The following is a 113,490-nucleotide window of genomic DNA, read 5'->3' as shown; positions in this document are numbered from 1 at the left end:
TACTTAAAGAGCTACGTAGAGCGCATATAAAGTATATAAAAGTTCTATCTAGCTTACTTATCTAGCTTATAAAGCTTATAGTGCGTAAGAAGATTATTACTAATAGTAGCTTACTCTATACCTTTTATTACGCTTTTTATTACTTATAGGTAGTTACTAGATAGGTACTTAGTTTACTAGTGCTAGAGAGCGCCTAAGGCGCTAGTTACGCTGTTATTACCTACTAAAAGAGTAGTAAGCGTAGCTAATTTAGGCGCTATTATAAGGTAGTAGAGATTATTCTATCTAGAGCTATAGCCTATAGCTATAAAAAAGCCTATACTATAGTAAATAATTTAAATCTTATTAGCGTTAAAGATTATATATAGCCTAGTAGTAGTAGTAAGTTACTTTATAAATAATAGGTTAAAGATAGTATAGAGAGTAAAGATAACGTTATAAACTATAAAGAAGCGCCTAGTTCTAGTAATATTAATTTAGATTATAATAGTGCCTGCCTAGTAGTAGAGTAGAAAACTACTAATACCTTTAAGGTAAACTAGTCTCTCTATTTTATAAAGAGAGGTAAAAATAGTTTTATTCTAGATAATATAGCAAATTACGCTAAAATTAATATACTAATTTAAGTTCTTAGTAACTATCTTAAGCTACTAGCTAGCGCTTAGAATTTTAGTAGAGAGTATAGTTAGATCTAAAAATTTAAGGCTAGTAATATATATATTAATTATAGTAGTGTTAAAGTTACCTAGCTTAGCGCGTAGGTGCTTACTACTACTTTGCCTACTATAGCGCTTATCTTAGCTACCTCTATTACTATTAAATTTACGCTTACTACGTAGCTTAGAGTATAGTATCTAGTAAATATTACTAGTATAATTAGTTTTATAAAAGTAGTATAAGTAGTAAAGAGTAGAATATAAAGTTATACTAGCTACTACTACTTATAGTATATTAGCTACGCTTATATAAAGGTAGATTTTAACTTTAATAGCACTCTTAGTAAGTGTATAAAGATTAATTACCTAGAGTAGGTCTATAGTAATAATATTTAGCTATATAGCTATCTAAGTTTATACCTAGAGCTTATAGAACTTACCTAGATTATTTAGAAAGTAAAGATTTACTAGCTAAGATAGTAGATAGTAGATAGAATTAATATAAGTAAGAGTAGTATTAGATTCTATAAAAGAGTTTATAAAGTTAGAGATATTCTAAAAAGCTAATAGCGTAGTAGCTTAAAAGGTATTCTAGAGACTCTAAACTTCTAAGATACTAAAGTAACTATAAGCGTCTTTTAGAGCTACTTAGGTCTTAGCTACTATTATTAAGGCGCTACCTACTATTATATTAATAATATTCTAAGAGCTATCTTTAATATTTAGCGTTATTACGCTCTTAGCCTAGAAGTTTTTTATCTTCTACTCTTTAAAGCTACGTAAGCGTAGTTCTAGAACTAGTTATATAACTATACTCTATATATTATATTATATAAGCGCGTTTTCTATTATCTTTACTTAGCTACTATAGTTTATAGAGTTACAAAGCTTAGAGCGCTTTTCTATTATCTTTATTACGTATTTATAGCGCTATTTTAGCTAGCTTCTAATACTAGTAGAAGCGCTATTATTAGCTATTATAGGCTATTACGTTTATAAAGAAAGTAGTTTACTAATTAGAGGTAAAATAAGTAACTAGAGGCCTTAGAGAAAGGCTATAGAGTTAAAGGCGTTTACGTATAATTATAGTAAAGCTACTAATTTAGGCACTATTATAGAGAACGCGTATTAGTTTATAGATTATAAATTCTAGTACTAATTTAGTAATTACGTAAGGCTAGTAAGCGCGTCTAAAGCACTCTCTAAAGCGCGCTAGTAATCTACGCTAAGCTAAGATTTAAGTAGCGTAGGCGTAAAAGCTAACTAGCTAGCCTAAGTCTAAGCTTTTAGTAGTCTACTATGTCTTCTACTAGTAGGCGCCTTAGGCTTAGCTTTAGCCTTACTTATTAGGTAATAAAATAAGTCTATCTCTACTAGAGTACTAAAGTAGTTACTAAGATTTAGCTTATCTTTAGTAGTAGGCTACGCTATATTAAGTATAGTATATTACTTAAGAATTAAATTACTATTACTATTACTATTACTTCTACTACTATATAAGGTAGTAGATTTAACTAAATCTCTACTAGGTAACCTATTACGTAATAAAGTAGTTAGTAGCTAAGCTAGGTTTATCTTACTAGACTTAGAGGTATATTATACTTTTATAGTATATTTTATATAGCTATAGTTACCTACACTAGGCCTAAATGCGCCTAAAGATAGTAAATCTATAGTAATAACTTAGGTAACCTACTCTATTACTATATTAATGTTATAAGTGTCTCTTACTATAGGTAGGTAGGCGTTATTACAGCGTAGTAATAGCTTTTAGTATAATAAAGAGTAGCTCTATTCTTAGCCTTTTAAATATTCTATCTTACTAAGCAAAACTTTTTAGCCTAAAATTAAACTCTAAATAAGGTGCTACTTAGCTAATATTTCTAAGAAAAGCACTTAAGCTTATAACCTATTAAAGAGAGAAGAAAGAATTAAGTAAGAAGGATAAATTAATAATGCTAGGGGAATCCCTAGACTATATACTCGACACTAGTGGGTTATGTGACATTCACTTCAACAAAGTCGAATTCGAGGCCATCCAAGATTGGCGTTCAGGTAACCCCAATGAACCGCACAGACCCATCGAGTTACGCGTCGGCGAGCACAAATATACACGACTGGAAAGCGAGGTTTTATACAGGGCTTTTCTGCCACAGAGCAGGTGGGAAACACTGAGAAATTTATCGAGGTTACATTGGCTGTTGATCGTCGCTTGCATCTTTGCGGCAATGACACAGTGAGTGCTATGCTGAGCGCATGCGATTCGTGACTGACGTTTCTCCAGAGGTTGGGATCAAGCTGCTATGGCCGGTAAGATAATTCGAAAGAAGCAGTCATCTCTTTTGACTGACAATCTGGAGGAGCTAGTATCGAAGTAATGAAAGCCTTGGGTATAGACGACTCGGCTAAATCTTGCGCCGGAGCTCCCAGCACCGGTATCACGAGACGGACAGACAACAACCTCGATGTCAAGACCGACCGCAGTGCCTGGCTGCTCGGGGTCACAATCGGCGTACCGTTTTTCGCTGGTGCGATACTAGGTCTAATCATCACCGACCCAATCAACAGACTCCCCTTTGGCCGTCGCGGCGCTATATGTGTTGCGGGCATATTCAGCTTCATATCGGTCGTGGGCTCAGCTTCGGTCCACAAATGGGAGCATCTTCTCGTGTTCAGAATTCTATTAGGTGCTGGTATGGCAGGCAAAGCTTCAATCGTTCCTATTCTGCTGTCTGAAACCTCGCCCAAAGATGTGCGCGGCTTCTTACTGGTCTTCTGGCAACTTTTCGTGGCATTCGGGCTGGCCGCCGGATCTGTTGCAAACATGGCCGTATATCGCCTTGACGTGCATTCAAGTTGGCGCTACATGTTTATCTCCGCTTTTGTCCCCGCATTACTTTTACTATCATTGATCCTCTTCTCACCTGGTAAGCGGTTTTTGTGGCTCGAGGGTCCCAGTTCTGGAATGCTAAACCTCTGTGCAGAATCTCCTCGGTGGCTGTTGAAGGAAAGCGGTAGCATAGGGAATCTTTCCCAGAATGGCAAGCTATCGAAGAACGATCCACGCAGGGGAGTCAAAATTCGGAAGGCCTACAAGTCTCTAGTCGATCTTCGAGGCGAAGTTGTTCCCATACTTGCCGCCGGCGAACTGTTCCTAATGCACACGCGCCTCATCGACGAGCAGCGTCGGCTGAAGGCAGCATTAGATGGTCGTTCCTACACGACCAGTGGGGCCAGCCGAACTACTAATGCGAAGAGTCCCTTCCGTGATGTTATTCAACACATCAGCTGGCGAGAAAGAGTCACGTTAGTTTTCTTCCGCTCCGGATATACGAATAGAGCACATCGAGCCGCAGCTGCTGTAATGATATCACAACAACTGTGCGGTATCAACTTGATAGCTTTCATGTCCGACCACTTCTTCAAATACTCCTTCCTCAGCGACAATCCCGAATGCGACACCGACCGAAACATGACGCTACTGGGCGCTTCGCTTGGGTTGATGCTCCTCAACTTTATAGCTACAATTCCTGCCCTATTCGTTATCGATATTACCGACGGACGGAGACGTGTCTTGAACTGGACATTCCCAGTAATGGCCGGGGCTTTGCTGATGTCTGCCGTAATCCCAAAGATTCCCAACCAGCCAAAGGATGGGTACATCGCTGGACACTACATCTTCTTGGTCGTGTTCATAATTGCGTATTCGGTCGGCGAGGGTCCAGCAGCTTTCGTCATCTCAGCAGAAGTCTTTCCCCTCGTCAATCGAGAACTCGGCATGAGCCTCGCTGTCTGTTGGAACTTTATGGGAGCCGGACTCCTTGCTGTCTTAGCCCCATGGCTGCTGGATACGCTTGGTCAGTTCGGCGTGCTCTTGTTGTTTGCAGGTACCAACCTTCTCGCATGGTTTCTTTGTTTTTGGCTTGTTCCCAGTACCGGGAAAGAGGACCTGGAGGAAGTGTTCGAGCAGCTCGATATCACCACCAGGTTCATGTTCATCTATACTCTGAAAACGATATCGCGTAGATTCACCCAACCAGTAGAGTGGTGCTTGCGATTGACCTCCAGGGATTGGAAAGAGTGTGGCTATCCGGAGAGACTTGAATCACCAAGGAAAGAGTGGGAGAAGAAAAAGCGCGCACAAAGATCGAAAACCACTCATCCCGGTCCTCCGGACTCTTCATGCTCGAGCGAAGACGAGGTAGATGAGATACCGAGCGACAGAGAAACCGATAGTTGCGATTGAAGCACGGCACCCTGCAACCTATAGACACGCACGTACTTGGGCTGAAATGGTTCCACATCATATTTCGTAGACATCGTTGCGATGGCAGCAAAACGTGTTGCAATGAAGTTCCCAAATCACCGTGTTTCAATACTGACCCATTTCGATATCTGAGTTACTCTTCCGCGGCCCCACCTTTACCGTCGACCTTCCCTCCTCATACATGTCGCCATCGCGATACATTCGCATTCTCCACTTCCAACAAGCCAGCGTCAAAGCAGTCAAAGGAACTGATATGACGAAATAAAGCCAGAGTTGTTTCGACAGCACAAGATTGCGAGACTCCGAGTCGAAGTCGACAAGATTCATGCCAAACATAGTCTGTAAGTCTTCAGCCGTATTCAGTCTTTATAGCTACCATGGAACACTTACGGCAACGAATGAAAACGGGAGGTAAAAGGATGTGACCAGGGTGATCGCTCTGATTGCGACAGAGTCCTCTCGTGCCGATCTGCCCATGTCGAACGTGTTCTTGCTCTGACTCAGGTTCAGTGTATCCAGCATCGACTGAGTAGTTGACTGGGCCCGCTTGTTCATGTATAGAACCTGTCCTCTGTATGATGTGGCATCCTTGCGAAACTGGGTGAGTGCCGCTCTTATGACTACGGCAGTGTCATCTCTTCCTTTGCTCGCTCCAGAGAAGACATTGTTGGCTTCTTCGAGATCTCTCGTCAACCTTTCGAATGATGCTAGGATGGGCTCTAGCGGCAGGATGTTCTTCTCAATCGCACGGACTTCTTTCAGAGTTTCGAATGTAACCAAGGACTGTGTAAGCGACGTGCAGGCTGGCTTCATATCCTTTGCATCGGTCAATAGATACTTCAAAATATTCTCATTATCGACGGGGGGACTCACTAGATGAAGAAGCTTAGCCTCGTGGTACTCAAGATAGTCACGCCAGGAGCTGAGATGTGTGGATATCAGCATTGAGTGGATCACCATAGGGTTTGACAGTAGTCTAAGTCTGACTTGCGGTTGTTGTAGGACTTGATGAAGGTAGCCCTTGAAGTGAGCAACCGGGCTTGGATGTATAATGAACACAACCGATCTTCCCCGCTTCCGCTCGGCAAGATGGTATATTCCTGTTTGTCGAATGCGCCATGGGCTTCCCGTTTTTACGGCTTTCATTTCAGAGTATTTGTATACCCAACCAAACTCTACAAAATTCGTTACGACCTCACATCTGGATATCGATGAGGGGTGACATACCATAGCGATTTCCATTGAAATTTGATTGCGACGCGCTCGAAAACCCCTCTTCCGTGGGCAGATACCGATCTTTGAAGCACCCTAATATCTGAAGGAAACCAGGGCTGAGGTCGTAATGATCCATGAGAAGAGATATCATGTCGCTGCTAACGCCGAGAGGCGCGAATGTGTCTTTCTGGTGAAGCTCACTACCAACCTCATCAGTCTGAAGTCGAAACGACTCGAACCCACTCACTATATCTCCAAAACACTACCTTGCCCCACTGGACCGTTCGCGCCATCATCAAAGTAAGCCGACAGTTGCGAAGAGCTAGTAAAGCTGTGGGTGGATGGAGTATGCGATGCATCACTTGCGAAGCGAGTCACTTCGAGCAAGTGGCTCTCCTTGCGCTTCGAGAATAACTGGTGGCAACCGAGAATACGGGCCTGTATCTGTGATGTTGAAAATACGAGTGCGTGAAGGTCATTTGCGCTGTTGTCGTCTTGCTGAGTGCTAGAAGACATATCGGAATCGTAGATTGCAGGGCGAGGCAAGGCTTTGCGCAGAGAAACTACGTGATGTTTACAACAAGTATGTGTTCGGTTCTAGCCTTCCCAAAGATGCGAAATGACTTTATCCAATCCTGCGGGAGCCCCGCACCGCCTCAACGGGCTGACAGGCACAGCGCCTCAGTCTTTTGCATCACTGGTAGAATGCCTCTCGTTAGCGTTCACCGGTCGCGAAAGCAATGGACGCATTGTATTACCTCCAGTCATCCTAATGATGTCAGCATACCTAGGTAGCGTTGTGAGTCGTTCTGGGCGACTTACCGCCGTCAAAAGCTCAGGAGCCTCAAACGTTAAATATTCCTCTCCAGCTCGTTGGATGTTGAAATTGATATTATCACCGAACTTGTTCTTGAGGAACCTTTGTAGCTTGTCACGGCTGTAATACCGTTGGAGGGCTTGTTGCTGTATCATGGCTTGGTGGTGGCGAAGCTGAGACAAGGCAGGATAGCATCTGCCTGCCGCTGGAGGACTTTATAGCCTGCTGTACAAGGCTGAGGTAAGATCGATTCGATCTCGATTAAGCCGAGGGATGTCTGCGCTGGCGCAAGCCCACCTGCATACATAGGTGAGTCCTGCTCATAATCTATACACCGGTATAATGATGTCAAAATGCCCGCCTGCGGCTGGGCAGGCGGGTATTCGAAGGTGGGATAGTACATGCTGTGCCCAGGTGTCTTGCCTGCCGCGACGCCACGTTGCTGCGGATCGAGCCTTAGAAGTGGCGAGCCTGGCGACACGCGGGCGGCGGGGCCCCGCGCAACGCGGCCCCTTGGCAACGAAGGGATGACGCCGTTCACATGGGCGATGTTGCCTACAACCCAGCAGCGTCTTGCTGCATCGCTGCCCCATAGTTCTGCTACGTCCTAAATCATACCCCAACTTCGCTGCCAGTGGCTCCCGTCTAGTAACAAGCTAACGAGTTTATTGTGGCCTCTCTCTGCGTTGCAGGGACCATCGCGCATGGCCGGTTCCACCAAGCGCATCTTTCCTGCATTTCGGCGCGGGTCCCGTCGCGTGCTACGATCGAAGAATATCTGATAGTCGACCCGCTGGACAGCCCAATTCGATGAGCACCAGGCCCAGTTTCTCAACGTCGCGGACCAGCGTGTCCATACCACGCAAAGCTCAGTGTGAAGAGCTGGCCCAGAGATTACAAGATGCTGTCGAACGTACTACCAAGGACGTCGCAGCAGATGATGTGCAGCGCAGCGCCTTCTTGCCGAAACCCGACCTTGACCAGATACTCAACGATAGATCGTTGGAGCTGTTGTTCACAGAGTTGGTCACTGAGACTTCTTCCTTCGGAGGTGGCGTGTTCTTACAAGCTAGTGCTACCAGTACTACTGATGAAGAGAAGGGCTCAGATTCTGTAATTGACGACATGTTCATCAATAGTTGCATTGGCGCAACGAAGCGCAAACCACCGGATGAATCATCCTGGAGAGCTCTACTTGCTCTGCTTTTATACCAAAACAACAAGGATTTGCTCTCGTTATTCGTGGAATGGATGGTCATTATGTTCGATCATCCTACAGCCAAGTCTGACAATCTTATACCGTCTGATGAATCGATACCGTTCACGAAGGCCACGCTCCAAGAATACAAAGTTCCAAACTGGTGCCACAGACTCATACTTCTGGATCAAGCAATATTCAAACCGATTATGATCAAGAAGCTGGAGCATCATGACATCACCACCAGCGAACGCTTACCTTTCATGGGCAGGTATCATTCCATCAAGAGCGGCTCTCAAGGCCAAGTCTTCAAAGCTGAGATAGCACAATGCCACTGGGAGATTCGGGAGAACGATGACGAAGAGAACTCCGATTTCATACCTGGTAATCCGAATAGCACGAAACTCGTGGCTCTCAAAGTCTTCAAAGATCTGGAACCTATGCGCGATATGCCGGAGGCCACTCAGGACTTCAAGATTGAGCTCGGCATCTTGGAAGAACTCAGAACGTACAAGACTAAGCACAAAATGATAATGCTGCATTTGGGTAGTATTACGGAGCTCAACGAGACAAGAAAGCCGATCAGACACTCTATCATCTTTGAACTGGCAAGTTTCAGCCTGGGTGATCTCCTCAAAGACAGGAATCACCCTCAAGAATCCGTCATACCGTCTCGTTTGCTTGCTAGCCTTGTGGACATTATCGAAGCCTTAGAATGCTTGCATGATAAGCTCGAAACTCTCCATCTCGACATCAAACCTGACAACATCTTGATATTCGAGACTCGTTCCGGTTCCGGAGACCAAGAGCATTATGAACTCATCTGGAAGCTCAGCGACTTTGGCTTGGCTCGCAAGAAGGCTGCGAAAAAGCCAAAAGCTGGATCTGCACAGACCTCGACAGCGACATCTCGAGGATCCACTCTACCTGCAACAAGACCGACCGGCCTGTATCAAGCCCCGGAAATCCAAGAACAAGAAACTAGTCAAGCAGGTCGGGGTAGCGATGTCTGGTCTATGGGCTGTATCACACTCACGGTGCTTGCATTCATATATGGTGGACCAAAGGAAGTCACAGAGTTGGAAAGCTGCCTGATGGTCAGATTTCAGAATCTCGGCGGCAGGGAGCCTTTGTTTTATATAAGAAGCGACTCGTACCCATGGAGACACCGAGCTTCACACGTCTATCACTATCTACAAAGTCGGGGCCCGGACGTGGATGAGATACCTCACACAGCAGGACCACTTCTCGCCGCTTTACACCCCAGTCTCATCGACTGGTCGAACATACTAGTCGAGGACTCCTACGCATGTCGAACCGAGCAAAGATTCGTGCTATATATACTCAATGTGATTATCGGTAAGGTTCTTCTGATCGATCGTAGCAGGCGAATGGGAGCATCTGAGCTGCGCGACAGACTTGCCTACATACAGCAAGAGTGGGAAAAGTACGATATCGCATCCGATACCTATGTCTATCCGGATGCTTTGGCATATCTGAACCTTGCACGAAGCTCAAGCTCACAGGAAGACGAAAGCAGCACCGATGAGCCACCACAAGGTCCAATAGTGACCACGCATCATGATCCGAATCAGGCACCGACTGGAAGTGTAGCGCCACAAGGAGGCCTTACTCAGGAGCAAAATGTCCAGATGCGAGAAGAATTTTGCTCCGCCATTGAGCTAAATGATGCACCCAACGTGCGACTCCAGCTCGAACAAACCCCTGAGATACTAGGCCATCTGTGCCTTCGCGCAGGGAGATATCCCATTCATGTGGCTTTGTTAAACAACGCCTATGAAACCCTAGATGTCCTTCTGGAGAAGGCGTCACTTGAGATCACGAATCTGTCGTGTAAACGACGGACTGCGCTCGATCTCGCATTGGATTCGGGTAAGGCCGCAGCCCTTGACTGCATCCGAACTCATCGCAACAAGTTCGACTTCCCGCCCGAGCTCTACAAAAGGCGCAAGGACGGTCTTGGGTCGGAAGCGAGAGAGATTGCGGATGATTTGTTTGGTACCAAGAAAGCTGCGACCCCGAAGGGCAGGAAACCCATCTTTAGGATACCCAGGGGTAGGACATTCAATTCGTCTACATGACCCTGCGAATATGGAAAAGAGTATCAAGGTTCTTAGCAATCGACAAGGAGCGGGGCTTTGTACTGTTAGTCTTAGTGAAGGCGTTGGTGCGCGGATCACAGCATCGGTCCCCATATCCCCAGATTCCCCACGTATACATCGCATCCCTCGTCTAGGGACCGCTGAAGGCTTGCAGCAGCTAGATAGCAATATCAGGCTTAGGACTTCAAAAACATCTGCTTCTAAACAAAGAGATGTGAGGCTCTATTGCTTCAACGCGCTGGTCTTCGGGATGCGACGTGGGCAAAAAAGAAGGCAAAAACATACAACAGCGGGGATTCGCTAGTGGTCACCCACCTAACTACTAATCCGCCGGTACACTGCTTGTATATGGCTGAGCGGACGGGAAGCCTAATTCTCAGTGTCCTATGGTCGTATGTGCAAGAATGGATTGATGGTTGGCAATATATTGGCAGATGCACGGGAGCGGTGGAGGAAAACGAGATTGGACGCCATTCCCCGCTGCAACTACAACGCTCTCGCACTGCAGCTTTGCTACGCCTGGTCAGTGGCACGGTGTAGGACGACTAGTAGACTCGATTGTTCATATTATACCCATTTCTCGTTTATGATGTAAAGTCTTCTCTGTCCCTCCAACTACTTCTGTAATACCGGCCATCCCTTGACGTACTTGATCGGGTTCCATCCCAGAAACTTGAAGTTGTCCCGGTACAACGGGTCGAATGTCGTGTTGACGTAATGGTAGTATAGCACATCGCTTCCGCGATAGTCGGAAACCACCGCCTGTCCTCCGGGTGCGTAGGTGTTGCCGTGACTGCCGTAGACCATGCTTCCGCCACCCTCGGCGAGATCTTTTCCATTGCGGTCCACGAAAGGTCCGCGGGGCGACTTTGAGCGGCCGACAAAGATGGTGTACTCAGCTCCAGGCGGAGGCAGCGCAGCGGGATTGTAGCCGCAGCACAGGCCCGCTGAGTACCAGAGGTAGTAGAAACCTTGCTCTTTGTTGTAGTTGATATACGGAGCTTCCTCGGCTGATGCGCCACCCCAGGAAAGAGACATGTTCGCGTACGCCTGCTCCTTAGTCGGTAGGGCGGGATCGTAGGTATAGCTCAGCTGACGGGCAGTGGGGATCTTGACGGATTTGAGATCCTTGGTCAACTCGAACTGCCAGAGATTGGCCCACCAGGAGCCGTAGGAGAGATAGCTTTTGCCGGTCTTGGCGTCTTGGATGAAAGCCGCGTCGATGGTGTTGGTCTTACTCAGCGGGAAGGGAGCGTCCGTGCTGTTGGAGGATACAACCATGCCATGGTCGGTCCAGGATCCGTTCTGTAACGTTTTCGAGGTGGCCAGCCCGATGAAGGACTCTGAGACACCGAAGTCGGAGACGGTGTAGTAGCAGTAATAGGTATCGCCGACCTTGTGAACATCCGGGGCCCTGCATTATAGTGTTAGTACACAACTCCTTGTTGTATTTGCAAAGTAGCTGCCTCTTACCAAAGACGGTTTGCCTGAGCGGGATCATCAATGCTGCCAGGCGGCTCCAGAACTTGAGCGACAACCTCCCAGTACCCTTCCAGGCTGTTCTTCTTCGAAGCACGGGAGGTGGTTGCCAAGCCATGAGAGGAGAATGAGTAGTAGTGGCCGTCTGGTCCGAGCACAATACTTGGGTCGTGGATGTGGACACCACCAAGCGTGCCGTTCAAGTCCTGACCTGTGATCTTGCGAGGCGCGGGCCAGTATTCCCTGGAGTAGGGGTCCTTGACTGGTTTGGGCGAGTTGTAAGATGGCGAAGGAGCGGCGAAGGCCGAGGTAAAGAGAGATGAGAACCCTAAGGCGAGAGCCGTGAGGCTAGCTTTAGTGGAGGACATCCTGGGTAGAAAGCGAGCTGGTGCGGAGATAAACCTCGGTGATGGTCGGGAAACCTCCTTTTCTTATATAGCATACCGCCATCCGTCTATGATGCGGATCTGTCTTTCGCGCCTGGGCATATCTTGTGTGCCATGCAGACCAACGGCGCATCATACTGCCCTTACAGCGACACCCTTGTCGCGTACCACGATCCGTCCGGTCGGGTAGTCTGAGATGAGTAACGGTTCCTGGAAAAGGAAGGCAAAGAACCACTCTCCGCAAGTGACGTTGCAAAGGTGGAGATGGAGCCTTGGGGTTCGAAGTTTACGGGATGCGGAGGATTTCGTTCGCTCGAATCAACGGCCAGCAAAACCTGCTAGTGGGGCCTAAAGTTGGCGACCTCTCGTCGTCTTTAGACCCTGACATTCGGAGAGCGCAGACGAGAACGGTATGCGCAGCAACGGCAGTATAATCTGCGAACAAGAGTCGGGATGTTGTGGGGAACGGGAGACAGGCTGGTCGCTAGTCTTCTGTAGCCACGAGGACCTTGCCGTTCCAATCTCCCCATCTGATATCTTCCGGCCGAAAGCGGACTCGAGAACGGATAGCGATGCATGCAACGAAGCCTTGAAGTACAATCGGAATAAGCGAGAGGATAAGTTGTCGCTATTTTGATGATTCTTCAGTGATTTTCACGTCTTTTGAGATGCAGAGCGGATGGACCGTGTGGCGGGCACGGACCTTCCACTAGCGGGGTTTGTAGATCGATGCCAGCCTGAGTCTGGCCGTGGCTGATCGATTCGCAGTCTCATCACTCTACCATCACAAATCACCTCACGGGCATCGCATCGTTGCGACCACTCAATTCGTAAAGGCCAGATATATCAGTTCACAGAAAGTTCAGTAATGCCTTTCGACCCTTCCAAGGTTCCGTCAGGTCGACCTAGGCAGGGAACGAGCACAAGTAGGTGGCCTTAGCCGAGTCCATCTACTCAGCCTTGAGGCGCACCTACTCAGCCTTAAAGACATGCATTGCGCCCCTCGTGGGGCTGCACCAGTATAAAGCCTAACTGCAACATCAGAGCCAGCATCTGTCATGCTTCAAAATTATCTGTCGACTCGCCATTTGCATCTTGCGAGACTTTGACATTACAAGCAGCATTCAGCATGATCGATATCGCTTTCCCAAAACTGCGCGATGACTGGAGCTTCGACGTCGTCAACATCCTAGCCTTCTTAGGCGAGCATAACATCGAAGCTTGCAGCCAGCAGATCTGCATGTCGTGGACGTGCTTCCTACCACGACTGATACCCGCGCCTCAGGGTCTCCTTGCGCGACGACCAAGGAAACTTGAATCCGAAGAGGATACACCTGTGATAGGGATTCATACAGGCGTTACCAGGCCTGGCTTACACTATTTCGGTCGAATGTTATACACGGATTGGCCTGAGCTACCACCATTCACGACACGTGTAGTGAAGATACGGTGGGATCCCGAGAACGAAGATAGAAGCCTCAGAAGACGTCCACTTCGACCAAGATTGTTCGCGCCAATGAACACGATCGCTATCTTCAGCTGCGCATTGAGCTTTGGACTGGCAGCATGGGCTCTTGTGCTTGGGGATGCAGTCGCACTTACTGGTATCCTGGTCATGAGTTTTACGACACCTCTACTCTGTGTTGGGATGCGTTGGACGCCATGTATTCTGCCTGTTATGCCGAAAAGTGCTGAATCGCCACCAGGTACGGTTGTCATCAAATCTCCAAACGGATCCTTCACGGCTGTGGAATGCGACGAGCAGATCGGGCGTCTTCTTTACTTCCACCCTGATACCATCGACTATGCGGTCAGCTCCTTCACGGGGCGCGGCTTGAGCGGGACCGTGGGTGGGCTTACACTTGTGGGCTCCATTGTACTATTCGGTAATGCCGTATGGACAATGAAAGCAGCACTTGCTGTCACATATACGGTCTTAAATATTTTATATTGGATCGCCGCAATTCTTCCGCTCCGCTTGTCGTGGCACATCGATCTGGAATTAGATCCACCACAAACCACTAAACATGAATGTTGGACACAATGCCTTTGGACAACCATCTACACTACACAGAAGATTGACTGGGCAAGGGAATGGGTGCCAAGGACTGATGCGTGGGACCAGTGGCTGAAAGAAGCACAACACATGAGTAAATGCGTGCAACGACCCGAAGACTGGGATGCGCTGGGAGCAATGATGGACTTTAAGGAAAGGCCAAAGATTCAGCAGGAAGACTAGCTAGACATACAGTGGTATATGGAAGAATGAGGGGGGTAATTCAGGCAATTGCGATACTGCTACGCGGGTAGAAGAGAATGAGCCTCGCGGTTGCTTAGTATTCGCTACAACCCAAGAGCTTTCGAAACCATTGCTGACCCACGCTAATATCCTCTTGCAGGCAAGGGAGTTGGATAGATATCAAGATGTTCAGTAAGGCGCGTAGTACAGGCCAAACCAAGATCCAGGCAATGATCACGTGCGACACCGGAATGGACAGTCATACGATCAGCAATGTCCATGTCTGTCTCGTATCAAAATCCGGAGCGGGCCTTCGTCGGCCGATTACACCACCCCGTCATCGCTCGAGCCCTGCCAAGACACGACCCAAGATACTGTACGGTTAAACGTCGCGGACGCTACATATCAGGAGTTGAATCTATGACTGGTTCCGTTAGTCAGTCGTGTGTTCTCCCAATTGTGGACGGGTATTTAGCGGGTTACGATACCCGGGTATCTATCTTCAGGATGGCAAGATTTTCGAGCTATGAAGGATCTACTGGAGGCTGGGCGAAGCTTGTCAGCATCCAGATTGCGGAGATCGGAGATTAGTATAACTACGTGCCAGCTCCCTCAGTTTTCACAGTTTTCATTGTGAGTTGAATAGCGGCGGTTGGAAAGTTCGTCACAATGGTGAACCCTACCTCAGTGCTCGTCGCAGCTTCCTTGCTCATCAACCCTCTTGTCGCGGCTTCGAGTGGAAAAAGCGAATATGTCGCCGAATACTCTCCCAAGTAATGCTATACCCGCAATCTTGCAGTCAACCATACTCATCTCCCACAGCTACTCAACACCAGCGTCATACAGCAACATCACATCTATCCTCGACAAAATCCAGACACGCGGCTACCTAAAAGTCGGCACAACCGGAGACTACAAGCCCTTCTCCTACAAAGTAACAAACCAAACCGCGCTTCCTGCCACACCTGTCATTAACACGACCTACATCGGCGCCGATATCGACTTAGCGCAGTCGCTTTCCAACTCGCTCGGCCTTCCACGTCCAGTTGAGTTCGTTCCTACCATCTGGGCGAACATCACCACGGACCTCGTAGCGCAGAAGTTCGATGTCGCCATGAGCGGCGTTAGCATAACCTTGGCTCGCGCACAGAAGGTCTTCTTTTCTACTGCGATTCAACGCGTGGGTAAGGCGGCCTGCGTGCGGTGCGCAGATCTAGAAAAGTTCTCGTCGTTGGAGGCTATTGATACTGCTGGTGTTAAAGTTGCGGTCAATCCGGGTGGCACGAACGAAGCATTTGATCGCGCGAATCTGAAGGCCGCTACTATTGTTCTGGTGCAGGACAACAATGCTGTTTACAAAGCTGTCATGGACGGTGATGCCGATGCGATGATTAGCGATATCATCGAGGTTGAGTTGCAGGTTCGGTTGCATCCTGATGTGCTGTGCATTGTCAATCCGAACGCCGCATTCACGTTCGAAGAGCTGGGTTATATGGTTGGACGGGATGTTGTGTGGAAGCAGTATCTGGATATGTTTGTGCACATTCAACTTGGAAGTGGTGGGTGGAATCGTACGCTGGAGAAATGGATGTCGTATAAATGGCCTTCAGTATAGTTGAGTATGTACAAGACAGCTATCGATGAAGGATAAACCTATAGCTGCTCAACCATGAAGGCCGGAAATGTAAGGTCATTAGCTATACCAGACGCAATAGGAAGCGGGTTATAAAGCCAGAGATGTTATATCCGATACTGAATGATGATAGTGATGGCTGCATTTGCGTAAGCACTAGAACCACCGTGCTTACTGCGTACCGCCTGTAGCATCACTCATTGGCCGGTCAAAACGCCTCTCAGTATCTTTACGCCACATCCGAGGTGTTTTGGCGATGGCGGCGATGACGCGTTTCTGGGTCTGAACTGGTCAACGACACCTCCATCTTCACAACACAACCCTTGTTTGACAATAGCCATCTTTAGGAGGGTGGCCGCAAATGACAACCAAACAAATGGAAGAAGCCGCCCGGGATGACCCAAACCCCCTCCTCTGGCATATGTCCGTCAACAGAGACAGCAACTCCACCATTCTGTTCATACACGGCGCCTTTGTAGACGCTCACGATTGGAATCTTGTCGTGCCCCACGTACAGGCCTACCATCTTCTTCTCCCAGACTGCCCTGGACACGGTCGCTCGTCGCACATACCGTTTTCTATCGAGACATCCGCAGAGCATATCGCGCGTCTGATAGAGGCAGAAGCCATCAGCGGTCGAGCCCACGTTGTTGGCCACAGTCTCGGTGCTTCTATCGCTGTCTGCCTTGCTGCCGGCTACCCTCATGTCGTTGAGTCGTTGTTCGTCTCTGAATACAGCGAAGCACCTGTCTCCAAAGCTCCGCTACTGCCTTATCTGCTCTGGGCCTCCAATCGCATGGAAAATGCTGTCCCACGACCTTGGATTCGCTGGCTCATGGATGGTACAGATCTCCGCCGCACAAACAGTCCTTCATTATCGCTTTGCACACAGATCGCGCAAAGCGACAGCGCGGCGGCGCGACTGCACCCATGGTATGCACGAACCCTGATCATTGTCGCTGGGAAGGGTGGGCTGGTTCCATCTAACGATAGCCCGGAGGCTGCTCGCAAACTTGCCAATATTAGCAAAGAGAACAACGTTTCGACTCTTGCTTATACGCATCCAGGTATGAGACATCCTTGGAACAGGCAAAACCCTGGTCTTTGGGCGGAGACTGTTGTAGCGTGGGTAGAGGGGAAGGACGTTCCAGCTGGATTTGTGCCACTGTAGGCACTTCAGGAAGACAAGTGATACTTCTGCTTCGCGTTGATAGCAGCGATGATTCACTGGTTGTGGAAGGTATAGCATGTGGATGCGTAAGAAGAAGGCACGGCCTCGCTCGCTAGCTCACGTGACGGAATGCATCTACAGTGACGTTCATCGTTGCCAGAGTGCACCTTCATCTCGTCAAACATGATCCCGATCTGTTGCGACCGACGGAACGGAGATGAGAGGTATAATCCAGAGCGCTATACCCAGGTAGTGAAGGAGCGATACTGGCGCGTATGAAATTGCACGTGAGATTGCACCAACATGGGCGGATGATCAGGCCCCCGAACCTGCATGGGAAAGATAGAAGGAAAACGAACCGACAATGAAAGCAGTGAAGACGTCTCTGCGTGAGGTTTGCACATGGCTATAGTGTGGCGCGCAACCGTGGTGGCTGTTGTGTCGGTCTTGGTGGTCTCACTGTGCAGATGACGAGGGCGCCTGGCCACGGCTGATGTGACGGCTCGCGGGTGCTGGGGCTAGTGATCGGCTTAATCACGCAGCTCTCGCGGTCTCGAAGCCTTCAAAGTTTCTAGACCGCGCAACTACCAGACGCCGATCGCATAGCACAAACACAAAGACAGAAGGTGTAGAATAGCTCCTCTTCTAACTGCAGCACGTTTGTCTCCTTTCAAAGGGGTACCGTCATCACAACAAAGACAGATGCAGACTGTTGAACCACAACAAAAGTATTTCGGGCCTACAGTATACGAGGGAACGTCATCCCTCGATGCAGCACTTGGTCTCTTTGGGCAGCTGCAGTGTTCAAATTCTCACCTAGTGGCCGAGCATCTATTTTTACCACCCTGGGGTGTTGCACAGCCACGCTGGCGCCGTCCATGGGGTCATCGGCGTAGGCTACCAAAGTGAATTTGATGATGATGAACTCCTATCATTTTGTGTGCACAAGAGATGATGATGGCGAGATAAGCTCTTTGTGCACGGCTTGAAGCTTCAGGCAGTTCTGCGACTCCGCATCGATGACACGATGGTTGACTTGGCGACGGCAACGGTCTCGAGCGGACCGGGGTAGTTTGATAGGCCCGCCTTGCACGGCAGCAGTCTTCAGCTGCCAGTATACGACAGTAGTGGTGTACTGGCGTGTGAGGGCAGTGTGTCTCGCAGTAGCAGCAGATAGTGATGACCTAGCGATAAAAAGCATTCCTTCCCCAGCTCGCGCAAGAGTCCCTGACAGCTCCCCATCGTCAACCCCATCTGCATCCCATCGTGTTCTCGAACGCGGCCCAACAACCATCTTCCTTCGATAGCGTCGGATCCAGCGACTGCGCCATCGCGGGATTAATCGAGGCTAGCGCCGCGCGTCCCTTCCTGATTGGATTGAACCCCCTTGGCTGTCGCCGCACGGTTTCAGAAGAGAGGCAGATTACCGGCTTCAGCGCCTCGTCCTCATTTCAACCACATCGCTCCCTCGTTCGTCAGTCGTTTCACTTTTGCGTCCCTCGTACCTGCCGACTCGACCCCAAACCCTCTTCCTGGCTCGCCGCTTCCTCGACGCGCCTTCCCTCTGGACGCTGCCTTTGTTTACCGCTTTCCATCAGGCACGAGAAAGGTTGAACCTGCGGCCGACCCCCGTTTAATCTACTGCTTGTTTCTTTTGCTACACTCGCTTTTGTCAGCAACCACCCGCGCATACCAACGTCGCCCGACCCTTCGCTGCTGCGACCGTCGCTCGCTGTCGACACCCGCACCTCGAGAACGCCCCCGGGCGCACAACACCGATAATGAGGCCCCACGCGACATACTCGGCCATGCTCGCACCTTTTATATTACTGGCATCGGCGCCACTGAGCGTACTGGCTGCCGACATTCTCAAGACCAACGGTTTCAGCTCCTGTCTGGAAGGCACAGGAGACATCAAGGTCAACAAGCTGAACATCGAGTTCGACCGCTCCATCAAGAAGGTCAAATTCGATGTGTCCGGCACCAACGAGGTTGAGCAGAAGGTCATGGCAATCCTTACCGTAAACGCATACGGCAGAGAATTGTACAACAAAGAGTTCGACCCTTGCGATGGCGAATACAAGGTCGACCAGCTATGTCCAGGTACGCACAAGCGATGATATGCGCATAACGTACAAGCTAACATGTAGCAGTTCCCAAGGGCACTTTCGGCGCACAGGGCGAGCAGAGCATCCCCGACAGCATCATGTCCCAAATCCCCAGCATCGCCTTCAACATTCCCGACATCGACAGTCAAGCCAGGATGCAGCTCAAGGCCAAAGATGGAGGCAAGGACCTGGCCTGTATCACCTCTCAAGTCAGCAACGGACAATCACTTTCCACCGCAGGAGTACAATACATTGCCGCTGGCATTGCTGGAGCTGCCTTGGCTGTTACTGGTCTGGCTTCGCTCGCTGGCGCTGGACACCCTGGTGCGGCGCAGTCCAGTCCTACCTTCGGCGACGTCATCGGATGGTTCCAGGCCATGGCTTTGAACGGCATGATGAGCGCTGACGTCCCTGGTGTATACCGCAGCTGGTCCCAGAACTTTGCCTTTAGCACCGGTCTTATCTACTGGGAGGGAATGCAGCACTCCATCGACAACTTCCGTAAGAGCACCGGCGGCAACCTCACCCAGAGCAGTGTCGAATTTCTCAAGAACGCTACCCTCGTACACGTGGACCAGAACATGACCTTGACCAAGCGCAGCTTTGACGTCCTGTTCGCTCGCGACGAATTGAACACGAACGTCAACGATACTGCCGAAGAGGGAGGTGACAACAAGGTCATTGTCTACGCGAAGGACATGCAGGGCTTCATCCAGGAGTACACCATCCCCGATCGTAACGCCTTCATGACAGTACTACTCATCTTCGCCATCATCATCGCTGCCATCACCGTTGGTATCCTCCTTTTCAAGGTCATTCTGGAGACATGGGCACTGTTCGGCAGCTTTCCGAAGAAACTGACTAGCTTCCGCAAGCGATACTGGTGGACCCTGGCTAAGACAATCACCCAGTTGGTCCTCCTGCTCTACGGTATCTGGGTTCTCTACTGTGTCTACCAATTCAAGAACGGAGACTCGTGGGCTGTCAAAACACTCGCTGGTGTGACTCTAGCTGCATTCACCGGAGTCTTGGCCTTCTTTACCTGGAAGATCTGGAGCACTGCGGACAAGTTCAAGAAGATGGAGGGAAAGCCCGACGCTCTCTACGAAGACAAGGAGATTTGGCGCAAGTACAGCATGTTCTACGAGAACTACAAGAAGAGCTACTGGTGGATCTTCGTACCGGCCATCATTTTCATGTTCGCTCGTGGTTGCGTTATCGCAGGAGCAGATGGCCACGGTCTCGCACAGGCTGCTGGTCAACTCATCGTCGAGTCGCTTCTTCTTGTCATGCTTCTCTGGGCTCGTCCGTACACGCTCAAGTCTAGCACCTGGATTAACATTACCATCTCGGTCGTTCGCGTCTTGTCGGTCGTCTGCATTTTGGTCTTCGTCGAAGAACTTGGCATGAGCCAGACCACTAAGACCGTCACCGGTCTGGTCCTCGTCGTTGTGCAGGCGTCCCTCACTGGCGTTCTTGCTATCCTCATTGCAGTCAACGCGATCATTATCTGCTGCAAGGAGAATCCTCACCGTAAGAAGAGAAAGGCAGCTGGTAAGTCTTTTCCACCCCTTGCTTGCCAACACCATCTAACAGCCCCTGCAGAGAAGGCTCGTGACCTCGACACCCTTACTCCGCTCGACGCACGCAACTCGCTACTCATGGACCCCCAAGAGTACAAGCGAACCTCCCTTCCATCGCCGTTCGGTCCCCGCACCGCCGGCTACGACCGCGTTCCTCTCGCGGATCAGAACACCGCATACAACGGTCCCGGTGGTCGTTCATTCGGTGACGACCAAGGACACTTGCTCGCCGATGCATCCACATTCGGTCGCACAGCAACGCATGAGCGGAACTTGAGTCGCGAAAGCAGTCCAGGGCGCGAGGCGGATGTTGGCTTCCACCAACCACCCGGCTACGTGGCCAACGCGCCATGGCAGCCTCAACAACCACGGGGCCCTCCTGGTCCCTATGCCTACTAAGCCAATAACCTTTTGAGTCATCCAAGAGCGAAGACCTAAAGAAGCGAAACATCTCGCCATCTAGGCATAATCTCCTATTTGTTTTGTTCCTATGTCTGCATCGCGGTGGTCGCATTTGGCAAACCATAGAGCGGTCAAACCATATCCTCAGCCATCTATCTCCCGCACACGGACCGGGCCATACCTGCGCTCCACGTCTGTGTATTTACGAATCTTTCCTTGTGTTCATCGAGTTTTTTTGTGTAAAGAAAGATCTGATACAAGCTCTTGTAATCTCATGCAAAGCGGTAAGCCTGGGGCTCGCGCACACATACCACTATCTTTTCTGCTATATCGTCAAGGTGGAGTGAAGGAGAAGAAGGTTGGAAAAGGGATGGAGTGAGGGGAGTTGGATCTGGAATGGGAACGGCAATGTGAACTAGGATGTAGCGAAAGATGTAAATACCAATACCCAACTGTTATATCGCTGTTTCATGTACCTCTCCGTGGTTGTGAGTGATGCCTGCCCAGAGTATGCCATGTCTTGAGATCTTACTACACGCGGCTCGGCGGCACTTGGCCTAGAATCGTCCAGAGCACGTGCGATCTTAACTCTCGCCGATAAGCCCTGCAGGCAGAGAGCTACCCAGCCGGCCAGCTGAACACTCGCTGCAGCCCCAAAATGTTGGGACACACTTCGCATGCGCCACCCCTGAGCCAATACATCCTAGCGACGTACCTTGCCTGAGCTGCGACATGTAGTATCTGAACGAAGAGAACGACGCAAAACTCTCCACCGCCCGACGCAGATTTGTACCTGCCGATCCCTCAGATCGCTCGATGTAAATCCTTATTCCATCACCCTCGTCCCACCTAAAAACCACGCTTTTCCCGCCGAACGCCTCCGGCAAAGTCGATCTCCCGAGAATTTACTTTGGGTCGTGCCTTGTCCCCTTTTGTGGCGCGGGCTTATGGGGCGCTTGTACCTGCGTCACGGCAGGCGTCACCACGAGTTCCAAAACCTACCTAGCACGACGCCACTACGCTTTTCTGAGCGGCGCGGCAGCAATCTAGCCGGCTCCCAAGATGCCGGCTTATCTCTTTTCGATAGATGCTAACAGCCATGGTGCAGGTGTAGCGTGGGTGGGCGGTGGGGTTATATTGTTATCTCCAGCCTGGTAGCGCACCTAGGCATCTCTTTTCTGAAGTACCTGAGTTCGTGACGTTTGACGGCGTTGGAAGCTAACAATATTTTGACTCGTACGGGTATCTATCTAGGAAGGAGCGCGCTTGCTGTGTAACTGATCGTTCGTTTCCTGTTCTCTTTTCCCGGACTTCTGGACTTGTATACGATACCCGGCTTGTTGATTGTCTCGCCTTGGCCCGGTTGCAAAGGCGCTTTTGTGGCTTGCGTAACGACTCGCTTTCGAGGTTTCTCCTGACAGCTTTGGAAATTTTTCGTTGCTGAGCTGGCTAGAAGAGTTGGAAATTTCCTGGAAGGTACTCTTGTTTCGTTACCTACCTGATCGCCTCCAGTTGTCTACTTCGTCTTTGCCCATTGCGACGAGCAAAGAGGTATCTTGAGGTGTCCCTGATCAGCGACATCCAATCGCACGGCGACCCAACAATCAGCAACGGACCCCTTCGCGGCCTATCTTCGTATCGCTGGTACCGAACACCCAGATCCACTTCCAAAAAAGTCGGATTTCATACATCGCTACGTCCGAGAGCACTTCACCACACAAACCTCACAGCAAAGATGCGACGAACCGCGCTCCTCAGCGCCGCAACGGTGCTGCTCACGAGCACAACCTCGACGACCGCACAATCCACGGCCTCAACATCGTCAAAACGCGGTCTCGTCTACGTCCCTTCCGATGATCACCCAGACGACGACAAGATCTGGACAACGGGTCCCTCTCCTCCAACATGGTACTACAACTACCAAAAAGACCCCTCGTCCGCCTACAAAGATAACCCAGACATGCAATTCGTCCCCATGCTCTGGGGCGCCAGCGACAGCGACACCGGCACTCCCTTCCTCGACTCCGTGAAGCAACAGATCAAAGACGGAGCAAACATAACCGCCGTTCTCGGCTTCAACGAACCCGACGGCGGCCACAGCACCGGCGGTTCCAATCTCGCCGTTACCACCGCAGCCGCACGCTGGAAAGCCGAAATCGAGCCGCTCAAGGAACTCGGCATCAAACTAGGCGCACCGGGTGTCACAGGCGCAGAGTCTGGATGGCAGTGGTTAGAGAACTTCTTCAACGAGTGCGACGGCGGGTGTAACCCCGACTTCATCCCTGTGCACTGGTATGGCAATTTCGAGGGTATGATGAGCCATATTGGACGCGTTACGACAATGTGGCCGAATATGACGGTGTGGGTTACGGAGTATGGGTATCCGAATCAGCCGCTTGAGGAGACGCAGAGTTTCTACAATATGAGTGCGCAGAGCTTTGATAGTTGGCCGTGAGTCTCTCTGTTTCTCTTTCCTTCTCCGTTAGGCTTGGTGGCCGGCACTTCTGCGAAGGGCTAAGAGCGACTTGCGACATTTACTGGAGAGATGGACAGAGGCTAACATGAGTCCCAGAAACATCACACACTACTCCTACTTCGGCGCCTTCCGTTCCGATGTCAGCAACGTGGGCGCAAACGCTGCTATGCTTACCCAGGACGGCGAGTTGACGGATATCGGATCGTGGTATATGGGTGGTGCAGCTACGAACAACATTCCCGAGGCTTCTGGTGCATCGGCGGTGGGAGCTGAGCCAGCTACCTTTGCCCTCAGCTTGGTAGCAATGGCGTTTTTCTACCTTGCATAGAGCTTTCCGGTTCTGAGATCTGGGTTATTGGCATAAAGCATTCGTATACTAGTAGTGTAACATAAGCCATCGCATATGCGAGCATGCCCGCATTTTCATAAGGATCTAAAGACAGGGCAAGGTAGCTACAGTTGCAGACCCGAAAAATGATGCGGATCTCTCTTCTGAACCATTCGCTCTTTCGTATTCACTTTGATAGGCTGTTAGTAACTCTAAAGACAATGTGATTGCGAAATCTGCGGTTGTCAAAACGCGGTTGGCCTATCACCTAAAATTACATGTCGCCATTACACACGTTCGTCGATAGAAGGTGTGGTAAGGCTGAATCCTCAGCTGGTGCTAGAAGGCTACCTTAGTAAGCCAACCACGAGCTTTCGCTACGAGCTGAGAAGTGTAGGCTAATGAGCATCTGCCACCGGCCTCGCGATGCGCTAATCATAGCGACGATAACTCACAGCTCATGACATCAGGAGATGCTATCGCCGTATAGTTCCTAAGAATAACATCAGGCTGAACACCGGTGAGCAGTAGTATGCACATGTGAGCCGGACTGAGATGGCCGGTCAGACTGATTCTCCTCGGCTTCTGGGTACGACGTGGGTTTGAACGCCATCATAGCAAAATACAAGGCTCCTAAGGTCTGTCGCCATGATGTCAGACGGATCTCCAATACTACCCCGCATCCGGTCGCGAGGCCCTTTCCGTACAATAGTAAGCATGCAGATGATTGGACAGCACTGGGGCTGTTAAGTAGGATTCGAAAGGCCGTTAACAAGTCAACAGTGGGGAGATCACTGATCACTCGACTCGACTCGACTCGTGTCGCCATGGCACGAGAGTACCAAGACGGAGATACCGAACAACCAACTAGCGGGCTAATTCCTGGCAGTGATCCAGAACGCGGCGAACCTTCCAGAACGTCCTCACAGCACGGTGTCACAAACCAGGATGGACCCCAGGTCGAACTTAGGAAGCTTCGCTTCTACGACGAACACAAGAATGTTCCTTCATACCGTGCGAGGGAAATGCCTTACGAAGCTAACCACAAAAAAATTGGGCAAGGAGCCTACGCGACAGTCTATGAGACAACGATTAGAGGCGGCTGTTATCGCATAGATGAAGGGCTTACCACGACCGTAAGAAATGCCTCGAATTTGTACGGTGCACATCTGATCTGTTACGCAGGGAACGAAAATTGCAAGAAAAGAATTCTCGGAAGGGCGAGCGAAGGAGGATTTCCTGGCCGAGAACAGGACATGTATCGCGTTCCAGAAGACCACGGCAGGATTTCCCCAGACCATTGTAACTCCGTTATTTAGCTATGCCATTAAAGACGAAGATGGAGAGATGAAGTACAACATTGGCTTTGAGCTTGCGGCATGCGATTTGAAGACTTGGTTATCGAAAGAACGTCATTTTCCTAATGGCAAGAAGTCACGAAGAATCGCGAATATCCACCGTATGTTCAAGCTCAGCGAGGGTTTAAAGTGGCTCACCAACACAATCACCAAGACGAATGGGACTTTGGAATACCAGAAGATACTACATCTCGACTTGCACTGGAAGAACATATTGGTGTTTGAGGATGAGGAAGAGGAATTTATCTTCAAGATAGGCGACTTTGGAAATGCCAAGAGAGTACAAGGCTCGGAAGACAGACAAGATACCAGAGCCGCAACGCCTGCAGGCTTTCACGGTCAATTCTCAGCCCCCGAATCAAAGCCGGAAGAGACAAGTGACATCTGGTCCTTTGGATGCAACTTGTTACTGGTCTTGATATACAACTACCATGGACTCGGAGGCATCAATGAGTTCTTAGCAAGTCTGCTGCGAAACACCTCTCGTGACTGGTTCTATGATAGCAAGACAGGTAAGGCGAGCAACGAGACGGCACATTGCATAGAGCACCTTCGAAGACATGTCAAAAACCATCTTGATCGACCAATCACTCTCGGAATACTTGAGCTACTACGAGACAAGATACTAGTACCCTCTGAATCACGACTGAAGATTGATAGACTCGTAGACGAGTTGGTGCTTTGTTTAAATGCAACACACACTGTCGAACCACATATCGTGATGGAGAGAAAACACGAGGAATATCGACACTGTGCGCATGCGCCTGGAGGGAATTTCGAAATGTATTTCCACGATTGGCAAAAACACACCATGAGCGTTTGGATCTGGAACGCTGGGTCGGCCTCAAGACTACCGTTTCTAGAGCCCATTGCCGTACCCCAACCAATCCCTGCAAATGCCAAGTGGGTTCGCATCTATCCCACCTCATCTTGCTGCGGCAATCAACATATCTGCCAGGTCATCACGGGTCCACGCACTCTTGAGGTTAGTGTATTCCAAGTGGATATATCTTCAAAGTACTGAGGGTCGCACAGGTACTGTTGTATCAGTTGCCGAAGGACGCCATGCAACCTGTTATGAGAGAGTTTATCGTATTGACACACATCAAGAATGTCACACACGTTGCATTAGCACCCAGTGCTAAATACATCGCCATCGATGAAGACCTTCGGCTGCGACTTTATGACACGGAAGCGTTGCTGAGAAATATGAAAATGTAAGCATCTACTCTGTAATTCCTCCCTGTACAATGATACTGACCACGTGAAAGCATTGAGCAGATATCTGGAAGCGGTGAAATACCAGAGCACTTGTCATTGATTGGCGTCAACGGGGACAAGCTTGATCTCCTACACGAAGTCGGCGGCAAGCGCGCGAATTTCACCGAACGAACGGTGATGCTCCGCTTCTCTCCCGACAACGAGTATCTGTACCATGCACACCGGACTGTATCCTCACGATGTAGAGACAGCTCATTTGGTGAAGTTACCGTCGACGTCTGGTGCACTAAACACCGAAAACGGCTGCTGAGGTTCTCGCTGGACAAGCATGTAAGCTTAACTTACCCATGTTTCGTATCTGAGACCCTCGAAAAGTCGCTCATCAACATTTCGTCACACAGAAATCCAACACGGATGACTTGCTCATTGGCCTGACACCATTCCACAAAGACAGAGAGGTTTTGGTCGTTACCTGCTACAACAGGCTCTCGCGGTACAGCTTTGCCGAAGAAGATAAGAACCAGCCCCCAGTATTCATCGAGCCTCTGGAGGACAAGATTCTAGCCGTCTTGATCTCTCCAAACGATGACTTCGCCGTGCTTCTTAGTCAAAACGGACATCTGAGAGTACACATAATCGACCTCGGCAAAGGCCAGTTGAGGTACATCAGTCAACTCAACCTGTCTTCAACGCAGATGGATACTTTTTGTTTCGATCGACATTACGACGCGGCAAGTCTCATTGCCCGCGAAACCTTGTTGATCACCTACAAGAACGGCCAGTCAGTACACATCACTTTGCAGCCAGCTTTGGAGACGTGGCCATGGTCTTGATGATCCGCGAGCGCGAACACGAAGGGAGTAGAATAAGATCAAGATCAAGCAGTGACGACTACGTTTATTTGGCACTGCAACTATAATACAGCTTATTGATCAACCGAGTCTGTATCTCGCTGTCCTGGTTAAACATTCCCTCTTTCTCATCGTACTCAAATCTACATTTCTTTTTTATGAAGACATATCCACATAAAAGCATGATTGTCTATTCAGTCAGTCGTTGCAGGACGCGAAACAGGAATGCACTTACCATCAGGATGCTACTAAGGAGCTCTACCACGGTCGGATTGGCGTGATATGCTGCATAGTGACCACCTGCTAGAGTAGAGAGACATAGAAAGATCGCGATGCGATCGCAGCACCGCATGAGATTGTCGTTCTGGATAGCGTATGAAACAACACCCTTGAGATCGGCTTGCCTGTATAATTCAGGATATATCTTCACACTGTCACTATTAGTGAACAAGTTCCAAAAGAGCAGTTCCAGTCTAACTCACTGTCGATGAAAGCGCAGGTAAGTCAGATGTTGTACCATCCACACGATCAAGGCAGCAGAGGACGCAAGCTTGAACACAATATGGGTAATCTGAAAGCATTAGTACCTTTTGGGTATTTTGTTGACGGAAACTTACGGTGGGAGTAGCGCCCGGAATAGAGCAACTGATGAGTAGAAGCACAGCCGGTACCAAGATCGATACCAAGACTGACCTCCGAGCCCACGGGAAGGTGAGCTGGTCGCGTGCCTCGACCGTGTCGCTGCGTCCGTCGCGTTGTCCCGAGTACTCAATGAGCAGTTCATAGCGTGATCTCAATGTTTGATCGAGCAGAGAAATTTGTGCCGCCACGCATAAGGAGAGCAGCGTGACCTTCATCCAGAATCCTAAGCTCCCCGACGCTGCGTCTGAACTCAAAACATGAATTGGCGACTTATTGGTGGTCTCGTAGATTCCACCCGTAACATATGCAAAGGCAAAATGTGTAATGAATGCCAAGGAGAATGCGGACGCAGTAGGGTCTTCCAGGGAAGCTCGGTGCAAGGACGTTGGTTCTTCAGCAAACTGCGAAAAATTAGCACATGATGGAGTAGCGCAGATATGTACTTACAACGTTTCTTTCACGCTTCATATCGCTAGCGACTAGGGACATAGCTTCGGTACCAAAACAGAAGGGACAGAGCATGAACATTGCACTCAACGTTCGTATACCATAATTGTGACCCAGGTTCCCAGAGGAGACGGCGTCCCCCGGCGGCTCAAGCTTTATTGGCGAGTATACGCTAGAACCCCCAATGTGGATCGTGATGAATAGGAGCGTGAGAACGACCAGGAAGTTGAAGATTGCAAGCCCGCCTTGTAAGCGAATCAGCCACTGGTGCTTCATCTGTACTAGAAGCATAGGAGCAACAAGGGTGGCGATCAGGGCGAAGAAACGGCCAGCTCTGCCGCCTATAAGGGTGTCTGCGAGTGTAACAGTTTGCAGAACCAGACCAGCGTAACAGCACATGGATGTAACGAAGGCCGAACAGCCTGTGACGATTCCGAGCGGAGCGTCAACGTAGACTTTGGAGAAGTGTATAGTGCTGCATCGAATTCGCCAAATGAAGAGCATTCGCGCTCGGCTTCTGATGTTGGCCAATGCGATGAATCCCAACCAAAACAGAGCCATCAGCGTGCGGCCCCTTCCAGCGTGAGGCAATACTGGGCCAGCGATGCAAATCAATCCCAGCGCGACCACGCTGTTGTACACGAAGCAGAAGAGATGCTCCTCACTCAGTTCGCATAAAACCTTCATTGGCTCCTGACCTTGTTGAATGGCACTATCTGACCCTTGTTCTTGTAGCTTTGTGGAGTTCTGGCAAGCGTTGCCTGCGTCTCGTTCACGGCGAGGTAGATCTTCGAGGTATTTCGTCGTATTCGTCGTCGAGTCGGCGATTCGCTTTGTGTAGTGACTTGCCTTCTTTTTGAGGCTGTTGTATGTATGTCGGAGGTCGTGTGTAGCTCGTCTGCTCCGCTTCATCCTGGTGGCAGGAAGAAATGGTCGGTGGTGCAAAGCGGCGGCGCGATGATGCGATTCGAAGCGACAAGACGTCTTACACCGAAAGGCAAGCGTCAGGTAACCGTGGCAAACTGTCGTCTCTCAGGGCTACGGAAGCTGTCCGGGGAGTAGCTGTCGCGGCGTAGAGGTTGCATGGAGAAGAGAGCGGGCGTTGTATGGCTTATGACGCCGGGACGAACAAGGACCCCGTACGTAGGGGTAAGGCGATTGTCGGGTATCTGACTTGCGCCAATATTTGCAGAAGCGGACGGGTCCTCTATGGCGGGGGTTGTGACGAGTGAATCGTTGGGCGCGCAGGTGAGTGTTGTCTACCGATGGCACGCGCGATGGTCGTCGAGTCTCGAAGATGTTGCGATTAAGGTTAGGAAGCACAGTAGCAGTTGAAACAGTAGTAGTGGAGTGTAAGGAACCAAAGTAAAGGTGTGCTGGCGTTGAGGTAAAGTGCTTGGTGCAGACACTTTGAGGAGAAGAGTTGCCCCCGGGCATTGCCGAATCTCAACCGCACTAGTTGGCGCCAGCTCTTCTGCCCACCGCGAAAGGTCGAATGAAGCTCATAGAGACTACCTAGGTAGAGCACTGTTCTGATGCAGCTATTGCATTTAACTTGTTAGCCTTATGAAGCTATTCAAAGCATATAATCAGATCAAATGTTGATGTTGTGCGCTACATCATTGTTGCAAGGTGCGTGGCGCTGTGGCTCAGCACTCCAACGGATGACGACGTCACGCTTGCAAGCGTCACGAGTTCGCGAAGGTTCCGTGAGCGCGAGTTTCCGCTACACGACGACAACAATGATGCAGTATGAGCAGTACCATTTCTCCAACTAGACCGCTACAGAACCAGACTTTACCAAGGCAAAGCGCATCCTGGGCTAGTGTATACCTATCGAGCCCTGAATCCGCTGCAATCAGTTTGCGTGCAGCCGCGGGCGCTGCGGCCTGCCTCGCCTCGGCCTTGCCCAGATGCCCACTTTTGACACGCGGTCACGTGTCTTGGCGAAGGATTCCACCTGCCCAGGTGCCCAGGTGGGCAGGGCTGTCGATGTTCCGAGGTCCAGAATGTTCACGAACCTTCCACCAGGGTTCCCGATGACGTCGCAGCCGGATGCCGCGCTTCCCAGGGCCGGCATCATGAGAACTAATTAGCATCTTTCGCTTGGCTGGTGGTGCATATGCAGGGGACTGTGACGCCTCGCGCCATACGCTCATCCAGAGCTGCTGATAAGTCAGATAACGATGCGACTTGCGCAAACCTTCATGTTCGAACTGCAATCAGCTCGGTGTACGGGGACCCAGGGTCACACAGATCGTCATGACCTGTATGCATCCGGCCTCGGAAGTGTTCCGCAAACCCTCCAATCACTATCCTAGATGACACGTGAGATAAAGCAAAAGAAAAAAAGGGCTTGTTACAGCATCGGGTGGATGTACTGCCGATGCGCGATGAAGGCGCGTTGTCATTTCTATAAGTATGAGCTACTTCGAGCCCTCCATTATCTTGCTTTCCAGCCTGAACGCGAGGCGCATCATCCCGAGGTCTACACTCAGGTACGAGCTTTGCTTTGGTGTTAACCAGCGATACCGCTCACAGGTTCGTAATAGCACAGCAGGCAATACACAGCTGCACTTATACAACTGACGTCGCTGAATCATGTGTTGCCCTTGACCGTACAGCGCGACCGAGACTCCACCTCCAGTATCCAAGCGTTAAAAGAGTCAAAGGTAGGGCTAACCCGAAAAACAGCCATACAAAGGGCGAAGAAGTCCAACTGACCCCAGCTTCTTCTTGTGTGGTGAAAAAGCCCATTCCAAAAAAAGTCTGGATAGTGGTGATTAGCATGGACGGCGGAAGGGTTCCATGTCTAAGATCTCTCACTTACAGCCACGGAGGTAGATGGAAGGTATATTAGCGTCACGAGTGTAATCACCCGCATCGACGTACTATCCTTCACTGCCGATTTGTTGAGCATCAGCATCTGATCCGAGACTTCCTCTGCTGTGTGTTGACTCTTCAGACTGATTGTAGTCGACACCTGAAAGATTAGCCACTGTAGTCTCAGTGCGCGGATCCTATGACTTACGAGCTGATTAGTACTGCGTATCTTCTCCAATACGAATGCTACGTTGGCCTGATATGCTTCAAGTCGCCTAGTCAGATTACCAAGAGCACTCCTCGCCTTGGAATATGCCACTTCCGAAACTTGATCTTGCCGTAGAAAATGCTCGTTCAGATTATCTAGCTGAGCCACGAGTTTCAGTTGCGCGCCAAATATAGGCGGCAGTGTTGCTAGCCTCGTCTCGATGTTGTAGAGCTCCGACAAATCCTTGTACGTATCTTGAAATGGCATTGCGCTCTTGAAATCTAATGTAAGCGCAAGATCTGCCTGTATCGGTGAGCTAGGATACTATCAATCGACATGTGCAAATTTACCAGATCCCAAACTTCATCCTCGAACTGACTCACACACAACCTCCAATTCTGCATACGTGCCTGTATCAGAGACATGTGAAGTGACAGTGGGTGATATGATGTCTCTTCAGTGTTGCAGGTTGATCCAACTTCGTTCACCAAATTCCTTTGGGTGCTAGTCTCGGTGTTGGGGAAGATGAGAACCCAAGTATTCTGCGCAACCAGTGGATCGTAACGGTGATAGACACCAATCTGTCGGACTGACCAATCGGGCTTCGTGGAGGAGGAATCTCTGGTCTCTGTGTACTTGAGGAGGTATGTCAATTCTATTGGCTATCAGCGATATAGTCGGCAAAGATACTGTAAGAACTGTGGCTTGACTCATACCTGTAAAGCCCTCCGCATTCGAAACCCACACGCAGTCTGTGAAGGCCTCTTCGAGGCGATTGGTGTGTCGGCGAAAAGAGAAAACTACCGGTAGAATCTCTGGAGTGATATCATGGTGAGCAATAATTTCCTCTAACATCTCTTCGGGTATGTTGAAAGAAGCCCAAGAGTACGCCTTAGACATCGCTCTAAACATTGTTAGCAGCATAACAGTAATCTTAGGCAGTGTGTACATGTATACATGATTCTCGTAGTGTAGGTTTTGCGAGGGCAAGCTAGGTGAGTTCTGAGCGAGGCGATGTCAGACACTGGAGTTATCTGCACATCATCTATTTCTGCATCAGGTGTTCCTAAAAACTTTAGTCAGTGTATGTCGCTTGTCTATGGCCAAAGACCGTGAACCTAGTTTTCTCGCCCAGCTAAAGTCCCAAATCTCAACTGAAGGCTGATTTAGTGGTTGCGCAAGGCTGGGTAGCGTTTCCAATGCAATCAGTTCCATTTTGAAGATTAGCCATACGCTAATGTACACTCAAAGAGGCTGAGGCTCTCGGAGACGAGTGTAGAAGATGTGACTGAAAGACCTTAGAAGTATAAAGGCGCTTGCAAGAGCAAATATAGTCCTCGTGGGAATGTATGGCAGATGTTTTATCCTGCTCACACGCCAAGCGCCCAGCCTTCCCAGCCTTAAAACAGGCAAAAGCACCAAGCCACCGTGCGCGCTGTAACAAATGCCTCTCTGCTTATTCGATCGCCTATCTGTCTTCAGCAGGCCTATTTGTGCGATGTCAGATATGTGTGACTGCCATAGCCTATGACTGGATTACTAACTCTATTTCTTCCGGTGTGAGCCTTTTGGGGGCTTCGTACTGCCAAAGATCTCGGACGGCCTGTACAGAAAGCATATGAAATTAGTCCTTGTAAGTATCTCTAGAGCATAACGTACGATGATATTGAAGTCTTTTTGTTCGGTCTCATTATGCTTCTTGCGCAGCACCGCGTAGAGCTTTTCCTCCGACTTAACATATTTGCTAGTAAGAAATCTGGGCATCTCGTATATATATATATGTGTGTGTGTGAAAGAATACAGGTAGGCCCGACTCTCAGTATGTATGTGGTATATATATTCACCTCAATATGCCTTGTATACAGCCTTGGAGGCACATACCTACCTTCGATGAAGCCACGTCACCATCGGGACAGCTGACCAGCTACAGAGCTGAGCACGTCACATCTTGAGCCCGTTGAGTGGACATGCTCTGCGTTCGTACGACCTTGAAAACCTGCCGACACTGCGCGGGTAAGACTGTGACGACATCTCAGATTAAGTCCAAAGTTGAATGTTTGACAGAGATTCGCACCCGCCCTTCGGCCTTTGCTTGCAGAGCTGATTAAGATTTGATTAACGGCTACGCCTTTTTATGAAACGCTGAAGTTTCTATCGGGGGCCTTCCAGTTCGATCGCAGGCTGGTTGTCGCCGCAATGTTCCCCACTTCCGAGCGGGCCGCGCGGGGCAAAGATTACCCAGGTAGCGTTCTTTCCCCTGTTACGTTCGCCACCAACTGTACTCCAGTTCAACGGCCACGACTACCAGATGCAAGCTGGGCTCGACCGCGATGCGACCTCGGGAGCGGTGCACAGATACTCAACACACAGCTGGTCCCGTAAAAGCTGATGGTATTCGGAATTTTGATGCGCTTGCGAAGGCATGTCATTAATTCAGCCGGCTGGATTGTTCCCTTTGACTGGCCCAGATGGAAGTCAAGATACGAAGCCGACTACCTGACGCTATAACACCGTACAGCCTTCGGCGTACGCGCCTAGAGCGTTTCATCCTCCGCGTGTTCGAGCGAGGCTGTAGGTACCTCAAATTTCTTGCGACCCCTAACGAACCAATCCACCATCGCAATGACCATGAACCCGATAAGAATCGGTGGCGCATAGTTCATTGTCAAGCTTGTCACCGGTCTTGATGCTGGGAACGATACAAAGACGATGACGTATACCAAGTAGACAATAGCGCAGAGCTTGATCGGAATGCTCCATCTGCCCAATTGAAAGGGCCCGTACTTCGGGTGTTTACCGGCAAGCTGACGAGCCGTAAATAGCGAGATTGGGACGAGGTATGATACGTATAGCGCGATGGTAGGTAGGGATATGAGCGAATTGAAGGCGGCTGCGGAACCGAGGTTGATGAGCGATAGAAGGCAGCAGATGAAACCAACTAGGAAGAGTGCGGGTATGGGAACTTGGAGCGTCGGATGGATCTAGAGCTTTGTCAGTTTCAGTCGATCACCATGGGCATGGTCAAGACTCACGTAGGTGAAGTGCTGGTGAAAAGGAAGACCTTTGTCGGATGCGAAGCGCCAGACTAATCGAGCCACGGATGCAACGATGTTAAAGTTGCCAACCATGAGTTGAAGCCCCATCAAAACCGTCATTGCCGTTGATGCTGCCTTAGACCCTGTGCTTTTGCAGTATGTTAGTATTGAACGTGTGTCGCCTCTCAGGTGGTGCACTTACGCGGAGTAAAAGACCTCCGTAATCGGCAAGATCGATTTCGCGACGGCTTCTTCATCACCAATGCAGAACATCAAGCAGATACAGAAGGCGACCATCATGATTGCGTTCAGAGAGGTTGCCAAGATCATAGCTTTGGGTACCCGCTTGCGAGGTTCTTTGGTCTCCTCGACTGTGGACTATATTAGCATTGGCATTGGAGGCTGAGTCGGGTTGCGCAGCTTACTCATGTGGAGGACACCATCAAAACTGCTGATGGGATATGCCACAGCGAGCATGCCAATAGAAAATGCGACACCGGGGTTTTCCCAACCGGCGTCTGTGTGCAAGGTCATGAAGACATACTCGGGTGTACTGCGCTTCGCAAGCGTGCAGAGTGTCGCAACGATAGCAACGAAGAAGACAACGTGGAAAATGCCACCGATCGTTTCCAGATAGTTGATGATCTTTCGCAAGTAGAGGTTGAGAACCAGCGGAACAATGAGGAAGGCGATCAGAAACACCGTCGAGTGCCAGGCCTTTGGTTCGTAGCTTGGGCTGTTGAAGATGATCAAGCCGGATAAAGTATTCGACATGAAGGAGAAGGCGCCGGCGCAGCTGCAAATCCAGGCAATGACTGTGATCCAGCCCTGAATAAACCCCCAGAATTCGGGAGCGAATGAAGCGAAGCGCGCCGACCATCTGTACTGTGCACCTACGGTGGGGTCCATGGAGGCCATCTCCCCCAAAGCTGTAGCAACGAGGGTAGAGCCGACGCCAGCGATCATAGACCCCCAGACAAGCGCGGCAGGGCCACCATTGAGCCATGCAAGCTGGAATGACAAGCCAACAGCTTCCCATGCTACTTGGAGTGTGAAGCCAAAGTTGTTGATGGCGAGTTGGTTTATGTAGCGCTGAGAGAGAAATTAGCTGGCCAATCTTTGAGCAATGGATCGGTGGGACTTACCTGGAACCCGCCACTACTTGAGGAACCAGAGGGGAGAGTGTCATCCTTGCGTCTCTCCGTCTTCTCCCGAAGTCCATCGTGATAATCTGGAACGGTTGTCGTGACAAGCGCCTCATCCTTGTCCATATCGATGGAACGAGGAGAGGGTCGTAGAGATGTGTCGTGGTCGTGGGAAACCGTGAAAGTACGAAGCATTGTGAGTGGTAAGGGATTTCACTGGACATGGGGTTCGGAGGTTTTATCCTGGGGCTGACCACATACGACCATTAGAGCCGACCTCTTGTTGAGCGGCATAGATCCTGACATCTGCGAAGCGAGCTGCAGTATACTTCCTGTTTACGTCCCATGCTCGGGCGTATCTCAGGATTCCAACTTGACTCATGTAGTCAAGCTCCAGAAGCAGACCTAGCCAGTCGCCAAAGAGACAGTGGGGATCGCAGGATGCCTACGCCGCAAGTCTGCATCGACGCGAGGTGTCTAAAACAGTTCGTTGGGGTAGAAGCTGCGTGCGAATGTTACCTTGGATGTGCACTGACAGGGTTCTTTACTTCCAGGTCCCCTCTTAACAGCCCTCCCCATTCTCTCCTTGCAACATTTAGATTGCTAGCCGATAGTACCTAGGTACTATTGAGGCTCGACAATCGCACTCTATCAGTGGAAGAGATGTCTAGGTAGCAGAGCACTAATTGAAGGATTGGTGTTTTTGCGCGCGCGGCACAGCAGCTCGCCTGTCGATAGACACGGAATCTCAGTATCAAATGGCGTTAGTAGCTGCGGCTCGCAGCTCTTTGTCTTCTTCGGATCTGAGGCGGCGTAAAAGAAGCATTGCCGTGCGGGTGGGGGAACAGCAACGGCACGGGCCTGACCCTCCCGAGGTCTTGATGGAAATTAGCCCGGGCCTTTAACCTCATTGGGGTCTTGGCGCAGTATCACCGCTAACCGCTCTTCGCCGTCGCTTCAATCATCACTCCACCTTCCTTCCGGGCTTCGCGCTCGAGCTTCATTCATCACTTCTTGCATCGCAAGGAATTTAGGATGTGTACATGAACAGGTTTGGAGTCTACATCGAAGTCAGGTCGCCTACTTCGCATGTTCTCACTCATGGATGTTAATGTAGGCTGCAGACCTGTTCAATCTTTTCCTACGTTGACGGTACTCTACTGCTTTCATCAACCTCGCTTCAGGCCGTGCGCGGCGGCGGGCACCCAGCCGCTCGGTTCCTGTGGATGCACACCCAAGTCACACTCGAGCGATGCGACCTGCCTTTCGCCATCACGCCCACCCTGGTAGGCCGCGTAAGTGGGCATCTATGGCCTTACTGAGACCTTTGCATCATCCATGATACTCTTGTGCAAGCCATACAGTAAGTTTGCTTTGAGTAGCATCATATACTTTACGCCTCGGCTAATTGTGCTCTGACAGCTATCACTCAGTATAAAGGAAGGAACAGAGATGAGGCCTCGAGGACTTATCTCGCAGGCGACACCGCCTACCGCCATGTCCCTTGTAAGTCTCTCTGACGTGATCATCGAAGTCGGCACGGGCTCTGAGCAATATCATTCCTACTGCGCCTCATAGTCGCGTATGAGATGAGGCTCCTAAGAGCGGCGACGACTCTCTTATCATAGGCACCTGTTTTATGCGAGCAGGGTACTGCCCGCCAACTCCTATGTTGGCTATCAGCGAGAAGGATTTTGCTCCTGCCGTGCCTGCACGAATGAACGCCCGAATGAACCCAGTGAGCTGGTCGTGAGGAAGGCCATTTAGTATGAGTGATCTTAGACGTCAGCGTTTCTGTCGTGCCAACTCCAAGACTACTTCGTCGCTCTATCATGGCTGGCACTATTCAACCCATAGCCGCACTCACGGCCGAAGACCATGGCCCGATCAACACGATTGTCTCCATCGTTCTTCCAGTTACAAGTATCCTCATCGCAACTGTCCGCATGGCAATGCGGCGGCAAAAGTTCCATCAGCTCGAGTCTGATGACATCGTGTTTGGTGCAGGACTTGTACGAATTCATGTCTCAACTTCCTGTACTCACTTTGCTAATCAAGCTCAGTGTTTTGGTGTCATCACGTCCATCCTGTCTCACTTCTGCGTTCGAGCAGGCCTGGGCAGACACCAGGATACGCTTGATGACAAGCAAATGGCTCATTACTTCAAGGTAAACAGTTGTGTTAGGGGCTGCGGACTTTACTAAACATATGCTTATAGCTTTTTTGGACCGCACAAATCTCGGGCGTCGTTGCTCTCGCTCTCGCTAAACTATCGCTCGTTGTTCTGTTCCAACGCATCGCTCCAAAACAAGTCGGGCCTCAAGCTACCAGATGGCTTATACCTATGGTCGCTGTCTACACACTACTCTCTCTCTTTCTGATCGCCTTCCAATGCCAGCTACCACAACCTTGGATACTTAGTCCGAAGAATTGCTCTACACATGGCAACGTGTACTATCCGATCACGATCTTTAATATATTAAGCGACACTGTGCTTGCTTTCTGGATCTTTCCACTTATCCGGGGTGTTCAAATGAAAGCCCATACCAAATCCATTGTATTTTGGCTGTTCGGATCGCGTTTACTCATTTGCGTCGTAGATATTGGACGAATGGTAGTCATTCACAAAGCTCTTCAGCTAGAGGATCAAACACGTAAGGAGCCATGTTCTCATCAGAGCATATCGCTAATCACATCCCAGGATCGCAACTGAGATGGGCCGTAATGGATCAAATCGTTGTTCACCTTTCGATCAATCACGCTACACTACCTCGTATCCAGACCTTCCTCTCGCATCTACAAATCGGCGGTATGAGCACGCATATGGGAGCAAGTCGGGGTGGTATACGGACGACTTCCAAGGGTAGAAGCAGCGCCGCCAAAACCACTCAGGACGACTTGAAAGTGGGGCGGACCTCCGATAAAGCTTGGAACTCTTTATGCAACCGTTTCACCGGGAGTGTCAACAGAACGCCTAGCATCTCTGAAGAGCCTCTTCGTCATCAGCACGGCATTGAGCTATCCACAATCGTATACTCCGGGAATGACGACGCTACACACAGGAATATGGAGCAGAGTCGATCAGCAGCGACATCGTTATCGAGCTCTAGGGAGGGCTTGACTAGAGAAGATATCGCAGGCTCGCTAGGGGGTGTGAGGGTGCAAAAGGAGTTTCATGTGGTTTATGACCAAATGTGATACGCAGCCTGAGTGACGCGTTTCAAAAGGCTCTCGCATCATATGCATTGATCAAAATATCACGATTTCTCCGTCCGCTTCATGACCAAAAGAAATGGCCAATAGAGATGATCTCGCAAGCGACACTTCAAGTATGATTCGAGATGGCCTATCTAGGGTTTTGCGCAGCGGAGACATTATACTCGCGACGACCAAACAGGAACGTACGTCCCCTTCCATCCAGTCCACATCTTCGCCTCATCCGCACCAGCTACGGGCTCTGCAATCTCTACAAGATTTGCATCGAGTACATCCCGACAGTCATCTTGCTCCGCATTCCTAGCCCAATCAATGGGCTTCTCTCCACCCCTGTCAAGCGCATCTTTGTTCGCCCCATAATGGAGCAGCAGCTTGACACAGTCCACATAGCCTTCTGCTGAAGCAGTATGCAGTGGACTAACATTGTCAAAATCGCACTTGTTGACATCCGCACCCGCTTCTAATAATGCGCGAATGACCGACAGTTGGTCACGACACACAGCTCCATGCAGCGCGGTACCTCCGTATCGACTTCCTGGGACGCTCAAGTCTACTCCTTGGTGGATGATATGCTGACAGACGTGGAGCAACCCGAAAGATGCTGCATAGTACAAAGCGGTTGCATGCTTTGGATACGAAGACCAACTGCTGCCAGCCGAGGAAGACCCGGCGTTCAAAGTTTGGATCCAGGACATGAACGCTTCATGATTGGACGGAGAAAAGAACGCAAGAACCTTTTCGTCATGTTGAATTGATGCTTTCTCTGGAGTTTCAGCTGCTCGTAGATAGTATGTCCAGGATGTGGTCGCATGGCGTAGGAAAGGGTAGTTTGCCAAGCGGGCAGCGAATTCGTCCCCAGATGTTGAAGGACCGCTCTGGAAGCCCCGGAAAGAGAGATAGGTTAGGCAGTCCAAAGCAAGTTCGCGATAGCTTGCGGTTCGGTTGAGTGCAAAGGCTGTCGCAGGGCTGTTGCGAATGTCTTCTGAAAGCAGATAGTCTTTCACAGAAAGGTGAGCGAGACGGACATGGCCTGGCCGATTCGTTGAGACTGTGATCAGACTGCCGCAAACAGCAATTATTTCTTCTGCGCTACTTAGGCACGAGTCTTCATCCAACTCTTCGCAGTCATGTTCAATAGCGATGGCAGAGTGAAGCTCCTCTAGTGTGACTGGCAACACCGTGAATGAGAGCCAGAGTAGGACTTTCCGAACGATGGGTGTATCAGCGGCGGAAACTCTTATCAATATGCTTTCGTAAATCTGTCCGAGCTCCTGTGGGAGGTGCTGGAGAGTGGTGCGGATATCGCGGACGGTACGAAGCGCAGATACTTGATCAAGACTGCACTGAACCAATCGAAACCTGTATTGTTACTTTCATGTGATGCAAGTTCATGAAAGAGGCACTTACATTCCACAAGATCTTTCATGTAAACATGCACTAATCTCATCCCTCACAGACGGTTTCAGCCGTAACAGACTTCGATCAGTTTGTAGTCTGTAGTCGATGTATGTTTTGATGTCTTCATCGACCTCTCTTGTCCAGCCTTCCATCTGAATGAGCTCGAATGAAGCCAGTGCATCCTGGATATCGAGCTCATGCCGACTCGTAAGGAAGATACTGATGTTCTTTCCCAGGCTCTGGAGGTAAGCCATGGATGACAGTAACTCCTTCCGCTGAACGCATTCGTCAATCGCATCGACTAGTAAAATGATTCTTCTCGACGAGGAAAGCAAACATAGCATATCTTTCAGCAAGGCGATGGACGGCCGTTTGTTCGAATGGCGACTATGATCAAAAGCAGCTTCCAACTCGTCATAGCTGGCTCCAGTTTGGGAACATATCTGCGCGACCAAAGAGCCTAGAATATTAGTGGGGTCATGTGCTTCAGCCTTGCGGAAGTCGCAATAGAAGAACGCCGCCAACGTGGGTTGCGGCAAAGAAGGCAGTAAACTCTCGAGAGACTGAATGACGTTTGCGCTTCGGTCAAGTTAATTGTTGTATACTGGAGAGTTCAACACATACTCACAAGAGGATAGTTTTGCCAGACCCAGCTAAGCGAAGATGTCAGCACGGCCACTTCTGATGTCACAATGTTACATACGAAAGCCGCTCAGCCATAGTCCAGCATTGCCAGAGACAGCCCAGGCTTGAAACACCTTCGACTCGATGAACCAGCCGCCTGTTCCAGATTTTCTTGCAGAAGCGGCTGCATCATGGCTCTCCCACGGCGTCACTGGAGCAAGCCAATGTGTAAGAGCTCGGGATCGATCATCTGTGCGCATCAGCTGCTGAAAGTTGCACGTTTTAAAGAGACATACCTAGTTCTGCGCTCTCTATCCTAGTGAGCAGCTTGGAAACATTGCCATGCACATGGGCCGTGGTCTCGTTCAAAGAGATGGTCATCTTCCTGATGTCAAGGAGCAGAGCTCTACAAGGCTTGATGAGCTGAGTCTGAGATGAGTGATGAAGTGGGGGTAGCCTACGTCTCATCTGCGGTCAACGCTAGAAGTATAGTGCTTTTGCATCGCTCTATCCTTTCTAGACAAACTTTCGCGTCACCTTCTTTCAGCTGCCAGCCCATAACCTGGGCGAACACTCGCGCTTTCGCCAACAGAGTTGACCTCTCAGGAGTCTGCTTGCCGGAGTTGATCTTCTTCTCTAGATCCAATAGCTCCTGGAGGCAGCGACTTAACGGGCTGGTCTCGGACTCGCATAGTAGTTGGAATGTGCGGAAACGTGCTGTGTCGGACTCTTTTGATGTGTCGAGCGCGCGGCAGACCTGTTCTAAGCTCTCCAACACATTTCGAAGGTCTCTTATCTCGTCGATGGTTCTGGTGAGGGACCAAGGACTCTGCTTGAGAGCTGAACGGACTTCGTAGCATATTGTTATAATGGAGTTGGCAACCTGTAATACCGTAATCACGTTTGCGGTAACACTGAGAGGGTCCATAGTCGTTCAATGGCAATGCTTTGCTCAGCAACGATCATGGAAGGTTTATATGAGTGCGGGGGCGTTGCATTTGTTGTGGCGCAGTCCAGCAACGTGATAACCTCAAGGCTGAACGAGGCATAATGTCAGAACGACGTTTTCTTGCCATATGTACCAAGGCTGAAAGAGTTAGGCTGCAGTACTGAGGATGGCTGGCACTGCCAACACGCCAGACTGGGTGGTACAGTATGGCCATGCCGTGACCGAGTGCTGGAAGCCGGTGCAACAGTTGCACACCGATCAGCAATGAGCGCTGAACACGCAGTGGTGCCTAGGCAACCTCGCGCATTGCTTGCGCAGGCTGATGGATGCGTCATTCTGCGCGCAACAAGTTGAACTGAGCAGAACGTGTTGGTGGGCTCCCAGAGAAGGAGGGCAGCAGGCAGAACAAGCCGGAGCGCACTGTGCAGATCGCAATTACCGGGAAGGCCCACATCTGTGGGGGCCATCCCCCATCCACCTGCCTACACATCGCGAACAAAACAGATCGCAAACACGAACATGTCGACTACACGCAACTCGTACAATCAACGAGAAGCTATCCACTAAGCTTATCCTTCCAATTCCGCTTTCATGGTCGCCCACATACCTCGATCTTAGCCGGCAAAGCGGAGGGGTCGCAATTATCCTACGAGCTATCGCCTGCAAAGCTAGAGGGTTACACTGCCCAGGCGGTTTCGATAAGCCTCCAGGAACGGAACGGGCCTGATAACACCAGGATTGACGCCACCAGGCCATGGATATATCAGCTGGCCCAGCTCGAGATGATCTCGGAAGAAAGGGACACTATGGTGATCATGCCGTCATATGCAGGACTTTTTCATGACCTACAGGCCGGCAGATGCTCGAGAGCTCATCAGGTCTGATAGCTGTGATCGTCCAGAGAAATACAAAAGTCACGATGGTACTCATGCATGGACATGCGTAGTGTTCGGAAGGTATTCAGCCGAACCGTGGACAGGACTATCTTCACTGGAGAGCACATTGACTTTACCTGAACAGACTTCACTCGACATGGGTATGCAGCAATCAAGCGGTTATGCTGGTCTGGTGAAGCGAGAGGCGGCCCAGCTCCAACGATATCCAATCAGCTCCACACCACCGTCCCGTGTGCCTCCCCCTCTGGCAAACCTGGTGAATGCATAATACCTGTCGTGGCTCCACGCACGGTACCTGGCATCAAATAGATACACGTCTTTCGCCCAAGCTCATACGCACACTCTCAGCATGATGCCATCCACAAAACGAACCCATGATGGCGGTAAAACAAATAGTAACAAGAAACCACACAAGCGTTTTAAGCAAGATGGTGTTTCTCAGGAACATCGGAACACGATGGCGGGCGCGGACGAACCCGGCAACGAGACAGCTCATCAGGTCAGCAAGATTTACCTTTGCACTGCTAGTTCTCCAAGTCTCATGTGTGTCTGACTGCCATAGACTTCAAGCAAAACATCAGACTTCCGCGAGCCACGCGATACGCACCAACGACTAGGACTAAAGCTCCAGAGCTCGCGGTGGTCGAACTTCACTGTGCCGAAAAAGGATGACATTGATGAAGCAAAGCCATCTACTCCGCCACGAAAAGTCAAATCTCCTTTGCCGAAACTGGCGAAGCATCAAAGAGTCAAACCGACAGCAATCAAAAGCAAAGAAAACCAAGGTATTCGGAATCCCGCGGGTAGCGCAAAGCCCACGAAAACAAACCCTAGCTTGCTGAACGTCATGGAAAAGATCAAAGACTTATACCAATACCAAAAGATCGAGGACCATCAGGTTCGCCTGCTCATCATCAAAGCCGGACAAGATGACGATGACGTCAATGCGATACTTCAAGTCGTTGATGAGGATGAGTTAGGAACCGACGATTATTGTTATGAGGCTCTCTCTTACCACTGGGGCGAAGGCGAAGAGCTGCATAGCATTATCATCAACGACGAATGGAGTACAGAGCCCATAAGAGATTTCACAGCTGCAGTTCAAAGTGCAACAAAAGTCCTCCATGCCAAGCGCCTATATGTACGGTCAAACCTGCATAGCGCTCTGAAACGCCTGAGGGCTCAGGATAGGTCGGTGGCTCTTTGGGTAGATGCACTCTGCATCAATCAGGATAATGAGATCGAAAAGACAACGCAGATTTTGAAGATGAACACGATATACCGAAAGGCTTACAACGTCTGTGTCTGGCTGGGTATGGACGATGCGGACTTTCATTCCAGTAAAGCGATGGCGTTTATCAAGGAAGTTGTCGACCTGAGCAAGCTGAACGACCTACTCACCGACGACCGGTACATTCCTCAGTGGGCGAGTCTATTCCAATTACTCAAATGGAGCTGGTTTTCACGACGTTGGGTAATCCAGGAACTAGCACTGGCGCAGGAAGCGACGGTCCACTGTGGTCAATCCCAAGTCCATTGGGAAGATTTTAGGGACGCCATCGGAATTTTCCATCGCTACTTCAAGTCTTTGCAACCCAGAATACGAGACCCAAAGCTCGGTGGCAGCCCAATATCGGATCTGGAGCCTCTTGGCGCAAAGCTCCTTGTGGAGATGACTAGTAATCTATTCCGACGCAAATCCAACGGCTCATCTGAATCAACTATGAGCTTGGAAAAACTGGTCTCTCAATTATCCACCTTTAACACATCTGATCCTCGAGACACCATCAATAGTTTGCGCAACATTTCCAAGGAGTTGAGCCATAAGCTCAAGGGCTCAAGGACGAGTCGTTCTAGCTCTCCCGCCCGTAAGGAGCCCCCAGTACCTAACTATACACTGGATCTCTTCGAAGTCTATCGAGATTTTATTGCATGGGTGGTAGAACAATCAGAATCTCTAGACATCATCTGTCGTCATTGGGCTTTGAAAGAGAAAGAGAGACAACTCGACAATGGTCCGACAGCTGCACCGAGGCTCGTAGAACTACCATCCTGGATCCTCACGGCAGAGGATGGATCTTATGGATTCGGCGAGGCAGTTTTCAGAGGCCGCAAGGCTGGCGACAGTTTTGTCGGCCTTCCTGGCGAAGCATCGTACGCCGCTTCTGGCCGCACTACGCCCAACGTTCGCTTCGGGAAAAGTAGTGCGAAGGAATCATCGCCAAGTCCCATGCCAGGTTCTAACGCCAATGCCATTACACATGATACGTCTTTGATAGTCATGGGTTATCTCATCGGCACGGTTCGCTGGCGTTCATCACCTATACGATCCGGTATCATTCCCCAGAAGGGCCTAGAAAAGCTAGGGTGGATTGAACAAGATCCTCCGGAAAACAGACGAGTACCCGACCAGCTCCGTCGAACATTGGTCGCCGGACGTGGACCCAACGGCACAGATATACCGACATATTACTCTCGAGCTTGCAACTACTGCCTACTGAACGAGACCCCAAACGGCGATATTAACATCGATGAACTGTTACGCGCAAACGAAGATGTATCGCCGCAGAGCATCGTCAAAGACTACCTGGAGCGGGTTCAAGCGGTGACATCTAACAGGGTGATTCTCCAAGGATGTTCGCCAATATCGCACTCTGTCCCACCATCGCCAATTTCACCTGGTGTACATAGGGCTTTGGACGACCTGGTAGGGCTTGGGCCGTTGGAAACTGAAAAGGACGATGTCATTGCAATCTTCCATGGATGTAGCGTGCCTGTTATCTTGTCTCCCTTGAGGATGGGCAACTACCTTGAACCACAAGAATACAAGTTCCTCGGCGAAGCCTACATCGATGGCAAAATGGATGCAGAGTGCATGTCGGAAGGGCATGAGTTGATGGAATTTGTGTTGCACTGAAGGCAACCATGGCACTCTCCCAGGCGCGCTTGTAAGAGTCAAGAACATATTGGCACTTTCGAACTGCAATGCACGTAGTGTTCCAACCGCAACATAAGATCAAACCTGCGGTATAATTCTCTAGTTCACATTGTTCTCCTTCTCCCATTGCAACACATCCAAGACTACCTCTTTGATAGTGTTATGGCCACTCTTCCACTGGGTTCCAAAGACAGCGTCCGACTTCGAAGTGTCAATTTTCGCAAATTTCTCCCGTCCCCTTCGCTCGAGATTAGGCTGAAGTGCAGGAATCCGCTTGGCCAACTCGGGAGATTCGGCACGGAGATCGACTGCAATTGCTCGCAAGTCCATGATCTCGGGCGAAACTAACAGATAGCGTTCGTTGCCAGGTACTTTGTTCCGATCAAGGGCGGTGACGTGGGATTTGGCCACGTCGTCAGTGTTTCTGGAGTTTTGTCAGCAAATTGCAAAGCAACACTAGTTGAGTGTACCAAAGCTCCGCAAGGGCAGACCAAACCGGCTGGCTGACTCCCGGAACTCGAGGATCTGGAAAGACACTCACAGAACGAATGGAAGGATGTTGTCAACACCCTGAACGTCATCTCCAGCCAACAGCGCGGTATACACAGCAGAGTTGCCTCCCGGACCATTCGCGATAGGCTTGTATCCTGGTTGTGGGCTTCGTCCCGCGATCAAGGGCGGCAGTAGCATCACCACATCGAAGTCTGGTCGATTCGTGTCCACCCATGACCATGTCTTGTGCTCCGCGTCGGTCTTTGCAAACACGTACGCAGACAGGGGGTCGTTCTTGGCCTCCTCGAAAGTGATGGGGTTGAAGTTCTTCTCCGAAATGACGACATTGGGATTAAAGAAATCGGGCAGAAGCACGGTTTGCACAATTGATCCGCAGATGACAACTCTCTTGACGGTTTTGCTCTTCTTAGCCGCTTCCAGAATGTTCTCGTCAATGGTCCACGTCGGCTCGATCATCTCTTTTACAAGGTCACTTCCAGGGCCTGCAAGGGGAGTTGCGAGATGTACGATGGCTGTCGCGGATGAAGAAGGCTCATCAAAGGCTCCAGCAATAGTCATGTCCGGGATGACAGTAAACGTTAGTAGACCGGACTTGACGGCGTCGGCAAACTTGGACTCGAAGAAGGCGATAGCGGAAGTCTTTCGAATGACTATGTTGACTTTGTGGTTTGCACGGATCAAGTGCTCAAGGGTGATTGCACCAACGTTTCCGGTGGCACCGGTAAGAAGGACGGATTCTTGAGCCATGGCTTCTGACATTTCAACGTTAGCACCTGAGGCCGCCCAAGCTTCAGGGAGATTTTCTTACCGTGTAATCGGTCGGATGAGCTGAAGGGGATAGTAGAAGAGGTTCTAGACTAGTCCACGGGTTGCTGATTTCGGTGCCGTTGCTGTCTGAATGGAACTGGGAGTACAGGATCTGATATTTAAGTAACACACATGGTGGAGTAGTTGTCTTACAACCCACAACTGCCCTCTTTCAATCATATTCGTACGAGGTTCGATGTTTGCAGCACATTACTTAGCAAGATCAGTAACCACCGTTATTAACTTACCAACCCACCAACGTACACACCCAAAGTCCCTCGCGAAAAGGCGTCAAGTTCGAGCGCGAGCCCACGAGAAGATCACACAAGCAAGATCAGTAAACATAATGCCACGGACCGAAAGCCGAGGCTAACCCAATTAGTCTGTCCAACTCCTCGCTTAGCTACCGTGCCAAAAGGGCCAATGCCTCGGACCAGAAATCTAGTACAGCGAATATAACAGACTGTATGTCTAGTATGTGCAGTTGCATGGAAAATTCGCTTGTTGCACTTACAGAGGTAACTCGCAAGGCTGACACGTCGTATTGCGCCCTCTGACGTCACACACATCCATTGACATCTTGGAAGGTAGATTACCTGGGCAGTATTCGGAACGCATCCTATCTATGGGCAGTTATGAAGCATGCGTATGTAACCGAAGGAGATACTCCACTTTGCCTGCGACAAAAGAGAAAGGTAAACCTCTAGAAGGTGTCATGTTGGTGAGTGCACTGGTGCTGGTGACATGGAGTTAACGTTAATCCCCCTTTCATTCCCACGCGTTTGCAGCGACCGGTGAGGATAGCAGTACAGTAAGCACAGGGATATATTCAGAAGATGAGGCTGAGCAGCACATTGGCGTTGCAGGATAGGCGCTCTACCTAAGTCCCTAGGCAGACCACAGCTGGGCATGAACCAAGATGCGGCCCGCTCGCTTCATCTCGGCCCCCAAGACCCAACACGCGGCGAATGCTCGAGATGCATTTTCCTACTTGGCAAATGTCTGGCGCGGCTGGGGCGCAGTCCGAGCGGGAAGTGAAAGTGTGGCGGAGTTTCAGGTCCGAGATAAGATCATAGGTAGGCAGGTAACAATCAAAACCCCATGGGCGTTCAGATGCTTTGCGATACCATCCCAATGCGACATTAGATTCACTATTCACATGCCATGTATGAAACTCCATATAGGGAAGAGCGATCGAGTGTGGATGTCGGTCCTGGGAGGATCCAGCTATTCGAAAGGTGCGAGTTAGGCGCGTGGTTATGACGTCATTGCAACCTTGGAACTGCTGCTAACCAGCGTAGGGAGTCCACGGACGCGCAAAACAGCGACTACAGCATTGATACTATTCATGAATCACGTACTAGCTCAACTAAACCGGAGAGCTTTGCCACGAGTAATGGAAATGAATCGCACGACGACGACTTCTTGCTTTTGACCCGATCCGCGGTGTTCCAGCCTCGGCGGCCGGCCAGGCGACCATTTCTGACAGGATGGCGACCCGGAGCAGTTTTGTCGCTCGTAGGAACGATTACAGTCACTATCTTCAACCTCATCGTCACGATATGGGTATGGAAGAACCCTGAAAACATCATTGAAGGAACCATCGGAACGTTGAGCATTGGCAACTGTGGACAAACAAGAAGATTGAACGTCAGAATTCATCTGCTCGTTAACATCCTCAGCACTCTACTGTTATGCGCAAGCAACTATTGCATGCAGGTCCTCAGCGCCCCCAATAGGGCAGAGCTTGACCGGGCTCATGCGCAACGAGTATGGCTGCACATCGGGGTACCAAACTTGCGCAACTTCAGACACATTGGACGCAGTAGATTAGCCGTCTGGCTTCTACTGCTTTGCACATCTGTGCCACTCCACCTGTTTTTCAATTCAGTGGTCTTCGCCAAACTTCAGGCCAACAACTACGCAGTCCTTCCTATAATAGAGGATTGGTTCCACGGGGCGCCTTATGACACTTCTAACTTTAAGAACCTGACAAAAGATATCACGGAAGAAATGGTGCTTGAGATTGACAGATATCGGCCCAATCTTTCTGATGTCGTCGATTTAAGAAAGGACGGCACGATGCCGAGATACAAGAATATCAGCACCTGGGATTGCTTTACCCAGTACGACAACCATTACGTCTCTGGAGTGGGTAACGTTTATCTGGTACAAGACTACCCCACAGTGTGGCGGAACAACACAGCGTGGCAATTGTGGCGTAACCCCAACACCTCGTATTATGTTTGGGATGACATCAATTTCCCGTCAGATCGCATAGACCGGAAATCGCCGCACAAACTCGACCTTACGCCTACAACGCAGAGACTACCCGAAATAGCCTCGCCAGAGATTTATCCATCGAACACGTGGCGCTGTCCTTCCCATGTAGTCAAAGGCTGCGATGTTCGGAGTCGCTATGAAGTGCCGCACAATCGGTCAGATTGGCAACCTTATGGCAGCCGAATCAATCATTGCATAGTCGAGCAAGTCGAGGAATTCTGCAAACTACAGTTCAGCTTCTCTATCGCACTCGCTGTCATACTTTCAAACATCGTCAAGGTGGCCTGTATAGCTGCGACGCTCTTCATCTGTGGAGACCATGCTCCTCTCGTTACGGTGGGCGATGTAGTGGCGACATATCTCGATGAGCCTGATCCGACAACCCGCAATCGCTGTCTATATTCCAGACAGCTTATCGAGTCTCTTTGGGGAAAAGAGGATACGTCCCAACAAACAGCGCGGAAATCCATTCCCCAAAGATACAATGCAAAAGAGGAGAGGTGGAGGAAGGCTCCCAGCGAGGGTAGATGGATCTGGACATACGCAACGTAAGTCAGCAGACCTTAACCCACGATCTAAGCTTAACATGCCCGGGCCAGTTATTTTGCCGTCTTCGTTTTCGGCATTCCAAGTCTTTACTATTCTCTCATGGGTATGCCCTCGGACCCACGCGAACTATGGCAAATCGGTTTTGGCACCGTAAACGGCGCCAACCTGTTCAGCTCCAACCTTCCGCTCGTAGGTAGTATCATGCTTGCAAACACACCACAAGTACTACTGTCCTACTTTTACCTAGCCTTTAACGCACTTTACACGAACATGCTTGTCGCACACGAATGGGCCTCGTATCTGAACGAGCGCAAACCCCTTCGGGTCACCTCTCCGCGTGGAGGACAGCGAGATACCCATTGGCTTAACGTGCCGTTTCGATATGCGATCCCCATGACGATTATCTCTGGCCTCTTCCACTGGCTCGCTTCCCAGAGTGTCTTCATGGTCCGCATTTCCATCACGGATCAAACGCGTCAACCTGTGAACCAGATCTCGACAGTCGGATATTCGCCAATGGCCATAATCTTGACGCTTGTCATCGCGACCATCATCGCAGGTTTCGGGGCAGTGCTCTCGTGTTTCAAATACCCTGCTGGTATTCCTCTGGCTGCAAGCTGCTCCGTGGCTATTAGCGCTGCATGCCATCCTCCTATGGTGGACCAAGATGCGAGCCTGCGGCCGGTGCAGTGGGGTGCTTCTACACATTCGGGGTGGGACAGCTATCGCCAGGAGACAGTTGGTCATTGTAGCTTCTCGAGCTTGCCAGTTGAGTTACCAATATCTGGACGGCTATATGCATAGGTTGACGAAAGTGCTTCCAAAGTTGTTCATGCGGGGACTTCAGGAAGGACAAAGGGGTTGGGTTGGGTGAGCGACGCGCTGACATCGGCCCACTTTTGCGCGTTCTGGGGCATCGCCGGACTATACCTAATTGGGCTAGCGGATGAATCACATTAATTACTGCCGACCCGCGCGAAGTTGCATCAAATCGTCTCTTCAACACCAGTTTGGTAACCCCACAGTCATCATCTTCAATTTCCCACTTCTCTGTCTTTCGCGCTCGAGCCCGAGGGGTCTTTTCGCGAGGGTACCTTGGTTGTATACATTGGGGGAGGAGATATTCGGTAACGGTGGTTTTCAATTTCCCACTCCATTATTGTGAGCGCTACGTACTACTGCGGCCATCCCGAACAATGATCTGCGAGATCTTCTCTGCTAATGCATAAATGGTGCTCTGAGGATGGCCAGGCGGCAGGAATGGAAAAATACTGGCGTCCACAACACGAAGCCCATCTACCCCAAAAACCTTGGCCTCAGAGTCGACGACGTCCATCTCATCAACTCGCTCGCGAACACCATCTTTGAGTACGCTCTTACCCATTCGGCAGGTCGAAGAGGCGTGCCATACTGTGATCGCGCTGTCTCGGATGACTGCGAGAATCTGTTCGTCGCTGTCCTTGTCGAGGCCTGGGTACGCTTCACTACCCATGTATTCCAGTTGTGCTGCGACGTCCTTTGTCGCAAAGACTTCGCGCATCCTACGGTACCAGGCGATAGCGAGCTCTTGATCGGCTGGATCCGACAGCCAGTTCGGGTTGATGGCCGGTGCAGCGAGCGGATTCGCCGATTTGAGTGTAATGTTGCCTCGAGACAGCGGTGCCACCATGGCTCCAAGGATACTGACATACTTCTTGCCGTTCAGAGGTTGTTGCGCCAGGGGATAACGGAAATTCCCTGCGTACGCGTCGGCAGCGATGTATTCCACCTCGGGCCAGTCGTCAGGAAAGGTTTGCAGGGCATCCAGTGTGCTTTGGCTGAGTTTGTCGCGGATTCCTTCCACCTTCGACAGTTTTTCCCAGCCCAATATGTCGGCCGCATAGGTGAGTAGACCCTTGGCTTTCGTTGTGTACTCAACAAGCGCATTGACCAATTCCAGAGGTCTGAGAAGTATGGAACCTACAGTCTTGAACTTGACGGAGTATGAAGGACCAAATAGAACGTGATCCCACATGTTCTGACCAACACCTGGGGCTGAAACGATCTGGTCAATACCATGCTCTGAAAGCTGATCAGTCGGACCAACGCCCGAGAGCATGAGGAGTTGAGGAGACTGGAGCGTTCCAGCACTCACGATCACCTCGCGACGAGCCTTAATGGTATACTTTGTCAAGCCAACAAGGGCTGACACCTCGACCCCATCTGCTTTAGGCCTGGCAGAAGATTTGTCGAACAAGATTCGCCGCGCTTGTGTATGGGTAAATACCTTGAGATTGCGTGAGGCCTCGGAATTGGCTTGTACGGCGTGTATATAAGCAACCGACGAGCTTCGCGTCTGGTCGCGGGACCGAATGGTACTCTGCGACCATTGGTACCCGAGCAACTTCCCGTTGTTGAAGTCAGTGTTTTCCTGGATACCGAAGGCCTTGAAAGCCTTCTCGAGGTATGACGCCCAGATCGAGATCCAATTTCCGTAGCCAACCTGCACAGGCCCACCGCTATTTGAAAAGCTGGACGCATCGTAAGTGGTCGTGATGTTGTCAAGCGACCGCTCTCCAGGGGCAGTGAAGGTCACTGCTTTGTTGAAGAATGGGGTAAGGTTTGCCATGGTATAGCTCTGGTCATCAACAGCATCCGCCCACATCTGGTAGCTTGCCGTGGTCCCGCGATGGTAAACCATGAAGTTCAAGGCACTGCTCCCACCCAAGCATTTGCCGCGAGCATAGTGGATTCGGCGATTGTTCAGCTGCGGTTGTGGCTCCGTGGCGAAACCCCAGTCTGTCGTCGGTACCATGTCGGCGAGGCTCGCTCCGACTCCAAAGAAGGATCCTGCTGGTGTGGTGCCCAAGACCGGCTTCGCGATCTCGTAAAAGCCTCCAGCTTCGATTATAGCAACGCTGAATCCTGCCTCGGCTAGTCTTACGCCAACTCCAGCACCCGCCGTTCCTCCTCCAACGACGACATAGTCGAAGGTTTGCTCGCCGCCTAGTGTTCCGCCGATAGCACCAAGTGTACCATCAATCAGTCCATCTCCCTGAAGAGTTGATCCAATGGTTTCGAGAATGGGGTCGAGAATGGGGTTGCCGGTTTGTGCAAGTGTTGATGCGACAAGGGAAAACAAGGCTGCCCGTCGTGTAAGAAGTCGCGAAAGCGGCGCCATGGTAGTGGAATGAAAGAACCCCTCCGCGGACACAATGGTCTATGGGGGGACCAGTTATTAACATTTTACCCACATTTGACGTGCGCCATCTGCGTTCTCTAGTCGTTCGGCCGTGCATCAAACTCAATTTTTACTGTCGACTAGGCAAAGCGAGTTGTTGTACGGTCACCCTCGGCGTTGTGAGCAGCGAGTCACGCTGATTCTCCCCTTGACCCATGTGCGAATCAGGGCCGTCCCTAGCGCGTGCTTTATTCTCGCAAGCGCCATACAGCTAGAAGCGGGCTCCATGTCTATCGCATGGAGAAATACACGACTATAAGGGAGATTTGTTCATGGAAACATTGGAAAGACGTGCAGCGAATGTGTCTAATTACTCTTCATGATGCCATATGTTATCTCCATGCGCGCATTTCACTCGCGAACCTGGGTGGCAAGATCGACACCTAGGCTCTATCACGTGTGCGTCCCGAGGCTCTTGACGATCGCTTTTCGTCGATCTTTCTACAGAGTTGCCTTAGTCGGCAGTGCTAAGACGCCGTCCACTTCTAAAGCTAGAACTACCTCTTCGGCCCACTTGCAAGTTGAACGAACCGAAACAGACATTATGTCGGCCCGCCTCCGAGGTTTTGCGCATCATCGAGCATCGCCTAACCATGCCTAGTAAGTCCAGGAGACAAATTATATTGTTCACCTCAGGCTTGAGGGAAGTCGCTACTCGCAATCATACCGTAAGTACACCTGGGCAACCTCAATAAGCAGCCCGCACTAGGACCAGTCCGCAGTCCGCAGTCCGCAGTCAAAGTCAAAAGCGCAGTTATCTGATACGAGGGAAAATCTAAACAGATCTGCGGACTACAGTAACACAAGAGCATGCAAAGTAGGCGAACTAACGTTGATGTAGAGTGTTCTGATCTTCCCCAGGTTGACGTGCAATCTATTCTTTCTCAACTTCTGCCAACGTACTTCTACTCAATACGACTTCTTATGTCCCCCATCTTCTCCGCCTTCCAACGCATACCCGAAATAGCCATCGCCAATCTAAGCGACACGAGCGTTAACAGGAATAACAGCATGCCCACTCCTTGGAACCTCGCCCTCTCCATACACAACCTGCTGGTTCGGCTTCTCGATAGTCTGATGAACCTTCATAGCTACAATCACATCGCACATTAGCCTCAACTCCTTTCATCCATCTTCGTGCGACGAAAACTTACTCAGACCATCGCGCTGGGGCTCAAGCGTGAAAGTGTCGGGTGTGCATTGCACGCCGTAGACCTGGCCCTTTTCAACCCAGGTGCACTTTGACTCGAGACCATCGGGGTATTCCTCGTCGACGTAGACGGCGGTGATTTCGAAGGATACGACTTGTTGGCTGACGTCTTTGTAAGAGCGGGTTACGTTCCAGGCGGCTTGGATGGGGTTGCTGGCGCTGACTGCGGCCGCAAGGGCGAGGGTGATGGCGGGGAGGGTGAAGTGCATTTTGGCGGTTGGAATGGGTTTGTTGGTTTGGTGGTAGGAGTTGGGTGAGTTGGTTCGGACTTGAGATGGAAGCGTGGGTGGATGGCGATGTAGTGAGGATGTTGTGGTTATATATTACAACACCTCGTATTCCGACGTCAGAAGTATCCACGTTACTTCGTAACCTCAACGTCGAGCTCGGTGGTATGTGCGTTGTGTTGACTAACGGGCTGGCGATACGAAGACATGGTGGGATGGGTACATGGGTATCATTGTCAAGAGACGGTGAGGGTGCGTGTTCATACTTGGCACCTAGGAGATGGCGGTCAGATCGATTAGTCCTTTGGAAGCAATGGACAATGTTAATCGAGCCCTTCGGCGAACACCAAAGAACCTGACGTGCAGCTGCAACAGATCTCTTGATGACTGGCATTGTCCGACCATTTCAAGAAAGTAAGCGACGCCATCATCACAGCTAAGCATTCGCGGAAGATACGGGTGTTGCGGGGACCTGCAGGGAGCGTTATTCCCCTCATACACATACGGTAAAGTGCGAAACATATCTGCTCATCGGATTAGTGATCAGACCCAGGCTTGATCCTTTAAATAGGACTTGTTATAGTAGCCGGCCCGATAGAACGAATGATTACTCCAGAGGGTCTCTCCCGATGTCCTAATAGTAGGTCGGTCCACGGCTTAAGAGACGTTCCGGGTGCCGTATCCCGACCCACTTACACACGCCACTCCCGTGACGCCACATGGCGGTGACAGCACCTTCTACTCTTCTGCAAACTCCAATGCATTGAATCGTGGTTTCTGAACATGAGATACCGGTCGTCCTTAGCAAAGTCGCGTATAAAAGATATTGTCTGATTTCGTTTCTAAACATAGTATCTACACGAATAAGTCTACACAGCAATAGCCACAAGAAGAACAAACACATATGGACTTCCCCCCATCCACCGCCAGCTCAGCCTCCTACCTAAAGCCTCAACTCCCACAGGCTCTCCTCATCGCCTTTGCCGCTACTCTTTCTAGCACCAGCAACCATAGTCATCTCCGGCTCTTTAGTCGTCAATGTCGAAGTCGGAGTTGGTTTAACCACCGTCGGGGCAGGCCAGTTGAATCCCGAAGACCAAGCCTTCGACGAAGTAGTCATCGATGCGGTACTCGAAAGAGTAGAGGAAGTAGTCATCGATGCAGTGCTCGAGCGAGGGGGCCAGTTGAACCCAGAAGACCAAGCCTTAGACGAAGTAGTAGTCTTCGACGAGGCAGAAGCAGGCGCAGTGCTCGAAGGCTTCGGCCAATTAAACCCGGAACTCCAAGCACTTGAGCTCGTGCCATACCACTTCTCATCCACATTAACAGACACCTCCCGACCCTCCCTCGCTTCGATCTTCTGCCCCTCCTTCTCGGGCCCCACGTAATCCATCTGATAATCGCGCTGCGCACCAGCTTCATCCGCACCCAACAGCGCCGCCGAGTACGCCAGATACCACGTGCGACTCGCGCCGCCATCAAGCTGCTCGTTGAAATTGGGGTTGGCGAAGAAATCGTACGAAGCTTGTGGGTCGAAGAGCGCTTGGTTGGCTTTGAGGATGCTCTTCCATCCGCCTTGAACTTGCTCGGCGCGGCCGTTGCTGAAGTACGTGTCCCATTCTTCTTGGACGAATTGCTTACGACGAGTGTACGCGGAGGAGGGGTTGAGCGGGATCATGTGGATGCCCTCGATGTATTCGATATTCCCGCCAAAGTACGTGGTGTGGTCAATCTTGTTCTCGAAGAGGATGCCGGTTGCTTTGTTCTTAATGAAGCCAGTGGGTTGGTTCTTGTTGTCGGTTTCCATGAGAAAGTAGTTCTTGATACTACGCGCTTGGACAGCGAGTTGCAGATTTCCTCGTGCCTCCATATTCGCGTCTTGGATGATTCGGCCCCACATCTTGAGTGCATAGGTGGCGAAAGTGTCTTCCGAGGTGGATTCTTGGTCTTTGCCGTCGCCGGATTCGTAGAGGCCCTTTGCCCAGGAGTGACCGTGGAACCAGTCGAAGGAGCGCTGGAAGGGGAATTCCGAGTCACTTACGGGGTTTGCAAAGTCGCGGACTAGGTTGTTGACCCAGGCTTTGTTGCTACCTTCGCCGAGCCATGTAGGGTCGAGATGGCCGATGACGGCAGCGGTGTAAACGAAGTACCCGTAGTGGAAGTGATGATCATTGTATAGCGTGTTTCCAAAGTCCAGACCAAGATTTCCGGAGTAGCTGGCGCGTGACACGACACCCTTCCAGACCTGATCGTAGACAAGTGGCTCGGGCTGCGTGTTGTTGACGAAAACGTTGAAAGCGTCCTTGAGGCGACCTAACCCAGCGGAGGCGTATTGGCTGTTGCCCGTCATGGTGTTCATTGTGTAGATGATGGCAGCAAACTTGGCCAGTCCTTTGCCGGAGTAGTACATGCTGTTCAGTGAGGTCTGCGGAATCATGTTCTGGCTTAGCTCAGTTATGCCAGCTTGGTTGATGAGCGCGAGGGCTTGGGCGTTCAGATTGATGTTCTCCGAGCCTCCAGCTGCGCTGGGGTTCTTGGCCCATGGGGCAAAACCAATACTGTCGGGCAGATCGTTCTCCACCATTGTCATCTTGTCGGAAACAATAGCTCGTGCAAAGCCCTTCGTCGTGGTGACTAGTGTGATGTCTTTCAAGGCGGCCGCAGTTTGTTGGTCGAACGACTCGACATGATGAGGTAGCGCGTACATCAGCAACGGCCGCTCCGTTGCACCGCCTTTGGCCCAACTTATTGTATAACTCCCGAAAGCCCCGTTGACGTTCCCGGATATAGTGCCATTGACTGAGTATACACCGGCGCTATTGTCAAATATGCCCTCTACTGCCGTGCCTGATGGATTCTTCGTGACTTGGATCTTACCGACAAAATCGGAAGGGCCGGTGATGGTCTCACTATTCTCTAACACGAAGGGAGGTGTACCAACAGACCCGTCCGAAGTGGCATAGAGAAGCCAGTGCGACCCATCGTTGAGTACGATCCGATACTTGTGCGTGATACCATTGATCAGCGCAACGTATTCCAGGGACAAGAAGAAAACAGTGGTCTTGATGACTGGTGTCGCTCTGTCGTAAACGGCTGTCATCATGCCCATGCCCTGAACAACAGGAAGAGACATCATGATGCGGGTACCCTGGAGGTTGTTTGGTCGCAAGTTCACATATGTGGAGAAGGCCCCCAAACGTGAAAGGGAGAGATATGTATCCGCCTTTAGTTCTTTTGCGGACAGTATGATGTGTTGGATACCGAGCGGTGAGATGAAAAATCGAGTGTCATTAGCATTTGGAACAAAAGCAAATCTGTCCCGAGTTGTGTGACTAATGGCAATACCTGAGATGGGTAGAAGTTCATGTCAGTATGCGCCTGACATCTGCGTATGTTTTTACGTACCGTTTGGACCACCATCGTTTCGGCGAGCCCACGAGAGAGAGTAAGGGTGTGTCCAGGTCGGGAAAGATTGGCTACCAAGGAAGAAGTTGGCATAAAACTTGTTCGTCTGGGCCGGCACGTCTCTGTCGTCGATGTTCTGTCTCTGAACGGGGTGGTCTTGTCTGGAAGGGATAGCCGACGGAATCACTGCGCTCGCAATAGATTGGAAGATGTTTGACGAAGCTGGATTGAAGGGCGCTGTGGGACCAGGCTCAAGAGGCGTTTCATCGGGACACAGTGGCTTGGTGGCTGTTGTAGTGCCTGGGCCATCGACTGGATCCTTCGTGAAACCACCTGAAGGCAGGCCCGTCAAAAAGCTCTAGTCATCGTCAGATTCTACGTTTTGAACCCGTTCTGTGAGATTGTAACGTACACCGGTATTGGATGGTTCTACAGTGGGAGAGGCCGACTGCAGCGACGTAATAGCTGTGCTATAACTTGTAGTGACCGAAACGTCTGTCAAAGTGATCTCGCGAGCCGCAACTTTGGCTGGCCCTCTTCTTACTTCTCCTACCGCGGGCAGGCTGCGAACGGAAGAGGAAAGATAAAACAAGGCCAGAAGGAAAGGTGTCAGCTTCGCCATGCTGACAGCTAGAAGCGTATAAGTGCACGAGAAGTTAAGACAGGGATAGTAATCCAGAGAAGGTCAGGTACGTGATAGTCCTTGGATCGTGTATGTGATGAAGGAATGTGTCGAGTGATGGACAGTGACCCGGTAAAGATTGCCTTGCTGCAGGGCACGGCGAGCTATATAACCTGGGAAAGCAAGCCATGAGTTACAGTACCGTAGCGTTAATTACCGGGGGATGGCCATCCATATTCAGTATAGGAAGGTCGGTTTGTCCATCTAAGACATCGACCTAAGACGTAAAGGGTGGATACTCCAAACGCGGGGAGATTGCCCAAGTAAGTTCCTCGGAAAGTACATGCACTCGCCTGGTAGCACATACGGCTCTCGGGTACCTGAAGCCTCACCCCCGCCAAAGGTCTCGCGACCAGCTCATCGGATGCTCGAGCGCACAAATCGACCGTGGCGCCCGGGTGGTCCCATAATGCTTTGACTAGTAACCCTTAACATATGGCGATATACGTTCTTGCCTCAGACAATGGATCTGTGGAGTTGTGGTCGTCGATGAAAATAGGGCAGGCTGTACGGCTCAGAAGCGGTAAGAGTACACACACCGAGAAGCTACACGTTTGTCAGTAGATGCATACAGTATAGTTTCCATAAGTGTGGTATCGTAGATCCTTCGCATGACCAAACAACGTGCCCCTAACAGTTCCAGGCCTATTCGAGGGTTGCTAAGGAAGAGCTAGAGCTCGGCGCAGATCTCCTAAAGCGTTTGTGGGTGGTTCCGAATGATAGCAAGGTGCGCGCGAGGCTGACTGCTCCGACGGTAGACGTAAGACCATATATTCTTGGTAGAGGAGAAGAGGGATGGGAAGGCTGCACCTGACCTGCGTGTTTGACACAGTATTTCCCAACTCGGTGTGGTGCTTCAGCCGCATGATCATCGGAGCGAGGTATGCTGCTTGAGATGTGTGTAGAGGATGATATAGAAATTTGACCTCTTGCCAAGTAAAGTGGCGGTGCTACTTTGATTTCTCTAGTTGGGTTCAATTCGTCCAAGATGTTTAGCATCGTCGCAGCACGCTCGTGATGTAATCCTTGGTCCGGCTCGACATACCCAACAAATGCAGATGCTGCGGACATGGATAGGAAATTACCGGGCGCAAGAAGCGTCGAACACGAGATCTCAGACTACCGAAGCCAGCGCCGGGGTCTCGGTTGTCGGTCTCGAGACCTCGGTGGGACACGCGCCATCCGTCCCTGTGGGGATTTCTGCAGTGTGACAAGCGCACATGGTGGAGAGACGAGGCTGGTGTGCACTCATGGATATCTGGAAAGGCTTCCCCCGATGTTGCGCACGCGTTTCAGGCTTTCGCATGATGTGTGGCAAAGCCATGATGGCAGAATGGTGCAGATTGGTGATGCACAGAAGGGTGGCGAAGATCACATGCAAGAAACACATCGGAGATGCTGCCCCTTAGCCCCGTTGAGATGCACGGCCACATTGACGTCATGAGCATCGACGCCACTTCCTTCTCCAAACGATGTCAGTACATCCACATGCACTGTAACAACCTTCAATCTACTCACCTATAAGCTCTACTACCTCAAATTCAAGATATCGTCTCCAGAAAAGTACCAAGAACCTCCCTCAAAGCTTCATACGACCTACACCCCCCACAATGGCTTCATCACATCCCAACGAGCCACCACCCAGCTACGAAGCCGCCATCTTCGACGCCGAACCCTCCCAAGGCATCCACCGTGTCTCCACCGACGGCCCTGCAGCCCGCACCGAACGCAATGGCATCCCGCCCGAACGCCGCCGCTCCATGGAAGACGAGATGCGCGCGCTCCCTGATGGTTGGGTCCGTAGTTTCGACCCAGAGACCTCGCACCAATTCTTCGTCGACACCAAAGCCGATCCTCCACGTAGCATATGGACGCACCCCTACGACGACGAGCAGTACCTCAACACTTTAACTCCCGAAGAGCGCAAGAAGCACACGCGCATGCACCGCACCATGACACTAGAGGACCTTACAGCCGAGGACTCCGATGCCGAAGACCAACTCCCTCCACGGCCTACATCGAAGGGTAAAGGTGCTGCGGCGCCTGGAGAACCGACTGGGATACATAAGTTTTCGAGGAAGCTAAAGGACAAGATCACGGGTCAGACGCATGAGCAGCGTGAACAGTCTCGATCTCAGCGGGCGGAGCAGGAACGGCAGGCGTATCTTCAACATCTGCGTACAAGACAGGCTCTAATACGTGCTATGGAGACGGGGCAGCCGCAGTTGCTGGGCAAGGACCGTCAGGGTAGAGATGTTTATATCGAGCCGCCTCATGGACCGTATGCTCCGAGGGGAGCTTATGGATATAATCCGTATGGTGCACGCCAGTTTGGCAATCCTGGTGTGAGGTATATGCGTCCTGCTGGGCCGTACGGTAGACCGTATGGATATGGTTATGGCGGTGGTGCTGGTCTGCCCATTGCAGCTGGTTTCCTTGGTGGCGCTATGCTGGGTGGTGCGTTGTTCTAGTGACGGAAAGCATGGAGACTTTGACGAGTTTCCTCTTTTGTACATGAAATATCCCTAGTAACGATTAACGAATAACAATGATTGCATCATCATCTCTCTGCTCGCGAATAAGCATGTAGTCTATAATGGTATAGTCCAAATTGCTGAGGCGAAAACATGGGGTATCATATGGCAACTCCTAGCCTAACTTCAAATCACATTCTTGACCACTTCTCGATCACCTCAACCCAGATATATCTCTCGACATGGAAGTAACACGATCCTCAAGTTCTTTCTTCTTCTTCTCAAGTTGACGCGTCTCCTCTTCTTCTCGCCGAAGGTCTTCCTCAGTCAGCACGACTACTGGCTCGGGCTCCTCTTCAAGCTCATCCATGTCCTCCTCCGCGTAGTCACCTCGCGAACGATTCAGCTTGCCGAGCTGGGCTTGTTGTTCGGCAAGTCGGTTTTCGTAGTATTCTAGCGAGGCAGAGACTTGGGCGTGTCGTTGGCGCATGGCTGCGATTTTGTCATGGACGCCTGGTATGGGGCTGTCTTTGGTCAGTTGAGGATCGCATGTCTGACGTTGATTGAGACGTACTAGACTCCAAGAAGCTTCTCGGCGCCTTCTAACAAAGATTCTACGTCAATCTCGTTCTTGTTGCTGCCGTTGTACATTCTGTAGCCGAGACCTGAGCCTGCTCCGCCTCCACCGCCTCGACGTATCCTCTCTACTAGCTCATTGCCGAGAACTGCTGCTACAGCCGTGTTGCGCCTTGGTGCTCTTACGGCATTCGCGCCGCCGCCGCCTGTGCTGGTGCTACCGCCTCCATTGGGGTTGAAGATGGTGTTGCGCCTGTTGGTAGACGGAGCTGGTTCAGCATGCTTCGGGGCTGCGGGTGGCGGAGGAACGGAGAATAGCGCGCGTTCGTGAAGTTCGGTGTCGCGAATCAAGCTCGTGATATCGTGGTTTTGCAGTAACGCGTTGGTGAATATCTTGGGCGGGGCGAACCTGGGGGTGTTCAGTCGGAAGCTATCGAGGGTGAAGGACGGGAGACCCACGGCAACTCTGCAATCGACGCTGCGCAGAGCGAGATCTGCTCTAGGTGTGCATCCAGAAGTGCCATGGTGCACACAAACTGTACACAGAAAGTATGCTGGGGTGACGCGGGGGTCAACAAGGCGCGTCGGTGCTCGATAACTATTCCCCGATGTTCCGCCGCGCTGGCGTCAGTGAAGCTGGGAGCTCAACCTCCGCAAAGCATCAACACCACCCTCACCACCCACCACTACCTCAATAAACACCGCACCTTCCGTCCCCCCACCTACACGTCAAGAGCGACCATCATGGCGGACAGCATGGAAGGCGTCGTCGTCGAGGGCGAGCAGCCCAAAACCGAGAACGTCGAGCAGAAGGCGATTGCTGGTAAGTCATCAACATGCCTTTTACCTCAAAGTGCCCTTGTACCAACTGCACCACCTCGTGGCCGGTCCGCAAGATGTGCCCCAATCACATCATCGCCACCGAGGTCGCGGCGTGCAAGTATCTGTACCAGCGTGCTGATCCGACGACGACAGACATCCGCAGCAACTTTGTGCTCCTCGAGCGAGCCGTCGCCCAGTTCGATACCCGCTTCACCCTGCGCGCCCTCCGCTCCATATCGTCGCTGCGAAAGAGGCTCACCGACCGCGTGCTATGCTCCGTCATCATCCTGACGTACTCGCCCAACAACGCCACGGCGCGCAACTTCATCGAGTACATTGGCATGGACGGCGAGGCGATACAGAGCGTCGTCTCCCAGTACAAGGAGGAGGTGCAACTTAACAAGAACAACACCAAGGAGCCCCTGCCCGAGGTGGACGTATACATAGCCATTCTGATACAGGTATGTCTGGTGACGGCAGCAATGGTTCATATCTAACGGGTGCAGGTATATCTCTACGATCAGAAGGAGTTTGAAGAGGGTGCCGAGTTCGCCGAGACGCTGGTAGACAAGATCCGAGAGCTCAACAGGCGGACGCTGGACTCGTTAGCAGCCAAGGCCTACTTCTACTTCTCCCTCTTCCACGAGGAGATGGACCCGAAGCCCCCGTCCAAGCAGTCGCCCGTCATCAACATCCGCGGAAAGCTGCTCGCCGCTCTCCGAAGCGCCGTGCTCAGGAAAGACCCCGACACGCAGGCGTCCGTCACCACCCTGCTGCTCCGAAACTACCTCTCGACCGCCGACATCACACAAGCCGATCTCCTCGTTGCGCAGACACAATTCCCACCAAACGCCCCCAACAACCAGGTCGCAAGGTACCTGTACTACCTTGGTCGCATACGGGCTATCCAGCTGTCTTACACTGAGGCACATGAGCACTTGATCAGCGCCACCCGCAAGTCGCCCTCTGCCCACTGCGCAACTGGCTTCTACCAGGCCTCAATGAAGCTCCTGGTAGTCGTTGAGCTGCTGATGGGTGATATTCCCGAGCGCGACGTCTTCAGCCAGCCCCGTTTGGAGCGTGCCATGGAGCCCTACTTCCGCCTGGTCCAGGCAGTCCGTGTGGGTGACCTACAGGGCTTCCTCAAGGTTGTGCAGACATCCTCATCCGTCTTCCACCGCGACGGCACCTACACCCTCATCCTTCGCCTTCGCCAGAACGTCATCAAGACCGGTATCCGCATGCTGTCGCTTTCATACTCGCGCATCTCGCTCCGCGACATTTGCATTCGCCTTGGCCTCGAGAGCGAGGAGTCCGCCGAGTACATTGTTGCCAAGGCTATCCGCGACGGAGTCATAGAGGCTTCAATTGATCACGAGAAGGGTTTCATGCAGACCAAGGTCGCTGGCGACATCTATGCAACCCGCGAGCCTGGTGAGGCATTCCACGAGCGCATCCGGGCGTGCTTGACCCTGCACGACGAGTGCGTCAAGGCCATGCGCTACCCCATGAACCAACATCGTCTGGAGCTCAAGAACGCCCAGGAGGCACGCGAGAGAGAACGCGAGTTGGCCAAGGAGATTCAAGATGGCGACATTGACGAGGACGATGCGGCTGGAGACTTTGAAGGCTTGTAGAGGCATTACAGCTTGGACGATCATTCCGTGAGCGTGTAAGATAGCCGTATGTGGGCTGGCATTGATAGAAGTTCCCGACAATGTGGGACGAACATCTCAATGATGCATGAATAGACCAGATCCGAGACGTCATGACACGCTATGGAATCCCCAGTGACATGTGACAGTGCAGATGCTACAAGAGTCGCTAATCTGACGGACGGATCCATGCAGCGCATCCACGCGAGTGCTAGGCCAGTTGCAGCAAGATTCCATGAAAGGTCCCCGCAGCTTGATCCAAGGCCCAACGCTCGCGGCCCCACAGCAGCTCAGCTTCCCAACGTCACCACGCGATTGCCCGCGCGTCTCCTCGCCGTTTGATCATCCCACCATGTTTCACTGCCGCAGCCATGTAAGTCGTATCCCACAGAGTAACGCGCCCCTCCACACGCCTTCCCAGCCGCGAACGCGTCCCTAATGGCGTCCCTCAGGATTGACGTACCCCGGCGACTCCGGCGCGCCATCCTCCTCAACGACCTCGCCCTCGTCCAACGCATCATCCGCAACAACCACAAGTACCTGCGCAACCCGGACTTTGACGACCGCTCCAACACGTCCCTGCACCTCGCGGCTAAACATGGCTTCACGACCATTGCCGAGTTCCTCGTCGACGCCGGCCATGAAGACGGCATGATCAGCAGGAACAACGATTGGGAAACCCCCCTCATGCTTGCGGCTTCGGCGGGCAAGGAGGAGTGCGGCGTTTACCTCGCTAAACGCTTTCCTGAGGCTGTGGACTGGAAGAATAAATCTGGGCTCGATGCTCTCATGCTGGCGTGTCAGTCGGGCGCGGGGACGCTGCATCTCATTCCCACGTTGATACTCCACGGACCGAATCTACTCTCCGCGAGCGATCTACAAGGCAATACAGCGCTACACCATGCGTCTGCGGCGGGTGAATTGAAGGCCCTGAGGATGTTACTGCAGTACGGCGCGAATCCGCTGGCGAGCAATAGTTACAGTTGGACACCGGTTCATTACTCCGCTACCAGCGCCGCAGAAGCGTATTTCAAAACCCTCATCATCGAGTTTGAGAAGAAGAAGGCGGAGGGGAAACGGGCGGTTAAAGAGAGGGAACGCCAACGTACCGCGGGTGTCAGGCTGGTTACTGATACCGAGGGGCTGGGCAGTCCGGGTGGCGTGGTTATGCAGGGGAGTGCTGCGACGGCGGCGGGTGGTGGTGGTGGTGGAGGCGGTGGAGTGGAAAGACAGAGTTTGGAGAGACAGAGTATGGATAGACAGCGCGCGAGGGATGATGCGGCCATTGCGGGACTCCCGGCACCGGGCGTGATGGATTGGAGTCCGGTGGAGAGGAGGAGGGCTATGACGCCTACGGAGGGGAGGGGTTGGACGTTCACGCCGGATGGGTTTAGGCCGAGGGCGGAGACGGGGGAGAGTATTTAGGGGTATATTGGCTTTGAGCTTTGGCGTTGAGTATAAGCATCCATCAAGGAGCATTGGTGTGGACATATTGTGCTATGGCGTTGTAGGCATGTGGTGTTGGTATTTGTACGATCAAGTTTATTCATTCTTATCTCTACCCAACACCTTTGGTCTTTCCTGCGCGTTGCGAAACCTGCGTTTCCTAACGCTATGTCCTCTAAACACTCTGAGTTCACAAGTCTGCGGAACAGAATCAGGCATAGTACGGCCGAAGCAAACCGACCCTATCGAGGAACAGCCCCATCCCTTCTCTATCCCCTCCTCCAACCCCCTCCTCATTTCTATCCCCTCCTCCAAGTCTCCGCCCCATCACACGCCCTCACCCCCCTCCCATCTCCTCCTCTCCTCTCCCATGCCCTCCTCGCCGCTCCTGCATCTCCTACCCAACATCCATTCATCCCACTCGCCCCACCACCGTTCCCATTCCCCTCTCTACCCCCCTCACCACTCCCACTCCCATCCCCACCATTCTCATTCTCATCCCTAAAAACATTCCTCCACCCCCCACACCCCACCTTCGCATCCGCATTTCCCATCCTCTCCCTCCCTTCCAACCACCGACAGGCCGGCCAGTGATACGTGCTGTATTCTTTCCCGTAGAAACGCTCGTGGACACAGCCTGCACACTTGTGCTGGTAGATGAGTGCGTCGAAGAGTTGAGTTGGGTACTGGCCTGGTTGGGTGGAGAGACCGGGGGGACGGGTCGGGGCCTTGTATGTGTGTTCACTAGGTATGATCGGTTGGTTTGATGGTGATGGTTGTTGTTGTTGTTGGAGAGTTGGCTGTAGAGTTGGCTGAAGAGTTGGCTGGGGATACTGAACTGGAGGTAGAGGGCGAGACGGAATCTGCTGTGTGGGTGGTAGAGTCGGTGTCGGACAAGTGAGTTGTGGTATGTATGAACCTGGGCGCAGAAGGTGGGATGGTACCTGGCGGGTGGGTGGCGGGGGCGCTGGGTAGCTTGTTTGTGGACTGAAAAGATGTGGATGCGTGCGGATAGTCGGCGGTGGTGGCGGTAGTAGCGGTGTCTCGAGAACAAGAAATGGCTCTCTGGATGCCACCATGGTGGGTGCGTGGGTAGTGTAATGTCTTGTATGGCTGCGTTAAGAGCGTGTTTGATACGAGTTGCTTGAGGAAGAAACGATAGCTTGAAGATGTGGTTGGATGATGAAGTTTTTCGCTGAATGGGGGATGCATATTGAGATAGCATTCTGCGTCATTGTGCTTTCCTGCTGTTTCCAGTTACGCGCGGTAGCGAAGGAAGGCTTGGTTCGATATCAGCGAGGTAGGTAGAGACAATATAACGGAAACTGCAATGAGTGCCATCTCAGTGGTCAGTTATCCAAAGGATACGTCAGATCCAGAATAGCAGAATCGCACACGTGGATCAGATGATGGTTCTCTCGGTACTTGCAGGCTGGATTGGTGACAGCAGCCTCCTGATTCGCCGCCGCGAGTACAATTCTCACTGTGGGGAGTTTGTCGTTGTCGCCTTACCAAGGTTCGCGTAGAAGCTACTCGCGATTCTCTGTGCAGCCATGATCAGCAGACCAAAGGTGATTAGGAAACGAGCATCGTTGTACACGCCACATCGAGAAGTTGCGTTGTTCGCGAATGTATCGTGCATCTGGCACAGAAAGCCGTGTCGACAGATATCAACGAACGCGATATAAATTTTCCATCGTAATGCAAGAGATGGTGAGTGGAGTGGAGCATGGAGAAGCGACCCATGGATGGTAGAGTATTGCGAGCCTAAATTTCATTGGGAGTAGTGGCTGCCTCTTCCAGTCATCAGCATCACCGGGGCACGAGGCCGCTCGACCACTTCTTGTTTAGCATAATTGACATCTTGCGGATATATCGCGAATAACAAGCCTTAGGTTCTCGATTACTCTGCAGATGGTCTGCGCTGCACATTATACCTACCTAGCCAGCCTTTGCGACGTCATATCGAGGTCACTGAACGACAAGATTGCGATACTACATTGGTCTTTGCTACGGTACGCATCTCTCTCATCTATTAACCATGCTCGACACCAGCATCGCCAAAGCTCGAGACTCATGACCGCTTACGAGACTTGCATACGATACTTGAGGTTGTTCATGCCGTCCATTCTTTGCAATCCTCCGCCACGCTCGTACCAGATAGCGTAACTTATACGAGATGAAACTTGGCGTGGCGCATACCATTTGGCATACTTGAACATGTAGCAGCGATATCCGCATGCAACCCTGCGCACCCACATTACATCGTGATAACACGCATGTTCAAACCATCTTGAGCTCTTCTCTTCATTACAACCCCAACATGCTCCTGAAGATCGACAATCTTCCACTCGTATTACTTCAGAAGCCTGTCCCTTCGCTGCCATGTGAGAAGGCCCAAAGAACTCATCGTTATACTATTCCGTCTACCTGCTCGAAGTGCATCTTCATCTTCCCAAGCCCAGTCTTGTCGGCGTGCATACTACCTAGGCCTTCTAACATCGTATCAGACTGGATGCTATATACCGGCCGGGCCCGAGAAAGTAGTAGTGATGTGTCCATTAGATCAGATAAGTATAGTTCCGAGTTCAGCTAGAACAAGAACGAGACAAGAAAGGATCAGACAGGGGCCGTCCTCACAGCACCCCCGTACACCACGGTATCCACATGACACAGCGCATAGACTTGCAGCATGAGCAAGGAGAAGAAAAGCACAGTTTCCGCAATCCCTTACCCCTTTCGTCTCGACCTGACCTCTTCACGATATCTGATCTCTCAGCAACACCGAAAGGCGCTCAATCGATACTGTATTCCTACTCTGTCCACCATACGGAGTACTCGCAACGACATTAACACCGCAGTCTAACCGCACCGAGAGTGAGCCTTATCTAAGCAGGGAATGTATGTCAGTATCAGGATGAGGTCGTAGGATGAATGAAGGGTAGGGTATGGGGTGTCAGGGAAGACAGGAGACCCTTCGAACGGTACATGACAACAGTGGAGATTGATGGCTACATGACATTCCCGAGTTGCATATAATGGAATAGAGACTCATGTAGCCTTTTTGGGGTATCCGGGTAGGCAGGCGGCCCCTCGGATGCGGCATGATGGCAAGGAGGCCTGACGGCTACATCACACTCACATATTGCAGATAACATAGTGTGAACCCATGTAGCATATGTGGGATCGATAAGCAGACACAAGACCGCTCGAATGGGACATAATGATCGTGATGTCTGGCGACTACACAATACTCCCTCATCACAAACGACACATCGTCCACTTATGTAGCCTTTGCAGGGCAAGCAAGTAGGTAGTAGACCTCTTGGACAGGGCATGATAAGGCGTTTTTCCTGGCGGCCGCATGACGCTGTTACATCGCAAATGATCTATCATAGGACTACGTAGCCTGTGGAGGGTAACCGGTAGATGAGAATGACTTTCTTATACGGATGATGACGGGGAAGGCTGGTGGCTACATGACACCCTCGTGTCACGAAGGGTAGATCGTAGACCCATGTAGTTGATATGAGGTGATTAGAAATGTAACACTAACTCTCTTAGACGGATAATGGTGGTGAAACGTAAGGGCTACATCACACGGGCTGGTCACAACTGATGAGATCGTGGGCCCATGTAGTCGGTATGGGGTCGTCAGATGTGTAGTAGTGATCCTCTTGGACTGGCGATGTGGGTGGAGCGTAAGGGCTACATTATGATAGCACGTCGCAACTGATGAGCTCGTGGGCCCATGTAGTTAGTATGGGATCATCAGATATGTAGTAGTGTCCCTCTTGGGCAGGTGATGAGGGTGGAACGTAGGGGCTACATCGCACCAGCACGTCGCAACTAACAAGATCGTGAACCCATGTAGTCTACACGCCGCATCGCTTTTCGAGTTGTCTTCACTGAGAACAAAGCAGAAGAGATGTAATTTTGTGTGTTTTGTGGTTTGCATTTCATGATAACTAACTAATGTGAAGTCCGTAAAGCACGCAGAAAAAAAAGTCAAATGTATTCCCAGAAACGCCGAGTGAGAGCCAAAGCAATCTCAGAAACACCCCGATAACAAGTCAAAATAATCCCAGAAACGCCGTGAAATAGGTAAATGTCAAAAACGCCCTCGCTCCATGCTAGACCGGTATTTCCCTGTCCCGCCCTTGATGCATGCCCCATGGTCGCTTGTCGTGAAGGTGAGAGTAACGCCGTGTGAATGCCCGCCCAATGCCGATGCTCGCCGTAGAAGTTCATAAAGCCGTTGTTGTGATATGTGGTGTGGTGTTGAGTGTGGTAGTGTCGCGATACGATGAGAGCGGACTAGAGACGTTCCTGCTGCTCAAAGATAGCGGTAGTCTGGTGCGCGAGACCTGCGGTTGCGACCGCGAGGGTTGACGGGCTGCCTGTCGTACGCATCGTTGGGGTCTTGCTGCCCTTGCTGCCCTTGTGCCTGGCCCTGCGCGCTGCTCCATTGTCCTTGTCCTTGTCCTTGTGTCTGCGCTTGTCCGCCCCATCCGAACTGTTGCTGCTGAGGTTGTTGCTGGCCGTACTGTTGACCGTACTGCTGCTGGCCGCCGTAGCCGAAGTTCTGCTGGGGATACCATTGCTGCTGCGGCATCTGCTGCTGTTGTTGCTGCGGCTGGAAGCCCATTTGGTAGCCGTTCTGGAAGCCATTCGGGAAGCCCATCTGCTGAGGCATACCCATTTGCATAGGCATACCCATCTGCATTCCCATGGCGCCCATCGGTGTGTTCTTGAGCATCTCCATCTGTTGTATGAAGTCTTGTTCCATCTTCGAGGCGGGGTCGGCAGCTTGACGCATGGCTTTCGGCGCGGTGGGAGGTTTGATGTCTGTCGGAGGCTCTTTGCGCTTCTTTGAAGAGGTTGAGTCAGTATCGGAGACTTCGTCAGCCACTGCGGTAGTAGTAGCAGTGGCGGAAGCAGTTGTATCGTCATTTGCGACAGAGGGAGATGCGGTGTCAGTAGCATTGGATTGATTAACTGATTCATTTGTTGAAGCGACTGCCTTTGCTGCCTTGTCCTTCTCTGCCTTCTCTGCGTCGTATGCCTTGAGAGACTTGACCATGTCGTCGTCAGCAACGAGATCATCCATCAGAACATCCTCCTTTGAACAGTTTGGACAAATTAAGTCCCCATCTGCTAGCGCGTTGTCGATGCATTCTCGACAGTATGTCTTGCCGCAGCAAGGGGTTTTGACTGGGTCGACAAATCTTTGATTGTCGAGCGGACATTGCAGACCGCGTTCAGCAAGCTCTTTGCTTGCTGCATCAGCGTTGGCGGCTTGTTGGCGAGACAGGCTGGTCTTTTCTTGGAATTTGTTCCAAGTCTTTGTATCTGCCATGACCTGAACATACTCTCCGTCGGCGTTCAACATGATGCCCTTTGCAGCCTCTTCGTCGACAGGCTTTTCAACTTTCTTCAAGAAAGATTGAGGAATTCCAGTAGTACGTTTGGCTTGGAAAACAGGCTTGAAATCGGGATCGTCGTTTGTTGGGCAGGCTTGGATCCAGTGGCCCTTGATATTGCAGCGGCGGCAAACATAGCCGGGAGGCGGGGGATGTGAAGGGACAACAACATTCTTGGAGTTGTTTTTTCGATAAACTGGTTTTGCGTTCGAAAGTGCCTCTTTCTGTGCATCCCAGGCAATTGCTGATTCGGCCAAGAATGCGGCTTCAGGATCTTCGGCATTTTCGAGATGTCCACTACGTAGAGAGGGAACTGGCTTGGATTGTGAAGAAATTGCGCGCGAAGGCGCTTTGCCGGTGACGTAGCGGGCTGCTCGGCCTTGTCCTCTTGGAGCGGGGCGCCGAATTGCGATGACTGTGGATGAGCGCGGAATTAAAGTGGTATCGTCCTTGAGCTCAGAGTTGGGCTCATCTTGCGGATAAATGTGCAAGTTGAAATCGGAGCCATCGCCCAGGCCGCTTGCGCTGATGATCTCCTTCTTGAGCTCGAAAACGCTCAAATCGGTGCCGTTGAAGATGATGCGCTCGCTTTCCCTTGAATTCTTGAACTTGTAGAAGATTGATGAAGTCATTGTTGTGATTTGTGGTGTGGCTTCAAGTGTGGGGTCTGGTGAGAGAAGAGTGTAGAGTTGATGGAGGAGAGCGGAGTTCAGAACGCGAGTTATTGCTCCGCGCGCACAGGCCACTCCCGCGCACAGGCCCCTGAACGCATCCATGGTACGATTTGCCGGCGCTACACCGCCACACCGCCACACCCCTGACCCCTCCGAACCACTAATCTACCAATAATATAATTTGGTATACTCCTACCAGATTTTCGCTTTGCAGACTACAGCGTATCAACACATTTCAAATCTCGATTAATAATACACTGAAGTTCGTCACACCCCGCCATACGGTTGAGTCAGAGAACAGGCCTGCAGCCTACATCAAGTTGAAAACTAGCAACTTGGATGGTCCAAGGTCGATGTAGGCCCCATGGTGTTCAGGTTTTGCGTTGAATATGGCGCATCAAGGCCTCGCTATGTGAAGTCTATAGCAAGTACTCAAACTTGGGTTCACTCCATGCGCAGGAAAACCGGAGCATCCTGCAGCCTACGTGGGTCTCAGAATGAAAGTCTTGTGACATCCCGATGCAACGTAGGCTCCTGGGTCTTTGAGTACTTCCATCTGCTATAGGCAGCGTTCAGCTTCTTCCTGGAATGAGCTGGATTCCAGGTTACTAATGTTCTAAAGATAGCTACAGCCCTCCGAGCGGTTGGACCGAACCTGGACACCCTGCAGTCTACATTGGTCCTGAGACGAAAGTCTGCAAACTCTTGACGCAACGTAGACTCCTGAGTCATCGACTTTCGTTACTACCATCCAAACGATTGGACCGAACCTGGACACCCGGCAGCCTACATTGGTCTTGGAACAAAGTTTGGCAAACTCTTGACCCTACGTAGACTCCTGGGTCATCGACTTTCTTTACAACCGTTCAATTGATTGGACTGAATCTGGACATCCTGCAGCCTACATCGGTCCTGAGACAAAAGTCAGCAAACTGCTGACACAATGTGGACTCCTGGGTCATTGGCTTCCATCACTTGCTATAGGTGGATGTCCAGCCCTTTCCTGGACTGAGGTATATTCTTGATTACTCATGCTCTAAAGACAGTCACATCCTTTCAAACGGTTGAACCGGAACTGAAAGGCTTTAGGTCATCCATGATACCAGGATCTGCATATCAGCCTCCAGGAAGAGACTTCGCTTTTGGCTGAGACTGGAACCTGGTCGTGGTTTGGGCGGGAGCATTCCAGCCAGAGATATTCCAAGTATAGTCGAGCATGTCTGGCTTACAAGTACCAGACTACACCCTAGAGGTGTTCGGCATATCATCGGAGGGAGAAGTGCAACCAACAGTCACTTGAGGGTACTCAGATCCTCCATTTTGTTTGGGTCCCGTCGGCCCAGAGCTCCGAGCCATTGACATCTTCCGCAATGCGTGCGCAAAACCACGCCCAAGCAAGAGATATCGCAAGCATTCTAGACGATACCAAGTAAGGGCAGCTTGGGCGGGTCGTCAGAACAACAACTTCGATGAGCAATACTCTAGAGGCAGTCACAGGCTCCACTCAATCGGGGGTTTGCTTCGCAGAGAGCCCAGCGACTTTCAAACTCTGCAACGCCTAGCATGGTCATACGACGAGGCACTCCCGAACGAGAATATCACAACCATTTGTGACTCTGCAAACCCGAAGTATGAAGGCCTTCGATATATCAAAGATTCTAGATGCCGACCGATCATCACACGAGGACGTTGAGATGGCTGTATTAGTTGGTTTATTTGCGACGTGCTGTTGGAAGGCTTTCATCCGAGAGTTGGCCGTTCAATGCGTGTACGCGTGGGTGGGTGACACCGAAACCCTGACAGGTGGCAGGCGGCGGAAGGTTCCCGAGGTCCATTCTTATGTTGAACAACTGAACAAATATTGCAAAGCTAGCCATAATCAAGTAATACGTCTTTAATGCGGATGCAGATGCGTTTCTGAAATAATGCGCGATTAACAGGTGAATGATGTTACCTCTAGAATGTAATTAGCGGCTTAAGCCTTACGAAGCTGTACCTTATAGTCTTTGACCGCATGAATTAGCTTATAGTCCTTATTGTTTACCTTAATGTTCACAATTGATTTGTCCAGTACCTGACGACCTTTGTTAATAGTTCAACACCTTCGGGGCGGAGTCTGACGTTCGCGATGGCACTAGGGACCGGGGACCGTGGCGCATGCAGCTGCAGGGCTCTTCGTGCACTTTCATCCTTGGCCGATCGAAAGCCATTCCGTACTCATCAATTGCCTTTTGCCTTTCTTGTTTGCGCCTTCTACATTTAATTCACAGCAGCCGCATCGCGCCTGCTTCCTTTGTTTACGCGCGTCATCCCGATTGGCATGCTGCTTGGCCGAGTCTCACTCGCCGCCTGCAAACGAAGCTTCCTTGCGACACCTTCACGCACCCTACCGTTGTCCGCATCACGCCCGCGCTCCCTCTTTCACACGCCGCACCTCACGAGGCTGTCTAGCTCTAGCGCACACCCCCTCGGCAAACGCTCCCTCCACACGTCGCCGCCTATAAATACTTCGCTGCCAATGGAACAAAATGGCACAAGCAAGCGCAAGCAACCGCCAACCTCGCCCGCAACCGACCGCCCAAACAAGCAGATCAAGCCCGAAGTAGACTCGCACACGTCAAACGGCGTCATGTCGCACTCGCCCGACCTGGAGGAGCCCATGGACGATGCGCGCAGCGAGTACAGCGCCCACAGCTCCCCCGACGCCCTCCCGTCGTCGGCGCACATCACCGCCGTCACCGGGCAGGACACGGCAGAATGGCAGCGGACGATAGAGAACGTGGTCAAGAGCGTCGTGTCGATACACTTCTGCCAGACGTGTTCGTTCGACACGGACCCGGCCATCAGCTCAGAGGCGACGGGCTTTGTCGTCGACGCCGAGAAGGGCTACATCCTCACCAACAGGCACGTTGTCGGCGCCGGCCCCTTCATCGGCTACTGCATATTCGACAACCACGAGGAGTGCGACGTCCACCCCGTCTACCGCGACCCAGTCCACGACTTCGGTATCCTGCGCTTCGACCCCAAGAAGATCAAGTACATGCCCGTCACCGCCCTCAAACTGCGCCCCGATAACGCCAAAGTTGGTGTCGAGATTCGCGTCGTTGGTAATGATGCGGGAGAGAAGCTCAGTATCTTGTCGGGTGTCATTAGTCGGCTGGATCGCAATGCGCCCGAATACGGCGAGGGCTACTCCGACTTCAACACCAACTACATCCAGGCGGCAGCTGCAGCGAGTGGAGGATCTTCCGGCAGTCCTGTCGTGGACCGCGACGGCTTTGCTGTTGCGCTGCAGGCCGGTGGACGTGCTGACGGTGCTGCGACCGACTACTTCCTGCCGCTAGACCGACCGCTACGTGCTCTCGAGCTCATCCGCCAAAGCCAACATGTCACCAGAGGCACCATTCAGACCCAGTGGATACTCAAGCCGTTCGACGAGTGCCGGAGGTTAGGTCTCTCGCCTGAGCTGGAGAAGGAGATCCGCACTCAGTTTCCCAAGGAGACAGGCATGCTCGTAGCTGAGGTCGTCCTTCCTCAAGGGCCCGCATCTACCAAGGTCGAAGAAGGTGATCTTCTCCTACGCGTCAACGGAGAGTTGCTTACACAGTTCGTCCGACTCGATGCAATCCTTGACGACAACGTTGGCAAGACCATCTCTGTGACCATACAGCGTGCTGGGGAGAACATGGACGTCGAGCTAGACGTTGGCGACCTACATGCCATCACCCCCGACAAGTTCGTCTCCGTCGCAGGCGCGTCTTTCCACGACCTCTCATACCAGCAAGCGCGTCTTTACGCTATCTCGCTCAAGAACGCAGGTGTATACGTCTGCGAGGCAGCGGGCTCCTTTAGGTTCGCTGACGGCTACACATCAGGGTGGTTGATTCAGGAAGTTGACAACCAGCCAACACCCGACCTTGACACTTTCATCCAAGTCATGAAGAAGATCCCAGATCGCAAGCGAGTGGTTATGATGTACAAGCATCTGCGCGATTTGCACACTGCGAACACTAGTATTACTTCTGTCGACAGGCATTGGCATGCAAAGATTCGCGTAGCAACACGTAATGACGAAACTGGCCTGTGGGACTTCAAGCCCCTTGCCGATGCCATTCCATCTGTGCCCCCAGTTCCTCGCCGTGCGAACTTCGTCAAGATGAGCTCAAGCTATCCTGAGGCCGTAGACATTGTCCGCAGCTTCGTACGCGTTCATGTCTCTATGCCCATTAAGCTAGACGGCTTTCCTAAGATGAACAAACAAGGCTACGGTCTTGTTGTCGACGCTGAACAGGGTCTCGTCCTCGTTTCAAGAGCGATTCTGCCATATGACCTTTGCGACATCTCGTTGATCATCGCTGACAGCATTTTTGTCGATGCCAAGGTTGTCTTCATGCACCCATTGCAGAACTATGCCATCGTCAAGTACGATGCCTCCCTTGTCAACGCCCCTGTAAAGACGCCCAAGTTCGCTACCGACTTCATCAAGAAGGGAGCCGAGACCATCTTTTTTGGGATCAACCAGAACTTCCGACCTGTCGTAGCAAAGACTGTTGTCACTGATATCACCACAGTCGCGATCCCAGCCAGCGCAATAACACCGAGATACCGCGCGACCAACTTCGACGCCATCACTGTGGACACAAACCAAGCCTCGCATAGTGGCTCTGGTGTACTCGTCGCGGAGGATGGCACCGTTCAGGCTCTCTGGCTTTCATACCTGGGCGAGCGCACATCACACAGCGGCAAGGACGTTGAGTACCACCTCGGTCTTGCAACACCCAACCTTCTTCCGGTGCTCAACGAGATCCGTGGCGGCAACACACCCAAGCTACGTATCCTGAACGTCGAGTTCCAGACCGTGCAAATGAGCCAAGCCCGCGTCATGGGCGTCTCAGAAGAATGGATCGAAAAGACCGAGACAGCCGACCCAGAGCGCCACCAGCTCTTCATGGTCCGCAAGGTCGACTCCGGCCACGGCGACGGTCTCAACGAAGGCGATGTCCTCCTCACCCTCAACGGCAAGCTCGTCACCCGCTCACCTGATCTGGACGTCATGTATAACAATGAGTTCCTCGACGCCGTCGTCGTGCGCAAGCGCGAGGAGAAAACCATCAAAGTCTCCACCGTCGCAACCGAAGATCTCGAAACCGACCGCCTCGTCAGCTTCTGCGGCGCCACCTTCCACCGCCCCCACCAAGCCGTCCGCCAACAAATCAGCAAAATCCACTCCGACGTCTACATCTCGTCGCGCGCCCGCGGCTCCCCAGCCTACATGTACGGCCTCGCGCCCACCAACTTCGTCACTCACGTCAACAACGTGCCCACGCCCAACCTCTCCGAGTTCCTCACCGAGATCAAGAAGATCAAGGATAACGAGTATTTCCGCATGAAGGTCATGACGTTTGATAATGTGCCGTGGGTTGCGACGATGAAGAAGAATGAACATTACTTCCCTACTATTGAGCATGTCAAGGATGCGAGTCAGCCGTTGGGCTGGAAGAAGATTATTCATGAGTGTGGGGATGGGGGTGCGAGGGAGGAGATGGGGCCGGATGAGTTGGAGGCTGAGGCGGGGGAGGAGTAGATGGGTTTGTTGGAGAAGGGGATTGGTTGTGAGCTGTGTAAGATGTAGCGTACGGATGATAGAAGTAACAGAGAATCATGCATTCAATTATCTGGAATTTATTCCCAGACGTGATCTTTGAATCCTCTTCGGGTGACAAATGACCCCGGTCCCAATCCAGTCCCCTTCCCCAAAGTAAGAAAAGAAACAGTCCCTCTCAGACTACTACGCCCCTAGTGGAGCCTGCCGTGTGGATCACTCAAACTCATATCTTCTGATAGACGTCCCCAACGCATACTTGCGTGGCGTAGTGCGTATCATTCAGACCTATCCTCCAGCACATCCTTATCTACAAGCGCCTCCTTTTCCTTGACTTCCTCCTTGGCCTCAACCTTCTTCTTTGGTCGACCCCGGGGCGCAGCTTTCTTCTTTGGAGAACCCTCAGTCACACCCTCATCACCCTTCCCATCTTCACCGCCGTTACCAGCACCAGCGTCAAGGTCAAGCTTGCTCTTCCGCTTCTTCGGAGTAGCTTTAGGCTTTGCCTTGGGTTTCTCGGGAGAGACGTCGGTAGCAGTAGAAGCGGCAGGGGCAAAGGCCTGGCCGTTCTTGATCTTGACAATGTCGTCTTTATGCTTCTCCTTCAGGCGCACGAGGAGCTTCTTGCAGGAGATGACGGAGCGGCCGGCGGGGATGGGCGCGTTCTATTGGCTTGTTAGTTCTGGGATACATTGATGAATGCGGACTTGGGGTTTGAGTCGGTAGCTTCTGTGTGGCAGGTAGTGTAAGAGGGAAGAGAGCACTCACGCCGATCTTCGCATCGATTTTGCCTTCGTTTTCGCAGAGGACAATGAGGTATGCGATCTGTGGTGTGGTTAGCTGGAGCGATTGGGATTGGAGGGGGTGTGGAGGAGGGTGGACGTACTTTCTCGCCTTCAGACCAGGCGGCACCGCTTGCGCCGGTTTTGTTGGGGGTTTTGGGGTCGGTGTCTGACATTTTGGGGATGTCTTCTGGGTGTTGTGGGAGTTCTTGTAAAGATACTATACGTCTTTGGCCTAGAAGTGGATGTTGTGTGGAAGAGTTTGTTAAGAGTAGGAGGAGGTGGTGAGGTAGATATGGGCATGGAGGGATGGGAAATCGGCGGCTTTGGACTCACCTTCACGTCGTAGTTGCGATGAAGTGAGCCCTTTCGTCCTTGATCAGAGAGTGAACGGTGAGGTGAGGTGATGGCGTGGACCTCTGAACATAGAAGTTACCTAGGTAGTCATGGTGAACTGAGCTGTCTATGTGCGCTCTGAGAGGCAGTGCTGGGTAATGCTGTTTGAGTATATCATTGTCTTCTGCATTCTACAGCATAAATCCTGAAGTTCATCTCATTACCAAGACTTTGGCAGTGTGATGTTCATATTGTCGTGAGCGTAGTCATGTCGTCAGCCAATCTACTCGCAGCACTAGCCCGCGTCCAGCTTAGCACCACAGCGCACCTGCTCTTCTCTTCTTCACCTCACGCCCACATTTCCTACACCATCAAAACGACAATGCTTGAGATAGCTTGCTTCAACGCTGCTTCTGCCATCGCAGCAGCGCAAGCCGGCGCCGATCGCATCGAGCTGTGTGCCGACTACGCAGCTGGCGGGGTAACGCCTTCCCTCTTAACGCTGCAGGATGTACGGAAGAAAGTCAAGATCCCGATCAATGTTATGATCCGGCCACGAGGAGGCGACTTCAACTACTCCGACGAAGAGTTTGAGCTCATGAAGAAAGAGATTGAGATGCTTAAGCCTTTTGCTAGCGGTTTCGTTTTTGGCATCTTGATGGTCAATCGATGGATAGACCCCACTCGTAATCGCGACCTAGTCGAGATTGCTGCTCCGCTTCCTTGCACGTTCCATCGGGCAATCGACGAAACAGACGATTTAGAGGAAGCCGTGGAGGCCGTTGAGAACTGCGGTTTCAAGAGCATCTTGACAAGTGGCGGATATAAGACCGCAGCGGAAGGGGCTACTGCTCTTCATATCTTGCACTTCTTTCGGCCCAATAAGGTCTCGTTGATTGTTGGAGGCGGGGTCAGAAGCACCAATGTTGAGGATCTCAAGAGGAGGACCACATTAAAATGGTTTCACTCCGCAGCCATCACAACGCCTGGAGAAGATGTTGACGCCGAGGAAGTGAGAAAGATAAAGGATGTGTTGTCAAAACTCAAATGGAAGCAATGAGACGTGGACATGAAGGGTACGATATTATTCATTAAGCGTGGCGCATCAATACTGGGCTACCACAGGATGTATACGACATGCATGTGCTAGGACTCCAGCGGGTATCATCCATTCGGGATTGCCTCGAATACAACTCCTGAGGCCACTCTATCCAAACAGTTCACTGACTGCGACGTGTATGACGCCCGAAAGCAAATTGCTTACAAAAGTGCGTATAGCAAAGCACCGACCACCGACATTCCAAAGGATCTTGTTGTGTCGACAGACACCTGTCCGGCGGCTCCAGTAGATTGCGGCGAGGCATCGGAAGCTTCGGGAGTTTGTGTCACAACGTTGGTCTTAGCGGCGATTGTTGTGGCTTGCGTAACGGTGGTAGCGGGTACGGTGGTCTTGACCTCTACTCCATTGATAGTCGCCGTCTCGACAGTCTCCGCGACAGTTGTCGGCGCCGAGTATGTGACGGCGGGGACAGTGGTTGTGTAGACGATGACCTTTCCGAGTTCTGTAACTGGGACCGCCCCACCAACACCAGTACCGGTGTACTGTGCAGGGACCGAGAGGGTCGAAGTGTTTGGCTTCTCAGCCTCGTTGTTCGCGTAGATGTTGGCGCTCTGGCCGTCCTTTGTGTAATCTCCGCTGACGAGATTGACATCGGTGCCGCCGGAGCTGTAGGTTCCGGCAGCGACATTTCCGTAAGATCCGTCTGGGAACTGGAAGTTGGTGGTGAACTTGTCGTAGCACATGGGAATGTTGATGTTCTTTACGTTAACACAGTCTAGGCTCTGACGGCACCCGAAACCGTCCGCACGTCCGTGTACAGATCGCTTGTCGAAAGAGATGCCCTGAATCGACGAGAGGATGTCGGTATAAAGCGAGCTGAGCTCTGTGCCGACTGCTGGTGGAGTTGTGCCTGTCGCTCCTTGCGGCTGGCATGCCTCGTAAGGGTCGTCGTTCGTGGCTTTCGCCATGGAATCGAATGGCGACGCAGTTGCGACGGCCGCAAGAGCGAGGGAGAAGAACTTCAGAGACATTTTGTTGAGATGTGGTGTGTCGTGGGAGTAGTAGATCTTCTGGTATCGAGCGATGGTTACAGGTATTACACGATTGTTACACGGTGTAGTACTGAATGACGGACGACTTTCAACAAAGGTAACGAATGGCAAACGCAGGCGCGCGAATGTAAAAGCGAGTGACGGAAGGATACGACAGTATACCTGCCAAGGGTCAGAGGGGCGCCCCGAGTCTATATACTGACTGTGCCCATATCGCTGGTGCTAACAGGGTTTAATCAGGCTCGATCTTACAGCCGAACTAGCCAACAGGCACCATGCGCTTTACAACTGACGGCGCGCCACAATGCGATAGGACGTTTACCAACCGCCTGGGATCTGTTATCCGTTGGGCGATCATGTGTTCATCCCCCCAAGACCTTGCCCAGGGGCGGCCCTCGTATTGGATTCTTACAGGATTGGCTGCCATACACACACAGCCCAAAGATTTGGCCCCGCCAATGAGAACACCATCGCATTTGGCAGTTCCAGGAAAGTCAGCCGCGATGCCAGAACTTTGCTCATGCGCTGCTCATGCGACCGACTGGAATGCCATGCGTCAATAACGCACCGCTAGCCATTAAACGAGGTCATGGTCGCCTGATTCGCCGGGAGATAAATCGGCAGCCTCCAACCGAAGCGCGCTGCGAACGGACTTTTTCCTCATCCCTCAAGCCACGAAACGGCCTTTCATTCGAGATCACGAGAATTTGCAGTGCCGACATCCTTCCGTCTTACTCCAGGTTTGGCCAAGCCCACAACGCCTATCCGTCAACAAATAAAGAAAATAGCGGGCTCCAGCGTCATAAGCGGCAGCCCCGAGTCCCATCCAGGGCAAGCAAGCATGCAGTGTTTGGCCCTGGTTGGTCCCTGACAGCACACCCACAAAACTTGCGGCCACGCGCACGCTGCCGTCCCAAATTTCTCTGCAGCGCTAACACACGACGGTTTTTGTGCGACGGTGATCATTCCCCTGAGCGGCGATAGCGCTCATGTCAAGACTTTGCGGACAGCTCGGCGTTCGCTCGAGCCTTACCTTATTTTGGCCCGCCCAGGTACAGCGTACACCACCAAGACTCTGTATCCTCATGCTAAGATAGGTAGCCGGTCAACAAAGAGACGATAAGAATAGCTTTGTCGTTGCATTCTTCTAGTCCACGGCTTTAGCTTTGCGCTGACCCAATGAGAACATCAGACGGAAGAAATTATTACCGAACAATTCGCGGTTATTCGGCACTCGATTAGGTTGCTTACCGAGATTTACTTTCGTGTTTTGCTCGCTTCCTCGCACGATTCTTTATCGCTGTACTGAGCTGCTTCACACTAGGGGAGACGGACTCGCAATTATCATCGATTCATTCCCGAGCCGTCGTTCGTTCTCAATCAGACAACACGTCGCGTGCGTTGTTCCGCTACGGTACCAGACTACAGTTTACCCCACCACCATGCCAAGGTGTAAGCAGGGCTAGCTAATAATAGAGTTTTTCGGGGATCGACGCAGGAACAAAGCAGCTTACATCTGCACGCGAGACGCACAGCGCATATGATAAGGGGACGTCGCCATGGAGATGTCTACCACTTGAAATATGTGCGCGGTGCTGTTTTGCAGTCTCGACCTCGCTGGGCAGATCCGCAAATCGATCACTCCGCTGCGCGTATGCGGGACCATTCGCACCGGCAACCGAAGGAATTTTCCAATGTTTCTATACGAGGTAGGACCGATAGCGTGGAATCGGTCATGCGATGCGACCGGAGCGGAGGTGCGACCTGCATATGTGCCGTCAGAGTACGTGCAGTAGCCGACCTGAACCACATCGTGAACTGATGACGAAGTCCAGACTTGTCTGTCATCAACATGAGTGTTTTGTGGTTGTGGTGGCTGTCGTCCGAAGCTACTTTTCTTTTTCGACCTCGCGTATTGGTTAGTCGCGGCCGCGCCGAAGCGATGTTGCGCTGCTCGTTGGCGTCGGAAGTACCTAGGGCATGCGGAACTTGATATCGCAACCTAACTCCACTTCTCAGCACTCGTACATAGACAAAGACTGGCTATCTGGGTAAATGTAGCGCGACACGGTGCGCCCGCAAATTGTTGACATTGTGTGTATACCTAGGTAGGCTAGGTTTGACTTTCGCAAGGCGTTGCGAGAAGGTGTAGGCTTCTTGCAGTTTGCCTGAGGAAACCAAGAAACAAACCAAACAAATAAATGAGTGTGCTGATTACAGAGAAAAAGACATCTAAAATACCGTTCTCCGCGTTTCATCAACGCTATATCGACACCACAACTCCGATTTAAACATTGCCGACTTCGTCCCTCAGCCTTTCTTATACTCTGGAACATACAAACAACTCTTCCCATCAGCCGCACCTTTGCAACAATCCACCCTGATACTCAGCCCGGCCCTATCAGCCAACTGATCGGGCACGTTCAAACGCGCATTGACACACTTCCCCGAATAATTGTCTGTCAAAGCTGGGTCTCCCTCGCAATTGGGTTGGAAATATATTCTCGTCTCGCAGATCACGTTGTCTGATGCTGGTGGCTGAAAGCTTCCTGCCAAGGCGACGCTTTCCGCGCTGAGAAACCCGCTGAGGAAGTAGTTGGCGTCGACCGCGTCGTAGCATTGTCCGTATCTAACGTCCTGTTCTTTGAACACCGTAGACACATCAGGATCAGGCGGAAATCTTCTCAGACAATCGTTCATCATGAAGACGGTGATTTTGTGGGTTGCGTCGGTTTGGCGGACGTCGAGGGTAGGGGAAGCTGTGAGTGGGCTTGCGAGGCCGATCAACAGCAAGGCCTGCTTGATACGTCAAAAGTCAACATGTGTGTTCTATGACGCCTTGTAATTGGAGGAGTAGGATTTGCACCCAACGTACTGTGATGGAGAGTCTCATGTTCGTATCTGAAGAAAAAAGGTGAGAAGAGACTCGGTAGCTATGTGATTGACGCCTAGTGCTGGTTTTCTCCAGGTAAAGAAGATCTAGCCTTGCTTTATACTACCTCTCTTCGTACAGAATCACGTATATCCTGCCAGATCGCTATCTGCTTGCACGTGAGAAGATCATACCTCAGTGCGACCAAAGGCTTGCATAGCTCCGCAGTAGCTACCCAGAACGAGAAAGTGTGTCCTCTTGCTTTACAAATCAAGTTGCACCAGGTCGGCCTTAAAAGTGACATGTATCGTAAGCCGCCTCCGCACGTTCGAATCGTTCAAAGGCTTCCAAGCACTATGTTTTGTACGACAGGATCACAATGGGTCGTGGCTGAGCTACTCATGGTATGTGCTACCCCAGATTTGTGTCAGACAAAGAAGCGCGAATCCCGATGCTTCGCATGTGCGGCCAGAGTCGGGGAACTTTGGGGTTAGAAGTAATCCCTATGTTCTTTGATGGTCAGCGGCTTGACGCCTTGGAGACACAAACATAATCACTATTTGCGTTCCCAATAACTGCGTGGTACGAGGTAGTGAGATGGAACACAGTTTTTGCAACGAGCAGACTCCCGGTTCTGGCATGTTCGACTTTCTCATTATCAACGTAATGAGTAATATGTTGATTTCAAAGAGAAGCGGTCTGGGCGGTGGACGTCCACTTCGCACTGATCACAATGCACCATGTGAAAACACATACAATACGTTGGACATATGAATGCGGACTTCCCATGTGATTGCGGTATTCCGCTGCAAGTGCGGAATTCCCAAGATCACCAAACAGACAGAATACTGGGTAAGGTACTCATTAAACACATCGTCACCATCGAAGGTATCTCCGTTGAACACCTCAGTGCCTTTGTGGCTCTTCTATTCGACAGTCACCTGTGTTTCCTATCACCACCTGATTCGACATTACGCCCGGAGTTAGTGTTGCCCCATCGCAACACGCATCAGCGCACTGATAAGCTGACTTCGTTTGCAGCATCACTCACAGGGAATAACCACGCATATCTTCAGCCATCGTTCTGAGCAGCTGCTCGTTGAACAATCCGCCGCCATGTCTGAAACACCCGAACGTATCGTCGAACACGCCTACGACCATATTGCACAATGGTATCTAGAATGGGTCGAAAGCGATAGGTCACCACGCGAAAGGTACACAAGGAAACTACTTGACAGTCTGCCACCTTCCCCAAGCGTTCTAGAACTCGGCTGTGGCCCAGGCGTACCAGTACTGAGCATGCTGGTTGACCACGGAGCTCGAGTGACAGCCAACGACATTTCTGCAAAGCAAATCGAGATGGCTAAGGCTCGGTGTCCACGTGCAAAGCTCGTCGCTGGCAATATGACCACACTCGTGTTCGAACCCGAGAGCTTCCACGGCGTACTCAGCTTCTACACACTCTTCCACCTACCTCGCTCCCAGCTGAAGGATGTGCTCATGAAGATCTATGGCTGGATGAAGCCTGGTGGTCTCTTCGCTTTCAACCTCGCAGGCATTGATGAAGAAGAGATACATGGCGAGATGATGGGATTTGGGATGTTCTGGAGCGGTTATGGGTTGCACGAGAATTGCGACATGCTGGAACAAGTAGGCTTCGAGCTGTTAGAGGTGGAGAAAGTAAAGGCAGGCGATGGCAATTTGAACGAGGATGAACCAGACTACGACTCTGAGTTTGTTTGGGTGATGGCGCGGAAGCCAGAGGTTGATAAGAGGAAGATGTAGCAAAAGACTCAAATGAAGCTCAACTTTGTATACCGCAATGAGTGGCGCTTAGTTCCATATGCACTAACACGCGTTTGGTGCGCCAGCGCCCCAAAGTATGCTTGTTCCAGGCGTTGATGACCTCAATCCTAATACAACATCTCGTGTCGACGGGCCTTACACATTCTTCCTAGAATTGCGCTGCCAACCTGTCTTAAACTTCCCCATGCCCATTCTAGGAAACACATGCGCCTCGGTGTTGAACACTACGTGAGTGAGGGGAAGAACGTCGTCCGGTGAGAAGAGCAGGTATAGATACTTGAGCGTTTCGGCCTAGCAGAACATGTCAGTACGAAGACTATCTACATCAACGCGTCACGTACCAGCCAAAAGCTCTCCATGTTGTCTCGTCGCGGAGGCGGAATAGCATTCACGTTATTGAGAGAAGTGAACCCCTCTCCTAGCGGCACGGTCGAGTAGTCTAGGAAGGCTTGGAAGATTTCCCAACCCCATTCTCGGTAAATGGGGTCTTTTGTAATACGCCACATCATGAACAGACTCTCGACAGTCTCCGGCCGCTGAAGGTTATGTGCATCAAGGGGTTTGATGTTGAAGTCTTTTTTCCAGACCTCTTCCGAGTTCGAGCTTCGCTCCAAGGGCGCGCGTGGCATCCCTTTCCTAGACTGCAACGACTCGTCGCTTGCACGGAACCAAACGATTTCTGGCGCTATACCGGTGTCGGTCACTTTGTACATGCCCCAGCAGGTCTTTGTAAGCGCCCTTGCCAATTCCATCTGTTGCGACTTCTCGGTGTTCCAGCTGGGTAGGCGGCGGGCTTCAGCCTCGGTGAGCCCGTTTGTGGCTCCGAGTGCGATGGTACCGGGAAGGAAGCAAACGAGATGATCCATCTTTGGTGACAGAGAGCCGCCAATTCCGTTGGGTAATTCAGCGACGATGCTGAGCTTTGCATGCTTGGTAGGAATGATGAGATGTTTCTGGATGCCTGTCAGAGCCTCCTCCCACATCTGGAGGTAGATCGGCTCGGAAGTCTGTAGGTACTGCTTGATGAGATACTCTGCGATAATTAGTATGGAACCAACAACTGGATGCATTAGAAAGCTTACCATAGTACGAGTCGCCTCGACTTCCAAGACGTATCTCTCGTGTTGTAAATTGACCGGAATGGGGCGTGATAAAGATCGGGACTAGACCGTCGTGCACGTTGACACTGTCGACAACCTCCATGACCTTTTCCGCTTTTCGCCAGTATATCTCGTTGCCAGTAACGTTCGATAGGTATTTCATCTCGATCTGTAGTGTTGTCGCTTCGGCCGTCGATGAAGCTCCACCATCAGCGTGTGATACAAGCCCTCTTCGGCTTGCCAAGTGGATGCTTGCGTATGGTATACCGGACGGCGAATCGTATGCGCCGAGAAGTCTGTCGGCTAGATCCACAGCCTTGGTGAGATAGATGCTGTCTCTTCGCGAAGAGACACCGGGCAGCACTGTCGTGAGATAGTGCGCAGAGAGGAGACCGCCCAACATACGAATCGTGGTCTCGAACGTATTAACATCTTGATCTTGCTCGTAATCTAGACTGCGGTGCAACCAAATCCTTGCATCAGCTAGTTGCGATGTAAGATTCATGATCATCATCGTGTCGAGGCTATCAACGATAATCCAACCCAAGCCTTTGGGACTCATCATTGAGCCTTTCTTGGCGATGGGGTGGAACTGATCACATCCTGCATAATGTATAAGCGTGAGATTCCTTCGGCGGGAAAGGGCTCACACACCCCAAGCGTATTTGGAATACGCGTCCCAGCTACTGACAAAAGCATCTTTGACTTGCTGCCGTCGATTTTCCCACTCGCTAGCCGGGGTGGGCAGCCACTTCCGAGTAAGAGTCGAAGGGATGGCTTGTGTTGAAAGCCAAAGGCAGACAGAGGCTCCGAGGACAATCGCAGCTGTGATGTATGGCGTTTTGGAAAACGACCAGGGAAATGAAATTGGCGAGGATGTCGTATGGCCATTAGCCTTTCGAGCATGGCTCGCCTCGCGTTTGCGATTGCGCACAGAAGAACGCGACATACTAAGAAGTCGAGGTTTGATGAGTAGTGAAGAAGTAGAATCGAGTTTCCAAAGGTAGGCATTGTTGGCATCCCCCTTCGGTTCGACAGAAGGATTACAACCACGCCACACTCTCACGTTAGCGCCGGGAATTGAAACCGTGCGTACTGCATATCTGGAATGATGATGGCAGCAGGCTAATCAGAAGGCGATTCGATGATCAAAGCGTTCGCGAACCAATACAAGTGACATCCATTTTCCATGCGGCGCGGGCGTGTGAACGCGCTTAGGGGACGCGCCTGATCCCCTGCCCTGGTACCATGAAGTGAGACTCCGTCAGTGATACCCATCGTCTCGTAGACGAGACCGGCCTTTTAACCCATACAGCTCAGATAATCCAACCCCGGAGGTTACTGTACGATGGCAGATCTCTCTTTGATGCCAGCTACGCCTGTGACTCACGCTGGTGAAGTAACCTCATGGATTCCGCTCACAAGTACCTTCACGCCATCGTCTGGCTGCGAATCCATCTTCCGGCTCAACGGACCCAGTCTGGTAGCGTTTGATCCAGGCTACGGTCTCGACATCGATGAGGATGTCGACTGCGTACCTTCCGCAGTGACAACGTGGTGGGAACAGGCGCGACTGGGTGTCGGTGGTGAAGAGCATACAGCGCTGAGCATTCAGCCCCTAATATGCCCGAATCTGTGGACGACCGTCATGACCTACGTTACGGATACCTCCACAACCCAGATAATGTGCTGTCCCTCGTAAGTTAGCCATGCTCATCCTTTCGGCCTTGAACTCACTCGCTCATAGAGGCTACACCAACCCGTTCCACACAAGCGGCCCCGTCAACGGTGATTGCGTCTCAACCGTCTCCAAGGGTATGGTCTTGACATATGCATCTACACCTTATGGCTCGTCCAACGACTGGACTATTGAGACAACGACGGCAGCGCGATATTCAAGTGTCGGAGCTATCGCAGTAGTGGGCTTCAACGTCGCTCGTGCACCTCCGACCTCTACACCAAGCCCTTCCGGTGGTTCTACAAGCTTCGCAAGCTCGTCCTTCACATCCGCATCGCCAGCTATGTCGACAAGCGCCCCGTCACCAACTTCGTCCGGTTCGAACGGCCCTGCCAAAGACGGCGGAATGTCAACAGGCGAGAAGATCGGTATTGGCTTGGGTGTTACACTCGGTGTGATCGGTACTGCGGCGCTCATCTTTGCCGTGCTGTTGCTTCGCCGAAGGAATGGAAAGCGAGCAAACACACCTAACGCCTCCGTTCCGGTGGCCGAAAGCGAACCCAAACCGATGGAAACATATCAATACCCTCAACAATACGAATATCAAGTCTCTGAGCTCCAGGGTCATTATCAACCTCACGAACTACCCTCTCAAGAGCCTAAGTCTCCAGTCGAGATGGGATACCCTGGTCGATAGTAGGCGTTTTGGGAAAGCGGTCGTATATTTCATGCCTTCTGTCAAGCATACCAGATTCCGGGTCAGGGCGTGGCTGGCCCACGAAGCAGGAGGATGCGGGCCTAGGGAAGTGCTCAAGCGCGCATTATGGTCGCCCAACGCGTTCACTCGGGTCCCGCTTTACCGGTGATACTTATTCTTGGCCCAAATCTGCTAGAGTGTCGCAACACTGGTAGTAGCGCATTCTTGCTGAGAGTTCGATGGACTCTGGAACGGGACGAGCACCATCAAAACCTTTGCGTCCGGACATTCCGTTCTCCATCTTCTTTTCTTAGGCTTTCAGCCTTTCTTGATTTGTTACATTCTATTGTTTTTCTTTCCTGAAGCATGCTGTATGATAATGGTGACGGTTGCTGAGCGGAAGTTCGTGTGGGTGGTTGGACTTTGACAGAGCAACGAGGCCACGTTATTGACCAGGTTCCATTGGCTTGGCGTACGTCGAATGAACAACCTTCTTGCACGTTCTGTATGCGCTTTCGCAGAATACCATCCTGCCAACGCCTGCCAGCCAAGATGACTCCCGCTTCGCTGGGCGCGTCTGCGACTGGTGTTCGAGATAATCGCTGGACACCACTCTGATACCCAAGATCTGGAGGCGTACTTCAACCTCGCTATGCATTCTCGTCCTCCATCGCTCATCGGTCTCTTTACATCATACCGTCATCGAAATCCATCTCCTATCGCGTTCTGAAAAAGAGGACACGTTGCGCAAATAGCGCAATAGCTGACAGTCGGCTTAAACGGCCAATTCGGACGAGCCGGCGATTCCCATAGTGCGCATACGATCCCAAAGAAGCGCAAAACGCGACATACGTAAGCGGTTGCGTCAGTGCCTGAGGTACCTGCAGAAAAGACACCAGGCAGCAACGTTTGGAAACGCCTCAAGTTGTGTTTGTCACGTCTTGTCGCGTTCCTGGTGATATCAGAAAGGGGACGAAAGCATGCTGCGCCACTGTTTTGGGCGCAGCGCTAAGCCCAATCTGGTGGTGCTTGCGAGAAAAATCAACCACCACAACGGCTGCTTCCTGCGGTGGGCATCTCGGTGCGGCAGACCAATCGACTCGGACTGCCATGCTATCCCTCGTCCGGTTTCAGAATGAAGTTTGCAGCCCTGTCATCGCCTTCTTGCTCTTCTGATAGGTCCATGCAAATACGCTGCTTACAAGCTTGGTGGTCCGATCGCGAATTCTTTCCCTAGCGAGTCTTCGCACTGCCGGCCGAACGCCTTGTCCAACCTACGTCGACGTCAATTTCCTGAGCTTATCGTCGCGTACCTCGGTGCATGGGAGTCGGCCTTGCGCTCATCTACAGAGCTTGTCAGATATAGGCGAGCTGAAGCTTGTCGCTTGAATCATTTGGTAATATAGGCTTGATCGTAGTCGTAGGCTTCAGAGGCGGAGTTGCCTGAAATCCGATTAGGAATATCGTTGTTTACCTACGGCATCTTTATAGTCAGAACCGAAGGCCCGAATCTGGAAGGCAATTGTTGTCTTTGGTGCCTGAGTCTTGTCCCTGTCGCCTTCTTCTATTCTTCCATTCCTTAGAATACCGTATCACGATGGTCTACACCGGAAAGCCGAGCCGGGGGTGTGGGATGTGTAAAAGCCGCCGAATAAAGGTATGTATTACCTCGCGACAATTACTCTATTCCCTTGACTAGCGATCTCGCCTCCGAGCGTATTCGGATGCGCCTGCTTGAGGCCGCGTTTTGGCTCGCCTACTGACTGTGCATAGTGCGACGAGAAACGACCAACATGTGGCAACTGCAAAAAGTCCGCCCGAGTATGTCCCGGCTATCCTGATGATTTCGACCTGGTCTTTCGAGATGAAAACAAAGCTATGGCCAAGAAGGCGAGGAAGTCTTCCGGAACAACCGCGTCGAGCAATACCAACGGTGCGTCAAGCTCCAGCACTTCTCCGCATCTGTATGTACTACACCATTCTGCTCATGTCGATCCGCTTTGTGCCCGGGGATGCCGATAAGCTTTGCCGAGCAAATGGGTACCCTCGCCGGCGGTATGCGTTCTGAAGGCGTTCGCATGTGATTGTCGCAAGCCGAAGACCCACATTGCAATTTGTACGCGCTAACACGAATAGGTCACCTTCTTCGACGTTGGATGTATCACCAGGAGAGAATGCAGTACCGGGGGAGAAAGCCTTTCAAATAATCACTTCTCGATCAAGAATACCCTCAGACTTGAGCCCATCACAACAAATACTTGCTCTGTCCAACTATACAACACCACCACTGTCTCTAGACCAGTCTTTCGACTTCGAAGCGTTCGTGTGGAATCTGGAAAACGCAGTACCGCCAACCATAACACTCGCGCCAGAATGCGAGGCCGTGCCGTTCTTCTTCAAGAACTTCATCACCCTGCCACAACAGGCCGAAAGCACACGAGGATACCTAGAATATCTGGTGCCACTCTACAATCGTGCCCGCCCATCTTCGGTCCTCCATTTGGCTACTACTGCTGTTGCGATGGCAACATGCGGTCAGTATCCTGGCCGACAACAGCTCCTCCGTGAAGCGGTAACCACCTACGGCAAGGCTATCAAGAAACTGAACGACGATCTGAAAGATCCCGCGATGGCGAAGAGCGATGAGACGGTACTGGCTGTTCTCATGTTTTCATTATATGAAGTAAGTGGTCGAGCCATCTCTTCCAGGCCTCCAAAAGCCTGGTTGTCTATCCCCAGATGCATATGTTGGGCTAACAGACATCAGACCATAATGAGTACAGACGACACTATCACAGCATGGGGAAATCATGTCGACGGTGCTGTGGCATTAACGAAACTAAGAGGAATCGAACAGTTCAACGATCCAATGTCACATGCAATGTTCCGCGCCGTGCGAACAATGATGGTAAATACCAATAACACATCTTTTGCATACCATAATTTAACGAAGAACAGATTACAAGCTGCGTTCAACGCTCGAAACCCATCGACTCTTTTCCTGGTATCGGAGGTTGGGTCGGCAACGGCGACATTTCAGAAGAAAACGCTGCCAATCGGCTGACACTCATCTGTATCGACCTTCCAAACCTCCGCGCCCGTGCAAATATCCTCACTACCACACCATACGACCCCGCCTACGAATCAGAAGCGAAGCAAATCCTCGACCTTGCGCAAATGGTCGACGGAAACCTCGAAGAGTGGTACCGTACCCTGCCTCCAGAATGGAAACATCGGATCATCGGCGTCTCCAGCGATCCAATCGCACCCGAGGAGATCGCGCTGGCCGAAAGATGGCCAGGCGAGCAACATGTATATCATGACGTATCGTTGGCGAGTATAATGAACGACTACCGCGTTTGTCGGATATTCTGTCGAAGAGTCATCATGGCATGTGTGACATGGCTCAGCATCGGTGGCAACTATGCAGATGGCGATGAGACGTGGAGTAGGAGCGTGTTTGTCATTCAGATGATGGTGGACGAGATTAGTGCATGTGTGCCATTTCACATGAACTACGAGTTGCAACCCGTGGCGAAGGAAATGGGTCAAGAGCAAAATGGTATGTTGAAGTCCTACTAACATGATGTGAAGCATGGCGCTAACTCTTTTGCAGCTGCGGAGGCATTCGGCGGATACTCGCTGGTGTGGCCACTATACGTCGCAGCAAACGCCGAAACCGTACCACAAGAGCAACGCGACTGGCTGCTCGGTCGACTGTCCATTATTGGCACGAAGTTTGGGCTGAGTAGTGCTCAGGTGCTGGTATTAGCGAGGAGACATGTTCTGACATGTGGCCCCATGTTCCCTTGACGAAGGCCAGGATGGGGCAAGGGATCTGTAAGAATATGTGGAGGAAAGAAAACATTCCAGTTCGTGGTCGGTAGCATCGCACCTGTATTATACCTAGGTTCTAAGATAACAGTAAATGGGACTTTGCGGAGGATCTAATATGAGCCGAATGTTTTGTTCCATGGATCATCATCCGTATCTAGTAAGTGTTCATGTGACCCACGCGTTCGACGCGGATGATCAGTGGAGACATGCAACATGTCAATCGTCAGGCGTCCTAAGCGAAGACCTCATGATAAGAAGACATCACCAGCACCCATCATGCCAGAATCAAAAAGATGTTCCTGGCCGCTCACATGTCCGACTTTTGATCGAGGCATCATCCGCGGCGATCAACGCGGCCCGTTTCCGTGCCAAGGCTGACCCTTCAATTCGTGTTCGGGGTTTCATCTGCTCAGCCACAGCCACGGCATCTATAGCGACTGTGGGCCCCTAGCCCTTCAACAATTTGCACAAACTTGGAAGATTTCTCCCTTGAAGTCTATCTGTATCCCTCCATCACCAGCCTCATTCACAGACGCACTCGCCTCTCGCAAGGTTTACCCCGCCACACGACCCTCAGCGCAACACCAGCCTCGCTACGTCATCACCACCACAACCATGGGCGCATTGAACCTCATCCCGCTCTTCGTTCTCTTCGCGGTGGTCGGAGGCGTAGGATGGGTCGGTTATCAGGTAATTTATCTCCCCGAAAATGCGCGCGCACGGAATGCTAAGCCATGCGCCACTACAGATCTTCCTCTACTCCAACGAGCTCGCCGAGCGCGGTGTCAAGAAGATGGAGAAGAAGAACGTTGTCTTCACCAAAGATGGCGCTAAGGTCGGAGTCAAGGAAGTCAATGCAGAAGACTATGCGGATAAGACGCAACGTGCCTTCGTCAAGACATGGAATACTGCGCATGAAGGGTAGGTCGTCATGAAGGATTATAGGGCATCATTGCTGACTACATGATAGGGGATCCCCAGCTGCGCGAAGACCTACGAGGTAGTCACAAGGCGATACATGAGACGAGTGCGAACGGACCTTTCTTTTCTACGATACCTTTTTCCTTTGGGCATGCGCGGTCGATATCGCGTTATTGGCATCGGCCGTCGCGAGGATGATGGGAAGATTACACGGACAGGCGTCATGAGGCCTACATATCGATACGGCAACGATGATTGACGCTTGCGGCGACACATTCGGTGCATCCATATGCAGTACTTCTAGGCAGGATAATGAAGAGACGATGCTTATCGAGGCCCTATGAACATGGCACGCTTCTTTCGTACTGCTAACCGCTCGTGCGATAGGTTCTCGCTGCCAAGTAGCACCAAGTACCGAACACTATCGCTTCCAAGTTTCCTCACTGAGCAGTACCTGCCGACGTCACCTCGAAAGACTTGTGCAGACTGGAGTTTGATCCGATTACGCGTCCACTCATGGCGATAAGCATACAAGAGCGATCGAACATGCGCTTCGAGCAGTGCTCCGACATGCCGAATCTTGATTGCTGCTCGTACCCAGCTCAACAGCAGCTTCGATTGGCAGCGGATCTATCCTATTCGACTATGTACCCCCATAAGACCGCTGTTGGGAGCGGGGTACATTCGAAGCCTGCATTCTTGGCCGTGGACGTTTCATCTAGACCCCCGGATTGATGTATATCGCTCATCGGTCAGCATCACATGTCACAACATGCACATCGAACCCCCAATACAATCGTCTTGCATCGGGGTTACTAGCACGGTGGGCATCCCACGCACCGCGACGGGAACGATACAAGAACGACGTTCGGGGTATAAGGCTTATGGGCCGAAGAGGTGGGGCAGGCGGGGTGTAAATTACAGTCTGGCCGATTCTTACGAGCTGTTAGAGGGGTGCATCGAGTTTAAAGGTGATGATCAGATATCGATTCGCGCTAGCCTGCTTATGCCAGCACCAGCCTGAGGATCAACGACTCTCGCGCACGGACGTTCGATGAACAAAACCATGTCGTGAACTTTGTTGATAACTAGCCCAAGGGTATTAGGCGGTCGTTCTACGGTCTTTATGATTAACCCGGCAGATGATGCGTTGCTCCATGAGATCTTCAAGTCAAACCCCGCCTACCAGATACATAACGCGGGGAGTATCTTCATTCAAGACAGTATCGCCCAAGTCCAACCATGACGGTTTTGACGAGTATCTCAACGACTGGACTTACGCTGTTTAGCTTGAAAGGGATTTTCAATGCGTTCGAAGTGGTTTTAGCGTCAGTGAGTACACACCTCACGTTCCTGAGGTTGCCATCACCCTTGCCCTGGCATCTGACATCCGTCTCACGATCGTGACATGAGGAGACTACCTAACCCCCTGACTACCACATTGATGCGACTCACCTATAAAGCTTCACTGACTCCGAATAGGCCATTATCTACGGTACCTGCACAGTAGTATACAACATCTTTTTCCATCCTCTCAGGCACATCCCTGGTCCCCTCTTCGCACGCGCCACCGGTCTATGTTTCGCGCTACACATACGCGATGGTAGTGTGGTCAAATGGATCAAAGAATGCCACGAAAAATACGGCGATGCAGTGCGTCTAGAACCGAATGAAGTCAGTTTCATCTCAGGAGAGACTGCGTGGCAGGATATCTACGGCCACAAAACGGATAGAAGCAGAAACTTTGTCAAGGACCTGAAGTGGTTGTAGGTTAATTTCATTTGAAGCTATGAGCGAGAAAACGCTGATGACAAGATAGCCCCCGGCCTGTCAATGGCGTCTTGTCACTTCTCATAGCAGACGAAGAGGGGCATCCGCGGATGCGACGTAGCTTATCGCACGCTTTCAGCGACAAGGCTCTACGAGGACAGGAAAGTCTCATACAGTCTTATGTTGATCTTCTGGTACAACGCCTGGGCGAACACGCTGCCGAGGACACGGATGTCGATATCAGGACATGGTACAGTGCGTGATCCAAGTAGCGCTCTCTTCTTCAGAACTCAGACTGACCATATATGACAGACTTCACGACCTTTGACATCATATCCGACCTCACATTCGGCGAACCCCTCTACTGCCTCCGCGACTCCAAAGAACACCTCTGGATCTCCATCACCCTCCGCAGCCTCCAAGCCATCGCCCTCCACGTCTCACGAGGCAAGCACTTCACATTCCGCTACCTCGACCTCATCCGCAGTCTCTTCACCGACAACACAGGCCCCATGCGCGCACGCTACGAATTCGCGAAACGCGCACACGACATGGTCAGCAAGCGACTCGAGAAGATCCAAAGCGGAGAGGACACACGCCCCGATTTCTTCACGCACATAATCAAGAACCAAGAGAAAGAAAGCACACGTCTCACCCGCGCGGAAATGGATAGTAATGCTGTTTCGTTCCTCATCGCAGGCAGCGAGACGAGCGCTACGGCTCTGGCGGGTGCGACGTACCTCCTCCTCCGCAACCCACAGCCGTACAGGAAACTCGTTACAGAGATCCGGTCGCGCTTCTCCTCTGCGGACCAAATTACCGTTGACGAAGTCAATAAATTGGATTACCTCATTGCTGTCTTCCAGGAAGCGCTGAGGTACTACCCGCCTGCTGCTACAGGCCTTGCTCGTGTGGTGCCGGCGGGTGGTGATCGGGTGTCAGGCTACTACGTCCCTGGCGGGGCGTCGGTATATGTGTCGATGCATGCCATGGGCCATTCTGAGCGTAACTGGCGGGATCCGGATGCATTTGTGCCGGAGAGGTGGTTGGGAGATGAGCGGTACGCGGATGATAAGAGGGCGAGCCATCAGCCATTTAGCTTTGGGCCGAGGAATTGTATTGGGAAGACGTATGTTGCACCCTCTCTACTTGCCACTTCTTGTTTCTACGGACGTCGGACTGACATCACCGTCTCTAGTCTTGCACATGCGGAAACGCGCCTCATTCTCACCAAGGTGCTTTTCACTTATGATCTGGAACTCGTGGACAAAGAGAGGGATTGGATGGACCAGAAGGTTTTTGCGCTTTGGGATAAAGGGCCTATGATGGTCAAAGTGAAGCCTGCACAGCAGCCGTGAGGTGTGGTGTTGCAGCATGACGCGTTGGCATTGTCGATTTCTTTTCGGGCTAGCTGACTTGCCACAACGGAGGCATGTGTTGATCTTCACGAATGGGAATGCGATTTCGATTTCATCAGCGGTATAATGGAGTTAGATACTTCTATCATCTATAACGGTTCCGCTTCACATTCATCTCGTGCGTTCCAAGACACTTCCTACAATGTGTAAATGAACTCTGGGTTTTCTCTGTCGGTAAGATCGAGCCATCTGCACTCAATATTAGCGCATGTACACATTGATAATGCATCTGAGCGATCAGACTTACTCTTGGTTCTCAAGTTTGACGTATCCAGGGTCAGCACGAATCAGCGCCTTCTTCTTATTCTGCCTGACGCAGTAGAAGTGGATGAATGCTATGATACCCAAGCAAACGCCATAACAGACGATGATCGTGATCTCGGCGGAGACGTAACGAGGCGCGTCTTGCTGGCGGAAAGTTTGGGGGCCTATATTCCATCATATTAGCCGGATTCGTCTCAAGCACAGAGGTAGCACATACCGATAATATTCCCAGCACAATACCCAATCAAGTACATAGCCGCCACAGTCGTTTTCTTCGTATAGCCCGCTACATTACTCGAGATTAGACTTAGCAAGGCGACGAATGGGGTGGGGCTGGCTTGGGTGAGATAGTAGCCAGCGAGGCGACCGGAGTTGTTGGTCAGAGGTAGTGCAACGATGAGGATCATGCCGACCATGGCAGTGGTAAGACCGATCATGGATATGAGGAGGCGGTAGCCGTATTTGTCGCCTGCCCAGCCGCAGGCAATGAGGAAGACGACTTCGACGGCGCCGCCTGGGGTGCCGTAGAGGAGCGACTCTTCTGGCGTGTACCCGAAGCCGACGATGAGTTGAGAGAAGAAGTTTGAGATGCCGCCTTGGTGGGGTGTCAGCAGTTGTTCTGGTCCGGCTTGTGGATGTTGGCTTACCATTGGGAATATCAGCGATGAGCGCGTAGAAGAAGAATGCCCAGCTCAACGGATCGACCAACGCCTCCTTCAACTGATACCACTTGAAGTGCTTGTTACCCACACCCTGCGCGTTAATCCTAATACGCTCAATCGCCAAAACCCGATCCTCCTTACTCAACCACCTACAGTTCAACTGGTTATCCGGCACTATCCACAGAAACGCGATACCAAGACACGTAGTAAGCAGTCCCGTAACCAAGAAAACAATCTTCCAAGGCTCCATGATAGTTCCGTACTTGCGACATCCCACAGCAATGCCATACGCAACGCAGCCGCCGAAGATCTGCGCAAAGCCGTTGAAACTGAACCAGATGGCTGTGCGTGAACCTTGCTCTTTCTTGGTGTACCACTGTGAGGTGAAGAGGGCGAAACCGGGGGTTACGGCTGCTTCGAAGACGCCGAGGAAGAAGCGGATGGCGATTGCTCCCGCGTAGTTTTCTACGGCTGCGAAACAGGACAGGACCAGGCCCCACATGATGATGTTAAAGGCCGCTTGGATATGTTAGCCCTATCGCAACACGCTGGAAAGCCAAAGCATGAAGTGGAAGGAGACGTACAGTATTTTCCCAAAGGCAAGACTTGCAGTAGACGCGTGGTAGGATACTCCCAAGCGATATATCCAAAGTAGAACATACTACCCAGCCACGAGTACTGGTCTCCAACGAGACCGATACCAGATTCTAGTATGTTGTCCGAAGGAGGGAGTTTCAGACCCATGATACTTGCGTAACTCAATGTGGTCTTGTCGAGGTAGTTGAGCCCGTAAACTATGCACATGATCTGTAAACATCGTTAGCTCGCTTCTAGTCATGCCAACGAACGAATCGATAATTTTCAGAACAGGGAAAAATGAACGTACGGGTATCATATGCATATCAATCTTCCTCAGCAGCGCTTTGCTCTTCTCTTCCGTCAACTCCACAACCTGACCCTCCATGCCCTCAAACGCCTTCATCGCCGCATCGGCATCGTGTGAATGCTTCAAGAGTTTCTCGTCGAGAACTTTCTTGAGGCCTTTGCCGTTGTCTTCGACAATCGGTTCTTTCTCGACATCCATGGGCGCGGGATGCGGTGAAGTAGGTGGGTGGTCGGTCGCTGACGCCATGACGTGATATCACGAGAGCGCTCGATCGCTTCAAATAGTCGACTCAACTAGAGAACAAAGATGCGCAACACTCAGTCGCAAAAGCCGTAGTCACAAACGATCCTATAAACCCACCCCAAAAGCCGACGCGACGTCAACGTCGACGCACAAACCTCCGTAAACGATAACCGACCTCCCCAACGCGCCATTGACGTCCGCCCATTCATAGTTGATAAGCCACCCCTGCATCTCCCTACACGCGATACGCTCACGCCCGCAAGTTGCCGTACCACTGCGGGGTATCTCTTGTGTTGATCCGCGGAACTACTCGAGATAGGGTCTGACACTACGTGATAGACAAGCGTACCTTCCGCAACAGGAAGCTGCGATGGGTGGCTAGTTCCGTTAAAATGGGGGTGATTGGGTAATTGCTGGGAGAGAAGCAGTGGAAGCTCAGCGGAGGCGTCAGACAAGGTATCGCAAGAGTCGCAAGAAGTCGGCTTGGTGATGATAGCGGGCTTGGCTTGTCTGCTGGACGGTGTGGGAGTTGATAGGGAGACAGGTGCGTGATGGTGATGATGTCAGTGCTGAAAGCTTATCGCTAGTCGCGATTAGACACGTTAAGCATAAAGCAACGTTAAAACTCTAAAGTGAACGTCAGGACAGTCACGGAGCGATCATATTCGAAAAGATTTGCATGCGATGGCGGTATGAAATTTTGTATTGCAGCAGCGACAAACATCATAGCTAGCGTGTCACGCATAACACTTCGTTGTATCAACAAAGTTGTGAAAAAGTACACCATGTAACTCCAGGCCCGATTATCGGCCGATGCTATGAACCGCGCATCTCCCCAGCCCCCAGGCTTATCATGATTTGGCCATGTAGCCGTGATACCCGAACGCCGCCCATATGCCGTTCGTAAATGCTGAAGACGACCACCCGTACTCAGAAAGAAAAGTGGGGAGTACAGATGTAGATGTGGAAGAAGAAGATCAAGAAGCCACTTGGCAGCGGCAGAAGAATAAGACACTAGTCGCGATGTCGCTATGATCGCACGAACACGCTGTTGAGCTTGTTCAACGCGCTGCTATCGGCAGCGGTGCTGTTTTTAGCAAGTCTCTCCGGTGCCAAGTCTCGGGGGAACCTCGTTGCAGTGTTAGGACTACGGCTACCAGAACGGCTGTTGTTCTGGTTGTCCTTATCTTGGGTTTCACCGTTGAGCAGCGACCCCAGTGTAGGAAGCGGTCTCGATGCTGCGGCTGCGGCGGTGCTATTTGACTCGGATGCCCGGGACTCGGACTTGTCGGAAGGCTCTGGTGTCGGTGGCTTGTTCGCACCTGCTGCGGCGGCCGTGCCGTTGATAGCTGGAAGTTGCGGACCTTGCTCGGGAATTGATGGTGTTGGTCCCGGGGGAGGCGCAGGAGCACTGGCACGTTGAAGGTGTTGCTGTTGAGCTTGCTCAGCTGTCGATGGTGTGCGAAGTGGTGGTGTCGCCATATATTGTTGAGCAGCGTGTGCGGCATGCGCTGCGTAAGCGGGGTGTTGCATCAGCATGGGATGGTGGCCTTGAGGAGCGTGAGGGTGGGCCATTGGCGGGCGGTCGAAAACGTGTTGTGGGTGGTATGGAGGCTGCGCGTAGACGACGCCCGGGTAGAAGTAAGGCTGGTGCGAGTAGTACATGGGAGGTGTACCGTTGGGTGGTGTGGGAGGATACATTGGTATCGCGTACATGGGTGCGACAGGGCCACCACGGGTATACGGCGAGGAAGGTGCCATGCTGTGTCCGGGTGCGTTGTATGGTGAGCCAGGCATGGGCCCGCGAGTGACGGCAGGCACAGTCTGGGTCTCGTTCACCGCCGACTCCGGGTACATGTTCTTTGGCGGGCGGATGTGCCGCAGTTGCGCATCGTTGGTTGGTTGTGGGAGGTTGTTGGAATTCGATCGCGAGTAGTAGCTGATGAGGTGGAGGTGCTGTCCGCTCTGGGTGGTGATGCTGAAGGACTGCTTCATGAGACCATCCGGCTTGTACCGGTAGCCGTCTGGTCCCTCGCCGTCCGATTCACCTGAGCCTGTGCCGTCTGGCGACTTTCCGCTCGCCCTCTTCGCTACTGGGGCTGTGGGAACTGCGCTGCCTCCCCGCTTGCCCTCCATCTCTCGGTACGTGAGGAAGCTGCCCGACACGCGACTGGCACTCCATGATTTTCCGTCGGTCCACCGCCTCATGCCGGCCTCGCGCTCGTCCCATACAAATACTGAGCCTGACTTGATCTGCTGGCGCTCCTTCTCGGACAGGCGGCGCTGTACCCGCGGTAGTATGCCGATGCGGCAGGCCTCAAACAGGATGATGGCATCGTTTGGCGTGCGAACGTGTCCGTGGTAGGTCTCCATTGCGAAGACGTGTGTGGGGGAAATATGTCGAAGATAGTGTGGAGGTGTCAAGACCTCATAGATGCTGTGTGGATCGCGTTAGTCCAAGCCATGGAACAAGCGCTTAAGGTTCAAGGCAATGCGACAGTTGCGGTAATCTTGGTATGCAGGGTTTCCGGCAAACTCGGAAATCGCGGTGCGCATAAATGTTGGAACATGGCAAACCAAGGAACGGCATGCCAGAGAGGGGGCAGGCAAAGCGGCACGGAGACACGAAACATAGATGGAGACTTACAATAGGGTGTGTGACTGTGACGGGGCGTGTCTGCAGAGCCGTCGCAACGTCTATATGGGGCAGTGCGATGAGGTCAAATGTGTCGAGGTCCGGTGACGTGAAACGGGCCGGCAATGAAACGGAGTCAGCGTCTGATAGGTGTGCGCGGCAGTGGTCCACTTGGTATAGGCGGCGTTAGGTGACGAAAGCTGGAAGTTGGGGAAGATGGGTCAGAGGGCGAAATCTTTGGAAAGCCATCAGCAGTCCTCCGCCCTCATGTACTTGCAGGCAGGCGGGCTTGGGACCCAGCAACGCTCCTTTGGCGTCTCTGGCCCTTTCTGGGCGCTGGGGTCGTCGTCTTGATCGCCCGCCGAGACGTGGAGTGGCGTCTGATAGCGAAATAAGGCGCACGACAAGCTTTATTTGGACCCCAGCTAGCTGCTCACTGGCCCTCCGTTCCAGCGGAGCCCCAGCAGCGTCTACCCACACACAGCCCCCAATATCTGCCATGCCGCCCTGTGCCACCAGCCAGCGTCCCCAGACGGCGTGAGAAACTGTTTGCAGCGACGAGCCCTCACCGCGGCTCCCACACGCCGGAGCCACGGCATGCCCAGCACCACCCAGCGCCTGGCGGCGTTGGCTCGCCCAGCCAAGCTTTGCGAGCCGGATAACTCTAAACGAATCTTTATTTTCGACAAGCCTTCGATCCCTTGGCAGCCCCACTCGGACCCCGGCGCTGACACCTCCCAAGACTTCGCGGTGTGGTCCATCAGTCCGTCAATCCGTCTTGTCCTGCTTGGCCCCCGCTAGCAGCAACACACCAAGCACAGCCAAGGCGTTCCAAAAGTCCGTGTCGTCCCAAAACCAACCCACGCTCGCGTCGCCCTCAGATTGTGGCAGGCCATGGCATGCTTGGCCTCGGTCCCCTAAGAAATCTCCACCTGTCGTGCTCTCGGCGCCCTTGGAAGCGGACAAACAACTGACCTGCGCGACAAAGGAGCCTGCCTAGTCCCGAAGGATGCCCTACACGCTCCGGCTAAGTGCAGAGTTTCTGTGCCGTCTGCTCACGCAAGTAGACGGCCGCCCGCAAACTTGTGGCATACGTGGAAACTGTACCCGCCAACCAAGCAGATTCTACACTCCGCTCATGGATCAGACATCCGCTCCGATCCACACCAACGTAATCCGGCGCTTGCAACTTCTCAGCTCATTCGCTTAAAGGCTCGGCCAGCACTTTGATTAAGCTTGGTGCCTGCGGTTTAAGCTTACCACCGTGCCACGAGGATCCGACTTACCCACACTGGCGGTATCACAGGGCCGTCGCTTCTCCGCTTCCAGAACAGAAGAGCTGAGCATCGGAGCTATGAGACTTCCCGCCCCTTGACTGTCATCGTGGCAGTGTTGCGCCATGACGAGATCCGACTTTGCGTAAAATCCTGCGGCCTACCAAGTGGACAGCGCAGCACCTTGTTCACCAGACCGTCTTTCTTCGTCAAGACTCATCCAAGACCGTAGACTGCGGACGAGCACTTGTGCAAGATGCCATGGAACATGGCGTCTCAGCTGCCCGAGAGAGGTAAACCTCCGGGTGGAACCATTGGATCAGTCGCACTCAAGTCTGCCAAGTAGCAAACAGGATTGTTATTTCGATGGATGGCCAAGGCCGCCCTTCTCCACGTTCATACAACGCCCGCTGCTTGTCTTATCAGCTCACACCGTCGAAGCCGCGTCATCCGACTTGTCAAGCCTGCCCAGCGTTGGCTTCTCCACATACCGGATATTTACATCATGGGTTCGCGATTGCAGGCAGCTACGTCGTTTCAATCACCAAGCACGAGTCTCAGGGAAAGCCGTCGTATGTCTCTACGGGCCGACATCTTCTCTTCGAGATTACTGTGAGCATGAATAAACGGCGATCTGCGTGCGCTCAGTAATCTGTCTTTCGCTTACAGCTGCAAGGTTGCAGATAAGGTTGGCGCAGACTTAAGCATAATTTCCTTGCCGCTGCTATCCCCGGTGTTGGGTTGGTCCTCGCCAAAGACACCCCTCACAGCGATGAGTCGCAGCGCCCCATCGGCCGTTTGCTCGTATTCTCAATCCTTTCAGATCAGCTTCCACACGCAACGTGTCCACTAGCTATCTTCACATGCTGCTGCACCTGCCGAATGCGAAGCACTGGAGCGACTGCAAGCCCACGTGCCCTGAGCCGCAAGTCCAGAACTGCGCCATCGGAGCGTCGTACCGTATAGTGGCAGCCCCTAGCCCACGATTTGAGGGGTCGTCCGGAACCGGTGGAAAATTAAGGTAGGCCAAGCAATCGTTGGTCCGATAGCGCCCGATCATTCCCCCAGGTCCCCAAACCTTTCCTCGACGACCGGCGCTCTGACGGCGTGTGTTTATCCGTGCAGGGCCGGCATGCCTTACAGCGCCTCACCACCGCGCGTCGAGCCGCTCTTGATGGAGGGAATTCGTTGCGAGTCCGAGAACCCGGTTTCGCGGTGCCATTATGCAAGTTGCTCAATCTATTGTTGCCTGCTCATTTGCTTCGTCTGTGCCACAGCGCCATACCAAGCATTCAACCGCGCCAAGGAGCCTATAGTATATCGATATTTGCCCGCGACATGGAATCACGGGCCTGCTTTTCTGGAAGCCATCTCCATCTATTTCCGCATCCAGATGACGCATGAGCAATATGACCGTCACTTCGAGTTTGTTGGACGTGATACAGAGCCTGTAGCAGCAGCAGAATCGCTCCTGCAGTCCACAACTCCGCACTATGAGCAACGTACATACTCCGCCTCACGTACCTAAGCGATGTGTTGGAATAGCGGACTTGCTTACGACAAGCCTTGGTGGGTGAGATTCATACGTCGTCCGCCATCCTGGTACCAACGCATCATCTCACCTCAGACGCTACACTCTACGATCACCTCTCATCCCAGATCACTGCCCTGATTACTGATGCCCAGGCATACCGAACCTCAAACATACTTTGCAGGTGCTTGGTGCATACACACACCGGTTCGTGCCTCTCCATTGAGTTCCCCGCTCGAACATGCGTTCTGAAACAGAACGTGTTTGGCCGGACAAAGAGTTGTGGAAGAGATCATCCGTGGACCTCGTTTGATAGTCCCGAGTTATCCGCGACGGCATGAAGGATCGCAGCCTAAGGATGCGTGGCGTTGCATCCTACGGCTTGGCTTGGGGCTTGGTAAGTGCTGGGGTGTTGGGTGGCGCACATGGACGAATGCTCGAAATTGTCGGTTTCTTTCGCATTGCCAGGGACTGACGCATTTATGGGAGCTTTGGAAGGTAACAGTCATGAGATGGAAGGGTGCAGAATCTTCTCCGTGCCACCCTGGTGTTGCGGCTACACACTGATTGTGGTTTATTGGTATATACCATACTGATCGCACTCGAAGAAGACCTCCCTAGCAATCGTCTATGACCACGTATCATTCTCCACCAAACTCGGCGCCTCACTGCACGTCAACCTAGGGAAAAACTGAACAGCCTGGAGCCTACGTGGACGTTGGGTCACCTGCTTTACATGGTTTTGGGCCAATGTAGTCTGCAGACATGTTCAGTTTTTGCCTTGTATGAGGTGACTGTCTCGCACCTCCTGTCGCAAATGTTAGCCGCCATGATCCCATCCCAATAATCACCTCCAGGACAACGCTAGACCTTCCAGAGGACTAATCTCTGTCCCTATCGCGCCTCATGCAAGGGAAACGCTAAACACCGTAAATCCTACATTAAGATGAAAACATGTAAAGTAGGTAGGCTAACATCAACGTAGGCTCTAGGGTGTTCAGCTTTTCCCTTGCATGATGTGGCAGTATGATCACAACATGCTGTAATACCACACCCCTCACCACACTACCTCATCCCCCCTAGAAATCACAGAACACACTCGGAGCAAAGAACCGATCCCTCCCACACTTCATCGCCCCAACCTCCATATTTTTCTTCGAATCCTCGCGACAAGCAATCTCCCTCTGCGGGCAGAACAACCTCCCCGAATTATTCCCATCGCACTTGTACGTGCACGCCTCACCCTCAATATCCAGCTTAAAGACACCGCCAGGGAACGGCGCCTTGCTATCGGAACCAGGAAGAGGCGTCTCATCGGTATCCGCAACGATTTCCTTGCCGTCAGTCTCACCACAACTGCCCATGGCTTTGCCGACGCTGGTGGTGTAGAACTTCCACTCGTGGTTGACGCTGACGGAGGTTCCGTGGCCGGAGTAGTGTGTGACCATGGCGATGGAGAGGGCCATGCCTTTGCTGGGCTTTGTACTGGCCGGGCCTACTGAACAAGAACCGCGTCATAGCAGGGAGGTATGTCTGAACCTTCAACCGCTTCTTCGTCTGTACCATGTCGAATGGTGCGTCGAAGTGTCGCTGGAGGAGTTCTTCGTTCCGTATTAGGGCATCGCCTTTGACCATACACCACGATGATACCCCGCTACACGACGCGCTGTTCACGCCATATGCTTTCGTATACGACACTGGCATCGTTGCGTGGCTCTGATCCGGGCTTGGGGCATTTTTTCGGGACGAACGGCTGCGCACGCCGGCTCCAGTCGGCGGAAAGGCAAAATCCGTCAGAGCCGCCGCAGCGTTTTGAGCGCGCGAAGATCGCTGGGAGTACATGGGTTGTGACGGAGGCATCTGTCTTGTTGGGTGTTTTTGTTGGGTTCAGGTACGTCGCATTCCGTGCCATCTGAGGCGCATACATCATAGGTGCCAGAAGCGTTCGAGTCACCTTCCTTGAAGCCATTTTTCCAAGTCAACTTCCCGTCTGCGTCTTCCGTAGCCATAAGCTGCGATGGCTTGGTCGCTTCTTTTTGCATATGAACAATAGACTTGATGTTCACGTTTTTGTGCCTATCGTGCAGAATGGCGATTTCGTGGCGAGCGGAAAATGAGTCCTGTCTTTTTGTCTTCCATTCTACGGCGCCGAAGACGAGAACGTCGCCTGTGGTCTTCGCGGCAAGGGTTCAGATTGATGTCTCGCCCAAGTCTTTCTTCTCATCGAAAGACTGATACCAGCGATGGTCAAGGATTCGCGGATGGCCGCCATCCTACTATGTCAACCTTAGGTAAAGACTGGACGGGTCTGCATGCAGCCTGCATCAACATGAAAACCTGCAAATAGATACCTTAACGTCGATGTAGTCTCTAGATCTGTTTACGGATTTCCCTTGTATGAGGTGCTACTGAACTTGGGGCTAAGGAGCTATTGAAGTAGGCCCCCACTCGGCTTCCCGCTCAACGCCCGACTTATCCAAGACCAACGGCAGCAAGCAGTCTGTATTCTCTCTTTTCTAAAGAACACCAGTATCCTTGCTCAGTTGAAATCTTTCTCTGTACATTGAGTTCCGCATGCGGGCTACTTAGGTACCTTTGTTCACGCCTGCACGTGGGCGCTAGACCCCACCCTTCCAACCTGGGAACCTTCGAAGGATTAGAACTTTTCGTACACGGGTGTCGCACCTGCGCCTTTGTCTTTACTGCTGAAAGACACGATACTTGAAGCTTAGTACAGATCACACACGAATTGAAAACACGCAAGCCCTCGCCTGCCTGCAGAAACATCATCTTCACCGTCTTGACCAGTATTACCACTACCATTATCATCACCATCACCATTGCCAATATCACCGCGACTCAAACATGGCGGAACCGACCATGGCAGACCTTAAGGATCTTCCAGGCCTCTACACCTCATCCAGAGATGTAGGCGATGTACTCGTAGGCCAGGACGACGCTCGCCGTCTCATCGAAACTTGCTCGTCTGGCGACGACACAGCTTTATGGAGTCTGCTATCGCAGCCACAACATATCACGACGATGCTCAGTAAACCACACACCATCTATAGTAAAGATCCACGTGGGAAGGTCATGGCAAGGCCAATCCCAAATCTTGAGCGGGCCTTGATGGTAGCGGCTCAGAATGGCCACGCTGCTGTTATCACCGCACTACTTGCTTTCACAACAGAGCTTGAGGTCTCCCTTTCCGATGTTATAACGAGAGACGTCGTCAACAAGGTCATCGACGGTGGGAACGCCGCTGTCGTCGAGGCACTAGGCGCCGCCTACCCGAAGGTCATCGACATCCGCATCGGCCACGGGCACGAGCGGCCGCTGTACGAGGCCGTGAGGCGAAGGAAACCAGATGTAGTTGCTGCACTTCTCGAGCTGGGAGCAGATCCATTACATCCCGTTGCGCCAGGCTACAAGAAACTCGGAAACTACCGCTCGTCTCTAATGTCCTTCGCTGCAATGAACGAGGGTCCGCGCACGACAGCGATGCTATTGGAACGCGGTACACCTATAGCGGGTACTGCTGCGTTGCACACCGCTGCGAGCTTCGGTCAGCTCGACACTATGCGACTGCTGATAAAGCATGGCGCGGATGTGGAGGAGGTCGTTCCGGGCTGGAAGGGCTGGACACCGATGCACTTCGCTGCCTGGACTGGCAAAGCCGATGCCATGAAACTGCTAGTAGAACATGGCGCACGCATAAACTCGAAGGACGAGCATGGGAAGACGCCTAATCAACTGATGAAGACGCGGAATGCTGCTTAGTAGTAGCACACGTGGACGATGGGAGCGCGAAATGTGCTTGGCATCATAGCTGCTGTCCAGCTCCTCCAACTTATGAGAGCTCATTTTTGAGAATGCACGCTGTGAAACGGGTGATCGGAGTTTTTCGTGAGGGAAGGGTAGCTTCCAGGACGAAATGCGAATTCTCGACGAGGAGTACCATTTCCTGGGTCTTGACTTTAGCGATGGCGCTGTGTTGAGCTCAATCAAAAATGACTACAGCAATAGTGCCGGCATCCTTTCGCGTGTGTATACTACGCATTAATTGTTCCGTGTTGCGGCTCAAAGTCCTAGACTGAGTCCCGAAGTAGCTGCGTGAGGTCTTGAGAAGCAACCACGCAGGTCCGTCAGGTCCGTCTTGTGTGTGCGCCGCATCCGCATGTGCGAAAGCTTACTCGAGCATCATCTCGCCATCTTCGCTTCGTCTTCGAGGGTTTCCGCGCGCATCTCATTTCAATCGTTATCCTATCATCCGGTCAGATTCGCTAAGAAGTATTGAGACCATGGACGTGTCGCTTAGGTTATTTCCACCGTCTGTAGCAGCTGCAGAGAGGATGCTCTACTTCTTCGAGCCGTGATGTCAGCGCCACCAACCTTCCGCTGTGCGCAAACCCGTCACATATCAGGCGCCCTGCATACTCCCGGTCGTAAGAGCACGGCGCCCGCCGGCTTGGATTGGCTCGAGTACATACGCCATGTATGGAGTGTGCAATGTTGGCTGGATTGACATCTGATCTGCGAACCCTGGGTGTGCCGAGAGCCGGATTGCGCACCGTTGCCCAATATTTGCCTTTCATGGAGGCAAGGAAAGATAGAGAATGTATCTTTTCGTGATGCATGGTACAGTTGTCCTCGCAACAGTGGATGGGAATTCGTTTTTCGAGCTACTGATTCAGCACATGCGCTTGTGGCACTGGTGCCGATTCAGTCGAAGGCAACCTCGGAACGGGTCATGTGCATCATGAACATTGGAAGAACGGCTATGGAATACGGCTGGTACGACCCAATGTATTGGGCCGTTTGCGCTGATCAATCTTTGTACCGGTCCCTTGATTTTCGCAGACTTATGCAAAAGATTGCGTATTGGCGTGTTTAGCAGTACTGAAAGCGTGGCATCGAGATACCCAGGCGCGCAGGCACGCCCATAGCAATCGCGTTGTTAACAGTTACACACACCAAGCGCTGAAGCGACCCAACGTACTACACTGCACGACAATATCTTAACTCATGTAGAATAGATCTTCTTCAAGCAAACCAGCGCGATAGATGTCGTTTACCAAGCCGGAACGTGGAGGCCACGCAGCATACCCGCCAAACTGTGCCGCTGCGTCGGAGACGTCGAGCGCGCCTGTCAATTCCCAAGGTCCTGGCTCCAGGTCTAACAGCAGCATCATCACGCAGTCCCAAGCAACGCACCCACCTTCCCTTACCTCGGCCACATCCCCCAGCGCTGCATCTAAACACGCGCAAGGACCCAAGATCAGTCATCCATCAGATAAACCACGGTACCTATCCCATTTACCTCGTGCGGTTCTTCACGTGTCAAGTACTAGCGGTGGTAGTAGCGGCCATCTGCGCACATGCGGCGGCTCCGCGTCAGCGGACGTTTTCAAGACTTATTAGCATCACGCCACGGCTAGCTCGTAGAGGAAGACACCAGGCTCAACTCTGCATTCCGCCCGCCTGCACCGGCAGAGTTCCGTATCTGGGGTTAAATGAGTGCGGTGTTCTCGGGCTATCACTACCGCGACGTAATTCAATACCGCTCCCACAGCTCCCCATGGGGCGGGAAGGAAGAGTGGCGGCATGAACAGCGCCATTGGACACGAAGTGGAGGTCCTAAAGAGTAGAGGCACATCAGACGTTCATGGTAGCGAGATCTAACGGGGTGGTCAGACGGCTCATATCAGTGGAACTCGCAGATGCCGTGTAACTCAGACCCTTCGTGCTCACCCCAGCCCCCAGCGTGGAGAAAACGAGTGGAGAGACCCAAAATTTCCTGGAGCAGCAGGGCAACCCATCTGGGAAGCCCACGGATAAATAACGGGTCTACTCCAGTTAACAAGCGTACAAGCCTGTCGCGGTGCGGGGATATTAGCGCGCGTATTTTAGCACCGGAACAAAGCTTTGCATCGACACTTCTGATAGGTGACGAGCAACCAGCAATACGAAGTCTAGAGCAGACAAGAAACAGCCACCTGCAAACCAACACGCAGCGCTATGGATACATCTGGTGAGCGGTCCGCTGCTAGGCCAGCGTAGCGACACAGCACGACTCTGTCGTGACAGCCGCCTCGCACGGCTTGGAGGCCCTTGCGCAGACGGCGCAAGGAACCAGCTTGATAGCCAGAAGCCGTGATTGATGGAATCTGTCTCGTGCATTCCTTCCATGTGCACATAGCGCTGACGGCGGACCCACCACTCGCCAGCGACGGATTTTCCATCTTTCTGGGGAATTAGACAATGCGCGCCTCGGAGATGGGGAGGGGTGGGTGGATGGTTCAAGCGCCTCCGGGGGTGGACTACTGTACACCAGATGGCTAACCATGCCTAAATGCCGTTGCTGCAAGGTCACATTTAAGCCGCCCCGCGTTGAGTGTGCGCACCCCGTGCTGTTTATAAGGTGGAGACGTTTCCCCGGTTTATCCTTTTGTCTTCTTTGCCAGCCCAGAGTTCCTTTCTCTGATCTGATACCCTTTGCCTTTTTTTTCTTGTTATACCCCGGCAAGAGCCCTACTGCAAAGATGGGTGACGTCCCCAAGGAATATGGCGGCGATGTGCACGTCGAGAAGGCCATCTCGCATGTCGACGACTCGGTCGCGCTTGACGAGAAGGCTCAGGCTGCTATGTTCAAGACGCAGGCTATGGATGCTGAGACTGCTGAGCATGACATGGGCGTCGTACAGGCTGTTAAGGCGTACCCCATGGCTGCTCTCTGGGCATTCATCATGTCTTGCACTATTGTAAGCTCCTCGCTCAAATCCCTCATAATCAAGATGCGGCTGCTAACGAATATCTCTAGATCATGGAGGCTTACTGTGTCTTCCTGATGGGTAACTTCATCGCTCTGCCCGCATTCGAGAAGGAATTCGGTATCCCGCTCACACACCCGGACCCCGACCGACCACACGGCAAGATTATCGCGGCTAGCTGGCAATCAGCGCTTCAGATGGGAGGACCCGTTGGTGCCATTATCGGTGTCTGCCTGGCTGGTCCTCTTACCAGCCGCATCGGATACCGATGGGCGACCATTTCTGGTCTGATGCTACTCAACTGCTTCATCTTCGTTTTCTACTTCGCCAACTCGCTCCCAATCATGTTCGTCTCCCAGCTTCTCGAGGGTGTCCCGTGGGGTATCTTCATCGCCAACGCTCCCGCGTACTGCTCTGAGATCACGCCTATCCAGCTCCGTGCCCCGGCTACTCAGATGCTGCAAATGTTCTGGGCTATCGGTGCTATCATCGTCAACGGTGTCGCGTACTACTACAACCCCAAGCCCGACGCAAGCGCCTACAGAATCCCCATTGCGCTTCAATGGATGTTCCCCACTCCTCTCGCTATCCTCATCTACCTGGCGCCAGAGTCTCCCTGGTGGTTGGTACGCAAGGGCAAGCTTGAGCAAGCCGAGAAGGCCGTCGGTCGTCTTGGACGCAAGGGCCAGCTCAACCTCAGCGAGGCCGTCGCTATGATGCGCCGTACCATCGATCTCGAGAAGTCCATCAAGGAGCCCAGTCTTTTGGAATTGTTCAAGGGCACCGACCGCTACCGTACTCTCATCGTCTGCGGTGTTTACGCTGCTCAGAACTTGACTGGTAACCTCATCGCCAACCAGGCCGTCTACTTCTTCCGTCAAGCTGGTATCTCGGTCAACACCGCTTTCGCCCTTGGTCTTATTACCTCCGCTCTCCAGATGATCTTCGTCATGCTTTCCTGGATTCTCACCACCTACCTCGGCCGCCGCACTATCTACGTGTGGGGATCTCTCATCAACGTCGGTTTCCTCGTCGCTCTCGGTATCGCCGCTTCCGTCGGTGTTTCCAACGCAGCTTCTCTTGCCCAGGCTTCTCTTGGTCTGATTGTCTCCGTTCTGTTCACCCTCGGACCGGCGCCCGCTTCCTGGGTCATTATCGGAGAGACCTCGTCCATTCGTCTCAGGCCCCTCACCACCGGTATCGGACGTGGTGCTTACTACGTTGTCAACATTCCTTGCATTTTCCTCGCCAGTTACATGCTCAACCCCGACGTAAGATTTCTCCCTTTTCAAATGTCACAATGAACATCTCGCTAACAAGCATTCCAGGAGGCCAACCTTGGCGGCAAGTGCGGTTACGTCTGGGCGGGTACTGGTTTCTTCTGCTTCGTTGTCGCATACTTCTTCCTCCCCGAGATGAAGGGCCGCTCTTACCGCGAGATCGACATTCTGTTCAAGCGCAAGGTTCCCGCCCGCAAGTGGAAGAAGACCGTCGTCGATATCGGCGACGACTCGTAGATGGAGACGCGCCTATTGCGGCGGAGTTTTTGAGTCTGCGGAAGCAATGCGTTTTCATGCGCTTGCTGTCTTCTGTTGTTCAGGAAAGATGTAGTCGATGGAGTAATACGTGCCCTCTATACCCCTAGGGTGACGAGCAGAGACGACGAATGAATCATCTCAACACTACCTTTCGATATTGCGTGACCGATCTGTATAATCACATGTGAATGTATCTTTCGTGCTCTCAAATCATAGAAAACAGATTTAATGTAGACATCGCGTTTTGTTGCAGATGAATGCTCGCCGTTCGATGTGCGTCGAAACCCGAGTTTACGATACGCATGTGCCAAGCCACCAATACCCATTAGACTAGCGTCATACCGCTTTCACGTCCGAATCAGGCAACTTCACGAAAACCGTCGATTGCGGGTGCCTGGAGAATTACCACGGGATTTCCGACCCATCTGACTCCAATCTCGACCCCTCACCACAACGTAATAAGGCTAGATCATTAGCACACTCCGAACTTTACACAAGGTACTTCAACCCATCCTTAGTATACCTAGCACACAAGCAACAGAACATAAATGAAGCAGTCTCAAAATATAAACATGAATTCCTATATACATAACCCTCTCCCCCAAATCTACTATCACCCTACGATGAGCAAGTAGCCAACATACTAGTAAGCGCACTCTTCTCCGCACTCGTAATAGTAAGCGAATACACGCTCTTAACCTTGATCCACATCTTACTGTACGTGCAGTAGTAGCTGGTTAGCGGGGGCTTCCACTCCTCAGGGCCCTTGTCACCCTTCGCTTGGTTGACGTTGTCGGTAACGGCGAGGAGCTGAGGGTTTGTGAGGTCGTTGGCGAAGGCTTGACGGCGGGCTGTGGTCCAGGATGCTGCGCCGGACTGGGTGGGAGTTAGTATGTGGAGTTTGGAGAGTGGGGGGGGGGGGGTTGGGTGTATGGGTGGGGTAGTCAGTTTCTAATAA

General features: G+C 51.8%; 35 protein-coding genes across 35 annotated transcripts; 18 read left to right on the top strand and 17 right to left on the bottom strand.

Moving 5' to 3' along the window:
• Positions 1–2,884: 2,884 nt before the first annotated feature.
• On the top strand, positions 2,885–4,699 carry J4E83_007929 (uncharacterized protein; the record flags this gene model as incomplete). The annotated part of the gene is made up of 5 exons (XM_049334827.1): positions 2,885–2,892; positions 2,943–2,966; positions 3,024–3,583; positions 3,641–4,513; positions 4,683–4,699. The coding sequence occupies 5 exons, from the start codon at positions 2,885–2,887 to the stop codon at positions 4,697–4,699; spliced, it is 1,482 nt and encodes a 493-aa protein (XP_049185978.1).
• Positions 4,700–5,028: 329 nt separating this feature from the next.
• On the bottom strand, positions 5,029–5,883 carry J4E83_007928 (uncharacterized protein; the record flags this gene model as incomplete). The annotated part of the gene is made up of 2 exons (XM_049334826.1): positions 5,029–5,262; positions 5,314–5,883. 2 exons carry the CDS (start codon positions 5,881–5,883, stop codon positions 5,029–5,031), a joined length of 804 nt encoding a protein of 267 aa, XP_049185977.1.
• Positions 5,884–7,765: 1,882 nt separating this feature from the next.
• Positions 7,766–10,255, top strand: J4E83_007927 (uncharacterized protein; the record flags this gene model as incomplete). Its single annotated transcript, XM_049334825.1, has 1 exon — positions 7,766–10,255. One exon carries the CDS (start codon positions 7,766–7,768, stop codon positions 10,253–10,255), a length of 2,490 nt encoding a protein of 829 aa, XP_049185976.1.
• Positions 10,256–10,891: 636 nt separating this feature from the next.
• J4E83_007926 (uncharacterized protein) lies at positions 10,892–12,123 on the bottom strand (the record flags this gene model as incomplete). The annotated part of the gene is made up of 2 exons (XM_049334824.1): positions 10,892–11,690; positions 11,750–12,123. 2 exons carry the CDS (start codon positions 12,121–12,123, stop codon positions 10,892–10,894), a joined length of 1,173 nt encoding a protein of 390 aa, XP_049185975.1.
• Positions 12,124–15,049: 2,926 nt separating this feature from the next.
• J4E83_007925 (uncharacterized protein) lies at positions 15,050–15,995 on the top strand (the record flags this gene model as incomplete). The annotated part of the gene is made up of 2 exons (XM_049334823.1): positions 15,050–15,153; positions 15,203–15,995. The coding sequence occupies 2 exons, from the start codon at positions 15,050–15,052 to the stop codon at positions 15,993–15,995; spliced, it is 897 nt and encodes a 298-aa protein (XP_049185974.1).
• A 2,997-nt stretch (positions 15,996–18,992) lies between these two features.
• Positions 18,993–21,274, top strand: J4E83_007924 (uncharacterized protein; the record flags this gene model as incomplete). The annotated part of the gene is made up of 3 exons (XM_049334822.1): positions 18,993–19,287; positions 19,338–20,846; positions 20,898–21,274. 3 exons carry the CDS (start codon positions 18,993–18,995, stop codon positions 21,272–21,274), a joined length of 2,181 nt encoding a protein of 726 aa, XP_049185973.1.
• A 1,738-nt stretch (positions 21,275–23,012) lies between these two features.
• Positions 23,013–24,081, top strand: J4E83_007923 (uncharacterized protein; the record flags this gene model as incomplete). The annotated part of the gene is made up of 2 exons (XM_049334821.1): positions 23,013–23,728; positions 23,850–24,081. 2 exons carry the CDS (start codon positions 23,013–23,015, stop codon positions 24,079–24,081), a joined length of 948 nt encoding a protein of 315 aa, XP_049185972.1.
• Positions 24,082–34,165: 10,084 nt separating this feature from the next.
• Positions 34,166–35,937, bottom strand: J4E83_007922 (uncharacterized protein; the record flags this gene model as incomplete). The annotated part of the gene is made up of 5 exons (XM_049334820.1): positions 34,166–34,612; positions 34,664–34,814; positions 34,869–35,037; positions 35,092–35,758; positions 35,812–35,937. The coding sequence occupies 5 exons, from the start codon at positions 35,935–35,937 to the stop codon at positions 34,166–34,168; spliced, it is 1,560 nt and encodes a 519-aa protein (XP_049185971.1).
• Positions 35,938–41,120: 5,183 nt separating this feature from the next.
• J4E83_007921 (uncharacterized protein) lies at positions 41,121–41,977 on the bottom strand (the record flags this gene model as incomplete). The annotated part of the gene is made up of 2 exons (XM_049334819.1): positions 41,121–41,312; positions 41,576–41,977. 2 exons carry the CDS (start codon positions 41,975–41,977, stop codon positions 41,121–41,123), a joined length of 594 nt encoding a protein of 197 aa, XP_049185970.1.
• Positions 41,978–43,351: 1,374 nt separating this feature from the next.
• On the top strand, positions 43,352–45,811 carry J4E83_007920 (uncharacterized protein; the record flags this gene model as incomplete). The annotated part of the gene is made up of 2 exons (XM_049334818.1): positions 43,352–43,393; positions 43,457–45,811. The coding sequence occupies 2 exons, from the start codon at positions 43,352–43,354 to the stop codon at positions 45,809–45,811; spliced, it is 2,397 nt and encodes a 798-aa protein (XP_049185969.1).
• A 120-nt stretch (positions 45,812–45,931) lies between these two features.
• Positions 45,932–47,104, bottom strand: J4E83_007919 (uncharacterized protein; the record flags this gene model as incomplete). Its single annotated transcript, XM_049334817.1, has 2 exons — positions 45,932–46,256; positions 46,374–47,104. 2 exons carry the CDS (start codon positions 47,102–47,104, stop codon positions 45,932–45,934), a joined length of 1,056 nt encoding a protein of 351 aa, XP_049185968.1.
• Positions 47,105–51,152: 4,048 nt separating this feature from the next.
• J4E83_007918 (uncharacterized protein) lies at positions 51,153–53,144 on the bottom strand (the record flags this gene model as incomplete). The annotated part of the gene is made up of 1 exon (XM_049334816.1): positions 51,153–53,144. The coding sequence occupies one exon, from the start codon at positions 53,142–53,144 to the stop codon at positions 51,153–51,155; it is 1,992 nt and encodes a 663-aa protein (XP_049185967.1).
• Positions 53,145–54,182: 1,038 nt separating this feature from the next.
• On the bottom strand, positions 54,183–54,623 carry J4E83_007917 (uncharacterized protein; the record flags this gene model as incomplete). The annotated part of the gene is made up of 2 exons (XM_049334815.1): positions 54,183–54,295; positions 54,359–54,623. 2 exons carry the CDS (start codon positions 54,621–54,623, stop codon positions 54,183–54,185), a joined length of 378 nt encoding a protein of 125 aa, XP_049185966.1.
• Positions 54,624–55,699: 1,076 nt separating this feature from the next.
• J4E83_007916 (uncharacterized protein) lies at positions 55,700–57,777 on the bottom strand (the record flags this gene model as incomplete). Its single annotated transcript, XM_049334814.1, has 2 exons — positions 55,700–55,845; positions 55,932–57,777. 2 exons carry the CDS (start codon positions 57,775–57,777, stop codon positions 55,700–55,702), a joined length of 1,992 nt encoding a protein of 663 aa, XP_049185965.1.
• A 2,561-nt stretch (positions 57,778–60,338) lies between these two features.
• J4E83_007915 (uncharacterized protein) lies at positions 60,339–61,199 on the top strand (the record flags this gene model as incomplete). The annotated part of the gene is made up of 1 exon (XM_049334813.1): positions 60,339–61,199. The coding sequence occupies one exon, from the start codon at positions 60,339–60,341 to the stop codon at positions 61,197–61,199; it is 861 nt and encodes a 286-aa protein (XP_049185964.1).
• Positions 61,200–61,416: 217 nt separating this feature from the next.
• Positions 61,417–62,302, bottom strand: J4E83_007914 (uncharacterized protein; the record flags this gene model as incomplete). The annotated part of the gene is made up of 3 exons (XM_049334812.1): positions 61,417–61,726; positions 61,777–62,187; positions 62,238–62,302. The coding sequence occupies 3 exons, from the start codon at positions 62,300–62,302 to the stop codon at positions 61,417–61,419; spliced, it is 786 nt and encodes a 261-aa protein (XP_049185963.1).
• A 220-nt stretch (positions 62,303–62,522) lies between these two features.
• J4E83_007913 (uncharacterized protein) lies at positions 62,523–64,237 on the top strand (the record flags this gene model as incomplete). Its single annotated transcript, XM_049334811.1, has 3 exons — positions 62,523–62,601; positions 62,754–63,061; positions 63,107–64,237. 3 exons carry the CDS (start codon positions 62,523–62,525, stop codon positions 64,235–64,237), a joined length of 1,518 nt encoding a protein of 505 aa, XP_049185962.1.
• Positions 64,238–64,693: 456 nt separating this feature from the next.
• Positions 64,694–65,680, top strand: J4E83_007912 (uncharacterized protein; the record flags this gene model as incomplete). Its single annotated transcript, XM_049334810.1, has 1 exon — positions 64,694–65,680. The coding sequence occupies one exon, from the start codon at positions 64,694–64,696 to the stop codon at positions 65,678–65,680; it is 987 nt and encodes a 328-aa protein (XP_049185961.1).
• Positions 65,681–70,037: 4,357 nt separating this feature from the next.
• On the bottom strand, positions 70,038–71,756 carry J4E83_007911 (uncharacterized protein; the record flags this gene model as incomplete). Its single annotated transcript, XM_049334809.1, has 1 exon — positions 70,038–71,756. One exon carries the CDS (start codon positions 71,754–71,756, stop codon positions 70,038–70,040), a length of 1,719 nt encoding a protein of 572 aa, XP_049185960.1.
• Positions 71,757–74,316: 2,560 nt separating this feature from the next.
• On the top strand, positions 74,317–77,382 carry J4E83_007910 (uncharacterized protein; the record flags this gene model as incomplete). Its single annotated transcript, XM_049334808.1, has 1 exon — positions 74,317–77,382. The coding sequence occupies one exon, from the start codon at positions 74,317–74,319 to the stop codon at positions 77,380–77,382; it is 3,066 nt and encodes a 1,021-aa protein (XP_049185959.1).
• A 296-nt stretch (positions 77,383–77,678) lies between these two features.
• J4E83_007909 (uncharacterized protein) lies at positions 77,679–78,358 on the bottom strand (the record flags this gene model as incomplete). Its single annotated transcript, XM_049334807.1, has 3 exons — positions 77,679–78,065; positions 78,169–78,225; positions 78,287–78,358. The coding sequence occupies 3 exons, from the start codon at positions 78,356–78,358 to the stop codon at positions 77,679–77,681; spliced, it is 516 nt and encodes a 171-aa protein (XP_049185958.1).
• A 542-nt stretch (positions 78,359–78,900) lies between these two features.
• On the top strand, positions 78,901–79,578 carry J4E83_007908 (uncharacterized protein; the record flags this gene model as incomplete). The annotated part of the gene is made up of 1 exon (XM_049334806.1): positions 78,901–79,578. The coding sequence occupies one exon, from the start codon at positions 78,901–78,903 to the stop codon at positions 79,576–79,578; it is 678 nt and encodes a 225-aa protein (XP_049185957.1).
• Positions 79,579–79,778: 200 nt separating this feature from the next.
• Positions 79,779–80,609, bottom strand: J4E83_007907 (uncharacterized protein; the record flags this gene model as incomplete). Its single annotated transcript, XM_049334805.1, has 1 exon — positions 79,779–80,609. One exon carries the CDS (start codon positions 80,607–80,609, stop codon positions 79,779–79,781), a length of 831 nt encoding a protein of 276 aa, XP_049185956.1.
• Positions 80,610–84,618: 4,009 nt separating this feature from the next.
• On the top strand, positions 84,619–85,287 carry J4E83_007906 (uncharacterized protein; the record flags this gene model as incomplete). The annotated part of the gene is made up of 1 exon (XM_049334804.1): positions 84,619–85,287. One exon carries the CDS (start codon positions 84,619–84,621, stop codon positions 85,285–85,287), a length of 669 nt encoding a protein of 222 aa, XP_049185955.1.
• A 341-nt stretch (positions 85,288–85,628) lies between these two features.
• Positions 85,629–86,811, bottom strand: J4E83_007905 (uncharacterized protein; the record flags this gene model as incomplete). The annotated part of the gene is made up of 2 exons (XM_049334803.1): positions 85,629–86,341; positions 86,391–86,811. 2 exons carry the CDS (start codon positions 86,809–86,811, stop codon positions 85,629–85,631), a joined length of 1,134 nt encoding a protein of 377 aa, XP_049185954.1.
• A 945-nt stretch (positions 86,812–87,756) lies between these two features.
• On the top strand, positions 87,757–88,783 carry J4E83_007904 (uncharacterized protein; the record flags this gene model as incomplete). Its single annotated transcript, XM_049334802.1, has 2 exons — positions 87,757–88,106; positions 88,156–88,783. The coding sequence occupies 2 exons, from the start codon at positions 87,757–87,759 to the stop codon at positions 88,781–88,783; spliced, it is 978 nt and encodes a 325-aa protein (XP_049185953.1).
• A 1,597-nt stretch (positions 88,784–90,380) lies between these two features.
• J4E83_007903 (uncharacterized protein) lies at positions 90,381–92,596 on the top strand (the record flags this gene model as incomplete). The annotated part of the gene is made up of 6 exons (XM_049334801.1): positions 90,381–90,440; positions 90,557–90,747; positions 90,920–91,466; positions 91,551–91,691; positions 91,742–92,345; positions 92,400–92,596. 6 exons carry the CDS (start codon positions 90,381–90,383, stop codon positions 92,594–92,596), a joined length of 1,740 nt encoding a protein of 579 aa, XP_049185952.1.
• Positions 92,597–93,235: 639 nt separating this feature from the next.
• J4E83_007902 (uncharacterized protein) lies at positions 93,236–93,545 on the top strand (the record flags this gene model as incomplete). Its single annotated transcript, XM_049334800.1, has 2 exons — positions 93,236–93,310; positions 93,369–93,545. The coding sequence occupies 2 exons, from the start codon at positions 93,236–93,238 to the stop codon at positions 93,543–93,545; spliced, it is 252 nt and encodes an 83-aa protein (XP_049185951.1).
• Positions 93,546–94,783: 1,238 nt separating this feature from the next.
• J4E83_007901 (uncharacterized protein) lies at positions 94,784–96,669 on the top strand (the record flags this gene model as incomplete). The annotated part of the gene is made up of 4 exons (XM_049334799.1): positions 94,784–94,858; positions 95,024–95,307; positions 95,361–95,566; positions 95,624–96,669. The coding sequence occupies 4 exons, from the start codon at positions 94,784–94,786 to the stop codon at positions 96,667–96,669; spliced, it is 1,611 nt and encodes a 536-aa protein (XP_049185950.1).
• Positions 96,670–96,866: 197 nt separating this feature from the next.
• Positions 96,867–98,739, bottom strand: J4E83_007900 (uncharacterized protein; the record flags this gene model as incomplete). Its single annotated transcript, XM_049334798.1, has 6 exons — positions 96,867–96,918; positions 96,977–97,157; positions 97,211–97,588; positions 97,641–98,174; positions 98,240–98,462; positions 98,542–98,739. 6 exons carry the CDS (start codon positions 98,737–98,739, stop codon positions 96,867–96,869), a joined length of 1,566 nt encoding a protein of 521 aa, XP_049185949.1.
• A 1,074-nt stretch (positions 98,740–99,813) lies between these two features.
• Positions 99,814–101,157, bottom strand: J4E83_007899 (uncharacterized protein; the record flags this gene model as incomplete). Its single annotated transcript, XM_049334797.1, has 1 exon — positions 99,814–101,157. One exon carries the CDS (start codon positions 101,155–101,157, stop codon positions 99,814–99,816), a length of 1,344 nt encoding a protein of 447 aa, XP_049185948.1.
• Positions 101,158–105,303: 4,146 nt separating this feature from the next.
• J4E83_007898 (uncharacterized protein) lies at positions 105,304–105,742 on the bottom strand (the record flags this gene model as incomplete). The annotated part of the gene is made up of 2 exons (XM_049334796.1): positions 105,304–105,697; positions 105,735–105,742. The coding sequence occupies 2 exons, from the start codon at positions 105,740–105,742 to the stop codon at positions 105,304–105,306; spliced, it is 402 nt and encodes a 133-aa protein (XP_049185947.1).
• A 1,347-nt stretch (positions 105,743–107,089) lies between these two features.
• J4E83_007897 (uncharacterized protein) lies at positions 107,090–108,004 on the top strand (the record flags this gene model as incomplete). Its single annotated transcript, XM_049334795.1, has 1 exon — positions 107,090–108,004. One exon carries the CDS (start codon positions 107,090–107,092, stop codon positions 108,002–108,004), a length of 915 nt encoding a protein of 304 aa, XP_049185946.1.
• A 2,762-nt stretch (positions 108,005–110,766) lies between these two features.
• On the top strand, positions 110,767–112,511 carry J4E83_007896 (uncharacterized protein; the record flags this gene model as incomplete). The annotated part of the gene is made up of 3 exons (XM_049334794.1): positions 110,767–110,985; positions 111,045–112,265; positions 112,323–112,511. 3 exons carry the CDS (start codon positions 110,767–110,769, stop codon positions 112,509–112,511), a joined length of 1,629 nt encoding a protein of 542 aa, XP_049185945.1.
• Positions 112,512–113,150: 639 nt separating this feature from the next.
• On the bottom strand, positions 113,151–113,408 carry J4E83_007895 (uncharacterized protein; the record flags this gene model as incomplete). The annotated part of the gene is made up of 1 exon (XM_049334793.1): positions 113,151–113,408. A coding segment is annotated over one exon (258 nt), but the record flags the coding sequence as incomplete, so codon positions are not given.
• Between the last annotated feature and the right edge of the window lie 82 nt (positions 113,409–113,490).

The sequence above is a fragment of the Alternaria metachromatica genome (assembly GCF_023757995.1).
Source record: "Alternaria metachromatica strain BMP 0045 chromosome Unknown scaffold_21, whole genome shotgun sequence".
Classification (NCBI taxonomy): Eukaryota; Fungi; Ascomycota; class Dothideomycetes; order Pleosporales; family Pleosporaceae; genus Alternaria; species Alternaria metachromatica.
The sequence above is the reverse complement of the archived record's forward strand: the minus strand, read 5'-3'. Positions and strand labels throughout refer to the sequence as shown.